The 144179-nt window shown below is 42.1% G+C and overlaps 1 protein-coding gene across 3 annotated transcripts; it reads left to right on the plus strand.

The window, feature by feature from the left end:
* The first annotated feature begins 13549 nt into the window (after positions 1-13549).
* On the plus strand, positions 13550-61275 carry MOBP (myelin associated oligodendrocyte basic protein). 3 transcript variants are annotated; one of them, XR_009048799.1, is made up of 5 exons: positions 13550-14996; positions 18760-18837; positions 47724-47943; positions 58125-58208; positions 58330-61275. XR_009048799.1 is itself a non-coding variant. In XM_057706025.1 (4 exons), exons 3-4 carry the CDS (start codon positions 35600-35602, stop codon positions 36357-36359), a joined length of 462 nt encoding a protein of 153 aa, XP_057562008.1. In that variant the 5' UTR covers positions 13550-14996; positions 18760-18837; positions 35596-35599; the 3' UTR covers positions 36360-36500. The 3 variants fall into 3 exon arrangements, 1 of the variants encoding a protein (XP_057562008.1); XM_057706025.1 differs by lacking the exons at positions 47724-47943; positions 58125-58208; positions 58330-61275 and adding exons at positions 35596-35805; positions 36104-36500; XR_009048800.1 differs by lacking the exons at positions 13550-14996; positions 18760-18837 and adding an exon at positions 36350-36394.
* Positions 61276-144179: the final 82904 nt, after the last annotated feature.

Consider the following 144179-nt stretch of genomic DNA (forward strand, 5'->3'; position numbering starts at 1 on the left):
TGGGTTTGAAGGAATGGACGTCAGTAGTTAAGACTTACAGGCAGTCGTTTCCCCAACCCAGTGATGTATATCCGTTAGGGTTGAGCCAAGAGCCTGCATTTGTTGCCTTAAAGTGATATTTCCTATTTTTTTTTTTAAATCTCCTCTTATGCTCTTAACTATAGGGGGCGGTCGCCCGTAAAGAATTTCAAATGGAGAAAACCCAGTCCGTTTCGTGGGTGCTGTCCTAATTCTCAGCAGGGCAATAGGTAGCAGTTGATCCCAATGTAAGTGAGTCTCCTGACATAACTTGCTTCGCTGTCGCTTTAAAGTTCTAGTCATTCGCTCTACGTTCCCTGAACTTTGTGGGCGATAGGCCGTATGCAATTTCCAAGTAATTTTTAATCCTTTGGCAACTAACTGTACTACTTCTGCCACAAATGCAGGCCCATTGTCTGACCCTGTGGTAATCGGAATTCCAAACCAGGGAATGATCTCCCTGAGAAGGAGCCAGGCTACTTCTCGTGCCTTTTCTATAGGGGTGGGAAAGGCCTCTCCCCACCCTGAGAATGTGCACACAAATACCAACAGGTACGTATGACCCTGGACACGGGGGAGTTCAGTGAAATCTACTACAATATTCTCCAATGGAGTCCTTCCAACACTCTGTGACCCGGGAGCCATTCCTGGCCCCTGGTGTGGGTTGTTTTTGGCACACAGTTCACATTGTTTGCTTATTGCCTGAGCGATGCTAGAGAGCCAAGGAACACACAAGTGTCGGCTCAGAGTACGCTCTGAGGCTGTCCGACCCCCATGTGTTCCTTGATGATATGATTTGACAAAGGCCGGGGCAAGGGCTTCTGGGGTGGCTATGTGGCCATCCTCAAACTGCCACCATCCACTTGGGAGATATTTTCCCTTCTCAGTTTTAAGCCACGTTTCCTCATTTTTAGAGTGCCGAGGGTTCCACTCTGTTAGGGGATAGGGGAGTAAAGCAGTAGTAAGGCTGCAGTTTCCTGAAGTTCTCTAGAGGCCGCTAGTCTTGCCTCTCCATCAGCCCGCTGATTTCCCCTAGCGGTTATTGTGTTTTCCTTCTGATGTCCCCGACAATGCATAACTGCCACTTTCTTGGGGGCCCAGACTGCATCTAGAAGTTCAAGAATTTCTCTTCCATATTTTATATCTTTCCCTCCTGAATTGATTAACCCCTTTTCTTTGTACAGGGCTCCGTGCACATGGAGAGTGGTGAAGGCATATTTAGAGTCAGTACAGATATTTACTTGTACACCTGCTGCCAGCTGAAGAGCCCTGATCAATGCAACCAACTCTGCCTTTTGGGCAGAAGTTCCCTTTGGCAAGGGCCTAGCTTCCATGGTGGAATTTAATGTCACCACCGCGTATCCAGCCAACCGCTCTCCCTCCTTCACAAAGCTGCTACCGTCAGTAAAATATTCTACATCAGGGTCTTTGAGGGGCTGATCTGTTAAATCTGGTCTGCTAGAGAATCCTTCATCCATGACTTCAATGCAGTCACGGTCTGGCGGACCTGGTCCCACCGGCGACAGTGTAGCTGGGTTGAGAGTTTTTACCATTTCTAGATGGACACAGGTTTTCACATAACACTTCCTGATATCTAACCATCCGAGCATTGGTCAGCCAATATTGTCCCTTATCGTCCATCAGAGTTAGCACCGCATGTGGCACCCGAACAGTCAATTCTTGTCCCATAGTGAGCTTGTCAGCCTCAGCGACCAGGAGAGCAGTAGCTGCCAATGCTTGCAAACAGGGGGGCCATCCTCTAGCGACTGTATCCAATTGCTTGGACAAGTATGCTACAGGACGGTGCCAGGAGCCCAGAATTTGAGTTAACTTTCTTACCGCGATCCCAGTACATTCACGGACATATAGAAAGAAAGGTTTTGAGACATCCGGGAGCCCTAAACTGGGCGCGTTAATGAGGGCTCTTTTGATCTTTTCGAATGCTTCCTGTTGTGCCTGTTCCCATATTAATGGTTCCCTTCCCCCGCCTTTTGTTGCTTCATATAGGGGTTTTGCCATTATAGAGAAGTTGGGTATCCAAATTCTACAAAAGGCTGCCGCCCCAAGGAATTCTCGGACCTGGTGCCGGGTTGTAGGGACTGGGATTGAGCAAACGGTTTGCTTTCTTTCTGGACCTAACTGTCGTTGCACCTGTGAAAGGTGGAACCTGATGTATTTTATGCTTTCCTGGCAGATCTGGGCTTTTCTTTTAGATACTTTATAGCCTGTTTCCCATAAGAGGGTAAGGAGGCACCGGGTTCCCTCCATACATCCTTCTTTGGTTTTTCCAGCTAATAAAAGGTCATCCACATATTGGAGCAAGGTGCAGTCCAGCTGGTCGGCCGGATAAGCCCTTAAATCAGTTGCTAGGGCCGTCCCAAAGATAGTCGGGGAGTTTTTAAACCCTGTGGCAACCTAGTCCAAGTCAGCTGACCCTTGTCTCCATTTACAGGGTTTTCCCATTGGAATGCAAAAATGTCCTGACACGGTGGAGCTAGATGGATACAAAAGAATGCATCTTTTAGGTCTAGACAAGTAAAGTATGTTGCTTCAGCAGGAATAAGTCCTAATAGTGTGTAGGGGTTCAGGACAACTGGGTGCAGGGTGACAGTAGCCTGGTTTATGGCTTGGAGAGCTTCAACTGGCCTATATTCCTCCATGCCTGGTTTTTGTACACGCAGGAGAGGCATGTTCCATGCTGACCGACAAGGCCATACAATCCTATACTTTAAGAGCCTCTCCAAATGTTTTTGGATTCCAGCCTAAGCCTTGTGGGGAATGAAATACTGTCTTTGGCGGATTGGCCTGGCCCCAGGTTTTAGTTCTATCAACACCAGGGGAACGTTTCGAGCTAGACCAGGGGGATTATCTTCTGCCCATACCCCAGGTATTCGGAAAGGGAGCTCGGGTCCTTCTTGTGGGTCCTTCATGGCACTACAGAGGCGCCATTCCTCTTCTCGAGGGAAAATAAGAGCCAATATCCTAGACTTGGGCTTTCCCAAAGTCAAAGCCGCTCATCCTTGTGAGTTAAAGGTTATTTGGGCTTGTAATTTTCCTAACAAGTCACACCCCATTAGGGCTACAGGACAATCAGGAAAATATAGGAACTCATGAACCACCTCATGGCCTCCTAGCCTGCATCGCCCAGGTAACAAAAAGGGACAGTGCGCTTGACCACCTGTGGCCCCCACAATGGTAGTTTGTTTTTTCGAAATAGGTCCCACCAATTGTGTTACCGCAGAGTGTTCTGCGCCTGTGTCCACCATAATGTCCATGGGTTGGCCCCCTACAGTCATTCAGACCCTGGGCTCCTGGGGGCCTAATAAAATGGAGCCCAGTCTGTCCTAGTCTTCCCCATATCCTTCCATGGCAGCCAGACCCACAAAGTCATCAGAGGAGGTCTCACGTCTTTGCCGTCCAGGCTGATATCGTCTCTGGATTACTCGCCCCCTTTCCTCTCCTTTATGGCCTGAATGACGGTCCTCTGATTGGTGAGGACATTCATTTTTCCAGTGTCCTTCCCTACGGCAATGGGCACATTGGTTTGGTCCCAGCCTGGATCTTGGATAGTTTGCTTTCTCCGCTAGACTCACTTCCAGGCCCCTGCCGCGGCCTCGACCTTGACCTTGTATGTCCTTTCCTCAGGGACACCCTTTCCTTTCTGTAAGAGCGGCTGCAAGTAAATCTGCCTTTCTCTTTAATTTTCTTTCAGCCTCCCGCTTAGCTTCTTGGTCTCAATTAATACAGACCATGGTGGCTACCTCCAGCAATTTGACTGATATTCATCCCAGCAAAACCCTCAAGCTTCTGCAGTTTTTGTAGGATATCCCCTTGGGCCTGGCTCACAAAGGCTGCATTAAGCATCCTCTGGTTCTCTGTGGCTTCAGGATCAAATGGTGTGTAAAGGCGGAACGCCTCACACAGTCTCTCATAGTATTGGCTCGGGCTTTCCCCAGGCTCCTGGAGCATCTCAGTGGTCTTACTCATGTTCATAGCCTTTTCCCCTCCTTTCATCCCACGTAACAGGGCCTCCTGGTATCATTCTAGCATTCGAAGGCCTTGGATTTCATTGGGGTCCCACTGGGGGTCTTCCTCAGGAAAATAGCATTGGGCATATGTCTGGGTGTTAAGAGTGCCTTCTGGTGGATGTTCCTCTAGCCACCACAGGGCAGCTTGTGTGTCTCTATGGCGCTCTTTGGTGTTAAATAATGTCAATAAAAGCTGATGACAGTCTGCCCAAGTGGGCTTATGAGTTTGAATTATGGACTGCATCAAATCGATCATAGCTTGGGGCTTTTCTGTATACAGGGGGCAGGGTTTTTCCAATTTAGGAGGTCTGTTGTGGTGAAGGGCTGATACACAAATATACACTGTCCCCCCTGTATCTGTACATCCTGATCATAGTAGAGAGGTCCCTGTGTTACCCTCAATGGCATTTCTAGGGCTGATTGTTGGCCCTGAGTGAGGGGTGGGCTGCTCTCATTTCCCTTCTGTTCTCCAGGGTTCAGAGACGTCCCCCTAAGAAGTGGTTTGGAGTCTGATGTCTGGGGCATAATGGGTGAGGAGGCTTCAGATGAGCGACAGGCCTCACTATTCCTTGCTGAGTCAGTAGCAGGTAGGGGAGGATATAAGGGTACATATGGTGGGGACACTTCCTCTGGCTCTCCCGCTAGGATCAGTTTTTTTGGTTTAGGCTTGCACCTAGAGGAGGCTATTGCCTGTGCCACCAGGATCTTACAATTTTCCTCTAGGCATAACTGAAGCCAGGGTGGCTTTATCAGGACTACATCCTGCCATAAGTCTATATATGCAAATTGGTCTGGGTATCCCAGGTCTCCTGTCACTATTTTATATATATCTTATTGATTAGTCCCCTGTCCAAGGAGCCCTCCGAGGGCCATCCTACTCCAAATGATGGCCACTCTATTTTGCACAAGGTACGGAGTTTTCTAGGGGTCAATTTAACTCCGTAGTCTCCTGAGTATCCCTTTTTAAAGTTCTTAATCATGGATTCTAAAGGGGTGGGTTTACTTTGCTTGCCACCCATTTCCTCCCATCCTATCAGACGACATGCACACACACAAGGGAGGGTAGGAGTAGGAAAATCAGGTTTTGGAAATGTGCTTTGTCCATCTCCGGCCGCTTCCCTTGCGGAAATTTTCAGGCGCCTCTTAGCATTGGTGGGATGGAATAACCCCCATGTCAGGACCTCTCCAAAGAGACCCACCCTAAGCCGTATGAGGATTGCCATGGAACCAGATCAGGACTCAACACTCGCTTCGACCTTAATTGGTCATCTCATTTACTTGCATTCATTCAACAAGCTCCAGCCCTCCTCCCAATCCTTTAACCTTAGAGTTGCAGTTTTGCCTCCTCCTCTCCCCCTGAGAGGGTCTTGGAGGTTACTCAGGCGACTCTTGGGAGGTGATCAGGCTCCCCTTCCGTCACTTAAGGACAGGCCTGTTAAACCAGAATGAACCCAGGTTCTTACCAGTCTGTTGGGCAGTGCTCCCTGCACTGGTTCCTGCACCTTTCCAGGTTCTGTTGTGCTCTCAGAAGTCTCACCCCGACACGCCAGGAGGGCTAGTCCCCTACAGATCAATTGGTCTGCTGGTGCCAGGCGATGTCACCACCCCCAGCGTCCCAGGGATCATACCCCGGAGACAAGGGAGGTGAAAGCAGCATCTCTGCATACTATCTCCTGATCCCGGACGAGCCCCCAGAAATGTTGGAGGAATTGGTAGAGGTAGGCAGGACATCGAGGATTATGATGCAGGAAGCAATGTTTATTGTACCAGTGCAGGCCCAGTGGATTCACATCCAAAGACTAAGCCCTGAACCAAAGGAGAGCTTCTCCTTTTATAGACCAGTTCCTGTGCTTTTGGGAGCCTATAGCTATGTTTATCTATGCAGAAGCAATGTACAGAAGCCAGAGTGCATAGTTAGTTTTTCCTTATCTCGTTGACCCAGATGTTTGCGCTGCCCCTAGCAGGATCTTGTGAAAGAGGTCACAAGTTACTTATTTCCTGGGGCTTGCATTTTCCTATGTTTGTCTTGTCCTCCCCTGTTTTTGTTATTAACCTGCCTCAGCAGAGCACAGGTTCTAGGCGCACAGGCTTCAGTAGTTGTGTCATGTGGGCTCAGTAGTTGTGGCTCACAGGCTCTAGAGCACAGGATCAGTAGTTGTGGCACATGGGCTTATTTGCTCCACAGCCTGTGGGATCTTCCCAGACCAGGGGTCAAACCCGTGTCCCCTGCATAGGCAGATTCTTAACCAATTGCGCCACCAGGGAAGTCCCCACAGTAGATCACTATTATATTTTATATATCTATAATCTATACTAATATATATATAAAACATGCTAGCATAGTTTATATGAAAAGCACTTCAGAAATAGATTTGACATATTAGTGATTGCTGGTGTTTTCATCATTGGCTCTGCTGAAATAGATCACAGAGTTTTAGGTGAGATACATCAGACTTAATAATTGATGTATTAAAGTTATATAACATGAAAAAATTTTTTAAGTTTTATAACATGAATATTTATTACACATAGGAGTCGGTTCCAACCATGCTGCCTTTCTTCCATTCCTCGTAGAGACCAACTTGTATCACCTAGAAATTGTTTAGTTGCAAGTTACACAGACCTACAATAACTATGCCTTAATTAAGATGGGGACATATTTTACATTCTATTAATGTGTCTTCCAGAGCGAGGCAACCCGGAGGTTGTTTAGAGGCTCCGGCTGCTTTCAGTGTTCCAGAGTCCTCCTATTGTTACCACGTGGGTTCGAGTCCCAATCTGAGTTTAGCTGGGTTCGAGTTCCAGCACGTGGCTTTGAGCCCTCAAAATTCCTGATAACTCTCAACTTTTAGTTTGTAAATATTTTTAAGTTTACAAGTTTACACTTCCAAAGCGGAACAAAAGACAAACCTCAACGTTTGGAACACTGACACCAATGGTGGACACTCCCAGAAAGATCCATCTGATGTAGTGGTTAGAACATTGCCACCCTTTTTCCACAAGATTGTGGAGTGGACATTGACAGTGGGGAATTGTTACCGAGTAGAGCTAAATCGGACTCCATGCTGGATCTGTTTCTTTGACTTTAACCTTTGGTTTTCATTGCTTTAATCATACACAATGGCCTGCCTCAGAGAACCCTACCCACCTATGAAATTAACACATCCCTTCCTGGAGGCTAGTCATTCCAGGAGATGTTTTGCAAGACTGATAATCCTTTTTACTTTACTTTCCAGCTCCTCCCTCTCTGATTCTATAAAACAAACAGGCATCCAGAGCCCAAGAAGATGGTTTTTTGAAGACACTAGTCTGCCATCTTCTCAGTTTGCTGGCTTCCTGAATAAAGTCATGTTCCTTGCCTCAACACCTCATCTTCGATTCATTGGCCTGTCATGTGGCCAGCAGAATGAGCTTGGACTCGGTACCACTATTTGTGCTCTGCCGCCTTGGTATGTATGTATGTATGTATTTGTTTATTATTTTTTAAAAATGTTTGGCTGCACTGCACAGCTTAGTGGATCTTAGTTTGGCAGTGAAAGCATGGAGTCCTAACCACTGGACTGTCAGAGAATTCCCCGCCTTGGTTTTTATTCCCATGGTTGTAAGATAGCCACTGTGGCTGCATTTGAAATACCTCATGTTACAGATGGGGGTGGGGGGAGCAGGGAAGGGGCAAGGATGCCTGCCAGCTGAGTGAGTCCCCTTAAAGAGCCCCCCTGAAGGCCCACCAAGGCATCTGCCTCTACATCATGGGGCCACCAAGTGTGGCAGGGCTGGGATGCGTAGGTTCTTTTAACAGCTGAGCACATGGCCACTCTGATATTAGAGGGGCTCTATGACAAAGAAGAAAAGGTGGAGGAGGCGTTGGGGGCAATTAGTGGTTTGTGGTGCACAGTTCCTCCCAGGTAGCCCAGGACATTTCAGATGCTCTGTCCTGTCCTCCGGCTGTCACACCCTGGGTGGGACTGATGTGTCTGGGTCAAGGCTTTACAAAAATTCATGCTTGTTAGTTTTTCATGCTGTTCTCTGTGTTTTTCATACTGTTGCTTTAGGAGGAAACCTAGGGCTCTTCAGAGTCGCTTCAGGGGTTCCACAGATAATACGCGTTTCTAGTAAAAGTAAAGATGATGTTCTTGTGGCACACCTCTGTTTTACATCAGAAATTCTTGAGCATCTCAATGCAAGGCACTTTCAGAGTTTCTGTAATTTTTTCACAGCACTCACTGGCCAAAAGAAATCCCTAACAGTTCTTTTTGTGAAGTAGTTAGGCCCAAATAACTTAATAAGCATTTATGTTCTAACAACTAAGCAGTAATTTGAAAAATACATATAAATTGAAAAGAACAGTAATATTTTTATGTTATTCTCAGATACCCACAATTACCCACTAATGGGCTGTGTGCAGGAATCAACAACGCCGTTCTCATTTCCTGTTACACGTGATTTTCCTGCAATACTTGCTTTTTATCAAGGAAACATCTAAAAATCCACCTTTATAAAGAATATGACATCATTTAAAAAAACACAGTACAATGTACTGCTGAAATGGTGCTCAAGCTGCTGGTCCACAGGGAGTCAGACAGGGGTCTAGTATTGTTAAGTTTTTCTTGACATTTTAAATATTCCGTGGCACCCCGTGAGCCCGCTGTGCACACCAGGGATTCCTGCAGTGTTTGAGAGCCATGGGTTTTATATATAGATGTGCTGTGTGACGTGTTACCTGGGATCCTGCAGCGGCCCATCACAGCATATTGTCTTGGGAGGAGCAACCCTGAATGGAGAACACAGAAGAGAGGTGAACAGGGCGCGGCCACGAATGCACTCGTGTGCAAATAACATCTTTCCTTTACTTTCCAAACAAACTTATTTTACTTTCTAATACAACTCTAAACCTGGAGAGTCACTCCATTTTTCCCTGTCAATGTGAAGATAACATGTGCAAGAAGAAAATACCACCCGATGACAGGACTCAACAGGCAAAACCAGAGGAATTAAGCCCCCCCCCCCCATTATTCTACTTGGAGTGAATGAGGCTTTTCCTCACAAATTACAGCTGCTTATGACAAATGTTTAATATATGGGTTTGACCAAGAACAGAACTTCATTCTGGGATTTCTTTTTGTGAAGTGGAAAGAGGTCGCTCTTCTCTTTACTTCAAATCCTATGTAAAATTCTCTTAAGTGCTGGATGAGTTCAAGGTGTGGTTTGTCAAGCTCCCAGCTCTTATCTCCATCAAAGTTGTGGGAAAGTTATGGTGAAATAACTACCATCCACAATCTGTGACAAGTGATTGAACGTTTTCCCCTTACAAAGCCCTTTAATTGTCCATTTAATTCCCTCTCTGGGATTCAGGGCAGACCCAGCCAAGTTTACCAGGAAGGAAAACCCACTGGTCACTGGCCCCACCAGGCACTGAACTTTGAGAACAATTTAAATTGGCGGGGACCTTTTTCATTAGAAGAAATCTTGCAGGAGTCGTACTCTTCGCCCTCTTCGAGAATTCTGCCCAGTGGAATTGATGGGGCAGGCACCGCTGAGAGGAGGGGGAACACGAGAGGGAGCAGATGAGGATGGTGGGACAGAGGATTCCCACGGTGAGATGGTTTTCTCCCTGGAGAGCACCTGGCACTCATCCTGTCTCACCCTAGGACAGGATTCAGGTCTTTCTCACACCAGACCACACTAGCCGAGAAGATGAACTTGGTGTAAAAGAAAGAGAGTCAATGGGAACTTTGGGTAAAAACTTCAATAAAGGTTATGTTAAAAACAAGCTGTTTTCAGTTTAGTTACATGTGTGCTATCTGCGCTTTATTATGAATTTCAGATTAACAGGATCAGGAACCAGATTTTTAGTTTGTGAAGGGGCAATAAATTAGAGAAGGTGGGAACTTCCTAGGTGGCACAGTGGTTGGGAATCCGCCTGCCAATGCAGGGGACACGGGTTCAATTCCTGCTCTAGGAAGATCCCACATGCCGAGGAGCAACTGGGCCTGTGTGCCACAACTACTGAGCCTGCACTGTAGAGCCCATGAGCAACTGCTGAGCCTGTGTGCTGCAACTACTGAAGCCTGCGCACCTAAAGCCTGTGCTCTGCAACAAGAGAAGTCACCAAAATGAGGAGCCCACGAACCAGAATGAAGAATAGCCCGCTCTTACCACAACTAGAGAGAGCCTGTGTGCCCCAATGAAGACCTAACACAGCCAATAAATAAATAAATAAAATTTAAAAATTAGAGAAGGTGACTTCTATTATAGAGATTTTACTGTGTGCCAGGCAATGTGATAGGCATTATTATTACTTTTTTTTTTTTTAACAGAGCCTGATAATTCATTCCAATCTGTTAGCTCAAATGGCAACAGAGTACCCAGGATCTGTGATTTTCTCAAAGTACTTTCATGATGAAGGGGAGCAGAATATGACACCCTAAAATGTGCCACTTTGGTGTGTGAATTATTTTGACAACAATATGATAGGTGCTTGGTAGCTTGGTAAGCACAGAACTAAAACAAAGATAGTTCTCTGTTTTCAAAGATTATTTCCACTGGGACCTCCCTGGTGGTCTAGTGGTTAAGACTTCATGCTTCCAATGCAGGGGGTGTGGGTTCGATACCTGGTTGGGGAACTAAGATCCCACATGCCGCACGATGTGGCCAAATAAATAAGTAAATGAATAAATAAAAAGTTAAAACAAGATTTTTCCATTAATAAAAATATTAGTAATAATTAATATAATAGTTGAGTCCTTTAGTTCACTCTTGTCTCTGGAAAACTGATATCAGTAGTTAGAATCAAGGTTCCCCCACTGCAACATGCTGACATCTGACAAGGACCCTCCTGGACAAACTTTAGTCAGGCCAACTGTGAATGCTCTTTCCAACTAGGCCTTGACCTTGGGATCTCAATGTCTGTCTTTGCATCACTTAGTTTTAACAAGAATCTTGCTGAGTCATTTTATCAAGGATACCCCCCCCCCCATATCGGATCATCCTCAATATCTGGTCCAGTTCCTCATCCCTCACCATCTGCCAGGTGATGTCTGGTCACCCTGGCCTGATTTCAGCAAGAATCCTGTCAAGTCAGTTTAGCTAGAAATCCCCTCCTTACCACTGATACTCCTCTTAGTAATTCTCCATCCACCAACTCCTCCAACCTGCTCCTTGGCTATTAATACCCTCTTGTCCATATTGTATTTGGAATGGAGCCCAGTTTTATACTGAGGTCTCTTTTTCCCTCTTGCAATAGTTGCTGAATAAAATCTGTTTTTAACACTTTAATCACTATTCAGTTTTGGTTTTCTTTAACACATCACAACAATACCTTCTTATTCTGAATCTCTCCTTTCGCTGGAATCCTTGCATATTGTTACCCTGTGTTCATCTTTCCTTCTCTAATGGTGACATGACAAGGGGTAAAATCCATGAGTTGGGTCCAGAAAGTTGAATGGCAGAAGCATGTCTTCTGTAGAGTTGAATTTCAACACAGCAAGTTGGATAAAACCCAGTCCCTTAAGCATGGAACATAATGTACATTACACAGGTCACGGCTGGCCAGAACACAATTGTAACTGAGCCCAAGCATAGCAGAGAGAGAGAGGGAGAGAGACTGGGTGTGGAGCTTGGGAACACACAGAAGCTTTGTCTGAATGGCTGGCAGCTCAGTGGGTGTCGCATTCCCCTGACTACCATTGAAAGTTGGAGACTGGATAGCTCAAAATCGGTAAGATCCAGATCAAAATCTTGGAGGAGACAGATTTGCTCTGAAAGTGAGGGTTGAAAGGCAAATGAAGAAACATTTTGGTTTGTTTCTCTTAGATTTGGTCAATTCGTTATTATTTACCTTGCAGTAATTAAATGGTCTTATAGCTATTTACAAAGGTCATTTTTGTTCATATATCTACAGGAAAAGTAATATTGTTGTCATTCATCTGAACATCTCTGGCCTATCTTTTACATTTTAATAAAAAACTTTTACAACACATATTTTGGTACCTAATTTTGTTAGGTAAACAACAATTCTCTAATTTTGGATATGACTTTATGTATATTTAACTTTCTAGGTAGAATATGGAGATGCCCTTCTCTTACCAGTGTCTTTTCTAAGGTAACCTTTTCCTATAGATGATTCACTCACTTTGTGCCAGCTTTCAGTGATCCCCCTAACACAATGCTCGCCATACCCTCCAACCCCTTTCAGGCTTGACTCTCTCTATGTGCAGATATTAAAATAGTAGTATGTTTCACTGCTGATCAGTGTGGATTTATTTTTAGTGATGAAAATATTATAGAATTAGATAATGGCTATGTCTCCATAGCCCTGTGAATATACTTAAAGTCTCTAAATTTTACACTTTAAAATTGTGAATATTATGGTATGCAAATTATATCTCAACAAAAACAATTACTATACTTTTGGTTAAAAGTGGCAGGTTAACTACACGTGTTTATTTTATCTACTTTTATTCAAAACATTACTAAAATTATAGTAGTAAAATATTTTTAAAAGGTAAAGAATTAAAAAATTTTTTTACTCCTACAAGGGCAGTAGTGAATTTTATTATTATTATTATTTTTAAGACAAACCTGAGGCTCTTTGAATACTTATTTATTTATCTATTTGGTTGTGCTGGGTCTTAGCTGCAGCAGGCGGGCTCCTTGGTTGTGGCATGCATGTGGGATCTAGTTCCCTGACCAGGGATCGAACCCGGGCCTCCTGCATTGGGAGCAAGGAGTCTTATCCACTGCACCGCCAGGGAAGTCCCAAAAACTTTTTAAAAGATTTTAACCCATCAAAGAAAAAGGAGACACCAAAAGATGAGCGATTACAACACAATTCTGGGAGGTAGAAATGAGTGGAGAGCAGTAAATGGCTTGACCGACTGAAGGAAGTTCTATTCTAAGAGCCTGCAGGGGCCATGCCAAAGAAAAGCATGTCAAAAGTGTGTGTCAAAACACCAAGCGTCTCCCGCTTGGGGTTCCAGGCATAGTGGAAAGCAGGGGAAGGCATGGGGAAGGTGCACATTCTGAATGGATTTCCAGGTTTACTGCACCAACTTGACCTGGTTCCTGGAAGTTTATTATGGAGAAATTTCCAGACTCAGAAACTGAGGAGAGGAGGGTGATGGGCAAAGTTAAGCAAAGGGGACATCCACATACTCATGTGGGTCCCTTGCCCATCCTGATCACAGAACATCAGCAGTAAGATATTCAAACTCCCCCATCTTCCCTACCCTGCCAGGCTGGAAGAGGGATTGCTCTTTCCTGAACAAACTGAATGACCCCAGGGGAAAATCTTCCAGCTATTTGGATTTTGAGGTCAGCCCATGTGAAGGTCACTATGGCTGTCCATTCTACTACTCATCAACAAGCCCTGGGCTTGTACCTGGAAGTACAGTGCTCTGACCATCCAGGTGTTCGGGACCTGCAGAGCCCATGCTCTGAACCACCTCACTCTACCTAGCCCTCAAACACACCCACTGTAGCACAAGCAAAGCCCTGGCCTCATCGTAGGAGTGAACCAGCCAGCATACAGTTATAACTCATTACTCAGAGAAAGATGTTTAATTAGCCATGAAGTTAGTGTACAATGAGATTTCTATTGGCTATTTGTAGTCTCACTGGATTGCCTTTTCAAGGTCCCCTCTGTGATTCTTTTTTGCATACAATGAGATGAGAGCCTAAAAGGAAATTTGTTGGCAATGTTGGCATTTATACTTCACCATCAGGCAGGGAGCTCTGGGAATTCAAGAGGCAAGGCTGCTGTTGGTTGGATTAGTTTCAGAAGCATCCTTTCATCTTTCAAATCATTAGTGTGTAGTTCTGCATATGAAAAAGGAAGTTTTGCAGAAGCACAGGGTTATAGGACCCATGAAATTTAACAGAGGCACAGAGCTATAGGACTCAACAGTGTGATCCCCAAATTTTAGGGCAATGATAAGAAAATACCAATGTCTAAGACTGAAGCCAATATTATCACATTAATTGAATGAGATTCATCATTTACAGAAATCATGTACCAAAACAGATAATATTTTTAAAGTTTTCATAAATTTGAATGCAAGGGCTCATTGTCACAGACTCTTCCAAATCCAATCTCTGTTGTGACGAGACTGAGGTACTCTTGTTAAATTAAGTGTATGAGGGCATGTGTGTGGGAATGTTAGTCATGGGTGTGCGTACGTAGGTACGTTAGGAAGGGGAGTGTGGATGGATATTTAATGTGCATAGAGTATAGACACGGAAGCCTGAAAACAGATTTGTCAGTGTGGCTCCAACTCTGTTCTTGGCTTGTCGGTTTGGCTTGTGGAGTGTGGTGTGGCGTATAGCATGGTAGGGTGAGATGGTTGCTGTGGTGGGGTGGCACATTTGTGGAAGGGTGTGTGGCTCGGTGGGGTGGGTTGGTGTGTGGTGTGGTTGGACCTGGTATGTGGTTTGATGGGGTGCAGTTGGTGTGGACCGAGCGTTAGTGAGGGGTTTGGCATGGGGTGTTGATTATGTGGGATGTGGGAGGTGGAAGACCAGAATATATGCGTGTGTGTGTGGACAGTGTGTAGATATGGGTGTGTGTGTGTGTGTGCGTGTGTATGATACAGTTGGAGCTTAGCTTAGCTTTTGTTTAGATTTTCTTTTGCCCTTTGTTTTGGTCTTTGTTTTTGTCTTTGTTTGGCCTTTGTTTTGTCTTTGTTTCATTCTTTGTTTAAACATTCTTTGGCTTTTGTTTGGTCTTTCTTTAGCCTTTTGTTTAAACTTTGTGTGGCCTTTTTGTAGTCTCTGTATAGCTTTGTTTTTAAGTGGATCTTGGCGGAGAACTCATCAAAAACACCTTCTGTAATGAAAACCCCGGATATATAATCTGTCCCTATATATTCTGCATGCATTGAGGTAGCCTCAACCCCTGCCCCCCAGGGACTTGGTGCAGACGTGGAACCTGTTTCACGCAACTGCTACTTGAAGGTAAGCGGATTCCATTGGTTTTTCATCTCACTTTGTGCTGTGCTTCGTCTTCAGGTGGCAAGTGCTCATTTTTGTATGGGCTGCTTCATTATATCCCAGGGGAAACGAGGTAACAGCAGTCAAGATTGGGAGGAGACAGAAGAATGAAGGAAATAAGCACAGATAACACCAAAGTTATTCTACTGTGGGCAGAGAGCCTTCCTGGAAGGTTCTGGCTAGAGTTTGGGATTGTCTGAGACTCAGGAGAGTCTCTGAACCTTAACCCAGGTTCTCCTGGATTTAAAGTCCCATGTTACTGGAGCTAGATCAATAGCATTTATTGGCTTTTTTTCCCCACCTATTTCTTCTTTTACTGCTTGTCATAATTTGAAAATGAGTTTTTCTTCTTATCTAGGAAGAGCCTCTTTCCTCATACAGCTGGGTTTATGTGTGGGGAGTACTAGTTGAACAACAAAGCCCAAATCTTGCTAGAATTTTGCTCCCTGTAGACTAGCAGCCTTCAATGGAAAGACGTTAATGCTTTGTTCTTGTACAGAATCTCCTAAAAATCAGAGTTTTTCATTGTTGTGGTTGATAGAAAAAGAAATGAAAAGATTATGTGTCAGGGGAATAAAGTAATGCACCTGACTAGAATACTAGAAGGAAAATGGGGGAAAGAATTTTGAATGCTTTGTGAATAAAACAGGGAGGCAGAGAACAGACTGCCGCTAGATATGCAGTTATGCCATTTTATGTTCATTTATAAAAACAGGAAAATGCCTTGATGGGTGGATTTTAAAAATTGTTTCAGATTTACAAAAAAAACTGCTAACAGTACAAAAATTTTAGATGTACCCCCATCACCCAAATATTGACATTTTACCACACTTGTTTTATCATTCTCTCTCTGTACACACTTTTATATACTTTTTTCTGAGGCTTTTGAGGTTGTATTACAGACACGATCCCAATCAGAAAATTAACATTGAGAAAATGCTGTCATCTCGTCTACAGACGTCTAGATCTCATCAGTTGTCCCAGGAGTTGATCCAGGGTCACCCATCACCTTTAGCTGTCATGCCTCTTTAATCTCCCTTAACCTGGAAGAGTCCTGAGACAGTCATTCTCCTTCATGATCTTGACAGTTTTGACGAGTCCACCATTTTGTTAAATGCCCTCACTTTGGGTTTGGTCTGATGTCTTCTCATGATTCGGTCAGGATTATGCAGTTTTGGAAGGAACAGGCTTACATTTTAGATCATACACAGCCAAATTCATACTTGAATCTTGAATTTATCAACTTTTAACTTGAGGTGTTATTCATCTAATGGTAACTAGGATTTTAAATAAGTACCTAAAACCTTACACGAAAATACAAAAAATTAAAAATCCAGAGCTTTTACATATAATTCTCAAGTGTTCGCCAAAAGTGTGTAAGTGCTGTCCTTGAATTATAAGGTAATTACAAGGATATGCACATGAACTTACAAGGCATGTAGTGAAGTACTTATCAAGATTCTTCGTGTGTGTTGGATTCATGGCTACTGCTCTCAGTATTCACTTAATCCATGTGATCATTCTTTTCCAAGCAAAACCATCTGCTAAAAACAGAGTTCCATAAAGAGCTGTCCTAGGTAGCAACTTCAGGTTCACCGGCATTTAGCATGTTAACAGGGTGCCTGGTAGAGAAAGAACTTTCATTTTGTTTGTTTGTTATATGGGAAAACTTCTGTTTGGAGGTACCTTGCAAGCTATCATTCCGGAAGTGGAGCCTTTGATTTCACAGCAGACTTCCTTTGTTTGGGGAGTTTACTAAACTGCATTCTTTAGGCATGCAAATATAAAGCATCCATTTTTTTTCCTCAGAGAAAACTCTGAAGTCATCATAAATCTGAATGTGGGGCAGTTGATTAACTTGATATATGATCTCTGTGGTCAAGTGAATGTATCATGGATTTAACAGAACTGTTCCCTGGATGAGGCAGATAAATATTTTCTTTCCTAAACGTGAAACTAGATTAGGAGTTTGGTGTTCTGCATGTGGTGCTCTTTAATGTTGAGGAACTCATCTTTTGGGAAAATGTAGCATCACCTATGATGATTGCTGTATCTGGGCCACAGAAGTCACCCTGGAGTTTGAGGAAGTATTCTGACTTAAAGGATTATGTGTCTCCATGATGAACATTTTCCTATATGCTCATATATCTTGTAATTTTATTGTATGCTGAACATGGTAGGTAATAAGATTGTAGAGGTTCTGAGTTATGCTGAATTACTGGAGTATTGCCCTGATCCTGTCCAGGCACGGTTTTAGGCCTTGTTAGGGGAGACCTATTTCGTCTTTGCTCTTTCTCCTAGCATGGTCCCTACCCTAGGGTGAGATCTTTCCGGGGCTTCAACTGAAAGCCTGGGGTGTTTGCCAAGGTCTCACAATTTCCCCAGTAATGTGTAAGCTCTAATATGTCTACTTAGGTATCAACCTCCTCGTAACTGGTTTTTTCTTGGCTTCCCACAGACTCACCCTGCAATTGCACAACTTTGGAATTGGCCAAGGATCTAAGGAAAATTACATATATCTTCTTAGTAGATCCCTGCTGTTTGTTCCTCACCCATCCAATCCCTTCTGGATCCCTGCAGTCTTAGCAACCCCAACTCTGATTTCTGTTTCTTCTTCTCTTTTCTTGGGCTCCTTCCTCCTGTACCCAGTTTGAAAAATATCTTTAGGGAGAAAACCAGGGTAAATGTGGGAGTTCTCTTCTCTTGCTTTCTTTCTCTCAAGGATCATAGCCCTGCAGTATTTGCTCTCCAATGCCTGCAAACAATTCTTTTGTATATTTTGTTCAGCTTTTGTAGTTTTATTCAGTGGGAGTGTAAGTTCGATACTTGCTACTACATCGTGACTGATCAATTTTTCTTTTTAAATAAGAAAGCTTGTAGAGTCATGTGATTTCAATTATTCTGTCAAGCAGATAGGAGAAGAGGAACATTCCAGTGATCTTCACCTGATTTGACAGAAAAACCTTACAAAGATTTACAAACTGAGACAGAGTTGCCAATTACATCATCATTACTAGAAAAATTATCAACTAAGACAACCATTCAGAATTACAGGTTTTTTCTGGAGGTTATTTTTGTGTCTAGAATCTTCACAATCTTATAAGACCCCTTCGTTTAAACAACACTTCCAAGATCTGAGATATATTAAGAAAGAATGGGGCAAATGGTATGAATAGTCACATAAATCTCCGTAGTGCATGAGAAAACAATATTGATATTTTCTAGAATTTCTCAATTTGATGCCTTGTCAAAGCGGATCCTGCATTGAGTTTATAATGCAAAGACAACATCCCTTTTCAGAGCTGTAGGGCAGGAGGACATTCCTTCAAGTCTTTTCTTAAGATGCTTCACTTAGTTGTGAAGATTTGCATTTTTAGAGCAAGACTCTGGAATTTCATTCATTACTATTAGAAGCAAAAATCAGGTTTGTAGAGCTCAGATTTACTAGGAGAAATGACTAAATATGTTTTACCTAGTGACGGTGAATTAAGTGGACATGGCATTTTCCCTCTGTAATGATAAGGTGGACTCTAAACACTCTGCGTGTGATTTTGTCATTATGTCCTCCCCCTACCTTCCAACTGCCAGACAGGATCTAGATCAAACGTGACGATCCTTCCTAGGGCTGGGAGTGTGAAGCTCTGTGATTAAGACACTTGAGTTAACTACAACCTCCGTAATCAAAACACTTAATTAACCAGAACACATTCTACTGCTTCATTTTTAGGGAAAAAAGAAGCAAATGATACCGAGAAAAGCTCATAACAGAGATCTATTCACCAGATGTGTACGGATGAAAATACAGGTACAAATGAATCTCTTATACTCTTTTGGATCAGCATCTAAATTACGGTATAATGATTGCTAGTATTCAGAATGTCAAAGTAGAATGTAGAATCAGCAAAAAGACGGAGCAATCAAACTTTCCATTAGCGTTACACACCTTAAAAAACTATACCAGGTGTCTTACAGTATTCTAGGTATGGGCAACAGAAATATGAAAAAAACACTTCCCTGCATCAATCAGAGGGACTAGGACCCAAGCTACCATTTGTCCGCTTTTGACGAACCCATGTACCACTGTGCACAGTGAAGTGGAAAAAGAGACTTCATCCCCTATAGTCTCAAACCCTACTCAGGAGATTCTTTCCATCTCATTGTCTTAACTGAATCCAGCCAGTTTTCTGAGAACAAGGCTTCATCTGTCAGCTTTTCAAGTGAGGGCCATTTTACAGTCCAAGTAGTTCCAGATTTGAAAGTGGGGCAGTGTCCTCCCCACTGCCACTTTCAGGCCACGACTCCTTCACTCTCTAGTTATTCCTCCATAATTTGAAGCTTGTGTGCCATCCCCTGTGTCAGTCTTCATCTGACTTCCTAGTCACTCCTCTTTCACTGATCATTTTGTTACCAGATTCCGCACGCCCCCACTCCCTCTCCACTTCAACTCCATCCATCCACTTAGATGACTTTAGTGTCCCTGTGAATAAACTATTCACTACTCCAGTGAATTATCCACTCTGCCTCATCCACCCACTGTCATGCTGTGGAGCTCAGCAATACTCGAACCTACTCTGTCTCTGAATCAAACAATGCAAACATCTAGCATCTCATTCACAACCTTCCTTTTTTCAACTTTATTTGTTAAGTGCCTCACTACAACTCTTCTTTCACTCGATGCTTCTGACTGACTTGCCCCTTCATCTCCCCATTCATTTATGAATCCACTCACCTACCCAGTCATCGATTCATCCACCCATTCATTCATCAATCACTCATTTCTACCTTTTATTTTCTTCCTATTATGAAGAGATTGTAGGATTTACCACTTCAATTGTTCTCCAGCAAATTCTCTGGCAAACTCCAACCCTAGATGAACCTATACGTCTTCTCCATGTCTCCATCCAGGCTGCTGAGAACATCTGGAGAAAAACACAATGAGGCAGATGGGTACCACTACAAATTAATGGTCAGTGACCTCAACTAGGCCATCAAAAATACCCGGTAGCTTGGTCTTCAAATTTCTGCAAACATCTCTTTTAAGCCCATTCTATTCTTCTTAAATCTCCAACTCTCTCTTACACAGCTGACAACCTTGCCTCTGTTTCACTGGAAAAAATGGAAGCTATTAGGTGGGAACTTCATACATGTTTTCCCTCTTCTAACAAAAGCCAACCCTTCTGCATGTGCTCTGAACTCCATCTCCACAGGGTTCCCTCAAGAACACTAATTATTTCCCCTCTTATTTTATTTCAATCTCTTCCTCTCTATTAGACCCTTTCCATCAGCACTTATGCATGCTCTCATCTGTCTCATGATAACAAAAAACAAATCAACAAATGAACAAATCACCACTCCCCACCTTCAAAAAAAAAGCCCCCTGGAAACCACATGTTTCTCTAGCTACCACCATTCTCCTCCCATTTATTCTCAAATTTCTGGCCTGAGTTGCCTATGGTTTCTCTTTCCAATTCCTCAGGCCGGTTTCCCTCCACAAACCCTCTAATCTAACTTGTTTCAACCACTCCATGGAGACAATTCTTGTAACATTCACCAAGTATTTCCATATCACTTAAGCTGATGTACTTTTTATAGTCTTCACATCACACCACCTCTCAGAGTCATTCTACAACTTAAGCACTCCCTCTATTGAAACAATCCTTCCTCTGGCTTCCATGATACCACGTGCTCGTTTCCCTCCTTCCTCTCTGATTCTTCTCTTTTTCCTTTGCCAATCACTGCTCCTCCACCTAACCTGCAAATGTAGGAGCACCCCAGGACATAGCCATACCCTCTTCTCATTCCGTGTTCTGCCACCTGGGCAATCCCATCCATCCCCAAGGCTTCAGTCACCACTTATACTCCAACAACTTTCAAATTCTATCTCCTGCCCAGATCTCTGAACTCTCCACTCGATGTCTCCATCTAGATGCCCCTCAAACACCTAAACTTGAATGCATCTAAAACAGAGCTCATGATTTAGCCTCTTCCTTCAAACCTTCTCCTCCAGTAGATGCTTCCACCGCAGACCTAGTAGTTCAAACTATATACCTTGGAGTTACCCTTGAAAACTCTTGCTTCTTTGAAGAGGTGAATGATTTCTATAAAATATGGTAAATACAATTTGCAAAACGGAACAAAGATAAGTGGCATTTCATCAAACTGAAAAAGTCTACCACTGTCATTGCTACTGGCTGACTCAGATGGTGGCCTTAGACACAAAATTTGGGAAAAGGTGTGGTTGACAATCAGTGCTTATTTCAGCTTGTCTCTAGCTTGGGGTCTTTGTCTCCCTGAGACTAGTGCCCTTGGAGAACCTAAGGCAGAACCCAAGGCAGGTTAGAAGTTCTCACTCTACAATAGCTGTCAGTGGAGCAATAAATCAGTCCATCAGGCAACTTAGGTTCTCTTCTTTAGCCCCCACTCCAACCCCACTATGACTATAGGCCAAATTAGCATTTAGGTTTTTCCATAAGACAATGCAAATCTGGAAGATCGATTTCCTTCTCCAAAATTCAGGAAGGAATTATAAGAGAGGATTTTTGTAACCTACATATGTGTGCATTTAGAATCCCATCATTTTCACAGAGAAAGAGAAACTTATTATCCTTATTTTTTACATCACAAACACTGGATTAAGAAAGACAACTTAATTTTTTGCACCTCGAGTAAATAATAAAATAATAAAATGGTCTCTATAGAGATCATTTTATGTTAAAACCTTAATTCTTAGAATAACCCTACTGGGAATCTGACAAAAGCAGCTTGAGTCCTACATGACATCCCAGGGGACAGATGCACCTGGGAATTTTAAAGATGCTTTCAATTCAATCACTGTTAATACTCATTCATCGAATAGAAGGAGCAACAGAACCCTGAGGATTCAGACAGAAACCCTTCCCTCAAAGAGTTCAAGCTGAGATCACAGACATACAGCCATATTATTATGGTGTGATGTGTCCACCAACAGAAGTATGTACAAATTATAGCCCAGAGGAGGGGTGGATCCTTTGACGAGGTGAGACCTTAGCTGGGTTGTTTAGAATGAACAAGAGTTTGCTACACAACCATGATGGGGGAAAAGCATTCCAGGAAAAGGAAACAGTATGTTCAGAGGCACATCTTTGGATCATAGGATGATGCTTCTGTCCTATAGCAGTTGGGGGGCGGGGGGCAGTGGGAGACAAAGGGGAAAGGTGGACAGGGACCAAATTATGGGGAGTCTTTGCTCTGTAATTGGGGAGTGTCTCTGTGGTTTTGAGTAGGGGGATGGAAAATGAGGAGCTAGACTCATGCTTTTGGGTTCCTTCTTCTGGACTCTCTTGTCCCCTGTCTGTAGAAAAGTATGGGATTATTCATTCACATACAATCCTAGTATAAGTTCTCTTGATAAGCTAAAGCCATGTATTTTGTAATTCTAGATGGAAAAAAAGTGAAGGACATTGTGTTATTAAAATTACATTCAGAAAATTACTATACTTCTTACATGTTTATCCAGCTCTGCTATAATAAGCAAGGTTTTCACTCAAACATTGGTAAATATATGATCTTTGTGCTAAGGACACCAACCTTGAGTCACACTTGTTCCCTTCCCTAGAATAGCTGGGGTTAGGTGGAGTTTGTTCATTCAGAAAGGGCTTTTGCATGGGTCTGTGAGGTAGTTGTCTGTGGGCAGTGTGGTCCTTGGACCACTTTAATTTGTCTTTATTACCTGGAAACAAAGCAAAGCAATGAGGGCTTTGTTTTGTCTTCCCAAATGAGTTGCCAACTTTAAGACATCAGTATCCTCTTATGCTGTTACTTTTTCATAGCCTCAGGAGCTCCTCAAATCAGTGTTGGATTTTAGCAAGATGCTGTTCTATATGGAAAAGCACTCTGATTCAAAATAAATATCTGTATGAAGTTTTCCATTACTGGGGCGGGGGAGGGGGGCGGAACTGGCTTCCTAACAAGAATCTACTGTTTAACATTCACTGCACTAATTACTAAACAATTTGGTTGCCAAGGAGACAAATGAATAAAGGAGGACAAAAGAATAAAGCCATCCTCAGAGACAGCATGTAGTAGTTACAAGCAAAATTCACTTCCTACATTGTATTTTTGCTGCTGTGGACCAATCAGCACGGAAGCCATGATCTTTTACTGTGTAAATCTATTCTCTGAGGAAAGCATGAGCCCCCACCTGAGAGAGAATTAGCAAGGTTTAAGAGACTATTCAAGATCTCTAAGGGAGGGGTGAATGTGGAATGAATTTGCTTCTCAGTGATAATGGTTTTCACAGCAGAGGATTTGGGGCTGGGCAGCCTTTGGTAGGATGTGGTAGGGCCAGGTGAGAGAAGCCCAGGCCCGCAGCGGAACTTTCAAAGCCCCAGTTTTTTATTTCAGAAACAGCTCCTTGACAAAGCATCAAAGTGCATTCCTCACCTGCAGCAGGCGTACTCTCTGACAGCCTGGGACAGTGCCTTGAGCACTTAATGCACCAACCCCTGTGCCCCTCCCTGCACTCTGAATGGCTGCGTTTCCCCCTCCTTCAACAACGTCATCCCCTCACCCCCTTTTTGGGCCAATCAGAAGGGGCATGAATTGACATGCCCTTGCTGCTATCGTCTCTTTCCTTGAGTCCTACAGAGTTAAACATATTTGTATATGGTTACTGGCTTTTTTTTTTTTTTTTTTTTTTTGATTACTGGCTTTTAAAGATTCCTCTCTATTGTTTGCCCATTTAAAAAATTGTGGTTTATTTTTTCTTAAACATTCTGATTATTAAAACTTTATCCTTTTATGTGTTTGTATATTTTCTTCTCTATTGTACAGGTCTTTTAACTTGTAACCGCAGTAGTATCTTCTTTCCAGAAAATCATCATCTTTGATCTGCTTCCCTCCTCTTCACCATGTGCTGTGTTAGAAGCTGCATACTGTCAGGATTAGGAATATAGATTAGTCTACCTTGGTTGGAATCCTGGGGCTTCCATGTTCTAGCTCTGTGTCCTCGGGTGGGTTATGTGACTTCTCTGCATCTTGGCTTACTCATTTGCAAAGAGGGGCTATTGTGAGGTCAGGAAGATTAAGTGAGTTAAATATATAAAGCCCTTGAATAGTGCTTGGCTACCATCTCATGACATGTGTTTGCTATCATTTTTCTTGTTGGAGTCTCTGGTCTACTTCATTTTGTGTCCCCTTTGAGTAGTTCAACCATTTTCCATTTGTAAAAAATGCCTCCTCTGTTATGAACCATGCTTCTATACATATGTGGGTCTGTTTCCAGGCTCTCTATTCTGTCCCATTGATCTATTGGTCCATTCTCCAGCCAATACTCTACTGTTTTAATTAGTATAGTTTATGATGATTGTTGACACTTAGTAGGGCAAAACCCTATTCTTATTCAAAATTTGTCTTGGCTCTGTTTCGGTCCTTTATGCTTCCATAGGAACTATGAAATCATCTTGTTAATTACAGGAAAATCTGATATTTATCGGAATTGCATTAAATTTATAGATTTATTAGGAGATAGCATACTTAGGATATTGGCTATTTCTTTTGCAGCCTTCAAAAGGATTTTCAGATTCCTTCACGAAAGTCTTGCATTTCTTTTATCAGATATACTTCTATCTGTAGGTGTCCTATAGTTTAGTAGTCAGTGTGAATGGCTTCTTTTACTTTAAGTTTTCAAATTGGATCTTCCTGACCTATGGAAATGATTTTGATTTTGGTATATTGATCTCGGGTCCAGAAATCTCATTGGACTTTCTTTAAGTTCTGACATCTTGTGGCGTCTCACAGATTTTTTGTTTTGTTTTATTTTGTATTTTGTACCAGTTAGGATTTCAGGTGCCATGTTGAATAGTAGTAATGACAGCATCCTTCTTGGGGTGTCTGATTTGGATAAAAATGTTTCTAAGATTTCACCAGCAATAAGCTGTTATTGTGGATATTTGGGTAGCTAGCTCCTTATAATGTTAAGGAAGTCCCCTTCCCTCCCCAGTACGTTAAGAGTATTTATCAAGAATGGCTATTGACTTTTTTCCCTCACAAGGATTTACACACATTAATTTCTGGTATCTAAAGACTCTTGTTGCTATTGTGAAGAAAATTTTTCCAGTTATTCTTTTCCCTTTCTTATACTCCATTTCTCCCTGTGTGTTCTCCTGTGTTCCCATGGCTGTAAATCTCATCTGTATGTCAAATACCCTTAAATTTATGTCTCATCCTCTCTCCCTCTTGAGATCTAATGACTCGTGGCCAGTTCCTTCCTTCCACAGCTGCTTGAAGGCTTCATAAGTTTCTCAGACTAAACATGCTTGAGACTAAATTTTTGACTCTTCCCTTTCTCCATCCCTAAACTTGTTCATCATCTTAGTAAAATGATTCATCATCTAACTTAATTTCTCTGGGAGAAATCCTGTTTGTCCTTCCTTCATGTCTACGTTCAGTCTATCTGCATGTCCTGTTCATTGCTGGGCTTCCTTTCCTGCTCAATCTCTACCCTGACCTTTAGCAATTTTGAGGAGCTGAAAGGACACCTGGACCAGAATAGGAGGCTGCTGGGTAGGGGCCCTGATGACCAGTGGCTTTGGTGGGTCAAGTAGTCAGCAGTAACATGTGTCATTCATGCCAAGGGGCCAGCTAAGGCCAGACAAGTTACCTACAGCAGAGTCCAGCAGAGGAGGACACCACAAAGACCATCCACCCCTTCCCTCATTGCCACGAGGACTCTTGGCTTCTACATACTCTTATCCACCTTGAGAAGGAATAGAGGGAGGTAAGGAATAGTCCTGATAAGGAGCTGAACTTTAACTACTTATTAGCAAGAGACAGTTTATGCCGGAAATAATTGAGGCAGTATGAATTCAGAGGTTCTCCTGCTCTGTCCCTTCTTCTTTCTTGTAGCATTGTATCAAGCATACAATCATAGAGCAATGAAAAAGTTATGTGGGCTTTTTTTTTTTTTTGGTACAACTGAGCTGAGTTTTAATAAATCTGAAATTTCTTGCTTTATTAACTTAAAATTTTTTTCCCCAAGTATATATTAAACCTCCCCTTCCTTAATCCATGTAACATATTAAGAGGTTTTGGGACTGATCATTGTCCTCCTTTGGAGTTTTGCTATCTGAGGCCAGAATATTGTTCTCATGGAGGGTCCAAGTCCTAGGTAGTCAGAGTAAAGGCGTGCCTCCTGTCCTTCCTGTGCTGAGTTCTCTAATCACAAGGCAGGGGCAGGCTCTTACTCTAGGTTCTGAGGGGTCTGACTGACAAGAATTGGGGAAGTGTCCTGTTTTCCAAATACTGACCTGCATCCACCCTTCACTTGGCAGAGCCTGTACGCATTGCCACATCTGACTTCCCCTGATCCCATGTAGATGGAGCATGGCCACTTACTACTTGCGGTCCTTTGCAGAGGACCACCTGGGACTAAGGGGCACGTGTAGCTGCTTCTTGTAAATAATTACCTCACACACTCACTGCCTTTTTAAAAAGATGGTAGACAGGAAGAAAGGATGAATGGAAGGAAGAAAATCCATTTTATGTTCAGGGTTCTCATTTCCACTTGCAGTCTCCTTAGGGAATAGTGAAAGTATGTTTAAGAATACCTGTGACACTGATAAGGTACATGGAGATGCTAGTGGCATCTCTAGAATGTGTAATTGATTCAAGTTTGCTAATTAATTTGCAGGAATTAAGAAAAGGTGTAGTGGGCTCACAATCAATCAGAATGGCCATCATTAAAAAGTCTAAAAATAATAAATGCTGGAGAAGGTGTGGAGAAAAGGGACCCTTCTTACCCTGTTGGTGGGAATGTAAATTGGTGCCGCCACTATGGAAAACAGTATGGAAGTTCCTCAAAAAATTAAAAACAGAATTACCATATGATTCAGCAATCCCACTCCTGGCCATATATCCAGACAAAACTATAACTCAAAAGGACACATGCACTCCTATGTTCATAGCAGTACTATTCACAATACCCAAGACAAGGATACGACCTAAATGTCTATCAACAGATGAATGGGTAAAGAAGATGTGGTGCCTATTTACAATGGAATACTACTCAGCCATAAAAAAGAATGAAATAATGCCATTTGCAACAACACAGGTAGACCTAGAGATTATCATACTAAATGAAGTAAGTCAGAGAAAGACAAATACCATATGATAACACTTGTATGTGGAATCTAAAATATGACACAAATGAACTTACCTATGAAACGGAAACAGATTCACAGACATAGAGAATAGACTAGTGGTTGTCAAGGTGGGGTGGTGAGGAAGGGAAGGATTGCGAGTTTGGGATTAGCAGATACAAACTATGATATACAGGACAGATAAACAGCAAGGTCCTACTGTACAGCACAGGGAACTATATTCAATATCCTGTGATAAACCACAGTGGAAAAGAATATGAAAAAATGTATATATGTATAATGATCACTTTGCTGTACAGCAGAAATTAACACTACATTGTAAATCAACTATACTTCAATAAAATCAATTTAAAAAAAAAGAAAAGGTGCAGTGGGTTCACAAAGTGTTTTATTTTTTCCTAACTTATAACTTGCAAGATCAGTTAGAAAAGTCCCTTCCTGTCTTGTCTTTTCATTCAGCAGACCCTGTTGCCTGAGTCAGAGCAGAGGTCCCTGAGGGACACGGGACTGCTCAAGAGCATCTGGGGACAGGCAGCGACAGGCTAAGGGCTCCTGCAGCCGTTGTGAGAGGCACCCTTTGTTCATGCTCTCGTTACTCAAGCATCTATTGAACAACTGTTCTGAATTAGGCATCGAACAAAGCTCTGAGGGCAGAACATTTAAGGGCAATCCTATAGGTTCCAGATGCTCTCCTAGAATTACGTATAGCACACAAGGCCAGGGCACAAATGAGGGAGGAGTGATCATTTCTCCCTGGGGGAAGGGAAGGCCCTGGAAAGTCTCCCCAGGAAGTGACTTGGCTTTTGGCTGAGCCCTAAGGTATAACTGTTGGTGGGAAGGAAGTAGGGGGAAGGAGCCCTAAGGCTCGAGGTCCAAAGGCTGAAAATAATCCTGCCTCTTGGGGGCCAGAAAAAGCTGGCTTGGGCTGGATGCACTCATCAGAGAGAGCCTCCTCTTGAATAAAAGCCTTATTATTGAAAAAAGGTCATCTTCCCCATGGACTTCTGCTTGCATCTTCTTGGACAGAATGGACCCTATGTGGTCACAGAGGGAGTTGTATATATTTAACTGGGCATATCAAACCGCCAAACAAAATCAGGGTTTGTTATTGAAGGGCAGGGCAAATATTGGGTAGTCAATAGTTACACTGGCCATTATGAGTTTTCTATCATTATTATTAATAATATTATTATTACTATGTAATTTTGCAGAGTTTACATAACTTCTTCAGGTCTCAGTTTCCTTGTCTCTAAGATGGGGACAGTAGGGCTACCTGTAGGGTTATATTGGGAATTAGAAATGACAGATATAAAGCATCTGGGGCATAGTAGGTGCTCAATAAATAGTGAGGAGAGGTTCCTGTTCTCCCTCTGGTTCCTCTCCTTCACTTCCTTTTTCTCCTTCTTCAAACACCAGCCTCACTTTCCTCTCTTCTTTAGTTTTAGAGTCTATGGAGATATCTGGAAAGCCTGAAAGAGATGATATTTTATGGTTTCAAGTTCAGTCATTTTTCTCTTCATCCTGCCAGTCAGTTTACAATTATATTTGCTCTGCAATTAGGTGGCATAGTTTGTGAAAACATCATGTAGTGTTTATAATGATTTGCTGTTAGCCACAAAAGTAAATAAAGATGTCTTCACTTTATTAAGCATTTAATTAATGCTTGAATCAAACGTCATGTGAGAGACGTAAAGAGTGTGTCTGAAGAAGTCAGTAGAATTAGACAGGTCATTTGATTAGATTCTTAGCCAGTGAAAGGGAAATGGAATTTATGAAGTAGGTTATTTGTATGTGGTAGCACTAGGTTCTTCACCTATTTTATTGTATTTACTGGTATCAAAGGCCCTCTGAGTTAAATGCTGTTATTATATGTTATTCCCCTCTTATGGACTGAATGCTTGTGTCTCCCCAAATTCACATGTTGAAATCTACTCCCCAGTGTGATGAGAGTTGGAGGTGGGGCCTTTGGGAAGTGGTCAGGTTATGAGGGTGGAGACCTCATGCATAGGATTAGTGCCCTTATTACAGAGACCCCAGAGAGCTCCCTCACTCATTCCTCCATCTATGAGCCAGGAAGTGGGGTATCAGCAGACACGGACTCTGCCAGCACCTTCATCTCAGACACCCCAGCCTCCAGACTGTGAGAAATAAATTTCTGTTGTTCACAAGCTGCCCAGTTTATGGTATTTTTTTTTTAATAGCACCCAAACTGACTAAGACACCCTCTTTTAGGTGAAAAAACTGAGTATATTAATTCAGAGTTGTATTTTGCTGCTTGTAGCTGAAATAATAGTGATTTGAACAAGGTGGAAGTTTGTTTGTTTCTCCTGTAAAAGGTGTTCAGTGTTCAAGGGTCCAGGCCTAGAACCACCATCATGAAGGATTGAGGCTCCTCCAGCTTTGTGTTCCACCAAGTGGCTTTATCTGCAAGGTTGAGCTATGATCCAAAAATAAATGGCTAGATTGTAGTTTGTGCCCAAGAATAAATTGCTAGATTGTAGCTTGTTCACATTCTTATCTTCCCTAGATAATTTCAAATTGTTTCTGGAAATACACAGCCTTTCAAAGTACACATGGAACATTTAAAAACGCTGACTGTTAACACATGAAACCAATATCAAAGAGTCACTCTCTGACCAAAAAGCCTTAAAATCAGAATTCGGTGTAATAAAAATAGCTTCGTACACTTGGAAATTTTACAACGGATTTTTAAAAATAATTGATGAATCAAAGAAGAACTCATTCATATTTAAAATGAAGAGGAAATGAAAATTTTACATTCATATTGTGATATGCAGCTGAAGTTGTATGAAAAAGTTATAGTCATAAATGCATATGTGAGAAGAGTTTGTTTCAAGAATAGATAAAAAGTATAAGAACATAAGCCTAAAGAAAGTTGAAAAAAAGAAATAATAAATGTACTCAGAAATTAATGGACTAGGAAAAAAAAGAGCAAAGACAAGCAAGAAAACCAAGACCTTGTTGTTTTAAAGAATCACAAAGGGGATAAGTTCTGTCCAGATTGATCAAGAAAATGAAAGAAGATGCAAATATATGATATAAACCATAAAGGGGGCTGTGACTATAAATTTATCACAGATTTTAAAAGCCATAAGAAAATGTTATAAGTAACATTACATCTATATTTATAAAACTTAAAAAAATGAATGATTTTCCAAGCATGTAATTTGAAAAGTATGTACGGTATGGTTCAACTTCTTATTAACTATATACTTACATATAAATATTCTCAAGGCAAATAAAATGTTCAAATATTTTACAAGTGGTTAACTGTGAGATAAGAATTTAGGAATTTTTATTATTTTTCTTCATTCAAGTTTTCTAATTCTCAACAGCGAATATAGGTTTTAAAATCTCCTAAGGACTGATTGGGGAGGCACGGAGGAAGCACCATGGGTCACACTCCCCTCAGGACCCTGCCTGAGTTTACATTCCAGCCCCTCACTGTGAGCCTCTGTGCTCCGGCAGGTTGTCCCGGCCACCGTACTGTCCTGATGTCTCCAAACTCCATCCTCTACCTTTCCTTTCTTCAGGGAGCTGTTTCCCCAACTTTCAGTCTTTTTCATCCTGGGCCATGGACCCATGCACTTCTGCAGCCTGATCCCATCCCTGGGCCCACCTTCAGTTCCTCAAATTCCAGGCTGGTCCCATTGCCTGGACACCTGCTCCCCAGAGAGAAGGGCTGAGCACAGGGAGTTGAGTGACAGCGCTGAGCCTGGTCAGACAGCACCGGGTGCTGGAGTCACAGGGACCTGGGTTCAAATCCCTGTTTGCCTCTTACTGGCTTTTCGAACTTCGTCCTGTTTCTTAGCCTACCTCATCTTTAGTTTGTTGATGATAATGTCATATTATAAAAATGAGGTAAAGTATATAAAACCACCAACATATAACAGGGCCTCAGGAAATGTGAATTATTTCCTCTGCCATTAATTATTTGCCTGTAGTTACAACTGATTTACTAGGCAGCCTGGTGTGGTGGGAAAGGATGGCTGGTGTGTACGTTGCTGTGGTTCAGCATGTGGACCTTAGCTTTCCTAAACTGGGGCACGGTGGGGGGCAGAGTCGGAGGGGAGTATATACAACCAGTTGCTATGTACCCCAACTAAACGCTCTGCTACCACGGGCAACGGTAGCCAGAGCCTTTCCAGTCTCTATAAACATTTTACTAAAGGAAGGGCAAAAATGCTCTGTTAAAGTTGGGTGGATTTTCAGCAGGTTGCCCTAGAAGAATGTCAGGGCTCCAGGGAAGAGAACTGCTTTTCCGTTAGGAACACACATGATGGGGAACAAGCGGTGAGGCTGCCCCCTGCTGGACATGGTGGGCGAAGGCGGAGCGCAAGGAGCGCCAGCGAATAATTTGAGAGCTTTGCCCCGAGGTGCTGTGGGAAGAGAAGGCTGGGCGGGCGGGGGTCTAGATGGGCTTAGAGTGGGCCCAGGCATCTTGTCAGGTGGGTGGGAACTGCGAATTCAGTCAGAGCAGGAATTTAGTGCCAGGAGACTTAAAATCTCCCTCTAACCCCACGCCGCTCATTCCTAAAAATGTGGGGCCAAGTGCTAGATTTTCTGCTTTTTGTGATGTGCGCCGGGGCCATTTGGGGAAAGATGACCCCAGAAGGCTGGAGGAATTGGGGATATCTGGGTTGCCTGTGAAAAGTTGAGTAACATCGTCTCCACGTGCTGGGAGCCTAAAGAGTGTTTCATTTCATTAGTTCCCAGAGGAGCAGAAACGTGAGCTGGACTTTGCCACATGTATAGGATTTGGTGGGGCTTGGTCAGATCTTTAGGGTACAGTGAATCAGACTCTAAAAATCAACTTTGGTTCCTCATTGGTCTAAAACTGATTGTTTGTACAAAGCTTTTTTTTTTTTTTTTTTTTTTTTTGCTTTTGTTTTTGTTTTTGGATACTGCTGACCATCTCCTCCTCCTGCAAATTTGGAAATTTCTCTTCTAAGAGGCTGCTACTCCTGCCACCTCCCTGGCTGCCCCTGATGCTCCTTCTTCCCTAGCTCTTCTTCCTGGAGCTTGAAGGTAGGCCCACTACTCCTCCTGGGAGCCTTCCCTGGCCTGGCTCCTCACTCAGCTCACACCCATCACATCCACTCCCAAGGTTGTGCCTCTTCCGTGAGGTGAAGGACTCTCAAGATGAAGGCTCTAGCTCCTGAGTTTTGGATACCCATTTCCACATGGATGTCCTGAGCACCTTAAACTCATGATATCCTGGACCAGTGAAATGACCTCCCTTCCTTTCATCTATTTAGACTCTTTTTTTTTTTTTTTCAGTTGTGGCACACGGGTTTGGCTGCTCCACGGCATGTGGGATCCTCCTGGAGCAGGGATCAAACCCGCGTCCCCTGCATTGGCAGGCAGGTTCTTAACCACTGCGCCACCTAGGAAGTCCTTTTTATCTTTTTTCTTTTCTTTTTTTTTTCTATTTAGACTCCTGATCGGCTGATGGCATGACCACATTCCCAGTCACCAGGGCTAGATCCTTCACAGTGATGGGTGACTCCTGTGTACCTCATCACCTGTGTCCTGGCACCATCACCTCTCCCACACTGCCCTGCAGACAGGGTGGGCTCTCAGGCAGACTGCAATTCACCCTTCTGTATCTTTGCTTAGGAATCAACTGTTCCTGTCCTTCCACACACCCTTATCTCTGACTGTCCAAATCTCGGGCCAGATGTTTCTACCCATGTCCTACCTGCTTTCCCAGCCCAGCGTGTCGCCCCACTCTTGTGGACTCTCTGTGCCATTGCCTCAGCACATTCTCATGTTCCAGAGCATGCCTTCCTTGTATGGCACTTAGTGACATCTATGCAACATTCCTCCATCTGCAGGAGGTCAGCAGGATGTTTAGCTGATCCATCCCCTTAGTCTCCCCAGAGACTTGTATGTATTGGGTTCAATAGATGGGTTTTGTGGCTATGAGCACACCATGTGCATCCTTGCCCGTCTTCCCAGCTGGTGGATACGTTTCTTGAGGACAGGACTAAGCATGATTCAGCTTTGTGTCCCCTACAGAGCCTGCGCACTGTGCCTGGCACAACCTAAACATATAATAAATGCTGAACTGGATGCTTGAAGGTAACCCCATTAATCATTGAGTATTTATTGTACCTTGAAGGACTCTAATGTTAAAAGTTCTGGATAAAGCAGATGAACCTATAAGAGAAACTAGATGGAAGGGCTGGAGATGGAGGAGGGAATCTAGGAGAATGTGGATGACAGTCCAGGGAAGCATTTACATGGAGAGAGAGCTCACATAAGAAGACGGCTGGTCTGGCAGCATGGAGGTCTTTGGGAAGCCATGAGAATCATTTTTCTGTGGGAGGACAGAAACAGAAGCTAGACTGGAGTGCACTGAGGGGGAGGAGACGTAGGAATGGAGAAAAGGAGCATTGATAACTTCTCAAGAACATTACCTATACAAATGAGGAGTTATAGGGAGGAAAAGAGACATGAAAGTGAGATTCAGAGAGGATTCTCTTTCAAAATGAGATATTCATGAGTACGATTAAGAGCTTCTGAAGTGGGGAAGACTTTTTTTTTTTTTTACAATAAACTGCATATATTTAAAGCGTACAATTTGATATATTTTTTTCTTATTAGTAATATATATATGGCTATCCCAATCTCCCAATTGAAGTGGGGAAGACTTTCTGAACTAAAATATAAAGCCCTGAGTAAGAACTGGGAAGCTTAATTACATAAAAATTAATTAGTTTTTGCATGATAAAAGTAGGTAAAACATTGGGAAAGAACATTTGCAACATACATAACAGATGTAACACATAATTTGAACTCCACAGACTGATGTGCAGAAGCATGTATTTTCCTTTTATAACTACACTCAACTTACTTCTCAGCCCTCACTTCTATCTGTAGCAGAAGACAACCCCATCAAAAAACAAAAAAAGTTACACAACATTGTAAATAACTATACTTCAATAAAAAACAATAGAAACCAGCCAACAAACAAAAATCAAAATATCCCCCAGAGTAACTTAGTTGTTTTTAATGTATTCATCCTGAAAACCCAGATCGTCTTCTCTGTCTTCAAAAAATCCATCCCACAGAGCCTGAGCACTGTGCCTGGCACAACCTAAACATATAATAAATGCTGAATTGGATGGCTGAAACCCCTTTTCATGGTTTCCTTGATCTCTGTACATATTTCTGTTGGTCGATGTCACCCTGTCCTGTAATTACATATGGCACATCTGTGTGTGCAACTTGACCTTGAGTTTTCTGAGAGCAGGGACATTCTTAATGTCTGGTATATGCACGTTACCCATGTATATTTGTAGACTGTTGTTGGTTAATAGTCCTTCAAGTCCCCGTGTGCTTCAGTGTTTTGCAGTGTTAGGTAGGACTATTTCTGCATGTGTCACATTTCTACAAAGGATGTTATAGTAATTAAGTTTTTACCCTCCTCAGAATTTTTTCAAGAATCACAATTCTCTAGTCTCTCCTCTTCCTCCTCCTTTTTAACTTAGGTAAACAGTAAAATGCACAAAAATTAAGTGTAGAGCTCACGGATACGTATACACCTGCGTAGTCACCTTCCAGATCAAGGTCCAGAACATTTTCTGACCCCAGCAGGCTCCCTCCTGCCTCTTCTTAGTCAGACCCCACCTTCTCCAAATATAACTATTGATACGTTCTGATTTCTAGCATCATGCACTAGACTAGTTTTGCCTGTTTTTGAACCTTATATAAATTGAGTCGTACAGCTCATATTCCTTTGTGTCTGGTTTCTTTTGTTCGACATTATGTTTATGAGATTCACACATGTTGATGTGTGTCTATAGTCTGTTCTTTCTCAGTCTGGTGTAGTATTTCACTGTATGAATAGCAATTATGCTTTTAATAACAAACATTTCTTGGTTTTGTAGAGAAACAGCCATTCCTAAATCTAGGATATTATTTAGCCATAGATGTGTTTGGCTTTGTAATATTTTTTTCCTGTCCTAAATGGGTGGCTAACATATAAGGGAAAAAAGAGTCCATTTTCAGAAAACACGATTTGAAAATACAGAAATAAAAATTAACAAACTCTTCCCTTATCTTGTCTACACACAAAGTATTGGGTGTAAGATATGCTACAGGGATGTACTGTACAACATGGGGAATATAGGCAATATTTTGTAATAACTGTAAATGGAGTGTAGCCTGTAAAAATTGAATTTAAAAAAACCCTCAATTTTGTTCCTTTCCATAGACCTGGGCAGGAAATTGATCTTCCAGATTCAGGATGGAGGATAGCCCTAAATGTGAACTTGGACCACGGGAGTAGCAAGGAGTGGGTTCCTTGAGTAGAAAGCTCCCTCACCTGATGTGCTTTTTCATGTCTCCCCAACTCCCCCACACCCCCCCACTGCTCCGCCGGCATCACTGATTTCCAGTGAGATGAGTCAGAAAGTGGCTAAGGAGGGCCCCAGACTCTCCAAGAACCAGAAGTTCTCCGAGCACTTCAGCATACATTGCTGCCCACCGTTCACCTTCCTCAACTCCAAACGTGAAATTGTGGATCGCAAGTACAGCATCTGTAAAAGTGGCTGCTTCTACCAGAAGAAAGAGGAGGACTGGATCTGCTGTGCCTGCCAGAAGACCAGGTGAGTGGTCTGCGCTGCCACCCAGTGCCTGAGCTGGGCATTGGCCTTTGTCTCTCAGCTCTGAGTTTCCCCTACCTGCTCTACTCTGCAATGCTGGGGCTGAGGCTCTGCAAACTGCGCTTCCCCCAATCCCCTGGCAGTCGACTCCCTGTTAGGATCTGCCATTGGAAGGTACTGGAGGGATACTGGAAGGTGGGGGGGAGCAGGGCTGCCTTCCTGTTTCCAGCTCCTGTCAGCATCCCTTAAGCAGCAGAGGAGAGCCATTGCTCCAGCCTCCAGCTTCTTTTGGCCCTCTCAGCACCAGCCGTCGTGCAACGTCCCCTCAGAGGCCCAAGCGCCAGCCAGCTGCACCCCCCGCGGTGGTGAGAGCACCAGCCAAGCCACGGTCCCCTCCGAGGCCTGAACGTCAGCCACGCCCCCGCCCAGAAGTCCGACCTCCACCGGCCAAGCAGCGTCCCCCTCAGAAGCCCAAGCAGCAGCCGCGCAGCAGCCCCCAGAGAGGGCCAGGCACCAGCCGTGGGGGGTCCCCCATCAAAGCTGCTAGGTTCTGGTAACACCATCTCTTCCCTTTTGCTCCCCCAGCCCTAAGGTTAGTAGCTGCTTCCTGTGTTTACTAACAATGGGTCATCTCAATGGCCCTCCTTCAGCCTTACCAAACCTGTGTCATCAATTCCCTGCATTAAATCCCCTCGTTTAGTGTGGCTTCTGTTTTCCTCACAGACACTGTTGGAACAATACTTCAGATGGCAGTACTGGTTGCTTCCTTTGTCTAGTAGGATGAAGTGATTAATTTATAAATTCAGAGTATGGACCACAGTAACAGATTGAATAAACGAGGCCCTCAATTCCTGTGCCTCAGAGAGAGAAGGAATGGTGACTCTAAGGGGTATCTGTATATGTGCAAAAGGAGAGGTTCAGTCAGTTCATCCATCCCTCCTCCCAACACACTTCATCTGATGTTAACCTCAGTGGTAAGATCATTCATTTATTCAGCAAGCTTGATTGAATATCTATAGGGCTCCACATACTATACTGGGGGATGGGAATGTGGCTAGAACAAGCCTTGTTTGCGATTCACCAGGACCAAAGAAGAGAATAGTTAGTGACACTGTAGGTGACTCTGCATTGTGCTCTAAAACTCTCATAGTCAGTCAGTGCCTTGGGCCATGGAAGCCTGGAGAATGGCTCTGCCTCTTTGCGGCTTCACAGAGGTTAGTTTAGAATAAGTAGAAGATAAAAGGGGGTGATGCCTATAGAGAGAATGGGTGAGCCAGAGAGCACAGGTTCATCAGCTCTATCTTGGGCAGATCGGCCTTTTTTTTAATATACTTTATTTTTCAGAGCAGTTTTATGTTCAGAGCACAGTTGAGCAGAAGGTACAGAGACTTCCCATATATTTCCTGCCCACATGCATGGCAGGCCAACTCTTTAGTCCTTTTAGTATTTGAAAATGATCCTGTTTATAAGTTAACAGTGGGTGTTAATTGTATTTGAGATTCTTATATCTACTCTGATGCCCAGAACCTGCATACCACATAATAGTGTGTGCATGTCTCATGATGTTTACAGATTTAGTATGCAGAAGAATCAACTGGGGAGCATGTTAAAATGCTCTCAGAGAATCTAATTCCTTGGGTCACTGGTGAGGTTCTGGGGATCTGCATTTTCAACAAGCAACCTCCCCCGCCTCACCGCATAGATCAGGTGAGGTTAATTTGGGAAGGAAGTAACAGACTGGTAAGTGACTGGTAAGCCACTAAAATTGTAATAGGAAGTTGTGCATCAAGTTACTTTGTCATTAATTTATGCCTTCCTAAGGGGCCTGGGTAATAAGGTCCTAGGACAGGTAAGTTTTGATATATGGAAGTGGTTAGAAAATGTGCAGAGCACAGGAAATTAATTGTATACGAGGTATGCCATCTATGGTGGCGGCTTCAAGCCCACAATCTCCAGTGAGTTGTGTGATGGCTGTTTAGGTGGCTGAGAATTGAATGAACCAGGACATGGAAAGGAGATCAAAGACAATGAAAGCCAATTTCATCTGAGCCACAGATTTGTCTGGATTCAGCCTTGCTGGTTTTATTCACTTAAACTCAAGAGATATTTTAGTGTTGGTGTATTTTGACTCCCTCAGTTAAACACTCTCGGTGCGTATCAAGGGAGACACCTTTATAGGCTGTCATTGCCTCCTCAGTTGTTGTCCCCTCCTTGGGACCAGGGGACCTGACAGCCTCCATTCATAATGTCCCATGACATCAAAGATGCACCATCTGAGCCCTTCCTACGATACTCATTCTCCCTTCTCAGGTTCCCAAAGGTCCTAAGGTAATGCATGAGAGCCACTGCTTTGCCATGCCGTATGCGGTGTGCATACAAACTCTCTTGACACTGACTGGCTATCTTAAATCAAAGGGGTGGAAGGAAGATAAATGGGAAAAAATTCACTCTCAAGCAGAGCTGCTAAATTACATGTGAAGAAAGGGTCAAAATATTTTCCTGAGGCAGGCTTGCTTTCTGAAGTGGTACCATTCTTGAGGTCTGACTCTTAGAGATCAAACAATTTTGATAAAGGCCTTTCGCATCCTTAGTAATTCCCTTGGATAGATCTTTTCAAAAATCAGAGAATATTTAAATCTTAGGATCCAATAGGTATGATTCCTTGCATCCTGTCAGGATGCAAGGAACATGGCAGCATTCTCATATTTGATGGAAAGAAACCATGGCATCTCCTTTTAGTTTGTTTTACTCTCAGTTCTTCAAGATTTTAGGATTTCATAGGCCATCCTGGCCTTTGGGGTTAAGATGTGTTTCCTGAGCTGAGACTCTTCTGGGTCCTTGGTTCTCCACTTTCAGGAGCTGGGATCTGTGGTTCTCTGACAACTGCTGTGGCTGTGGCTTTGAGTGACTGATTTGGGTCCAGTCACACATTTGTGGGCGGTGCTATGTGTGCCTTTGACACTTTCTTTCACAGTATCGTCTCGCATAAACAGAGTCCTGCACACCAGGAGCCTGGATGACCAATCTATGTCCACGTGTATTTTCAAGCCTGGTCATCGAGACCAGGTGCACAGCACGGCACCAAGCTCTGGGCAATCAGGGGAGATGATGTATGCCCCTGCTCCAGCTGCTCAGATGGCATTTATGGGTGGCTCATCTCTCGGTGATGCTGCTGTTCGCCTCAGTAACAACCCTGAGCTCGGGAGTTAGCCCACATTCACTGGTCCCACCTGCCTGATTCCTCTCCTTCTCCAGCCACTTATTTATTCCCTTGTCTCATTTCAGCAGATAATAAATAAAATCCCAAGAAAGATAGCTGATTGTTAGAAGGTAAATGTTCCAAGTGGCTTCAGGTTCTCTATAGAATCTGGTCTTTTGGAGACAGAGAATGCTCTAGCTTTAAGTCTCAAATTGAAGCCAGCCGGGTTTGCCATGCCTAGTGCACCATCCGGGCTAATTGCATTGCTTCTAAAGCTTAGAGCAAGCACCCCAGTGGAGGGACTACACGCTGGCTACATTGGTCACAGAGTATAAACCCCTCTGCTTTCCCCTTGCAAGTGTAGAAGAGGGTACATGTCTGTATATAGTTTTGGGTTTGTTCAGAATGACTAGGGCTGCCAAAGAACAATGCAATTATTAACATTTACATACTTGACAAGCTAGGATTTACTTCAGAAGAGCACTGACCCATGAACAATTACTGTGAGGGGCCTGAGAGGGTGCCGTGACAGACCCAGGCATCAGGGCCAGCTGATAAGTTTCGGGCTCTTAGAAGGAGCTCTTAGATGGGCTCTTAGATGAAAAGCCTGCCTGCTTTTCAGGTTTGCAGACCCAAACTTATTCCAGACACTTTCTGCGATGTGAGTTGTCCTTCTTTTATCTTTCCTGATGCCAAGAGGTTCATTCTGCATTTTCTGCTTTTGGAAAACCAGGGAGCATTCTCTCTTTCTTTGTGCAGGATTGGGTAAACTAGTTCTTCAAGGCCCCTTGAACTTTCCTTCTTAGTCTTCTTTATGAGTCCTTCCTTTTCTGCCAACGCTTCACCTTGAGATCCTGTAGGGTTCTATTCTGAGCTCTCTCCTTGATTTTGCCTTCTCTAATGGTTTTGTTTTTAATTAAAATTTTTAAATTATTTGCCTATTTATTTTTAAAATTCTTATTGGAGTACAGTTGATTTACAATGGTGTGTTAGTTTCGACTGTACAACAAAGTGAATCAGTTATACATATACATATATACACTCTTTTTTAGATTCTTTTCCCATATAGGTCATTATGGAGTCTCTTATGGTTTTAACCATGACCGGCATGGTGATGACTTTCAAACCTTACTCCAGCCCTGGTGTTAAGCTCATATATGGGCCTGTTTGCCTGGAACATCAATGTGGGTTGTTGTCAAACTCAACGCATCTCCACTTGACTTCTTTTTCACACTCACTCATCCTCTTATCAACAATCTCAGCAAATAACATCACAGCCCCTCTAGTCACTCCCACTGGACACCTAGGCCCCACCCTGACTTCCAACCCCTCACCACACACACATGCTGCCAATTTGACTTTCTAGAATTTTTTTAAACTATAGCTTAAAGTACATTAAGAGATGATGGGATGCAGTACAGAAGCAAGGGTGAGCATGGAAACAAAGGAGAGGGGATGGAGATGGTGGATAGAGTAAGTGAAGTAAGGCTCCTGCACAGTATGTGTGGAGGGACAGGCCACTGATGGGAGCAGAAAAGCCGTTTTGTTTTTTGTTTTGTTTTTATAACTTTATTTATTTATTTCATTTATTTATTAGCTGCATTGGGTCTTCATTGCTGCACACGGGCTTTCTCTAGTTGTGGCGAGCAGGGGCTACTCTTCGCTGTGGTGTGCAGGCTCCTCATTGTAGTGGCTTCTCTTGTTGTGGAGCACAGGCCCTAGACACGTGGGCTTCAATAGTTGTGGCACATAGGCTCAATAGTTGTGGCTCACAGGCTCTAGAGCACAGGCTCAATAGTTGTGGCGCACGGGCTTAGTTGCTCCGTGGCATGTGGAATCTTCCCAGGGCAGGGCTCAAACCCGTGTCCCCTGCACTGGCAGGCAGATTCTTTACCACTGCGCCACCTAGGAAGTCCTGTTTTTGTTTTTAAACAGTGAAGATTAAGAAATCCTCACACCCATTGGAAAAAAAATTATTTATTTATTTATTCGGTTGCACTGGGTCTTAGTTGCAGCAGGTCAGCTCCTTAATTGCGGCTCGCCGGCTCCTTAGTTGCAGCAGGTGGGCTCCTTAGTTGCAGCTCTCCAGCTGCTTAGTTGTGGCACGTGGGCTCCTTAGTTTTGGCATGTGAACTCTTAGTTGTGGCATGCATGTGGGATCTAGTTCCCTGACCAGGGATTGAACCCCGGGCCCCCTGCATTGGGAGCAAAGAGTCTTAACCACTGCACCGCCTGGGAAGTCCCAAAGCCATTTGTTTTTGCAAAGTTGAGAGAGACCCATTAATGGGCCTTAACATGAAGGCAAGTCATAGCCTGAGGATGAAAGAGCTGGAGGTTTAAGAAGGTTAGGGTGGGTTTGGAATACCAGAGACCAGGCTGTGAGGCTGTGCTGAGGGCTTGCCAAGCTCTGCTTGATGAAGCTGCATATGAACCATCTGTTCTTATGAAGTTTATTCTCCAACGAGGGAAACAGATTGCCATCTCGGAAATCACCAGTGGGATCATTCAACTCCACATTCACAGTCTGCTTTTCTTCCAGCTTGCTTTGTTAAGTGTCCCCACAGCAACTGTTCTTAAACTTCACCAGGTGCCTCTAATATTCGGACCCTTGGTTTTTCCTTCTCCATCCAGCAGGCTCCTTTTTGTTTCTCTTAGTAGTTTGATTAAAAAGTGTTTTATCATTATTTATTTACCAATTTAAATTATCTCATTATAAATTATTTAATTGACTTAAACTAAAAAACCAAATCAAAACAGTTTACCCTTTCCTCTCACCAACCCCCCACCCCCACCCCTACCTCTGTTCTCTTTCTCTGTGAGCTTGTTTTTCCTTTGGTTGGTTGATTTTTTAGATTCGAGATACAGAAGAGATCCTACGGTGTTTATCTTTCTCTGACTTATGCTACTTAGGGTAGTGCCCTCGAGGTCCATCCATGTTGTTGCAAATGGCAAGATTCCATTCTTTTTTATTTATAAAAAAATAAATTTATTTATTTGTTTATTGGCTGCATTGGATCTTCGTTGCTGCGCACGGGCTTTCTCTAGTTGCAGCAAGTGGTGGCCACTCTTCGTTATGGTGCACAGGCTTCTCAGTGCGGTGGCTTCTCTTGTTGTGGAGCATGGGTTCTAGGTGTGTGGGATCAGTAGTTGTGGCACATGGGCTCAGTAGTTGTGGCTTGGGGGTTCTAGAGCACAGGCTCAGTAGTTGTGGTGCATGGGCTTAGCTGCTTCGCGGCGTGTGGGATCTTCCCAGACCAGGGCTTGAACCTGTGTCCCCTGCATTGGCAGGTGGATTCTTAACCACTGCGCCACCAGGGAAGTCCTCCTTTCTTTTTTATGGATGAGTAATAGTCCAGTGTGTGTGTATGTGTGTGTGTGAGTGTGTGTGTACATACACATACATAACAATTTCTTTATTCACTTATCCACTGATGGACACTTGTTTCTATACCTTGGCTACTGTAAATAATGCTGCAATGAAAATGAGGGTGCATATATCTTTTCAAGGTGGTGTTTTCATTTTCTTTGGATAAATACCCAGGAGTGGAATTGCTGGATCATATGGTAGTTCTATTTTTAATTTTTTGAGGAGCCTCCCTACTATTTTCCATAGTGGCTGCACCAATTTACATTCCCACCAACAATGCACAAGGGGTTTCTCTTCTGCACATCCTCACCAACAGTTGTTATTTCTTGTCTTGTTGATCACAGACATTCTAACAGGTTACAGGTGATGTCTCATTGTGGTTTTGATTTGCATTTCCCTGATGATTAGTGATGCTGAACATCTTTTCATGGACATCTGTTCTTAACCATCTGTATATCTTCTTTAGAAAAACATCTATTCAGACACCTTCTTTCTTCACTTTTCTCCCTGTCCAAATTCGAAGCCCTGGCCCAACACTTTAACCTCTTTCAAAAATACCCTACATTCCCCTACCCTTTGAATATCTGTCTAATATTCTTGGGAAAAACTCCAGCCTTGTATGACTCCAACCATCTGCCTTCACCATGTCTGCTTCCAGGCAGTTGAGTATTACTGGGAAAAACAACACAGCCGGGCCGTAGCAGTTGGGTAATAGCAGGATTATGGTCACTGTATCACTAAGCACTATTTTCTTTTGGGGAGTAATAGCTCAGTTACCTGCACTCAGATAAAGGAGAAAGCCACAGACCATGTGAAAAGTGTCATATATGTTTGTATCATATACAACACACACACACGCGCGCATGCACACACACACACATATATCAGGTTTACATGCGTGCAGTAGAATTCAACCTTTCTGGCAAACAGTTCTAAGCATAGAGTCATATTACCACCACCACAATCAAAATATAGAATATTTTCACCACCTTCCAAACTTCCCTCATACTTCCCCTTTGAAATCAGTCCCCAAACTCCTGACAACCATTGATCTGTTTTCTGTCCCTATAGTTTTGTATTATCTAGAATGTCATATAAATGGAATCATACAGTACGTACCCTTTTGAGTCTGGCTTCTTTCACTTGGCATAATGCATTTGAGATTGACTCATGTTGTTGTTACATGAATCAGTAATTCTTTCATTTTTATTGCTGAGTGGTATTCCATTGTATGCATGAAACTATTGCAATTTTCCATTCATGAGTGGAGGGATATTTAGGTTGTTTCCAGTTTTTGGTGATTAGAAATAAAGCTGCTATAAATATTCATGTGAATGTAAGTTTTCTTTTCTCTTGAGTAAATAACTAGAAGTGGTATTGCTGGGACATAAGGTAGGTGTATGTTTAAATATATATGAAACTGCTAAACTGTTTTCCAAAGTGGTTGTACCATTTTGTATTCCCACTAGCAACGTGGGATGCTCTGCATTCTTATCAGCATTTGGTACTGTCAGCTTTCAAAATTTTATCCATTCTAATACGTGTGTTGTGGTACCTCGCTGTAGTTTTAATTTTGCTTTTTCTATTGACTAATGATGTTCTTTTAATGACCTTATATATCATCCACCAAAGACATGTATTGGTGAAGTGTATGCTCAATCTTTTGCCCATTAAAAAAAAGTGGGTTATCTTATTATTATTATGTTTTGAGAGATTAAAAATATATATCTGGAGACAAGCCCTGTATCATATATATGTTCTGCAAGTATTTTCTCCCAGTCTGTGATTTGCTTTCTCATTTTCTTAACAGTGTCTTGTGAAGAACCAAAGTTTTAAACTTTGGCAAAGTCCAATTTATCAATTTTTTTTCTTTTATAGATCATGTTTTTTGTATTGTATGTGTGCTTTTTGCATTATATGTAAGATTTCTTTGCCTAACCCAAGGTCATTAAGATTTTCTCCTATGTTTTCTTCTGGAAATTTAAAATTTTAAGTTTCACATTTATGTTATCATCTATTGATATTCTGAGTTAACTTTTGGGTAAATAGTGTGAGATATGGATTGAGGTTCAATTTTTTTTGCATATAAATATTCAATAATTTCAGCACAATTTGTTGAAAAGATTCTCCACTGAATTACTTTTGCAATTTTGTCAAAAATCAGTTGACCATAATGTGTGAGTTTATTTCTGGACTTTTTATTTTATTTCATTAATTTCTGTATCTTCTCTTTCACCAGCTTGACTACTATAGCCTTATAGTGTTAAAGTCAGTTTAGTGTAAATTCTCCAACACTGTTTCTTATTTTTGAAATTGCCTTTGGCTATTCTAGTTCCTCTACTTTTCCATAGAAATTTAGTGTCAATGTGTGAATTTTTACAATACATCCTGGTAGGACTGAATGGGATTGTGTTAAGTTTATAAGTCAACTTGGGGAGAACTGTATATGGTATATCTCCCCATTCATTTAGGTCTTTTTTGTTTCGTAGTTTTCAGCATACAGACCTTGCAAGTATTTTGTTTGCTTTATACTTAAGAATTTCATGCTTTTAGGTACTATTAAAAATAATACTTATTTCAATTTCAATTGTTCATTGCCCATATATGAAAATATAATTGACTTTTGTATATTAATCATGTATCCTGTGATCTTGCTAAACTCACTTATTCTAGCTTTTTTGGGGGGGTAGATGCTGGGATTTTCTACACTGATATTCACGTGTCTGCAAATAGAGACAGTTTTATTTTTTCCTTTTTGATCGGTACGCCTAGTTTTTGTGTATCATTTAAACTGCTATTTCACTTAGAACATTTTTTTTTTGAAAAATATTTTAACAAGATTAAGTCCTTGCCAAATTGACTTTCTGAATCATTAAAAGGGGTTCGATCCCAAAGGCCTGAGCCCAACCAATTAATGTACTGGGGTTGAGTTGTAGGTTCATAGCTGTTTTTTTCCTCAAATTCTTATTTCAGGATATGGTTTCTCTTTCCTCGTGGCTCACATCCTCTGTCATCAAACTAGAGAATGGACATGACTATCTATGCGTTGGATTAAAGAATCAAAGAGGTTCCTATTACTACTAGAACTCTTAACTTGGGTAATTTCTCAAGATCACAAGGTACTGATGTCACCTTGATGCTTATGAGAGGTGAAGCTATCAGGATTGGGTTTACATGATGGACTTAATTCTAACCTACATTTAGGGCCAGCGCTTCTTGAGAACTCACATCCTGAAGAACAGTCACGTGATGGTCACTCATGCATGGACCAAAATTCATGCCTCTTCCTTCCGCAACCCTACATGGGCCTGAGCTGTTTATTTTTTCTGCTCTGCTATGCAGACAATCCTTATAATTCTCACCCTTCAAAGCTATGCTACAAGAAGACAATTAGGACATTTTATATCGGTTTGACCTGTGCATAATAGTGACCTGTTATTGTCCTATATTGAGTTGGTCAGTGGGGATGATATGCAGAGTGTTTCATGCAGGCAGAGGACCCCTCTCCTGCATCTGCAGAATCATCATCACTGTCAGTGGTAAGAATCTTGGGACTATCCCTAAGGCTTAGAAGCCTTCACACGGAGCAGTGGCCACCTCCTCCGCAGGCTCAGCTAGTACCCCCGGTGCTACATGTGACACCCCAGTGTCCATCTCCCTTGCTGGAGGGTGTGGGAGTCAGGAGCAGGGACTATATCTTATACTCAGAACCCTAGGTAGGGCCCGACCCAGGGCTTGGCTGCTGTTACAGAAGGAATAGACCTGTACATACACCTAGCAGTCAGTCGGGCCCAGTGGAAAGGGCAAGGGAACTGGCAGGTTTGAGGCTGAGCACTGCTGCCTGTGCAAGTCACTCACTCTCTTAAAGCTGCATTTTTCCCGTCTGTAAAATGTGGTTATTATCGGTCTCATTTGCTATCATTGTAAAGTGCTTAGTTCATCATCTTCTATTACTAGCAAGTGGATGTTATTAAAACTGTTACTTAATAGATACACTGTGTCATTTAATCCTAACTACTAGCAGATCCTCCCCCTCAGTTGCTTCCCCTGGTTGAATAGGAATTAGGCGGCCTTGCTGCACAGTTTGGCCATCCCCAGCAGCATCAATGTGGCTGGCATTGCCAGGGGAGTGCCAGTGAGATAATTAGGTGCTCACAGTATCTAAGACGCCAAGCGGCCTATTTGCAGTGGTAACTAACTACACAGGGTGATACCCAGGATATATGACCTTCCACGCTAGCGGTGATACCCAGGATATATGACCTTCCACGCTAGCGTCAGCATCCAGGGTTTTACATTCAGCAGGATCTATAGGAAGTTCTAATACGAACAGGCTGGCCCATGTCTGGAGGTCATGGAAACGATCCAGCAAGCAGAAGGAGATTCTCTCCCCAAATTTCAAAGGATACATTCCAACCTTCCGGGTTACAATTCACTCTACAAGTTTCAGTAAAGCATTTCTTCCTTTATTTTTCCTGGTATCTTCAATCCTTTCTGAAGGGCACCAGCATTGTTAGCTTGACATATAATTTGGGGTTTAGGAGAATGCTATTGTTAACACTTGGATATGAATTTTATTGCTAATTTTTCAAAGCCCCCAAATTATAGGAAAAGCTGTGATCCCCATAAGATCAGCCTCTGGTGTAAAAGTGCACATTCCTGATGCATGTATCTTGGTATTTTCTTTTTCTTATCTATTTTTTAAATTAAGAACTTTGATGATGTTCTGAAACTATTTGTCTTGGCCTCATTTCGAAGGTGGTCACGTAGGTTTCTGCTGTCTAAATAATTTAATCCCTCGGTTGGAGAATAAACTTTCAAGCAATAGTATTTTGGGGCCACATATTTACAATGTCTTTACTGGGTGTTGCTTATCTCCTTCTTGAAAAGTCTATCCCCCAGCAAAATAAGAGCATGTCAATATGATCACAAGTTTATAATGTGAACGCACATCCCCTATGTGTATATATGTGTACGTTTATGTGTTCGTGTCTATGGACAGTAAAACTAGCTTTTTCTAGGAGTGGTGATATTTTGATTTCCTTTGTGTTTTTTGGTATTGCAAAATATTTGCAATGATTAAGTAGAAAAGCAATAATTATTGTACATAAAGACATAAGATCTTTTAAAGCATATCTTCCCTAGGCTCAGTCCAGGAAAAGCATTTTTCATAGTATTTTGGCCAGATACTTCCAGAATTGAGAAATGAAAGACAGAGATTTTAAGACTGAATTGACCAGAAGAGTAATAAGTGCAAAGGTAGTCTATAACCTTACAATTCTATTAACTGAGCTTGGAGAAACAGTATATCACTTAGCAACGTTGTGGGTTTTTATGTTTCTCTTTGTAAACCAGATTGAAAAGGAAGACCAAGCCAACTCCTCGGAAGAAGTGATGGAGGAGTTTCAAGTGAATGGACAGCCTCGGCTCCTGGACTCACTGCTTCTTGACCCACGTGCCCTGGGACAGGTTATCTGGCTTTGAATATGACGCAGGGGCAGACACCTGCTGATGTGGCCACAGCCGATGCCCACAGTCCCCATGGCGCAGCAGCCACTGGGCAGCCTGCCTGGAGGTGAGAGGGGGCACCTCTGTGTGTTATGCTCCAGGCGGTGGGTCCCAGCAACACCCCTCGGGCTCCAGAGCTCTTTTGGTCTCAGCTACAGTCCTTTCTCCCCCAGGATGTGCACAGGCCTCCAGGATCTTTGGCTCAGGATGGCCCCAGTGCCAGCCCGTATATTATCTTCCAACCTCTAATCCCATCTGTCCCGGCAACCTGTTGCCTAGTGTGACTTTTGATCGTCGACTTCCTTCTTTGTAATTAATCCTCTTCCTGGGTTCCTCTCTCCCCCTGTGTCCTTCGGTTTCCATTTGACCTCCTTAATCAGTCCCCTGTACCAGCACAGTCAGAGGCACAGCTGGCTGTGGGGAAGATCCAAGTTCTTCTGTAATAAAATATTAGGCTACCAAATGGTCCAGGCATGCCAGGAGATTCCCAGGGAGGGTATGAGCTGTCTAAACCCACGTCAGAGGCAGTCAGTGTGCTGTGTCAGACGCTGAGAGAAAAGTCATGAGGCAGGAGCTCCCTCCCGCTCCCCACGCCCCGTCTCCAGCCTCACACAGGGGTTTGCGAACGTCTCCTCCTGATCCCCACCTGGGCAAGAGCAGACACTCGTACCAACCCGTCTGGACAGTCTCAACTCCAGAACCTATTGCTTTGCGAAATGTGTAAGTGGGCAAGTAATCTGGGCTCACGCACAACGCCCTGCCCGCTTCCCTTCTCCTGAGGGCTCCTGGAGACAAGGCTGCTAAGATGGGCCCCTGGGAGGCAGAGCTGCTGCCTCCTCCCGCCCCCCACACACACCCCGACACCCCCTCTTCAAGACACAGGCAACGGCCCCAGAGCACTTTCACAGAACCAGAAGGGGTGCTCTGAGAGTTGCTGTTTTCAGTCCATAGAGCCCCAAATTCCTGGGAAGGGCTGAGGCCTGGTTTCCCTCCCCCTCCCCACTCTTCCTGGCTCAGCACCTTTACATACTGCAGAGGAATCAGGGAACCTGGGAGAGGAACTTGGCCTTGGGGAGAGGAGAGTTAAATCAAAGAAAGGGTGAGTTAGGCCCGTTAAGCAGGCCGAGACTTCCCTCCCTGTGTCAGGACAGTCTGTGGTGTGTGGGGCTCTGAAGTGAATTATAATGGACCAGGGCTGGGGGCTGACTTCTTATCTCTTCTTTTGGATTCGCTCCCACTGTCTGTAGCCACAGGCTCTTGAAAAGGACTTTGATCTTGAGCATGGGCTCTTGACCAGGGCCATAGGAACTAGCCCCCCACTCCACTCGGGTTCTACCACACCCCCTACACACACACACACGCTGGGGGGCATGGCCCCCAGGTTAGACGGAGGACCCTTAGATCACCTGTGGATTGGGGTGTGTGTGTGTGTGTGTGTGTGTGTGTTTGGGAACTTGGCTTTGGGAGAATATCTTTGGGCTCATTTTCTCTCCCAGGCACAAATATTGGGGAGCCCCTCCACGTCCAGGACCCTGACCACTGAAGCTGATCATGAGAAGACTGAACTCTAACACGCTCCCTTCAGGGGCTGACCTTGACTTAGGGTTCCACTGTGTAGCCAGCGGTGGCCTTGCAGGAGCCCTTCTTGGGCTACGTTCCCTACCTAGCTCAGAGGTGAGGGGTAGAGGAGATCCATCTCTCTTCAGGCTCCAGCAGAGTCCTTTCTAGCAACTATTCCAGCTTGTTTGAAGCTGGCTGGCTTGCTTACTGGCCTCTAAAGTTGGGACTGAAGGGTGGAGGATGCAGGCCACAGATCCTTATCCCACTCCTCCTCCACTTCTCCAACACTCTGCTCAGGGGGCCCGCGGAGGGGAGGTGGAGCCTGGCCCCACACCAAAAGGGTACAGAGCTCATTGTTCTTCCAGACTTGGTCCACGTTGCTTGTGGCTCAGAAGCCTTTCCCTACCCAGCAAGACCACACTCTCTTGCCTCTTTCCGGTCTCTCCTTTTGTATGTGTAAACGATGTGTTGTCATATCTATTCAGTACTTGTGCCAACCTCAGGGCTCTGTTCTTGCTGTTCATTCTGCCTGTGACGTTCTGGCCCAGGATCTTTGTACTAATGCCTTCTGCTCAAATATCATTTCGGAGAGGCTTCCTTTGGAACTCAGTGTGGTTTCCATAGTTACTCTCTAAGCCATCACTCTAGCACTTATCAACTTCTGGAATTATCGTCTCCACATATTTAATTGTTTATTGCTCGGATCCCCATATTCTCCTAATGTAAACTCCACAATTGCCAACACCTGTTTACTGCCACATTCTAAGTTCCTGGCACTAGTAAGAACTCAATAAATGCTTGTTGACTGAATGCATGTTTGTTTGTTATTTTTAAAATAGGAATAATTTTCCAAAAGTTTTGATACATTTGAGAAGTCAAAAGTGTCTGTTGTGTTTAGCAACAAGGAATCTTGTAAGGTGACCTTGTATGGTGACTTTGCAGGGCGTCCTCTTTGGGAGTCAGTAGGAGGTGAGGACAGGGATTGGTGAAGGTAGATGTAACTCCCTCAACTAATCTCGACCGTGAAGGGAGGCAGAGGATGTGGCAATAGTTGGAGTGTTCCATGGACCCAGCTGACACTTGGGCATGTTGAATGCTGCTGGGAAAGAGGCAGCGGAGTGGGTGTGAGAAGAAGGAGGAGGAGATAATTGTTGGAGTCAGGAACTGAGGAGGTTGGCGTGAGGAAGCCAGGGCCTAGGTGAGGAGATCAGGCATGGAGCAGGGGTTCCTTCTCATTGGAAAAAAGGGAAGGAGGAAAGGAGAGCACAGAATCTGGTGGGTTTGCATGAGCTTGAGGCAATTCCTGCCTGTGGCTTGGATTTTCTTTGAAGTAGGAAGTGAAGTGCCCTGTTCACAAATGGGAGGGGTGGGGGTGGGGGGTGAGAGATATGAGGACGGTAGAGAGGCTTATAAAGAAATAAATTTATAAAGTTTTTGAAATCTTCTTAAAAAAACCCTTTCTCCAAATGAATTTCATTCATTCATTAATTCATTTACAGTTCAAAGCAATATCTTGCCACTAAGTCGCTGCCTACAACTTCACATTTAAATGTAAATCTGAGATCTAAACCTGAGATCCTTGTGGTCTCAGATGGAAGATACAAGAGTTGGAGGAAAAAAGGCAGAGTCTAATCTTCCCAAGGAATAGAGAATCACGAGGAAGCCTTCACTATGGGAAGCTGCAAAAATGCTGACAGATCACAGCGAGATGGGGCTGTGCTGTGGGAGAGTAATTTGCTGAGTGTCCATCTAGGCTGCTGTTCTAACACCAGAGAAATGTGAAAACTCATTCTCCCAGGAGAGCTTCTTGCCTGACTCCACAGCACGTGTCTCAGCCCCATTAATAACATCACTAACATGTACTTCCTATCTCTGCTGAAATAAAATGAAGTGTTTTTAACAAAGATGATGCTGTTGACCCAATGGTAGGGTGTATATTTGCAATCTGGAGAGATGTTGCATACTCACTCTTTTTATTCGTAACACAGGTACACACTTGCAAGAATGCTAGTTGAGGATAGTCATAAAAATTTCTTTTCATTGAGTGTCAACTATTATCTGTCCTGTACCACATAGTGTTTTATGTTTGTAAATGGGAGAAGTTGGTTATGGCCTCTATGGCCATTGAAACCATCGCCTTGACCTTATTGCTATTATGTTGTTACCTAGAAGTTGCCAAACTGAGCTTGGTGGAACCCTGGGGCACTTGGAGATGCCACCTTATGAGATGAGAGGGCTGTGGAGCTGACAGGGGACCAGGCCACCTCCATGTCAACTAAGGCAGCTTCTAGGGTCTATGGTGACTTCTAATTTTATGTAGATAAAGGGTCCCACTGGGGTAAAAGAGTCCAACAAAGTCTACTTTCACGGCTGAGAGCAAATTTTTGGGGGGGCATGCCACATGGCTTATGGGATCTCAGTTCCCTGACCAGGGATTGAACCCTGGCTCCGGCAGTGCCGAGTCCTGACCACTGGACCACCAGGGAGTGCCCAAATACAGATTGAATACTTATGTTAGTAGTCTTCTAAGTGATTTCTTGAAGAGTGTATTGTTTGGCAACACATCACAGGTTTGGGTTAAGTGGATGGATATTTCAGTGACTACTTATTTCCTCTTAGGCAACAGTTCACCTACCACCAAGTTGAGTGTTTTGATCAAGGTTTATCCAAAGTATGGATAAGCAAAGGAACACAGATTAGCAAACAGTCATGATAATTATTCCTACACTTTTCCTTTTAAGCAAATTTATGGAAAATATTATATTCAGCACATATCATATTAAAACTTCTCTCTGTTGCAGAAGCTACATTAACTGTATAAACTATATTAATAGTACATAAAACAGGTTTGAGGAGAGTGGGGAAAATGAGAGGTGTCAGATCAGGTGGTGGTTACTTTATAGCAAATCAAATATCTATCAGATTTGAGTCATTTGGTTCAAAAAGATCTCTTAACAACAAGACTAAGTTCTAAGAGCGTTAATCTAATTACTAAAGAAACATCCACGTTGGATTTTGAAGCATCTGAACTATCCCAGGGGTCCATTCATAACCTGAGGCTGGAAGCCTGGGGGAGCAGGTAGTGATATCTGGAGAAGCTCCTCTCTAGAATCCAAAGGTTGTATGTATTTTTAGAGACAGAAAGGTAGATAATCTCAAGTAATTAGGGTCAAGGAACAAGGTGCTTTTTTAGGACAAGAGGGTCTATGTTTCTAAAGTCTCCTTTGGGAAGGAGATATAGACTCATCAGGAAGAAAGGTTGGAAATGTGTGGGTCCATGTTTGAGAAGGTGGCTGATGGCAGTGTTAGTGCTTTATGTGTTGGGTTTATGACAGATATTCCTGATAAAGATAGGAAGTTACTGGCATCAGCATTAGCTAAGCCAGCCCTCCCTGGAGAAAGTAAGAGCTCTTGGGGTCATTCTTTGTTAATGAAGCCACACCAGGGCCAATATTAGAGGCAGATATTTTATCAGGTCCTGAAAACCGTTCCTTGGCCCAGGTGGTGGTCCATGTACACCCCCGTGCTGACCTCCAGGCAAGTCTGTTTGGTGAATGATGAAGTGGAGATGTCTCAATTGTGTTCACCATCAGGAAAGGTTGGGTAGTCTGTCATTCAGAGGGTGTGGGATTCAATGGACATTCTGGCAGTTTTTCATCAACTTACATTTGCAGATCAGAGGGTAAAGTTTTTCCTGAGCTCTCATAGGTCCCTCTACCCAGGTGGCAGCCCATTTGCAACTAATTCACTTGCAGGCGTGCCTCTTCCGTAGCAAAAACGCAGTGAAGAGCACAGTGGAGTCGAGTGCCCCAGCGCTCCCAGGGCGTGTGCTCAGGGAGCCAGCCTCTCTCCTAGGACCTCTCGCTGATGGGAATAACTTAGGGATCTTCCTGGATTTGGTTCATTTCTGAGATCTCTGAAGTACACCAATCTTTGGGTTTGCTATCTGCAGTTTCTGTCTCCAGAAGGCAGCATCTCTCTTTTCTCCAGGAGAAAATCTTGATGCGTCAAAAAGAAAAAGCCTGGTGTCTTGGGCTTTTTTCCCCCACATGGTGATCCAACAGATTTTTACATAATCTATCTTCACTATACTTCATCTTCTGTTTCTTGAATTCTCTGTGAACATCCCCTTCTGCAGCTGACAGCTTCTGTTCTTCTGGCTTATAAGCTTTCTGAGTCAGACCCTTTAAGAGAATCTTAGTTTTCTGCTGATAGAGATCATTAAGGATCTCTACTGCCAGCTGCAAGATTTTGCATTTATTTTCAACTAGAGCTTTGGCTGCAAGCAGTGAAAAAAAAGGAATCATTTCCCAACTTTTTTCTTCCAGCGGATGCCTTGCTGACACCTCATTATTCGGCTTGGAATGTAAATGGTGTTTGTTTTCTTCAACTTTTGTTCATGTGGCTCTTGGTCCCATTCGACTTTCCTGACTTTTCATCTACTTCCTGTGGTAATCTGCCAGCCAAATCTTTGATTTTAAAATGATCCTGCTTATTTCATTCCCTATGATTTTTCTCCTCTGATGCAAAGATCACAAGCAAATGGTTTTAGCTGCATAGCATATTTATTGAGAACTTCAACTCCATTCTTTTTCAAAGCCACCGCTTCTTCCTGAGACTTGAGATCTTAAATGATTTGCTCACCAGTCCCCATGGGTAGGGCTGGGAGCACAGGAAAAGCTAGGGGCAGACGGGGACTACTCTGCCCCCCTCCAACTGCTACTCCTTCCTCTCCCTCTAGCTCCTGTCTTCCTTCCATCTCTTTCCCTCACTCATCTGTTTTCCTACAGCTTAAACTCACAGAAGATCTTGGTGTTTAGATTTCTAGCAGAGCTACTAACAACTTTATGCATTTTTATTGCTCTGGGTTTCACACTATCTTAGTTGCCTTCTCCAGATCTTGTTCTCAGCTGCCGAGATTCCGCCCAAACCAGCACCACTATGATTCATGCAGGTGTCCATGGTCAGCTGACCAAGAATGACCCTGAGAGGGGTGCTGACCACATCCAGGTGCATTCTGCCTCCAGGTCTCTCCAATCCCAATTTTCTTTGCTTCTCCAAGTGGCCTGGTGCCAAGGTGCCATCATGTCATGCAGATGTGTTCTCTTGAATTAGGATGGTTGTGTCTTTGCTGAATCTACTTGCTTTCACCTACAGTTTTAATTTGCTGCTACTTTCATTGACTCAAACCTCCAAAAGTCTTCACATACTTGAATCTAGCTTCTCATGTGATGCCTTCCCTTTTCTTCTGGTGTAAGTTTCCCTTCAGTGAGCTCTTGAAGTCCTCATGAGAGAATCTCTGGAGTCCAGTTGAAGAGCTGGGAGTATTTAGCACCAAATGTGTGTGTGTGTGTGTGTGTGTGTGTGTGTGTGTGTGTGTGTGTGAGTGAGTGAGAGAGAGAGAGAGAGAGAGAGGCTCTTCCCTTCTTGTGGCTTCTTTCCTTCTGCTGCTTCATGTGCTCTGGGGGAGGTTGGCTCCCTTCCTTCCATCCCTGATTCCCTGTCACCCCTGTGCTCAAAATCATATGCAGATGGAGGTACAGGGCTCCTGGCAGGGCTAAATCCAGTGGTGCTCCTCGCCCAAATAGAATGAAGGTTTGGTTGGCACGTCATTCCAATTTCCTCTCTCGACTTGTGAAACTCAAGTTGCTATGAAAATGGAAAAGCTTTAGTGTACATATATCACCCAACAAAGCTTCATAAAGCTGCTTCTTAAGGCAGCTCTGTTTTCTGAACACTTCTAACCCCTACTGGGTTATAACTGATTTAGAACAGTGTTATACAGTGACTTTCTCATACAGGGAATTCATTATGCCAATGAAATTGTTTAACCCAGGACATTATTTACATGGGGGAAAAAATCAGGTGTGTGTGTGTGTGTGTGTGTGTGTGTTTCCCCTTCCTAAACAGAGAACTCATTTTGCCTCAAGATCTAAGCCTCCATTTAAAAATTTTAGAGGACTACCTGATCCTTGCTCTCCACCCATGTTTTTTAGGAGCTTTCCTTTCACATGGGACTCCGGAGCAATAAGCACTTTTATATTTATATCTAAGAGACCAAAACAAAAGGGTCTGTCCTCAAGTTCACGGACAAGTCTGCTCATTACCAGTGTCACTGGCCAACAAGGTCAATGTTTGCTGACTGAGTAAATAACGAAAATATATTGAATAAAAAATTATTTAGAGATTTATTGAGTAGTATGTAAGTAAAGGCTCAGAAATGAAAATCCCAACCATCAGGCAGAGGGCCCAGATGACAGCTTTAGATGCTCAAGGTCACACAACTATTCCAGAGGACAGCTGAGCACACCTAAGCTGAGCACTACCGTCTCCTCCATCCATACGGGGCTGATGCCTAGACTCACAGGGGCATTTAGCACAGCCTGGGTCGGCAAGCGCTTGCTTTATTGGTTGATGGGCTCGTGGGTGGGAGGGTGTAGGGATGGGTCTCGGCCAAGGGCACGGATCAGGGCACCTCTCACACTCTCCACAGAAGTGGGAGTGGACCACGGTTGCTATCGTTTTACCATTGTTAGGAAAGGCGGTGTGTGCAGTGATTCTGAGTGAGGGAGCTGAAAATAAAGATACCTGTGGTCAAACCCCTCTGTCTGAGTGTTACTGGTTGTGTGAACTTAGATGAGGGATGAAAGCTCTTTAGGTTTCATTTTATAGATGAGGATCATTCAATAGGAAGAATATGTAAGGGATGAGCTCGCTCAGGAAAACAGGGAGCCAGGACACTCATTCTCACAGTCACAGTTCTCTCCACTGTTTGTATTTGCCTCATGTACTTATCTGTATACTTATCACCTGTCTTTACCACTAGAACGCAGTCCTCACAAGAGCGAGGACCATGGTTTTATAATAATAATCGCAAGAAAAGCATCATCATTAAAATAAGTATGTCACTGTCTGTCTTAAGATGTACCCAGGAACGGCTTTTACACAAAAGCTCCCCTATGCTGTATGACTTGCCGTAAGATACCTCCTCCTAAAACTTTCCGGCTGCTCTCATCCTCCAGCTCATTGACTCAGGGATGACATCTGTAACGTGGACAAAAATGTGATTGTTTTCCATGCCCTGGCCCTACTGAGGAACAAAGCACTTCATCTGAGGGGCTGTAGCCAGAAAGTGTACGCCTGGGGAAGACCAAATATGAACTCACGTTTCCACTCAGAGCAAAAGAAATGGGCAGAGTCCTTCCTCTGCGGTAGGGTCCTCCGCCTTCATTAGTCAGGGCATCTAGAAGTAGATAATGACACAATGTCAGACACCCCACGTGGATCCTTGCCACATTCCACAGCGTACCTCTCCAGCTGAGGGGACGGGTCCGTGGCCTGTTAGGAACTGGGCCGTGTGGCAGGAGGTGGGCGGCAGGCGAGCGATCGAAGCGTCCTCTGCCGCTCCCCGTCGCTCCGCACTGCTCGCATTACTGCCCAAACCATGCACCCCGCTTCTCCTCCCGCCCCGCCTCCAAGGAAAAACTGTCTTCCATGAAACCGGTCCCTGGTGCCAAAAAAGGTTGGGGACCACTGACTTAAGCCAACAAACAGCTGGCTTTCAGAAAATAATAATCTATTGAACTAAAATTCTTTGATTTTTTAAAATCATTTTTCCTCTGCCCTGAGCAATATTTCTATGAGTATTCCTATTTAGGCTTCATCCACAATGAATATTGATAAAGTAAGATTTCATATGAATATGTTAGCCTCTCAGTATAATACATATTTTGATTTTTAAAAAATTAATTATCTGATTTCTAAACATACACTCAATTTCTTGATATTTCTTATCTTGCTGCCTACATCGTGGCTATTTTGCAAACATTTAATACCTTCACATACGAGCGAATATAGTAAATTAGTAAGTTTTCCAGTTGTCAGCACTGAAAGTAGTAGCTCAAAGAAAGTTTCAGGAAAATGGGCAAAAACCCCTGGATTCTGGAAAGGGCATGTATAACAAAAACGGGGCTCAGGCATGGTTTTGTGTCTCACCAGCTGTATGACTTTGGTCAAGTCATTTGACCCATCTGTGTCGTGGTTTCTTTATTTGTGAAAGTGAAAGGATGGTGCCTACCTCACCCTCCCTTTCTCACAGGGCTACTGTGGAGACCAAAGAAGGTAAACGTTTTGAATCTAAAAGATTTAGCACACTTAGATGGAAATACGTTTTCAGAGGGGCTATTGTAAAGGAGACTAGTTGACGGAGGTCAGCTTACTGCTTTTTAGTCACCTACAACTCCAGGAACCTGACTGCTGTGATGATTACTGTCATCCGATAGGGTCTAGCCAGTCTACTTATTGATACAGAACTGGCCTGAGAAAAGGATATGTTGTTCCCCTACTCTGGACCTGGAGCCATGCATACACTAGGGCTGAGCAAACTGAACAAAGCTCCCTGAGGTGGGGCAGGGTTGAGGAACATGAAACATTTGGTTAACCAAAGCACTCTGCCTTGCCAAGTGGTGTTTACAATCCTGGGGCAGAGCCAAAGGGCTCTGGAGGAAGGAAGGGACCAATCATGTGACCAGAAGGCATGCAGTTCTAGGATTTGCCCAGCTTCAGACACCTACTCCAGTATCTGTTTCTGAAGAAGGTGGGGGAGGTCAATTGAGGATGCACAGACACAATCACTGGGAGAATAATAAAGAGTTTTGGTTTGATAGGTTTTGTTTTTTCTCCCAACAGCATTTTGAAGATATTGTCCTATTGTCTCCTGACGTCTATAATTGCCAATGAGAAATACGTTGTCAGTCTGCTTGTCCTTCCATTGTAAGTAAACTGTATTTTCCCTTTGGTTGATTTTAAGATTTTTCTTTTTGTCTTTGGTGTTTTGAAGTTTCACTATGATGCCACTAAGTATGGATTTATTTTTTTTATTTATTTTGCTCAGGACTCAAGTTTCTTCAATCTGAAGGTATATATCTTTCTTCAGGGATGTGCAAAAAAAAAGATATTGTTGTACAACCACCATAATGGCAAAAATTAAAAATTACCAAGTTTTGGCAAGCAAAATTACCAAGTGGGAAAAATTCTCATAAGCTACTTATGAGAATTTATAAACTATTACAACATTTCTGGGGTGCAATCTGGGGATACCGGCAAAACAAGATATTGTATAACCTACGGTCAAGCAATTATAATTTTAGGCACCAATCCTGAGAAAACTTGCATTCATAGAAAAAGGAGATACATGTACACCTGTTCAGTGAACTAATCAAAATGTCCATCAATAGGAGAATAAACGAATCAATAATATAATATTCATAAATAAAATCCCAAATGGCAGTTAAAATAAATGAATCAGATACACTCATACCAGGTAGACAAATTTGGAAAACAAAATGAAGAATATAAAAAAGCAAAAAGTAGATGGTAAATGCAGTATGATGCCCTATGCATAAATGTTAACCACCCACAATGCTATCATTGCCCAACACACAGAAACCATAAGATGTCACACCCTCTACAATGCAAAAGAACTTAAAAAATGACAACAGAATAAAAGGAAGTCCAAGAAATATCTATCCTCTTGGAAATCAAAAAGAAGATAAACAATTCCTGATTTGAAGAAAGAACAGAAATTAAAAGCTATATAGAAACGGTCAACAGAATTAGCCAGACACAAACGTGCTTGGGGAGGTAAGGGAGACTACTGATCAACCTGCGGTCTCTCCAAGGTTACGAGTCTTAGAAAACAAACATACTTGTTCAGAGTCAATTTTTTATCTGGGTTGTACTGTGGCTTCTGCTGGTTTCTGACATAGGAAAAGGGGGAAGAGTTAGAATGTACCCCTCCCTCTCTCCCAACTTTCTTTTGGTAACAGGTGGGAAAGCACAGTAGAAGATAATGGAACGTAGTAGAATGTGGAGGGATGTAAAATGGGCAGTATTAGGCGGAGGGAAACTCAGAGCACAGGAGAGCGAGAGCATTGGGGCTGGTGTTGCGCTGGGAGCTGGGGCGGCCGAGCACAGGCAGATGCCTGAAGCACCAACCGGGCCATGGATCTGTGTCCTTGAGTGAGCACAGCCAGACCTAGCCAAGCTTGAAGGGCAAGTGAGAATCCGGGGGCAATGCCAGGAGAAGTCCTGCTCTGGGTGTGGGGCTGGGCGAGAGGGAATGCCAGGAGCAGGGAAGAAGCGTGCTAGACTCAGATGGGCTTTAGCTCAGAACGCCACACTCCTGGAGAGAGGAAGCAGGCCAACTACTGTCCCAAGGCAGCTGGAGGGACAGAGCATCCTGGCTTCCTCATTTGGGGAGGCCACTTCTCTGTGGAAGTGGCCATAAAAAGGCAGGGAATCAAACTACACTGAGCCTTCAGGTAGAAATGTTTCCTGCCTAAATTCAGGTGCTAAATGAACAACAAAATGAGGACCTCTACTATGAACAGTTCCCAAAGATGAGATATCTGAGGCCATTACATTCCTGGGAATAAAACCAGGGGTGCCATGACAGACCACCAGAAAGAACAAATTAGTGGGCCAGCCCCACTGAGACCTAAAGAGGAAACTTCATATTCCTTTAGCTCATTTTAGATTTGGCAAAGTCAGACCCTGTGCTCCGAACTTGCTGGGTTCTGTCATCCACATTATCTAGAAGATACCCAGTTACTATAGAATGTGACGTCAAGGAGAGAACATGGTGTGTATTAATTTATGTAAAAAACTGGATATCAGCACAGAAATGTTAATAACCAGAAATGACTGAATTCTCCATGTTGTCTGTCGTGGAAATAAAGGCCTCTGGGGATGGATCAAAAATATCTGGAAATTACTTGAAACTGGTGAATAACTAAATGGAATTATAACTAAAATGTTACTAAATCCAATTGTATTTTTTGTCTTTTAAGGGTTGGTTCTGGGGAGCACTATGCAGTGAATATTATAAAAATGACATAAAGCTCTGAAAGCTACTCTATGTAAATTTCTCGAGTCGGAATTCTCAACCCTAATGTTTGGCATATTATTCTGATAATTCTGTATGTCAATTGATTTTGTGTTCTGACATTTTGACCGGTTTTGGGAAAACTGAGGTATGTACGCAGAGTTGTCCTGATGAAAGCTTAAAAAACTGGCTGTCTGGGTGGAAAGTCCTGATTGACAGTGTTTGCCAGTTTCCATGGTGTAAATACTTCCATTAGGGTTGACTGCAAGCTATGAACTTGCTATCACTGAGTGTAGAATTGTGAAGAGATGTACAAAGTTGACCCTTGTGACTTGGTCTAGGCCACTGTATACACTCATGAGCCTGTGTGTAACCACAGTGTTTTACTAAAAATGTTGCCCCATAAATATACAAAGGCACTATTGAAAGAAAAAAATATAAAGGGAAAATCAATTCCAATTGGGAGCTCAAAGGGAGAAAACTGACAAAGGATTTTTTTTAAACTTTGTCTATATTCTGCAATTTATTATTATCTTTTATTAAACAAACAAGGCATCTATATGTCATCCTGAGTGTTCCAAACTCTCGGTTTCTTTGGTGTTCCCCTAGATGGAGGCTAGGGTTTCTCTCCTTTCAGATATTGGTGCTAAGACGATGCTGACCAAAGAATCGATGGGACCTGCTCACTGTGAAGCCAGTTTCAGGATGGCAGAGCTGAGGGTGGATACAGAAGAAAAGATGTGGAGCCTTCTGAATTTGGGGAGGCTATGCTTGATATTTACACTTCTGGTTTGGTATGATAATATTATATTGCTTTTGAAAAATTAATGCTCACGGAAATAAGAAAAATCAGTTGTTCAAAAATTGGGAAAAAAATGGATCAATAAACTCTTCTATTAGAGTAAGCCAAGAAAAATGTAATAAAATTGAGATGAATTGGAAATACCAATAAAAATCCATGGACATGTTTTTAAAGGAGGCTGTATCTGTTCTGTCCCTGCAGTGATTTATGCCTTTGGATATATTTGCTGCCATCTGCCAAATTCCAGTTGGAATGTGGGACAAGCTTATTTGTGGAACTACTGTTTGTGGTTTCTAAAACTATTCTCCAATGAAAGGAACAAATGCCCTTGGATGATAGTTGACTTCATATTTCTGGCAGGGAAAAAAGAAATCAGGATTAGTTTGTAAATTCTAGAGGCTGAAAGAAAGCAAGGTTGCATGAAGGTATCAGAGAGTCATAAATCCATAATGACGCAAAAGAGAAGATAAAACAGAATTGCCTGAAAAACATAGTCAGTCTCTGAAAGTGTCTACTGAAAAGGCTGTATATTGATTAGTAAAAATTATGTGAGGCCTACACTTAAGTTTTTATAAACAACAGTTTGAAAATGCAGGATGTTGTCTTTGTCTATAAGGTGATGAACCCACAGCAGGACACAGTCATAGGACAATATCAATATTCCAAAGATCTCTGTGAAATGTCGTTTATTTGATAGAAAAGAATGCAAGCATGTTGAAAGGGAATCAGGATTTTGAGAGATGCCAGGGATGACCTTTAAGAGTGCTTTCTCTTATCTTTCCAGCAATAAATTAGTCTTTCCTAAGTATTGCCAAGAGTGGCTGCACAGCAGATAGAGGCATCCCCTGAAAACTGCTGACTTTTTATAAAGTAGCCAGCACACATGCGTTACTGAAGGTAATATCAGGTTGCTTATGGCCATTTATCCAACAATGCTTCACTTTGCCCTATGCCCTATTTCTCTATTATTTTTATTACCACTTGGCTATGTGCCTCAGAGGGCAAATCAGAACCAGATTCTCTGCCTGCAGTAGATCTCATCGTGCCTTACTACAAGAGGAGAAAATTTTGTGGATGTCAGAAAATGTTAAGTGGACCCTGACGAACAGAAAACTCTGAGTGGCAATATCAAATAGAAAAAAAACCATGTTGGTGAAGAAGTTTCAAAGCTAGTTAAAAAGTAAAAGGAGAAAGAAAAAGGGAAAAATGTTCTGTAAAAATGTAAGTTTTAACAGAGCTTCTCTTTTTAAGGAGATTTTAAAATTAAGGACGCATAGAAAAGAAGCGAAGGAACAGAAGGTAGAATGGTGAGGGATAAGCTTGGTCATAAATAGATGAGGAGAAACATGCTTGCACTAACCACAACCGATAGCACAAAAATCAAGTAGGAAAACAGGTCAATATGATGCCAACTGATGTCTATAAGAACTAAACGTATGATAAAATGAGTGAAACAAAGGTCATTTAAACACGAATTGGTGCTTGTATAACATCTGGTTCTTTGCAAAATCGGTATCTTAGACACACACTATGGTTTACATAAAATCAGAAGGAAACCAACTAGCAACAGGTTTGTCCCAAACAAAGGAGAGCATGGTGCCAGCCACGCAAGGAGGAAGTCAGACCTTCTCCCCAAAAGAGGTGTTGGCGGGGGACTGCTTTGAGCAAGAAGTCACACAGGGTGGGGCTGCCCAGAGGGTGGCATGATGGAGTATTGGGTGGAAGCTGAGTAGGGTTAAAGGAAGAACAAAGGAGAGGAGGGCTTTGGGCTTTGTTTAAATATGTAAGTCCAAGGATGGGTGTTTGTGAGCCTCTGAGCCCCGTCCAAGGTCAGTGTCAATCACGCAGGATTGTGTCATTCACGCAGGACCGGCAGATTTGCCTTCCTTAGTCTCCTCTTCTCTCCCGTGGGTGTCACTGTGAGAACTCACTCCAAGGGCTTGTGAGCCCAACTGGACTCACAGTGATGGAGACAGCCTACTGCCCTTGTTCCTAACCTCTCTGAAGGAAAGATGAGACCCCCCCCGCCCGAAGAGAGGGTTAAAAAGGAAAGCTGTCAGCATGTGAGCCGCAAGCTCGTCCTGGCTCCTTAAATTACTGAAAATAATTTGAGGCAATTTGGGGGATACTGCTCTGGGCACTGATGAGCCCCTGTTGTCTGGCTGTATGTGAAAATACAGAAGGGTCTACCTCTAGACCTTGAGTAAGCAGAAAAGCCAGGGGCCTTCGCAGATGGGAACGTCAGCTTGAAGAGAAGAGAAGGCGGACTTCAATGGGAATTGCTGAGGAAGCCTGGTGTGTCAACCCCTGTGATCACTCAGAAAAGTAGGGGCATTCTGCTGGGACTTGAGTTGTTTTGGGAGTATTAGTAACATAATGTTATCCTATTTCTATAATCACAGGCTGCTGAGTCCATAGTCAAAATAACGTTCCACATGCAGATTCACGCATACCTATGCCTCACACTACTTCCCTTGCTTTTGCTTCCTTACTCAGACTGAATGGATTTTAATCCTGTAGCTTTTTGACACTGCCCTCTTTCTTCCTGGTTCTTGATCATCACTGTCTGAACTTTGTGTGGCCTAACCCAGCTTTCCCTCCAGGTCCTGGGCAGTGGATTCTTCTTGGTACTGAGAATCTGGGCCATCTCCTGCTTCTGGCTTTGCTCCTCTACCTGAATTCTACAACCTACGGGCCTCCATGCCACCCTCCCAAGATACACACACACCACACTGATCATCTCTTATCTTGCACTCAGTCTCTCTCTCTGTACTCTCATATACCTGAGGGTGTTTTGCCCCAATTAATTCTTCACTAACATTATTTTACACAGGATGGATCCCATAGCTTCTCATAAGAGCCAGTGACATTTTGGAGTCAGAAATGTCCTCCTGCACAGGCACCATCTGAGTCTGTAAGACAATGAAGGTTGTAAAACCACTCCCTTCATCCAGGCCTGCAGAACAAGTACAGACGTTAAACTTTATATAGTCCAACATGCCCAATTTACAGGCAAAAGACTGAGTCCCTGAGAGGGTAAATGATCTGCCCTGAGTTTCTCAGACAAGCTGTGTGGAAGCCACACACCCAGACCCAGTGTTCAAAACGCTTTCCATCAATAAGAGCACTTTAGTAAGTGACACCATTCTGGAGGCTGTGAGGACAGAGCTGAGCAGAGAGACCAGCAGAAAGAACATACAGGAGGCTGTTTAAAAACCCAGGAAATAGTTGATGAAGATATGGACTCTAATGTCAGAAAAGCAGAAATTCATTTGTTAAAGTAAACTGCCTCACCAGCAAGTGACACAAAGACCCACCTGCCCATCCCTACACTTCCCAGGAACCGGACATTCCCAGCTGAGGAAATACTGTACACGGTCACGCAGAGGCAGGAAAGCGGTCTCCGGGTGACTCAGCATAGATGAGCTTTAGGAGGCATGTAGAGCTAAAGCAGGAGATAAGGCTGCTTCCATGGAATTAGGACTTCCTCGCAAAGTCTGGAAATGTTCACTGTACCTAAAAACTCAGCCTGTGGTGAAGTTCCAGAAGAAGACCCAACACACGGCGGAAATATTGCAAGCCCAGTAACAGAAGGAGTGCAAACACAGTCACCCACAGCTCTGTCTGTGAGGGAGGAGCCGCACGTAACACAGGGGCAGTGGAGACCCGTGGCGGAAGCCACGAGGGTACCCTGGAGCAAGGTGTCCCAAACCGTGGCTGAGCGCAGCACTGCGAACGCAGAGGAAGGGGGAGCAGGCGCTCGGGGAGCAGCCCGAGCGTAGGAGGTGAGCCTGCTGGACCGAGCACACAGAGTCTTAACGGTACTGAAGGGCACCGGAATCAACTCACCACACACTGGGCAGTGTTAAGTGTTTAATCACAACAACAGTGCTTCCAATTGTGGTTTTTGGAATAAACTGAATTGTTCCCATACCCAACCCATCAGTACAGACCATGTAAACACCATTTCCCTCCTTCCGCTGACACGTGTTCAAGAGCTACTGAGTTTTTCCCTATCAGGTATTTCGTAAGATACCATGTTATCTTACTTTTTTATAATGCAGCAATTTAAGATAGTATTTTAGATTAGACAAAAGTAAAGTTCAGAGGCTCACCCAGCTGCTATTTAAAGGATCTGAGATTTTGACACCCATGCAAGCTCTATTCCCCAGCTCTCCTTTCCTGGTAAATCTCAATGAACTGACTGGTGTCCCCCTGGGAGGCCTTAGGGGTGTCTTCTCTTGGGACAGGTGATTCCTGCTGTTGCGGCCCTCTCCCCCATGTAAGTGACCAGGAAGCTCCTATATGCTGTCTGGCCAGTGGTGGCCACTGGCGGTGGGTCACGGGGTTTTTAGGGTAGTGGGATGACCCAGCTACTCCACGGTTCAGATGCAGGTGGGGCAAGACCAAAAGCCACAGGCCACAGTTTCAGATGGGAATGTCTGTATGGAAGACAGCCTGGTGCTCGGCCCTTTCTGGCCAGGCTCCCGGTTCCTGATTCCTCCAAGGCGTACTCCACCATCCTTCTCATTCATATGCTTAAAAAAATTGTCATCTGGGACTTCCCTGATGGTGCAGTGATTAAGAATCCACCTGCCAATGCAGGGAACACGGGTTCTATCCCTGGTCTGGGAAGATCCCACATGCCGAGGAACAACTAAGCCCATGCACCACAACTACTGAGCCTGCACTCTAGAGCCCACAAGCCACAACTACTGAGACTGTGGGACACAACTGCTGAAGCCCATGCACCCTAGTGCACCCTAGAGCCTGGCACTAGAAGCCTGTGCACCGCAACAAAGAGTAGCCCCTGCTCGCCACAACTAGAGAAAGCCTGCACACAGCAATGAAGACTCAATGCAGCCCCCCCAAAAAAAGTCATCAATTACCGAATGCTTACTATGTACCAGACACTGAACTAAGTCCTGTAGATATACTTAATTTTCACAATGACCCTTTCAAATACATAGCTTTATTACCCATTTTGCAGAAGAAGAAATAAATCAGCCCAGAAACATTAATAAATTGCTCAAGATTCCATAATTAGTCAGGAGTGAAGCTGGGATTTGGACCCAGCAGCCTGGATCCTGGCTTTCTTGACTTGCACATTGACCTGTCATCCCCTGGGGTTGATTCTGCCAACTTGACCGACTCCAGACACTGACGTCTTCTTCTTGGTTTCAACTCAGTGACTCACAGACAACGTGGGCTCCTCAATCTCCAGGTATGAGCCTGTATTTTTTGAAATGATGATGTCCTTCAACTGGACACCTCCTGCCCCCGAAGTTTCCTGGGCTCACTGGCAACACTGCCCAAGTGTTCTGGGCTTAACCCTTTGGAGGATTAACTAATCCCTTGTTCCAGCTGAGACCTATTCCAATGTTGAAAAGAAGGACTACCTAATTCTAAAGTCAGGCATGCCCTGCACTGCTGTGTGCTGGGTGAATGTCTATCTCGGCTATTTCCCATCTGTTAAAAGGCCTGCCAAAATGCAAATAGCAAATATGGGTTTATTGTGCTTTCTGTCAATCACATGTATTATTTAGGCTATACTAGGCCGAAGTAACAAACACTGATTAATGGATCAAAGACAATCAAAATTTGTGCCTTGGCTCCGGGGACAGTCCTGCGTGTGGATTGGCTGCACAACTCTCCCCCACACAGGCATTTAAGGACCTAGGATGAAAGAGGCTCTGCTATCTTCAGAACAGGACTTCCAAGGTCACTCCTGTCATTTCCTTCTCAGTCAAGTGGAAGGAGGAAAGAGTATGGAAGAACGCAAAGGAAGGTTTTCATGGGCCACGGCCATAGGTAGCACATGCAACTTCTGTTTACATCCCCTTGGCTGAAAATCAAACTGCAGGGGAGGCTGGGTAGTGCAACCCAGTTGTGTGCCCAAGAAGAAGAAAAACAGATTTTGGTGAAAAATAAACTGTTCCTGCCACTCTACTTCTGATAAGTAATAGTCTGCACATTCATATATTTTTTTTTTTTGGCACATGGGCTTAGTTGCTCCGCGGCATATGGGATCTTCCTGGAGCTAGGATCAAACCCGTGACCTCTGCATTGGCAGGCGGATTCTTAACCACTGCGCCACCTAGGAAGCCCTGCACATTCATATTTTGACTTTCTTCTTCAGTTTGCTCTCCTGCATGTTCCTGAATTCAGTTTTTATATATTTATAGTTTTCTACTTAATTGTGTGCTTTTCCTTTAAGTCCTCTATGGAAGGTGGCAGAAAAGAAATGAATGTAGTAGAATATAAATCAGTGAAGACAGAACACACCCTCTCACCATACACAAGAATAAACTCAAAATGGTTTAAAGACTTAAACATAAGACATGACACTCTAATACTCCTAGAAGAGGTCATAGGCAAAACATTCTCTGACATAAATCATACCAATGTTTTCTTAGGTCAGTCTCCCAAGGCAATAGAAATAAAAACAAAAATAAACAAATGGGATCTAGTCAAACTTACAAGCTTTTGCACAGCAAAGGAAATCATAAAAAGTCCGAAAAGACAACCTACAGAATGGGAGAAAATATTTGCAAACAATGAGACCGACAAGGGCTTAATTTCCAAAATATACAAACGGCTCATACAACTCAACAACAAAAAAAACAAACAAGCCAGTAGAAAAATGAACAGAAGACCTAAATAGACAGTTCACCAAAGAAGAAATACAAATGGCCGATAGCACATGAAAAGATGCTCAACATTGCTAATTATTAGAGAAATACAAATCAAACTACAGTGAGGTACCACATCATACTGGTTAGAATGGCCATCATTAAAAACCATACAAATAACAACTGTTGGAAAGGATGTGGAGAAAAGGGAACCCTCCTATACTGTTGGTGGGAATGTAAATTGGTGCAGCTACTATGGAGAAAAGTATGAAGGTTCCTAAGAATAGAACAGAATTACCATAGGATCCAGCAATCCCACTCCTGGGCATATATCCAGACAAACTCTAATTTAAAAAGATACATGCACCCTTCTGTTCATAGCAGCACTATTTACAATAGCCAAGGCATGGAAACAACCTAAATGTCCGTCAACAGATGAATGGATAAAGAAGATGTGGTACATATATACATAATGGAATACTACACAGCCATAAGAAAGAACAAAACAATGCCATTTGCAGCAACATGGATGCAACTAGAGATGACCATACTAAGTGAAGTAAGTCAGAAAGAGGAAGATAAACACCATATGATATCACTTGTATGTGGAATCTAAAGTACGACACAAAGGAACTTATCTACGAAACAGAAACAGACTCACAGACATAGAGAAGAGACTTGTGGTTGCCAAGGGGAAGGGGCCTGGGGGAGGGATGCAGTTGGCAGAGAGGCTGGGGTTAGCAGATGTAAACTATTATATATGGGAAGGATAAACAACAAGGTCCTACTGTATAACACAGAGTTATATTCAATATCCTATGGTAAACCATAATGGAGAGGAATATAAAAGAAAGAATGTATATATATACATGTAACTGAATCACTCTGTTGTACAGCGGAAACAGACACAACATTGTAAATCAACTAATACTTCAATAATAATTATATATGTGTATATATATATGTGAACGTACTAGAATGACAGGGTATAAAATGATTTTTGTCTCTTCTACACATAGATGGGAAAGAAAAGGGGAAGATAGCAAGTTTTTGCTTTTGTTTTGTTCCTGAGGAAAGTCCTACATTTGGGTAACATTTGCCAAGATTTTACAGATCTTACGTTATACCCTGGACACAGTTTCCTTCTACATAGATATTCCTGTAATTGTAATACGGGCAACCGGAGTCCCTTCTTGCAGTTATGCACGTTATAGACGTACATGGCTGAAGAATGTCAGTCCATCCATGCTTATCTGGAATTCTAGTTACGATTTTTTCATGAAGACAGAGCAAATAAAAATCACTATATTTATAGACATTTTGTACAAAAAAACCATTAAATGTAGGGTCTTTGTGACAGCTTCAAATATTATTCATCACATGTATATATTCTATTCTGCCTTCAGACTTTTCTGAACTTGAATTTCATTAATAAGGTGTCACATTAATTACTGGGAATTCACATAAGGGAATAATGCATAATAGTTGGAAAATGCATGAAAACTTTATTCACTATTACTGGATAATCTCTAAGACATATCAGTGAAGAAGGCAAGGTCCAGGGAAACTGAGACAATATAGAAGCCTCGTTCAAAGAGCAAGTCCTGGTTTTTGTTTGTAACAACTCCTGCTTATTTTTAGATGCAGGGGAATGGTAACACGGGTAGATGGTGGATCATTTTTACTTCCTTCTCAATGATGAAGTCAATACTTTTATGACAGCCACATAACTTGGTTTCCACTCAAGGATTTCTGAGAAAGAAAGGAGCAAAATAAAACTCTTTGAAAATACACCTGGAATTCCAATATGAACTTGTTTGTGTGAGACACTAAGTAATCTTTTTCTCTTGTGTATCGTAAGAGCCCAAGATTATTTACATTCTGCTCCAGGTTACTGAACCAAGTCAGCCAGAAAACAGCCATCAAAGAACACGTTTTGGATTGAAAATTCATCAATCGCCTATGTGATCAGTGAAATAACTGGAGAGGCTGTCTTAGTAGTTTATGGCAGAGAATGACTCAGAGTGATATTGTGGTTATAACGGAAAAGGTACAATATTAGAGGTCAGTTCTATCTGTGGGGATCAGGGCATCAGTTCTATCTGTGTATTAAGCTCAGGATATTTGCTGTCTCTCAGCATGGCTGTGAGGATCCCACCAAATGAGGGAGTAAATATGATATGTAAAATGCAATATCAGTAGAGTTGATACTATTTTATTGAATATATTTATATTTAATATTATTTTATATAATATTTTAAAAATCACTGATCACAGATCTCCATTTTCTTGTGTTTCTTACTATCAGCATGACTTGACAACTAATTAAAACCATCCATGATGGTAGGCAGACGTATGCTTCAAGGAGAACTACCTTATACTGTAACTGACCGTGTAACAGCGAGATTCAAAAATTTCTTTGTTTTTTTTAAAGTGCCTTGAAATCAAGTGTATCAATGTATTAGTCAGAGTTCGCCAGAGAAACAGAACCAATAGATTGTGTGTATGTGTGTTTGTGTGTGTGTATATATATATATATAATTGGCTTGTCTGATTATAGAAGCTGAGATCTGCAGCTGTAAGCTGAGACCCAAGATTGCTCATGGCGTATCTAGTCTAAGTCTGAAGGCCTGATAACCAAAAGAACTGACATTGTGAGTTTCAGTCCCAAAGCTGCCAGGTTCAAGATGCAGGAAGAGCCAATGTTTCAGTTCCGCACCAAAGGCAAGAAAAACTGATGCTCCAGCTCAAGAGTCAGGCAGGAGGAGTTCCCTCTTACTTGAGAGACTGTCAGCCTTTTCATTCTCTCCAGGGCTTCAACTGATTGGATGAGGCCCACCTACTCTAGGGAGGGAAATCTACTTTACTCAGTTTTCTGATTCAAATGTTAAACTTATCCAAAACATACTCACAGACATACCCAAAGTAATATTTGACCAAATATCTTGGCATCCTGTGGCCCACTCAAGCTGACACATGAAATTAATCATCGCATCAGGTAAGTCTTGTTTTTAAAATGATCTAGTTGCAAAGGTAAAGCATGACTCATTAAACAATAATAATTTCTAAAGCCCTCAGTTCTAAAAGAACAGGGGTTATTTCATTTCCCCCAGAATTTGCTCTCCAAATAAATAGCCATTAGAGGGAGCTCTGGTTGCAGCTTAGAAACAAAATTATCCTCCATGAATTGATAATGTGAACTTGAAACTCTGTTTCTAGGTTTTAATGGAGACACAGAAAAAAAAAAAAAAAAAAAAAAAAAAACTAAGCTAAGAGACATTAAGTATCCTTTAGCACCACTATTTTATATATCTGAACTGAGAGCAGACTTGCTTCATGGAGTATAAGAGCCGAAATGATACAGCAACAAAGCTGGGTGGAACAGGATAGGCTCTGGGCTTGAGTTCTAGCCATGCCATGGAAGCAGCTGAGTGCCCTTGAGTCAGTTGCTTCCCATCTCTCCTGGCCTATTTCCTCTCCTGAACAATGAAGATGACAAAGATTAGTGTTTATCACACATCGGTATCTGTGGATGGGAGAATTCTAGGAGAATGAAAAATTTTTTTCTTTTCCCAAAAGATAACCTTGAAAATGTTATGTTCTCAAAAGCTGATGCTCTTGAAAGAATTATCTTAAGCATACTCTCAGTCATATGGATGATACACTCACATTCAACCCAGCTTCTGTCATGCAGTTTATGAGCTATGTTGACATTATGTGGGTACCAAGTGATCCCTGTCTTGAAGTGACAGCATTGAACTTTTAATCTGTTGCTGAGCCTCTTCTGGATGACTTTAGGTTGGTGTTCTCAAAATGACAACAGTTGACTTATAATTACCATTGTACTCATGTTATAAGGACAAATTTTCTCTTTAGCAGAGATAATATTGAAATTGAAATATTCTATGACAATGCAATTGAAAGCATTGTCACAGAATAAGATTTTAGAGTCATAAATCATTTTGCAAACTGAAAAGGAACCCTCCTACATGTTGGTGGGAATGTAAATTGGTGCAGCCATTACAGAGAACAGTATGGAGGTTCCTTAAAAAACTAAAAACAGAGTTACCATACAATTCTGCAATTCCACTCCTGGGCATATATTCGAAGGGAACTAAAATTCGAAAAGACACATGCACCCCAATGTTCACTGCAGCACTGTTCCCAATAGCCAAGACATGGAAGAAACTCAAATATCCATCAACACATGAATGGGTAAAAAAGATGTGATATATATACATACAATGAAATATTACTCGGCCATAAAAAAGAAAAGAATGAAAATGGAGGTATTTTGGACTGGGGAGCACATATACATTTTTTCTTGATGGATTTTTTTGGGGGGTACATTGGGAGGAACTCATGATTTCACATTGCTAGTTCTGAAGACCCCACTGGGAATGAGCGAGGAAACACTGGCTCTGCACACATATGTACACATGCAGGTACCCACACATACAGGCAAAGGTACTGAGCTAATTGTTATTTCCATCTCAACCAAACTTTTCCTTTCCCACCAGTATGTACAGTCTGCTGCTGTGAGGAGGTAAAAGGAAGAGAATAATGGAGAAAGGGAGGGACCGGGGAGGCAGGAAGGGAAAAGGAGCGCCAAGGCGTGGACCCGGGAGCAGCAGGCATTCCGTCTGAAGTGAAGAGAAGCACAGAATACTGTGGCCTCCCTTCGTCTTCACTCCACGTTAATTAAAACTGATAGACATGACCAAGTGCAAGTTTCTGAGCATCTAGTGCCTGTACTGAGCTTGTAGCGAGAGGGTGTGTTTCATGTATTAAACCCACAGCCGCACAGCCTTCGACTTCAAAGTTCTGCAGAGCTACATGAAACCCTTTGCTCTCCCCTATCGTTAACCTTCGTGGATAAACAGGGGCTGAAGCACGAGTAGCCTTTGGCTTTCTTTTCAGTTGGCCGTAAGCCTGTTTAACCACAGTTTGATGGTTATAATGAACATATCTCATCTAATGTAAGATTCCTTCAACTGTAGTCATACCATTATTTTATGTGCCACTAAAAAAGAAAAACAAAACAAAACGAAACACTGCCAAGTACACTAGGACACAGCCTTAACAGCGTTGCCGCTCAGTGCATGGATGGGGTACAACAGCTTCCTGGTGCTTCGAAATGCCTTTCATCTGCTCTGAGGGACTTGGCAATCTCTCCTGCCTTCAGTCCCATTTTGCTGGTAGGTGATAAGCCAGCCTTGTGCATTTATCTCAGTAACAAAATGTACCTCCATTTCTTCTACCTGTGGGTTTATAAAGCACTTGGTTATTGCTTTGAAAGAAATATGAGATGGCAATCATTCCTTTAACAAAAATACTGGCTTCATTAATATAAAACACATACTCCATTGCTTCGTTTCCATGCCTTTCTGCAAACACAATGACTTTTTTGTTTGCCAAATTACAGTGAAATCTTTCTGAAGATATTTTCAATAACAAATTCAACATTTGTAGCTTTGACAATGCATATATAACTCAGTTGAAGTGACAACACTGGGACCAGCCCTGGCCAAGTGTGTTCATGATAACTGCAATGATTCTATAGCTGCCAGACCATGAATTGTGAGACACATCCTGATTTCACAAATGTTAAACCATGAAGAAAAAAAAAAAAGCATGTTTTAGAAGGAAAGAAATACCTTATATCTGCTTCACTTTAACAGTTATGCTTTCCCTCCTTGAGCACTTTCTCTAGCAGCTCTGCCTCCCACAGACAGCCCTCTCACCTGGCCAGTGTGTCCCTGAGCCCCTGAGATTCAGGGGATGGTGGGTGGTGGGGCAGCCTCTTGCCTTCAGTAGTAACATCACTGGCCTGACCGCACATGCCACTGTCACTGACATGCATGGTGGGAATAACGAGCTGTCTTGTTTCGGACACACAGAGAAGCAAGAAAAAAAGATCCCCCTTGTGGAGGTTTAAGAAAAAGGGGTTTATTAGTGAGGCCTTAACAGGCAACTGCACAGGCTTCCAAGGGCTGAAAATAAAGTCAGCCAGGCTCATGGGACAGAGCCTGTTGAGTCAGAACCTGAGGTGTCTAATTCTTGGCCCATAAGATTCTCCCATTTCTGCTTCTTCTGATTCCTCCACATAATAGACACTCAGTAAGTACTCGAAGGACTGAAGCTCTGGCTCACATGGCAGCAGCACGGGCCTGACTCTTCCTGACCCAGGGTCTAGTCACAGGGTCTGGGTTTTGTAATTCACATTCTCAATAGAGAAACCTACCAGATTCAGCCCAGCCCATGGATTTGCTCTCCCCACCATCTTTCCCCACTGCGGGATTAGATGTTCATCTCTGGTCAGCTATGGCCAACCTCAGGCTATTCCTTTAGTAGGAATTGTGGATAGGGTCACTTCTCTCTGCCACCCAACACTGTGGGCAGAGAAGTAACAACTGGCTGACCTAGTACAGGATTCGTGCAGCTTTTAATCCTTCATCAGAATCTCTGAAAGATGCGGCGTGGGCCTAACTCAGTATCCTGTTAAAGCATCTCAAGGAAAAACTCAGCTTTCATAGAAGCGGAACTGTGGTGACCAGGCCACGTCTGGCTGACCAGCTATGACAAAAGAAGAGAAGAAGGGCCATGGGTCTGGTTCTATTCCTGTTTTCAATGATGCTCCTTTCTGTTTGATGCATAAACCTATCAAGCATGGAGGCTTTCCCTATGAATCAAAAAGGTATCTAAGGTTGCAGCCTACCCCACCTGCCAGAGCCTCCAGATGGAATTCTGTGATAAACAGTGGCAAAGTAAGGGTGGGATGGACGTTGGGAGTGGAGAGGTGCTTCCATGGGTGCCTGTGCATGGGTATGTAGGTGGGTAGGTGTACTTTACAGCAGAATATTCCTCTCTAAGGATTTTTCACAGGGTTTCTTTAAATGAGCACATTTTTAGGGTGAGTCCTGTCACAGGCTGATTGCAGCTTCTACCCAGCACTGGCATTGCCTGAGGGCAGATGTCCTCGTAGAGTAAAGAGGACACTAGCCTTACAGAAAGAAGTCACCTCTATCATAGACCAACACTATGACCTTGGCTAGTGTCCTGCACAAGTCCACACTTCCAACCCCCTCCCCATAGAATGTGGGGAGATGGTGGCTTCTTGCCCAGCTGGCAGGATCCCCACTTACAAAGAATGCTGTGTTGGAGAAACGAAGGTCCTCACACTATTATCAGCGCTATTTAAATGTGCTTGGCCAAGAGCCTTGCCCATTATAGGATTTCTGCCTCGGTGCCCAAGGCATTCTCTGCCCAAAGACTGTGGTACTGACAGTACATTTTGTTGCTGGCAGAGGTGGAAGAAACCAAGCAGGCTCTCTTTGGCCTAAAAGACCTAACAGTCCTGGGTTCCCTTACAGATGCTCACACCAGAGAAGCACCACATTCCAAGTCAACTTTCAGATGTTCACCAGCTGGGCCAGTATGATCAGAAATGCAGAGACAGCCAACCATGGATATGCCTCCAACAGCCCCGCCATGAGTTTCTGGGTCCAGAGGGACCCAGGGTCCCCTCCTGTGGGCAGATTCTTCCTAACTGGGCCACTGGATGCAAGTTTTCTAATAGCCAGTGGCTGAGCTCATGAAAGGAAGCAAATGATGGGATTTATCACCAGCTACTCTTTCCAGTGGCAGAGAATTCTCAGGTCAGGCCCTTTCTGACTCTATAGGATGTTTTTGCGAGGAGGCAGGGAGGCATCGGTTTAGAGGATGCTGTGAGGGGCGTCAAGGGGCCCCTCATGCATCCTCACTTATTTCTCTAAACCTCACCTTGTTCAGAAAGATTTGAGGGCAGTTAGAGAAATACGAGCAACACAGAAGAATGAAAAGAAAAAGTGTTTTAAAGGATAAAAGTGAAAGAAAATCAGAGTGAAGGAAAATGTGAGAGTGAGAAAAAAAGTGAAGGCTGATGGGGCAACACCAAAGCATGGTATGTTTTCTCTGATGACTTTGTAAAAATTGCTAATCACAGGCATTTAATGCCTCACCTTTGTGAGGAGAACACGATCCTCCCTACCCAGGTCCCAGGGACGGGCAGAGTTTACTTCTGTGTTGGGGCTGGATTGGTTCTCCCTTCCCTCTTACTTTTAGGCCCCCCTTCTCCCCCAGGGGTAAGCAGAGTGTTTACCCACCGGAAGCTGCCTTAGGTAAACTTCCAGAATAAAAGGATGAGGGTCAGGGCCAGGGGTTTGACCCTGATCTAGAAGCCCAGAGTCCTATTAGGGGCCCTGCTGAGGAGACAAGTGGGGAACCTGGTCCCAGCTAACATGCTCCCCAGTTTCTGCAGCAGCACATGGGGGTCCCTTCTCCGACAAGGCTGTGGCTGCTGGTGTCCCAGGGCCGGGGAGGGCATGGAGGTGGCCCAGTAAAGTTCGAGCTCTGTAAAGCAATGCGACTTTCTAGCTACATGACACTAAGCCAGTCTGTCAGTCTTCTCAGACCTATGATAGCTGTCTTTAGAGTGAAATAAATTAACGGGTGTTAATTCCTTTACACAGGCCTAGTGAATTAATTGAATCAGATCCTGAACATAGAAAATCTTGGTTGATTGGAAACTTAGCCTCTGGAAGGAGAGCAGACAAGGGATCTGCCTGGAAAGTTGTGTGATATGAGAGTTAATGGCTCGAGTGTGGGAGGCAGGGCTCTGTCACGTACATTGAGCAAGTTTCCAAACTTCTTTTAGTCTCAGTTTCCTCCTATGAAAAATGGGAATAATCATAATTATTGCCATTATGATTTCTGTGGGGATTCAATGGCCTTGTTTAGGAAAGGTGTTTAGAACTCCAACTATTATGGTAAGTGCTCAAGGAACATAAACTATTACCATTACATTCACTGACATTCATAAGGGAAGAAATCATTAATTCTCTTCGGTGCAAGGGGATGTTGTACACCCCCGCACTCCCCTCACCCCTGCACAGAGAGAAGATACACTGTTTTCAGGAGCAGAGCGTGGAAAGCTAGGTTCACAGAATTGGTAAGAGTTTTTGTTGGAAACTGATCTAATAGTACTCATAACTCACTCTCACTCATTCAGGAGACAATTGTGGCTAAAGAAAAGAGTAATAAAGAAGAAAACATCTATCTGATGAGTTTGCCCTGTGTCTCAGCCAACTCTCTCATCATCTACTCTTTCTGTGGAATTGCCTCGTTTACGTGGTGGTGATGGGACCCTGGAAAGTTTCCACAAAGCAGAACGATAGCTCTGGAGGTAACGGAGGGCTGAGTTAGGGCTGAACACCCTTTTCTGAAGATGAATGGTATGTGCAAACACAGAAGTTGAAACAGTTCTGTCTTAGAGGCTGAATCAGAGAAAGCTTGGATCATCCCATATCTTTAAAGAAGTGGGTGGGACTTAGGAAAATCCATTAAGAAATAGATAAGGCTGATTTATAATTAACATTAATTTTTCCCCAATAAGATTCTTAGTTTAAGAATGCTGAATGGGAAAGATGGTGGCAAAGAAGAATGACGTGGAATGCATCCCTCTCCACAGATGCATCAGGAATATACCAAAAGATGCAATAATTCCCACAGAGAATCAGCTGAACACCAGCAAACAACCTTGGACACCACAAAGGACTGCGAAGATCCTGACATAACTGGGTAGGACAGAGGGGGAAAAAAAAAAGGAGAAAGAAGAGGAGAAGGAAAGGGATGGGTCCCACACCCTGGGGTTGGGGGATCTGAAACAGAGGGGAGATTGCTGAATTCGGGGAAATGTCCCTTATCTGACGGGTGAACCCCTTCTCCAATGAGGAATTTCCCTGAATCAGAAGGGAAGCATTTGGGACTGTTCAAAGAGGGTGAAGTGGCTGAGCTGTGGCAGACAGGAAAGACTGAGAAACACACGGAATGTCTGCACCACGGCTCAGCGTGTCCAGACTGAGACATCGGTTCACAGCTGAACAGGGGGTCTGGGAGCTGGAATGTGGGAACCGGAGAACTGGTTCAGGGTGAGAAACATTGTTGGCAGTGGGGAGACGGACTGAGAGGAGAGGAGGGAAGAAATCCACAATGGAGAATGCCTACTGCGGAAAGCTGGGCACCTACTGCAGAAAGCTGCGGCTCGACACTGCTGACTCACAAGCGGGGGGGAGGAGCCATGGGTGTAGCCTCTCTCTCGGCGCCTATGACAGACAAAGGAAGGACCCCTCTGGGCGTGGATAACACACTCAGGGATAACAAAGGTCCCCAGGAGGGGCTGGCCTAGAGTGCCTGCAGCTGAGAGCCAAAGTCCGCAGAGTGGCCCAGCTCTGGAGACATTCTGTTTATACCTGAGCCACCAGCATCCCTCTGCAACAGGCACTACCACAGCCGACTGAGCCACCGTTACCCAGGCAGGGTGCCACTGCTCACTCACTCCCAGGGGAAGGAGCCACTATTGCACCCTATCTCTCCCCACACACTGGTGCTTACAGATGAACAATAAAGGAAGCTCTGCTGGTTGCAGAGAAATACAAAGAGCCCAAGGTGGGTAGAAGGACACTTACAGCTGAGACCCCAAGGAAACAGAAATATTAGTATTAATTCTATTGAACTGGTCCATTCTAGGGTCAGTTCTAGTTTTTTTTTGTTTGTTTGTTTAGTTTTTTTTTATTAATTACGATCTTAGTCCTAAGGGATCTACATATTTTACAACATATTTTTTATTCTATTTTTATTTTTAGCCTTTTTATATATTTCTGTTTCTAGCTAAGTTTTCTGTAGTGCTGACTGTATCTCTCCTACCTTATTTTCATTTCTATCTTTTATACATTTCTATTTCTTTCTTTTTCTTTTCATATTCCAAGTCACACTATGCTCTTCTGTTGCCCTGTCTTCTATCCTTTTTTAGTTTCTTTTATCTTAATATACTTATAAGCAATATTATCAGTCTGCTCTGTTTCCTTGCTTTATTCTCCAGATAACACACTGCTTTGGTTTTTATTATTAGGTTTTGTCTTTATCTTAGTTCTAAGTATAATTGTCTGATTTCATTCTGAGAATCTTCAGTCTGTCTGGTGGTACTCTCGCTCTTTATTATATTTGATCCTAGCTTTCAAAACCTCCCTGGATTTGTGTTTGTGTGTGTGTGGTGTTTTGTTTTGTTTTGTTTTGTTGGTTTGGAATTTCTGTTGGTTTTCTCTTCGATTGTCTGATGGCATACTGGGGTACTTCTGTCAGGTCTTTCTAGTGCCTTATGTTCTATTGGATTCAGTATTTGTGTGTCTTAGACATGTATGTGTTTCCTTGACTTAGTATTTGTTTGACTCAACACTCTGCCATTAGTCTGGGGCTTGGACAGTCTTCTTTAAACCTCTTTATTGCTGGGACAAGCAACCCCTGAACTCTGGACTACTCCATCAGAAGTCAAGTAGGAGGCTCTGGGGAGGGAGCACTGAAGCCAGGATGCTAGACTACTAGGGAGTCCTCAGACACAGGGAAGATTAACTGCAGAGAACTCTCACAGAGCCCTGTATCAGAGTCTAAGACTCAGCTTTGTCCGACTGTCTGCAACTGCCAGTGCTGGACATGTCACACCAAACTACAAACAAGACAGGAACACAAACCCACCCATCAGCACACAGACTACCTAAAGCCATATTAACCTCACAGATACCCTAAAACACACCTCCTGATATGGCCCTGCTCATCAGAGAGAAAAGACACAGAGCCACACACCGGAAAGCAGACACCAGACCCCCCCCCCACCAGGAAGCCTACTCAAGACACTGGACAAATCCCACCACAGGGGGCAGAGGGCAGAAACAAGAGGAATTACTACTAGGAAGCATAGGAAAAGGAGACAGCAAATCCTATAAATTACACAAAATGAGAAAACAAAGAAACACCATGCAGGCAAAGGAGCAGGAAAAAACCCACAAGACCAAATAAATGAAGAGGAAATAGGAAAATTGCCTGAAAAATAATTCAGAGTAATGATAGTAAAGATGATCCAAAATCTCAATAACAAAATAGAGAAAATACAAGAAACAGTTAATAAGGACTCAGAAGAACTAAACAGCAAACAAACAGTAATGGACAACAAAATAATCAAAGATACTCTAGATGGTATAAACAGCAGAATAACTGAGGCAGAAGAACGAATAAGTAAGTTGGAAGGTAGAATGGGGGAAAGAACTGCCACAGAGCAGGAAAGAGAAGAAAGAATATAAAGAATGGAAGACAGTCTCCGAGACCTTGGTGACAACATTAAGTGCACCAACATTTGAATCATAGGCATCCCAGGAGAAGAAGAAAAAAAGAAAGGGTCTGAGAAAATATTTGAAGAGGTTATAGTGGAAAACTTCCCCAACATGGGAAAGGAAATAATTAATCAAGTCCAAGAAGCGCAGAGAGTCCCATATAGACTAAACCCAAGGAGAAATACACCAAGACACATATTAATCAAACTAACAAAAATTAAACACAAAGAAAAAATATTAAAAGCAGCAAGAGAAAAGCAACAAATAACATATAAGGGAAAACCCATAAGGATAACAGCTGATCTTTCTGTAGAAACTCTGCAGGCCAGAAGGGAATGGCAGGATATACTGAAAGTCCTGAAAGAGAAAAACCTACAGCTAAGAATACTCTACCCAGCAAGAATCTCATTCAGATTTGACAGAGAAATCAAAAGCTTTCCAGACAAGCAAAAGTTAAGAGAATTCAGCACCACCAAACCAGCCTTACAACAAGTGCTAAAGGAACTTTTCTAAGTAGGAAACACAAGAGAAGGAAAAGACCTACAAAAACAAACCCAAAACAATTAAGAAAGTGATAATAGGAATACACATGTCAATAATCACCTTAAATGTAAATGGATTAAATGCTCCAACCAAAAGACACAGACTGGTTGAATGGATACAAAAACAAGACCCTTCTATACGCTGCCTACAAGAAACCCACTTCAGACCAAGGGACATATATAGACTGAAAGTAAAGGGATGGAAAAAGATATTCCATGCAAATGGAAGTCAAAAGAAAGCTGGAGTAGCAATACTCCTATCAGACAAATTAGACTTTAAAGTAAAGACTATTACAAGAGACAAGGAAGGACACTACATAATGATCAAGGGATCCATTCAAGAAGAACATATCACAATGGTAAATATCTATGCCCCCAACATAGGAGCACCTCAATACATAAGGCAAATGCTAACAGCCATAAAAGGGGAAATTGACAGTAACACAATAATAGCAGGAGACTTTTAACACCCCACTTAACATCAATGGACAGATTATCCAAACAGAAAATAAATAAGGACACACAAGCTTTAAATGACACATTAGACCATCTCGACTTAATTGATATTTATAAGAAATTCCATCCCAAAACTACAGAATACACTTTCTTCTCAAGTGCACATGGAACATTTTCCATGATAGATCACATCTTGGGTCACAAATCAAGCCTCAGTAAATTCAAGAAAATTGAAATCATATCAAGCATTTTCTCTGACTACAATGCCACGAGACTAGATATCAATTACAGGAAAAAAAAATCTGTAAAAAATACAAACACATGGAGGCTAAACAATATGCTATTAAACAACCAAGAAATCATTAAAGAAATCAAAGAGGAAATCAAAAAAATCTAGAAAGAAATGACAATGAAAACACAACAACCCAAAACCTATGGGATGCAGCAAAAGCAGTTCTAAGAGGGAAGTTTATAGCAATACAGTCCTACCTCAAGAAACAAAAGTATCGAATAAGCAACCTAACCTTACACCTAAAACAATCAGAGAAAGAAGAACAAAGAAACAGAAACCCCAAAGTGAGCAGAAGGAAAGAAATCATAAAGATCAGATCAGAAATAAATGAAAAAGAAAGGAAGGAAACAATAGCAAAGATCATTGAAACTAAAAGCTGGTTCTCTGAAAAGATAAACAAAACTGATAAACCATTAGCTAGACTCATCAGAAAACAAAGGGAGAAGATGCAAATTGACAGAATTAGAAATGAAAAAGGAGAAGTAACAACGGACACCGCAGAAATACGAAAGATCATGAGAGTACTACAAGCAACTATATGCCAATAAATTGGATAACCTGGAAGAAATGGATAAATTCTTAGAAAAATACAATCTTCCAAGACTGAACCAGGAAGACATAGAAAATATGAACAGACCAATCACAAGTATGGAAATTGAGGCTGTGATTAAAAATCTCCCAACAAACAAAAGCCCAGGGCCAGATGGCTTCACAGGAGAATTCTATCAAACATTTCGAGAAGAGCTAACACCTATCCTTCTCAAACTCTTCCAAAATATAGCAGAAGGAGGAACACTCCCAAACTCATTCTATGAGGCCACCATCACCTTGATACTGAAACCAGGCAAAAATGTCACAAAAAAAGATAATTATAAGCCAATATCACTGATGAACATAGATGCAAAAGTCCTCAACAAAATACTAGCTAACAGAATCCAACAACACATTAAAAAGACCATACACCACGATCAAGTGGGGTTTATCCCTTAAATGCAAGGATTCTTCAATATATGCAAATCAATCAATGTGACACATCATATTAACAAATTGAAGGATAAAAACAATCTGATCATCTCAATAGACGCAGAAAAAGCTTTTGACAAAATTCAACATCCATTTATGATAAAAACTCTCCAGAAAATGGGCATAGAAGGAAATTACCTCAACATAATAAAAGCCATATATGAGAAACCAAAAGTCAACATCGTTCTAAATGATGAAAAACTGAAAGCATTCCCTCTAAGAACAGAAACAAGACAAGGGTGCCCGTGCTCACCATTATTATTCAACATAGTTTTGGAAGTTTTAGCCACAGCAATCAGAGAAGAAAAAGAAATAAAAGGAATCCAAACTGGAAAAGAAGAAGTAAAATTGTCACTCTTTGCAGAGGACATGATATTATACATAGAAAACCCTAAAGACTCTACCAGAAAACTGCTAGCACCAATTGATGAATTTAGTAAAGTAGCAGGATACAAAATTAATGCACAGAAATCTCTTGCATTCCCATACACTAACAACGAAAGAGCAGAAAGAGAAATTAAGGAAACTCTCCCACTTACCATTGCAACAAAAAGAATAAAAGACCTAGGAATAAACCTGCCTAAAGAGGCAAAAGACCTGTATGCAGAAAACTATAAGACACTGATGAAACAAATCAAAGATGATACAAACAGATGGAGAGATATACCATGTTCTTGGACTGGAAGAACTGACTTTGTGAAAATGACTGTACTACCCAAAACAATTTACAGATTCAACTCAAACCCTATCAAATTACCAACAGCATTTTTCACAGAACTAGAACTAGAAATCTTGCGATTTGTATGGAAATGCAAAAGACCCCAAATAGCCAAAGCAATCTTGAGAAGGAAAGATGGAGTTGGTGGAATTAGGCTTCCTGACTTCAAACTATACTACAAGGACACAGTGATCAAGACAGTATGGTACTGGCACAAAAACAGAAAGATAGATCAATGGAACACAATAGAGAACTCAGAGGTAAACCCACGCACATATGGGCAGCTTATCTTTGACAAAGGAGGCAAGAATATACAATGGAAAAAAGACAGCCTCTTCAATAAGTGGTGCTGCAAAAACTGGGCAGCTACATGTAAAAGAATGAAATTAGAACACTCCCTAACACCATACACAAAAATAAGCCCAAAATGGGTTAAAGACCTAAATGTAAGGTCAGACACTATAAAACTCCTAGGAGAAAACATAGGCAGAACACTCTATGACATCCATCAAAGCAAGATCCTTTTGACCCACCTCCTAGAATCATGGAAATAAAATCAAGAATCAACAAATGGGACCTCATGAAACTTAAAAGCTTTTGCACAGCAAAAGAAACCATAAACAAGACAAGAAGACAACCCTCAGAATGGGAGAAGATACTTGCCAACGAAGCAACAGACAAAGGATTAATCTCCAACATATACAAGCAGCTCATGCAGCTTAATACCAAAAAAGCAAATTACCCAATGCACAAATGGGTGGAAGACCTAAATAGACATTTCTCCAAAGAAGACATGCAGATGGCCAACAAACACATGAAAAGATGCTCAACATCACTAATCATTAGAGAAATGCAAGTCAAAGCCACAATGAGGTATCACCTCACACCAGTCAGAATGGCCATCATCAAAACATCTAGAAACAATAAATGTTGGAGAGGGTGTGGAGAAAAGGGAACCCTCCTGCACTGTTGGTGAGAATGTAAGTTGGTACAGCCACTTTGGAAAACAGTTTGGAGGTTCCTTAAAAAACTACAAATAGAACTACCATATGATCCAGTAATCCCACTACTGGGCATATACCCAGAAAAAATCATAATCCAAAAAGAAACATGTACCGTAATGTTTATCGCAGCACTATTTACAATAGCCAGGACATGGAAGCAACTGAAATGCCCATCAACAGATGAATGGATAAAGAAGATGTGGCATATATATACAATGGGATATTACTCAGCCATAAAAAGCAATGAAATGGAGCTATGTGTAATGAGGTGGATAGAACTAGAGTCTGTCACACAGAGTGAAGTAAGCCAGAAAGAGAAAAACAAATATTGTATGCTAACTCATATATGGAATCTAAAAAAAAAAAAATGGTAGTGATGAACCCAGTGACAGGGCAAGAATAAGGATGCAGATGCAGAGAATGGACTGGAGGACACAGGGTTGCGGGGGTGGGGGGCGAAGGGGAAACTGGGACGAAGTGAGAGAGTAGCATTGACATATATACACTACCAACTGTAAAACAGCTAGTGGGAAGTTGCTGTATAACAAAGGGAGATCAACTTGATGATGGGTGATGCCTTAGAGGGCCAGGACAGGGAGAGCAGGATGGAGTCGCAGGAGGGAGGGGATATGGGGATATATGTATAAATACAGCTGATTCACTTTGGTGTACCTTAAAATCTGGTACAAGAGCATAAAGCAATTATTTTCCAATAAAGAGCTTAAAAAAAAAAAAGAATGCTGAGGGGGAATTACTCTGTTGAGAAAATTAAACAGTTTCCCTATAATCCCATTTATAGTATTCCAGTGCTCCGCAAAGTATTTCTTCATGTAAAGGCATTTGTCGGATGCTGTGGGGGGATGAAAGCCATGGCTCTGTCCTTGAGGGAAACTTCTTGGGCTACTTCTAAATTATCCTTAGTAGGGTCAAAATTAGCATTGCCTGCTCACTCTGCTTTGAAAGATGATGGGTAAACTAGGGCCTCTTCCTGTTTCTACAAGTAAAACCCGGTCATTTTGAGCTGTACAAATCAAGAATAGAAGGAAAGTGAGCAGACTTCATGTGTGTGTGTATGTGTGTTTGTGTGTGTAGTGCACGTGTGTGTGTATGTGTTTATATGTGTGTGTGTAGTGCGTGTGTGTATGTGTAGCGCATGTGTATGTGTGTGTGTAGTGGGTGTGTGTATGTGTGTGTTGTGTAGAGTGTGTATGTGTGTGTATGTGTGTGTAGTGCGTGTGTGTGTAGTATGTGTGTGTATGTGTGGTGTAGTGTGTGTGTATGTGTGTGTAGTGCATGTGTGTGTGGTGCGTGTGTGTTGTGTAGTGTGTGTGTAGTATGTGTGTGTATGTGTGCTGTAGTGTGTGTAGTGTGTGTGTGTGTGTAGTGCGTGTGTGTGTTGTGTAGTGTGTGTGTATGTGTGTGGTGTGTGTGTGTGTGGTGGGGGTTTGTGTGTGTAGTGGGGGTTTGTGTGTGTAGTGTGTGTGTAGTGCATGTGTGTATGTGTGTGTAGTGTGTGTATGTGTGTGCATGTGTGTGTAGTGTGTGTGTGTTGTGTGTGTGTAGTGGGGGTGTGTGTGTGTAGTGGGTGTGTGTGCGTGTAGTGGGGGTTTGTGTGTAGTGCATGTATGTATGTGTGTGTGTAGTGTGTGTGTAGTGTGTGTGTGTGCATGTGTGTGTAGTGGGGGTGTGTAGTGTGTGTGTGTAGTGTATGTGTGTGTGTTGTGTGTGTAGTGGGGGTTTGTGTGTGTAGTGCGTGTGTGTATGTGTGTGTAGTGTCCATAGTGCGTGTGTAGTGGGTGTGTGTAGTGGGTGTGTAGAGGGTGTGTGTATGTACGTGTGTAGTGTTTGTGTGTAGTGGGTGTGTCTATGCACGTGTGTAGTGGGTGTGTCTGTGTATGTGTGTATGTAGTGGGCGTGTGTATGTGTGTGTAGTGTGTGTGTGTAGAGTGTGTGTGTGTGTGTGTGTGTTTGTAGTGTGTGGGTATGAGGTTCACTACCATGGACAGGGCCTGGCACACAGTGGGCCAGCCCTCAGTGAACATTTGCAAGAATTTCTGCATCCCTGGGAGCACACGTGCTCTTCCCTGAGAAGATGGGACTGGATTCAGGCAGCAGCCAAGGCTGTCTAGCAGTTCAGGGCCAAGGGACTCAGAGAAGATCCCGCAGCCAAGGTGAGAAGAAGGAACGATTCGGAGTCCAACTGCCCTGACCTGGGGTTCCAGCTTTGTTACTTATGAGCTGTGTGACCTGGTCACCTGGCCTTTCTGAAAAGAAGGTTAGTGACGTGCCGACTTCCAGGAGGAGGACGTGCCCCTCTTTCCTAGGCAGGTGTCTTCCATGCACAGCAGAGCCCAGGATTCCCTTGGCTCCAGCAGAGGGATTCAGGGTCAGGAGTCTGCTGAGGGGGGCAGACGCAGCCCCCACCTGTTGTGAGCTGGCCCAGCCTCTCATAAGGAAGGAGGTCATGCTCCCAGAGGGGACACATAGTATATAAAGGGCTCTCAGTGTCTTAGGCAGCTGGGAGCCTGGGGTTTGCAGGAGGTTCGAGTGGAGCCAGGCGAAGAAGGAGGGATGCTGGCAGGTGCTGCCTGGAAAAGTCTGAAGTCCCACGAGGTCAAAACTGAACATTTGTCTCCCCACCTTCTCCAGAGTGCAAGTCAGGAAAGGAAAACAATATTTACTCTGGCTCAAAATATGAAGTCATCCTACGCCCCTTCCTCTCCTCACCTCCCATGTCAGACACCCAGTCACAAAGGCCCATCATCTCCACATCCTAGAGCCTGCTAGAATCATCCACTTTCCCCCTCCTGTACCATTGCAACAGCTTCCTGCCTGCCTCCTCAGTTCACGATCCCCACGGGATACAGTCTCCATGCACGGGAGACATGACTTATCTTTTTAAGAAACCTCTCTCCTACTTTGGCTGTTTCATGATTCCCCATCATTCATAGAATTCTTACCTGCAAGAATGGGTCCTGCCTCCTGTCCAGACACTACCCCACTTCACTGAGCAAAGAGTTCCAGAAGCAGAGACAATATCCCCCTCTGGTCGAGCTTTGTAATAAAACCAGGTGTCTTCCTTCATGCTACAAAAAAGAGCCTCCGTTGAAACCTTACTATAGTCAAGGCACTGGCACGCAGTGCTCTATGCCTTATCTTATTTCATCCTCACTACAATCCTGAACTTTAGGGACTTCTACTGCTCCCATTTACAGATGGAGACGCAGGAGGAAGTTACATAATGTCACCCAGATCAGTTCACTAGTCAGGATGACGGGTATCAAACCGGACAGCCTGACTCCACAGGGGGAAACTGTGCCTTCCCTCCTGCAACCTGAGTTGACCACCTTCGATGGTTGTGCCATGAGCACATATTTGACTGACACATTAACCAACTTGTCTCTTGAAGCAACCCTGGGAAGCAGGGAAGTCAGGGAATATTATGCTTATTTTTCAGAAAGGCAAAGTGAACTCAGATATAATCTCTAAATAGTAACCATGACAATGACAATAACGACATTTCACTGAGTGGCTAACACGCACTGCAGAGCACACTGGCCTTGCCAGGAGAAGTCTCCATGGACCACGTGTGCAATAACTAAGGTCACATGGATACTCACCCAGGAGATGAGTCCGGCCAGATTCCTGGGGGGACTGTCCAGGGGCAGAAGATGGGGGCTGAGAAGACTCAGAGCCCACAGTTCTTAATCCCAGAGGTGACCTGGGGGGACAGGAGGGAGTGAAATCACAAGGGCTGACTGGCCATAGTGACAGTACAGAGTACCACGCATACAAGCCCCAGCATCTCCTGAATGGTCCTCACTTGTCGGGTGGCAGTTCTGACGTCTGGCTTGGGTTGTTTGTCCTCTTGTTTACAGCCAGTGCTGTAAATCTGGGGAAACACCATCCACACGTTGGGCTGTGGTGACCAACATCTTTCCTCTTTGCTGGAGAACTCCTACACTTAGTGATTCCTTTCATGTTTGGTCTCAGGACCTCTTTATACTCTTACAACTTTTGGTTAAGGACCCCAAAGAGATTGTCGATATGGGCTATTTCCACTGATATTTACATATTTTTTATGCCTCGCTGTTCCTTTCTAATATTCTAATTAGAAATGAACGTTACATATTTTTTATGTAATAATTCATTTAAAAATAGTAATCAATCCCTTACGTGTTAATGTAAATGCTATCTTTTTATAATAAATGTATTTTCCAAAATAAAAACTACTTTACTAAGAAGATTGGCCCTTTTATATTCATGAACTACTGCTGGTGCTGGGATGCAGAGCTTGGCTTTAATAGGCTGTGATTTTGCAGGAATTCTACTGAAAGCATTTCTGAGCCCCCCTTTTTTCTCAGCTTTTAGATTATATTTAGATACATTTTAATGGATTTCTTTGGATGCTCAATGCCAGTATCTACACTTCCAATTAATTGTCAACTCTGCAGTTCCTGCAAGCTAACAGAGTTACCTGCAAAATGTGCTTTGGCCTGCTGTAATTAATAACGTGACCTTCTGAAATGGGAACTGAAAGCTTCTGGAGCAGGAAAATTGTTCACCTGAGTTCAGTGGATGGTGGCCAGAGACGGGCCTGAGCTGCGGCGTCTGTCAGGAGCGAGGCCAAAAAGTCAGAGCACCTAAGAGAGACGTGTGAGGGCAAATGCAGAGGAGGAGAAAGCAAGGAAATCTGTAAATTAGGAGTGATGCTTATGTTTCAGGAAGCTCGCGAACATACCAAATGACAAAATAAATGTGGTGGCCTTTGGAATATGTTTTGAGGAAGCCTCTTCTGACCATTATTCTGCTAGCCTGCAGTCCTTCCCTAAGCTGCCCAGCCTCCACAAGTCTGGGGACCACATCTTCCATTGAGGCAGCTCTATGCCACAGAGCTCTTCTCCACTGACTTCTGCCCGACGGGGGCGCCTGCGTCCTGTGCCCCCTGCCACTGTTCTTCCCCCACGGAGTTCCCTGAGCATACACACTTTTCCTCACTCACCTTTTTAAAAAACTATTTTATTATTGTGATTTGTAATTGTGGTAAAATACATGCACATAAAATTTACCACCTTAACCATTTTTAACTGGCATTAAGTACAGTCACACTGTTGTGCAACCGTCACCACCACCATTCATCTTCAGAACTCTTTCCATCTTGCAAACCTGAAACTCTGTACCCATTAGGCTATAACTCCCTATTTCTGCCTCCCCTCCAGCCCCTGCCTACCACTCCACTTTCTGTCCCTATGAATCTGACTCCTCTGGGTTCCTCGTATAAGTGGAATCATACAGTATTTGTCCTTTTGTAACTGGCTTATTTCACTTGGCATAACATTTTCAAGGTTCATCCACGTTGTAGCACGACTCAAGAGTTTCCTTCCTTTTAAAGGCTGAATAATATTCTGGTGTATGGATATACCACACTTTGTATATCCATTCATCTGTCAATGGACACTAGGGTTGCTTCTACCTTTTGACTAATGTTGCTGTGAACATAGGTGTACAAATATCTCTTTGAGTCTCTGCTTTCAATTCTTTTCAGTATATACACAGAAGTGGAATTGCTGGATAATATGGTAATTCTATTTTTAATATTTTTAGGCTCTGTTGCCTTGTTTTTCATACCACTGCATCATTTTACACCCCCACCAGCAGTGCACAAGGATTCCAATTTCCCCACATCCTTGCCAATGCTTATTACATTCTGGGTTTTTTTGGTAGTAAGCAGTCATCCTAATGAGTTCTCACTCACGTTTGAATCCTCCACAACAGGACACGATACAGTGCCTGGCCCAAGGGATGACCACAATGAGTGGCTTTTAAATGGAATGCTCTTTTGTTTCAATAACATGTTGAACCAAGACTCCCTCTGACCAGCCTGCTCAACTTCACCAAAGCCATCTTTGTCACTGCACAGTGGTGACCTTTATCAATGATGAGAGACCTTTGTGCCTGAAGACAGTACCTCCCAACACATCCTGCTCATACATGGGAAGATTTGACATTGTAAAAATGTATATCTTTCCCAAAACAATCTGTAAAATCACATTGGAACTTGATACCACAATATAAAATTCATCTAAAAAATAAGTTTATGATTCCGTATATGTGAGTTAGCATACAATATTTGTCCTTCTCTTTCTGACTTACTTCACTCTGTATGACAGATTGTAGTTCTATCCACCTCATTACATATAGCTCCATCTCATCCCTTTTTATAGCTGAGTAATATTCCATTGTATATATATGCCACATCTTCTTTTTTCATGTACCATAATGTTTATTGCAGCACTATCTACAATAGCCAGGACATGGAAGCAACCAAAATGCCCATCAACAAATGAATGGATAAAGAAGATGTGGCAGATATATACAATGGAATATTACTCAGCTATAAAAAGGGATGAGATGGAGCTATATGTCATGAGGTGGATAGAACTACAGTCTGTCATACAGAGTGAAGTAAGTCAGAAAGAGAAAGACAAATATTGTATGCTAACTCACATATATGGAATCTAAAAATGGTACTGATGAACTCAGTGACAAGAACAAGGATGCAGATACAGAGAATGGACTGGAGAACTCGAGGTATGGGAGGGGGCGGGGGGTGAAAGGGAAACTGAGACGAAGCGAGAGAGTAGCACAGACATACATATACTACCAACTGTAAAATAGTCAGTGGGAAGTTGTTGTATAACAAAGGGAGTCCAACTCAAGGATGGAAGATGCCTTTGAGGACTGGGGCGGGGAGGGTGGGGGGGACTTGGGGGGGGGAGTCAAGGAAGGGAGGGAAGATGGGGATATGTGTATAAAAACAGATGATTGAACCTGGTGTACCCCCCAAAAAAAATAAATTAAAAAAAAAAAAAAGGTCAATTATCATTGCCATTATTAAAAGCTGTTGTGACTGAAAAAAAAAAAAAGTTTATGAGAACAGACACAAAAATCCTGGAAAAGAAGAATGGGGGGCACAGGGAGATTATATTTTGCAGCTATTTAAACACTAACACAATGTGCATGGGAATCAGAGGATTGCTGCCGGCTTGGTGTGATGCAGACATTTCTGTTCAGCTCCCCTTCCTGCTGTGGTCTGAGGTTTACTATCGCAATTGCAAATCACAGCGTGCCATCAGCATTGCCCTCAGGACAACCTCGTTCCTTCAGCTTATTTACTACTTTCTCCTCCCAGCTCTGGTTCTGGCTCAGAGTTTGTTGCCCTCTCTTTATTTTTTGTAAACTTTATTTATTTATTGGCTGCCTTGGGTCTTCATTGCTGCACACGGGCTTTCTCTAGTTGCAGCGAGCGGGGGCTACTCTTTGTTGTGGTGTGCAGGCTCCTCATTGCCATGGCTTCTCTTGTTATGGAGTACAGGCTCTAGGCGTGTGTGCTTCAGTAGTTGCAGCACACGGGCTCAGTCATTGTGGCTCACAGGCTCTAAAGTGCAGGCTCAATATTTGTGGCGCACGGGCTTAGTTGCTCTGCAGCATGTGGGATCTTCCTGGAGCAGGGATCAAACCTGTGTCCCCTGCCTTGGCAGGTGTATTCTTAACCACTGTGCCACCTAGGAAGTCTCTGTTACCCTTTCTTTAGGAAGCAGCGGCCCCCAACATTTATGGCACCAGGGATTGGTTTCGTGAAAGACAATTTTTCCACCGACCGGAGGGTGGGGTGGGGTTGGTTTCAGGATGATTCAAGCACATTACATTTATTGTGCACTTTATTTCCATTATTATTACAATGTAATATATAATGAAATAATTATACAACTCACCATAATGCAGAATCAGTGGGAGCCCTGAGCTTGTTTTCCTGCAACTAGATGGTCCCATCTGGAGGTGATGGGAGACAGTGACACCCGAAGTTTGCTGCTTATGTCCAGTCTACTCCATAATCTCGTTTTTGTTGCTGTCACTGCAGAAAACTCTGCTTCACAAAGATAGAATGTTGAAAATGGAAGCAGGTTTTTCAGTTTTGTGGCAATCTCAGGATATTCCACCTTGACTTTAATCCAGAACATATGGAGAATTGAAATTGTCTCAAACATACTTTTAAGGCCACCCTCATTTGCAATCTCAATCAGTTGATCTTCCAGCACAGACAAAGTCGATCCACCCGGCTTATTCACAAATGGGTCTCGGATCCATTCCTTCCCAGTTCGGTGGTCTTTTGTGGTTGGGAAGTAATGCTCAAACTCTTTTGAAAGTTGAGATAGGTGATCATCACCAGCTGGGAGAAAGAAGCCCTGGCTCAGTCTCTTTCAAAATCTCTGCTAATGTTTGAAACATGTCAGAAATCCCAATGTTCACTCATCGCCCCCATAATTCCAGTTTGGCTTTGAATGCAACCACTTTGTTATCTGCTGACTTGAACACAGTCGTTGTTTTCTCCTGAAGTGACAGATTAAGTTTGTTGAGCAGGTTGAATGTGTCACACAAGTAGGCAAGTTTGAAACCCATGTGTCACTGAAATGTGCTGCCAGTGGTGACTGATTTTCTAAAAGAAATCTCTAGAGCGGCTCTTGTAACTCAAAAACTCTGGTCAGTGATCTACCTTTAGAAAGCCACCTCACTCCTGTGTATAAGAGAAGATGTGTGTCCTCTGCGTCCATCTCCTCACAGAGCTGTGCAAACAGACGTGAGTTAAGGGCATGTACTTTAATGTGGTTGATAATTTTAATCACATCCTGCAAAACGTTAAGTTCTAGTGACATTTTTCAGCTAGCCAGCATTTCTCTATGGATGACACAGTGCGTAGACTCACATTCAGAAGTGACCTCTTTGACCGAAGTAGTGAAACCAGAAAGCCATCCAGTCAAGGCAGCCACTCCATCCATGCATACACCGACACAAAATGACCAATTCAGTCTTCCTGATATGTAATCACTCAAAGACTTGAATAGTTCTGCAGCTGTGGTGTTGGAGGGCAACAAGAGTGCACATAACATATCCATCTTGCACATCCTCCTGAAAAATATATCGCACAAAAACAAGCATTGTTGCCCTGTTGTCAACATCAGTAGACTCGTCAACCTGGATTGCGTACCATGGTGACTCATTAATCCTCTCTAACAATTGGACCTCATATCCTCTGCTATTCACCAATTTGTCTAGTTATGGTGCTAGCTGAAAGAGGAACACATGTCGTCTTTTAAACTGCAGCCTCTCCTAAATATTCATGACAAATGTCCTGAGCAGCAGCAGGATCAACTCTTCACCAATAGTAAAGGGCTTCTTAGCTTTAGCAATGCGGTTAGCCACTAAAAATGATGCTCTCAGTGCAGACACATTTGATGAAGTGGTAGCCTTCAAGAACTGCTTCTGTTCTTTGTGTTCATGTGTTTTTCTTTGGAAAAGCTCTAAAGGCTTATCTTTTAATGTAGGGTGCTTGGTCTCCACGTGGTGAAGCAGTTTTGACGGTTTCATGGCTTTGTTGGATAGCCAGTCGCCACATATTATGCAAAGTGGGCTTGGAGAATGTGAATCACCTGCTGCAATGAATCCGTAATTTAAGTAGGAGTCTTGGTATTTTCTTTTAAATGCAGCTTTCTTTTTGTTGGCAGTCTTACAGTCTTCTGCTGTCTCATCATCGCGTCTTTCCCCCTTTTCAAAGAAGCTCTCCAGCGACGTTTGTTTTTCACTCATTTTGGCCAGGGTTCGCTTGCGAGCTTAGCAAAGCTGTGACAGAGACAAGGGCAGAGTGCAGGAAAGAGGCGCAGACAGAAGTGGTAAATAATATAATGGGTGGGCCACACGTGGACTAAAATAAGTGTTGGATTCTGACTTAAAGCCACCAGAGGCAGCTGTGCAATTGAAGTACATCAACTCACTTGCCACTATAAAGCCTGCCACCAGATGCAGCTTAACTGTCACTTGCCACTCACTGATACGGTTTTGATATGAGTCTGCAAGCAACTGATCTATTATGGCCTCTGTGCTGTCAGACCTCTCTGCCAATGATAATCTGTATTTGCAGCTGCTCCCCAGCACTGGCATCACTGCCTCAGCTTCACCTCAGGTCATCAGGCATTAGATCCTCATAAGGAGCGCACAATCTAGAGCCCTCACATGTGCAGTTCCCCGTAGGGTTCACGCTGCTATAAGAATCTCATGCCACTGCTGATCTGACAGGAGGCGGAGCTCAGGTGGTAATGTGAGTGATGGGGAGCAGCTGTAAATACAGATGAAGCTTCACTCGCTCATCTCCTGCTGTGTGGCCCAGTTCCTAACAGACCATGGACTGGTACCTAACAGGGGACCCCTGTTAGGAAGGAGAGTTCCTTGGAGATTTTCCCTACTTCCTGCAAGCACAGCAATCCCAAAAGCAAATTTCCTTTAAGATCTAGGTGTCCTGGAGCAAATGGGAGGCAATTAGCAAAGTATCAATTATGTCATTGTGCTAAAAATAGATTCATTTAAGGAACTCAAATAATACTTTGAATGTTATAACTATCTTGCCTTAGTGCAACCAAGGTAGACAAACCCAATGGCTGGGCAATGGCAGTGCCCTGACAGACTTCAAGCCCCTAGTGCCCAGTGAATCTCCCTTTCAGATGCTAAGATGTCACATTTTCTTTGTCCTTTGCTTTGTGACTTGATGACTGGTGTTTTGTGATCTGGGAGGCCAACTAGGTCTCTAGAAAAACACAGAATAACGAATGACCTCATCACTGGCCCCTCTCTCTACTTTTTTATTGCTGGGCCAACCAGTTCTTCTTTTCATAGATTTTTAAGAAAGATTCCTTCTAGGCTTCTAGACAAGCCAGAATTCCTGTGCTGTGCTTGTTGAAAGCTAACTTTTTTTTCCCCTCCCACCTTCACTGAGATATAATTTACATATAACATGGTGTAAGTGTAAGGTGTACAATGTGTTGTGAAATTCAAGTATTTTTAATGCTGGACAATGAGGAGTGGGAACAACCAGACAGACTCCTGCTGTCACCTACACCCTCAAGCTCCCCCCTCTGTCGACAGTTGGCCACGCAGGCATATGGGAAAATCCCAAGAGTTGTTCCTCCCTCAGAGCCAGTTAAGACCTGAACCTGGGCTGGGAATCAGGATACCTGGATTCCAGTCCAGCTCATACTGCATATATCACTTTTGAACATTTGCAGAAATCTACTACCCTACCTGGATCTTTTTTTTTTCTAAATAAATTTTTTAAAGTAATTAATTAATTAATTGGCTGCATTGGGTCTTCGATGCTGCACATGGGCTTTCTCTAGTTGTGGTGAGCGGGGGCTACTCTTCATTGTAGTGTGCAGGCTCCTCATTGCGGTGGCTTCCCTTGTTGCGGAGTAGGGGCTCTAGGCACGTGGGCTTCAGTAGTTGCAGCACACAGGCTCCATAGCTGTGGTGTACGGGCTTAGTTGCTCTGCAGCATGTGGGATCTTCCTGGAGCGGGGATCGAACCCGTGTCCCCTGCATTGGCAGGCAGATTCTTAACTACTGCGCCACCTGGGAAGTCCACCTACCTGAATCTTAAAACAGCTGGATCTTAGAGATGACTTCACCACAGTGATTAAAGAGAGATTAAATGGCTACTTCAGAAATGTTATTCAAATGGAAAACAGTAGTAGCAGTGGCATCAAACTCTTCCTGAACACGTAAGATACACAGAGCTTGGTGTCAGCACAGTGGGACAGCTGTATAACCAGCCTAGGTGGAGAGACTGGATTCATAAGTGAAACCTAAATAACTGTGTGAAGAAGTACATGACGATATGTGCCTTTCTGAAAGCGTGACCCACAAAAGGGGTCCTTCAAAATACTTTATAAAAGTTTTGTGTTTAAATCAGTTTGGAAAATTCTGTCTCTTGTAACCACTCTCTTGGGAATTTACAATGGATATGAATTTATTGAAAGTTTTGGTAGATCCTGCAGCAGGTCACCCATGTAAGTCACGACTTCCCACACGCACTTGACTACAGAGCTTATTTTCAGCACTGACATCAATAGGAACACTGGACCTTTACACTTTGGAAGTACTGTCACACAATAGGAACTCACTGGAGACATGAGCGAACAGGGAGTATCCACACAAGGGAGGAGAAGAGGAGCTGGAGCAGAGCAGTCTGGCAGGTAAGTTTAGAGAAGAAGATGCCACCTAAAAGGCTTGAGCGCCAGGCAGGATGAAGCTGTGTGTCATGTTTCTCAGTGGGCTCCTCCTGAGAGACCTGTGAGAAGCTTACAGGTTGCTCATGGCCTTTGGTGAGCACACTGGAGTCTCTTTGCTGTCTCCATCCCCAGGCAGGAGAAGACCATCAAGCTGGGTCTGTGTTGCCTCCAGCCCTCCCTTAGACCGAGAGTTCTCAAACATCAGCTTGCATTAGAGGAACCCGCAGAGCTGGCTGAAACACAGGTTGCTGGGCTCTACTTAGTGTTTCTGATTCAGGAGGTCTCAGAGGGGGCTGAGAATCTGCATTTCTAACAAGCGTAAGGGGATGCCAATCTGCTGGTCTAAAGCCCACCCTTCAAGCAGTCCTTCAGGAATATGTTTATCCCCAACTCTCTGCCCTGGTGGCTTACAGAGGACACAGATGATGGGGACATTTTAAATGGAACCTGAGAAAGAGCTGGCTGCAGACAGCTCCTTCACTCATCAGTTTCCCCACAGAAACAGGAAGTGGCTTGGTACTTGGGCCAGGTCAGGTCTTGCAAACTCAAACCCTAGAGGTGTCCGGGTAGCGAGTGAAGATGAGTGAAGCAAGCTGGAGAACCCAAGCTGAAACTCAGCTTATGTCAGCTGGTGCCACGCTAGGGGGTGGGGCTCATAGCACCACGTAGGTATCACTGTCACCTTCCCATAGGTGAAGAAAGAGGCTCAGTAAGGATAGATACTGGATTCAAGGTGACTCCGCTAGGAGTGAAAGAGCCCAGATTCCAATTTAAGGGGTCTAATTCCAAAATCTTTTTTCTTTCCCTTATACAACATTGTCTCTGAGTGTGTTCCACCTCCGGGTCACGGCACAGGCACTTATAAAGGGGTTGTGGGCTGAGGAGGAGTGAGGAGTTATGCAGGGCCCTCCTGGAGATCTGGAAAATTTATATTTGCTATTTTTTCCTGTTGCTATTCTGAGGCAGAGCCAAAGGCACAAAGCAGACTCAGATGAAGGATGCCTGGGTTTGCTAAATGCTCTCAGCTATGCTCTACCAGGTTTAATCCTCCTGCTTCCCTCATACCAGCTTTCCACCCCGGTTCCTTGCCACGGAGTTCATCAAGCCTTAATTGGAAATAGAAATGCAGCCTCTTGACTGAGTCACAGGATGACAACAAACCGAGATAAATTAGAGTGAGGCTTGCATGATCTTGAGCTTCTTCTGCTAATGAAGCAAACGCAAGCTGGAAATCTGCAGCCAATTTAAAGAGATGGTCCCTGTCATGGTCGAGAGCACAAAGAGTAAGGTTGCCGGCTTTTATATTTGTGGCAGCATCAAGTTCCCAAGTGTCTATTTCAGCTTCCTCATCACTCCTTTTTAAAATTTGACTAGGAATAAGAACCGTCACACCAAATATCTCCCATGTCACATCACGCAGGATATAAGCAAGCATTAGAGAGTGCAGCCCCACACATTCAACCCACTTATAATGTAGGTTGCTAATAAGATATGACAGACAGATCAAATTTGTTCATAAACCCCCAGACTCATTTTAGACCATGTTTTGCCCCTACACTCATTATTCTTTTGACATATTAAGAGATATGGGGTGAAGCTGAACTTCACTTCTCTTCCATGCATTGCCCCCAAACTGGCCAGAGGTAAGGGATGAGGAAAAGAAGGCAAGGACATAGATGTAGAATTCACAGAATTATTAGAATTAATAAATGAATTTTTAGAATTAGTACATGAATTTTAAAAGCCTTTGAGCTACAAGGGCAATATATAAATATCAACTATATTTCTTTGTACAAATAATACAGAAAATAAAATTTAAATTTTATTTTACAGGTACAACTGCATAAAATGTATCAAAGATTTAGAAATAAATATAATGAAAGATGTTCAAGACCTCCACAGTGAAAGCTAAAAATCAGGACAGGAGACTTCGAAGAATCTCCACACAAAGAGAGGTAATATACAATGAAATAGAGCACTCAATATTGTGAAAATGTCAGCTCTCCCCAAACTGATATATAGATTCAATGCAACCAGAGTCAAATCTCAGAAGGATGTTTCTTGGGGGAAACTGACAGGTAGATTTTAAGGAAATGCAAAAGGCAAGAATAGCCAAGCCAATATTGAAGAACAAAGTTGGAGGATATTGAGACTTAATTTACAATTGCATTAATTATTGCAAGTTTGGGTAAACAGATCAATGGAACAGAGTGGAGAATCTGGAAAGATATCCGCACAAATGCTTCACCTGATTGTCAAAAAGGTAACACTACTGTGCAGCTGGGGGAGGAGGTTCTTTTCAGTAAATGGTATAAAATCCCCTACTTCACAGTACAAAACCCGATTCCAGATAGATTACTAATTTAAATGTGAATATTAAGTCATTAAAACTTCTAGGAGACAGCATAGGAGAATATCTTCATGATTTTAGGGTAGGCAAAGATTTCTTCAATGGGACACAAAAAGGATGAATACGTAAAGGAAAGGTTGATAAGTTGGAATTCATTAAAGGCAAGAACATTTAGAGAAAGGCCCTTCTCTAATCTTCTTTCCCTCTTAAAAGGAAAAAAAAAGAAATAAAAATTAAAAACTTTTAGTCATAAAACCCCATTAAGGAAGTGAAAAAAGTACGCACAGAGCAGGAGGAAATATTTGCAATTCATATATTAATAACGTAAAGAACTTCCACAAATCAATGAAAAAGGCAACTCAATAGAAAAATGGACACTTTACATAAAAGGATATAAAATACATGAAACATGCTCAATATCAGGGAAATGCAAATTAATCATCAGGGAAATGCAAATTAAAACCACAAGAAGAATCCAAACTCTGACCCAGTAATTCCACTACTGGGTATATATTACCCCACAGGAGTACTCTCTTCTTCCTAGCATCTCCCCCACACTTTCTAGCTCCTAGAGGCCCCTTTTCCCAGTTCCTCTGGCCTGAGACAGACCTCTCTGTGACTTGGGCTGCCTTCTGAGCAAAGCAGTGAGAGAAAAGAGAGAGGGGAAAAAAACCCAAAAAACCGGTATCCTCCCACCCTCAGATCCTCTGGCTAAGGAGATGGATGGTCTCTTGGGGCAGGACTGGAAGAGAGAGAGGAAACAAAAACAACATGGGGATTCCCCCCTGCAGCAGTATGCAAGCGTGGAAACTATAGAATGCATAGAAAGTGATTAGATGGTATACGAGTATAGCACAAACCAGAACAAAAATAAAATCTATAATTGAACATTAAATTCCTCTGTTGCTTCCTGACCAAAAACAAGGTGAGGGTGATGATTGCATTGGATTGAAACTTTGGACTCTCTGACTATATCTAAAACTTTGGTTAAATTTTCCCATTTTTAAGAATTGTCTTTTTTATCCTCCAGCAATGGTGTCTAAGCTGGCAGTCCGTTTCCCAGAGAGCCTGGGGCTGCCACAGTGTGGCCAGTGTTGCAGGGAGTGGACCATTTGGCCTCTGAAATATCTGCTTCTGGACAGCATCAGGTAACACAGGGTAAGTCGAAAACAGATTCACAGGTGTCTCCAAGGGGCCAAGAATCAGAGAACAGGCCAGATATCTGTTCTTTGTTCTGTTCATTCATTCAACACATGCTTATTCGGTGACCCAGGTGTGCCTGGAACTAAGCTATTGATTGAAGTGCACACTTACTCATTATTCTACTTCCTTAAATTCACACACCCTTTGCTCCCAGGCCTGGAATGAGTGCTGACCTTGTATCTCCTGCCTGAGCGACCTAAGACCACGGGGTCAAGGAATTGGCACTGGGACCCAAACACCAAACCTGACATAGGCAGCAAGGGAAAAAGCCACATTTGGGACCATCTTCAGGGGGACCTAGCCACCGGCTGTGTGACCGCAGGTAAGGCACTTCACCTGTCTGAATCTCCTTCTTCTTGTCTACAAAATGGTATAAACAGTGATTTCCTCAGAGGGTTATTGTGAGATTAAATGATATGTCTATAAAGTGTATATCTGACAGAGTCGAATCTTTTTACTCAACAAAAGTGATGCTTTCCTGTTTCGTCTCTCCCTCCCCTCCCACAATCTCTCATCTGCTTTGGCCATCTCCCTCCAGGACCTTGAGACACCTGGCTCTAGAGGACATGCCCTTCTCCCCAGGGGAGTTCTCCTCTGCCTCCAGGAAACATTCCCTGCACCATCAGCCCTGTCTGGTGAAGATTCATGAATTTTAAAAGTGGGGAAGAAATGTTATAAGTGTGTATGTACCTCAAAAAGCTCTAAGGTAGTGCTCCTCAAACTTTAAAGTTCACTCAGACAGCTTGGGAACTTGTAAAGTGCAGGTGTGATTCATTTGGTCTAGGGTGGGGCCTGGGAGTCTACATTTTTACCAGGCGATGCGGAGACTGCTTGTCATGGATTACACTCCAAACGGTTCCCTCTGTACAAAGCACACAGACCCAAGCTTCCACGCCCAGCAACTGCCTGTGTCCCCAGGAGCCAGCCCCTTCCCACCCTACCCTCTCCTGCTCACGGCTCCAGGAGGAAAGCTCTGAGGATGGTCCCTTCTCTTCCCAGGCCGGGCCCAACCACCCTTGGCACTGGTCACCATTGGTTCTTCCCTTCCCTGGCTGTGGGACCAGGGAGGGAGAGGGCCAGTCACCCTGAAGAACATCCCTACAGTAGCCTCTGCAAGATCTCCACTGAGGAGCAGGGGCAGTGGAGCCCTGAGCCTTGCCTCAGTGAGCTGTCCTTTCCGCCTCTGCCTTGGCACCGACCAGAGGAGCTGAGTCTCCAGGGAGAAGTGCTTGCTTTGCAATTTTGGAGAGTCCCCTTAAACCCCTGGTCTTTCAGCTTTTCAAGCTCTATCACTTACTGATGATGCGACTTTAGGTTGTTACCTCACTTTTCTGAACCTGAGGATCCTCATTTGTAAAATTAGGAATAAAACCACAGAGCTGTGTTTGTAGGAACACTCTTTTACAATATTCAGGAGGTCACCCGAGTGTCCACTGATGGATGAATGAATAAGCAAAATGTAACATATGTATATACATATATATATACACCCACATACATAGTTGACCCGTGAACAACATGGGTTAAACTGCAAAGGTGCACTTACACACGGATTTCTATCAACAGTGATTATGACAGTACTACGTGATCTGAGGTTGGTTGAATCCACAGATGTGGACCTGTGGAGACGGAGGAAGCTTGGTTAAGGCCAACTACAAGTTACACGTGCATTTTTTTACCTTCTCTTCACTCCTACTGACAGCCTCATGCTGAGAAATTCTTTATAAATCTAGATAAAAACCCACAAAAGTCAGCTGGATGGTGCTTGTATATCTTCTTTCAAAATCTGAGTTGGACATGAAATTTCCAGCGTGCCTCAGCCCCACTCTTAAATGGGAAGTGGACCACTGACCATAAGATTCAGTGCCAAAGATTTTATGCAACTTAAATCAGTCACCAAGGACTAAATCTGTCACCACTCTGCAGCCATTTATACACCCATTATTCTTGTCAAGATGACTAGTGAGGGGACCCATGAGTAGCTTAGGGGCTAAACAGCAGCCAAATACCCATGTGATATACTTAGAAGAAGCTCCAAAATCACCAACTCCAGCTCACAGAAGCAGGTAAACCTATGCTCGGGGGGGACTTCGGCTGGAGTGACACACTGAGACATAAAGAGTGTGTGCTTTGAAATCTGGCCCACTTGGACTTGAGTTGAATTTTGTTACTCACTAGGTGTGTGAAGATAGACACTCTTGCTGAGCTGAGTTTCCTTAAATGTGAACTGGAGATAATATTTGCACCCGTGTTTGTGGGTAACGTGTGTAGCAGATTTCCCAAGACAGGGAAAGTGCTGAATAAACCTGACACCACGTGAGTACTCGAGATCTGGGAGCTCCTGCTGATGTCATGTAGGACGCATGGTAAGAAGGCTTCTGAGGAAGGTGATTCAGAAGTAGGGAAAAGATGAATGCAGATGCATCTAATCTTTTCTGGAAATTTGCTTCCTTGCGCAGTCCTCCTCCATAGGCTGGCGCATGGCATCCTCCAAGGCCTTGAATGTCCTCCTTGGAATGCCCTTTCTGCACTGCTTAGCGGCCACCATTACATTTTAAACAGCCATATTGATTTTTCCTTCCCTTTACCAGCAAAATCCCCCAGGCTCTGTTGACAGAGCAAAGCACACGCTCTGCTTCTTTCAAGCCCTCTTCAAGGGCATGGCACTGCCTCAGCTCTTTATACCTGGGTTTGTGGAGAAAGCAAGCCAGGGATGATGCAGGATCTCTGCAGATGACCTGTCCATTCCCGGCCAGTGCAGGCAAATCAGAATTCCACAAGGCAGGGATGGTTAGAGACAACCTGGGGAGATGTAGAGGCTCTTCTTTATATATTTTTTTCATGGTAAAGAAAGGGAGTCAGATGAACTTCCACAGCTCTGGCTCACTTGTCTTTTCCCTTCAGATAGGTGTTGTGTTCCCACACTCACTACTCTAGCTTGTGAGGGCAGGTGGCCACCAGCTCTTGCTGATACAATGCCCGGGATGCTAGATGCCAACCCCTCACCTTCAATGCTTGTGACCCAGCCAGAGCCCAGACATGCAGAAGGTGGCAGCATGGCCAGATGTGAGGACTGACCCTGGTGGTCTGGCCTGATGCCTCCCTCTGCATGTTTGCTAGAAACACCTGCCCACTGGATAATGTCCACTGGGAGTGATGGAGAGAAGAGCCCTCCAGTGCCCTCACAGCGCCCTCACAGCCACAGAGTTTTCCAGAGAAAAAGAACTAATATATATGGTGACTCTATATCTATAGAGAGATTTACTATAAGGAAATGGCTCATGCCATTATAGCCAATGACAAGTCCCAAGCTCTACAGGGTGAGTTGACAAGCCAGAGACCCAGGGCAGCCAATGCAATTCCAATAGGAGTCTGAAGGCCTGAGCACCAGGAGAGCCATCCAAGGGCTGGTAGGCTCGAAGCCCAGGAAGAAGTTTCCATGTGTGTCCAAGGGCAGAAAAGGCTGACGTCCCGGTTCAAAGGCCGTCAGGCAGGAGGCATTCTCTCTTATTCATGAGATGGTCAGCCTTTTTTGTTCCATTCAGGCTTCAGATGATTGGATGAGGTCCACCCACATTGGGGAGGGAAATCTGCTTTATTCAGTCTACTGATCCAAACGTTAATCTCATCCAAAGACACCCTCACAGAAACACCCAGGGTAATGTTTGACCAAATATCTGGGCACCCTGCGGCCTAGCCAAGATGACACATAAAATTAACTATCACATCCAACCATTCACGTCTGTCGTGATTGTGACATTCTGAAACACTGTTAATCCACACCCAAGCAGTCTGGCTACAAAAATATCAACTCTTATTTCCTTTCATTTCCAAGGAAATAAATGCTGAAGCCAGAGGGAAGAAGCAGCTTCCACGTGAACGCTATCACATGAAATGTTAGGATTTAGCATTTCCTTGGGACAATATAGAGCGTGGCATACTGAACAGAGCATGGATTTATGGTGACATGACATGGATTCAAATGCCAGCCTTGACACTTGCTGGCTGCATCACTTTGGGCAAATGACTTAACATCTCTGGATCTTGGTTTTTCTCATCTGTAGAACAGGATGACCAAACCTCCCACACTGTTCTGTTAAAAAATGAGATAAGGCAAAAGAGTGTCTGAAAGATGGTCAACCATGCCCATACCTCCACAATATGACATTGAAATGGAGGAAAATTCCATGGTGAGACCAGTGCACAGAGGGTGTACTGCTTTACTCCCAACATAACTGCCACATGGTAGACACTAAAGAAATCTTGAGTGAATAAATGTATACATGAAATTCAGCCCCCACCAACTGTGAGCTTTTAAAAAGCAGATACCAAATTTTGCCTTCCTATGGTTAACACAATTCTGTGTTCACATATTACGTTTCCAAAAATGTATTAGGACAGGTCATTAAAGTTTGAAGTTCAAAAAATGAAGAGTTTGTTCATAAGCAATTCAAGTCTGGGAGATTGACTACTTTATAAAAATGCGAAACTCTTAGATATTCATTTTTTGTGTCATTCCTCTTAGTGTGTCAGAGATTAAAATCACATTTAATAGCTTTTTGTTATGTTCACACCATCCAGCCACATTTTCAGTTCAATAATCCACCCACTACTGAAGCCATTACTTCTTACTTGGGGGAAGAGAATAATTCTCTTTCACTCAAAGAGTGCACATTGGTCTATTTTACTCTCTCCAATATCACCTCTAAAATAATTTCTGATTTTCTATTTTTCAGTTTAATATGACCTTTCTCTGTAATGAATAAAAATGTGTTCATCAACTAATCTCAGTGAATTTTCTTTCTGAAAATGAATGCCATGGCTCTACGCAGAGACTTCCTTGTTATGTTAACAAAAGGAAAAAGGCTGAGTCACCAGGCTTATGATTCATTTATTTAGCAGGACAGTGAGTCAGTTGGGCCCTGGCTGGAGATTATAAGCATAGCAAGGGAGCCAGGTAGATCTGGGCCCCTCTAGTTCCCAATATGGAACAAGGGAGCAGGTCTACAATAGGTGAAACATTTGAACATACATTTCTCCAAAAATTATATACAAGCACATGGAAAGATGGTGAATATTATTAGCTATTGGGGGAATTCAAATCAAAATCACAATGAGATACTACTCACACTGACTAGAATGGTTAGTTATCATCAAGAAGTCAGAGAAGAGCACGTATTGACAAGGAAGTGGAGAAACCAGAAAGCTTATATATCAGCGGGGTCAATGTCAGATGGTCTGGCAGTTCCACAAATGGTCAAACATAGAGTTAAAATATGATCCAGCAATCCCACACCTAGATATCTACCCAAGGAAACTGGAAATAGATGTCCACATTAACACTGGTACCCGAACGTTCATAGCGGCATTATTCATGATCGCCTAAAAATGAGAACAATCAAATGCCCATCAACTAATGAATGGATAAGTAAAACATGATATCCACTGGATGGTATATTATACAGCAATAAAAAGAAATGAAATACTGATACACGCTGCAACATGGATAAATCTTGAAAACATTACAATAAGTGAAAGAATCCAGTCACAAAGGGCTAGAGGTGATATAATCACATTTATCTGAAATTCCCAGAATAGGCAAATTTATAGACAAAGAAAGTAGATTAGCAATTGCTTAGGGCTGAGGGGGATGAGAGGCATGAAAACTCTTGTTCACACAACCTGTACATGAATGTTTATAACAGCCTTCTTTTTCCTCTTCTCTTTTTCATTTTTGGCCGCACTGCACAGCTTGCGGGATCCTAGTTCCCTGACCAAGGATTGAACCTGGGCCCTCGGCAGTGAAAGCGGGGAGCCCTAACCACTGGACCACCAGGGAATTCCCTTCAGCTTTATTCTTAATGGCCCCAAACTGGAAACAACACAAATGTCCTTCAGCGGAGGAATGAATAAACAAACTGTGGTACAGCCATGCGCAGGAATACTGTCCGGCAATAAAAAAACAAGAATGTCAATCTGTGCAAAGACAAGGATGAATCTGAAATTCATTAGGCTAAGCGAAAGAAGCCAGACTCAAAGCTACACACTGTATGAATGCATTTCCATGACATTCTGGGACAGGCAAAACTATAGGGACAAAACACAGATCAGTGGTTTCCAGGAGCTGGGAGTAGGGGGAAAGGTTGACTACAAAAGGGCACAAAGGAATTATTAAACTGTTCTATATGTTGATTGTAGTGAGGGTCACATGCATTTGTCATGTATGTCAAGCATGAATTTGTCAAAAGTCACAGAATTTTATACTAAATAGGGTACTTTACCTGTATGTAAACCTTTTCTCAATAAAAAAATCTTTTTAATAAGTTAAAAAAACTACTATACATGCTAAATTAATATAAGGGACCCTTTTTAATTAATTTTTGGTTGTGTTGGGTCTTTGTTCTTGCACTTGAACTTTCTCTAGTTGTGGCGAGTGTGGGCTCCTATTCCTTGTGCATGGGCTTCTCACTGCAATGGCTCCTCTTACTGCGGACCACGGGCTCTAGGCGCACAGGCTTCAGTAGTTGCAGAACGTGGGCTCAGTAGTTGTGACTCGTGAGCTCTAGAGCACAGGCTCACTAGTTGTGGTGCACAGGCTTAGTTGCCCCTCGGCATGTGGGATCTTCCCACACCAGGGATCAAACCCGTGTCCCCTGCATTGGCAGGCAGATTCTTAACCACTGCGCCACCAGGGAAGTCCAAGGCACCTTTATTTTTGTTTACCATTTTATTGAAAATATTTGCCAAAGATGTAAAAACGTGAAAACATACTTATGATATAATAGCATATGAGGTAATCAAGTGAATATATTTCATATTTATGGTATAAATACAAATATTGTATTTAAAAATTAGGTATGAAAAGACAGAAAAATTAACCAAAATGTCAACGGTAGTCATTTATGACTGGGATGGGGGAGGCTTGGATGATTTTTTTCATTTTTCTAGTTTTTAAGTTATATTTAATAAGTACGTATTGTTTTTCTGTAAAGAAAATGATATATTACATTTATAAAAAAGGATATGTGAGAGTCAGAATAATCCTTTCCAAATATAAATATGTGCTTAGAGTACATGTATTTTGGTCTAAAAAAGATGTTTGTTAAACAAGCCACTATTCTTTGTGGCTTAAGTTTACTTTTCAGCAAAATGAGAAGAATTCATTTTAAATATTTTGCTACTGTTCCCCTTGAAGGAAAAATAAACAAACAGCAGCTAATTCGGAGTGGGTGGAAAGGGAAGTTTGTAAAAACAGAAGCATTCATTTGCATGTCTGATTTAATTCACATTCTCAATCAAATATTTTCTAGTTTCATGTTTCACTTTCCAGTAAAACAGTAAAGCTCTCCTATTACTAAGCAACACGTGGATATGAGCCACACTCTCTCACGCATCAAATCTACGACAATATGCCCCATAAAAGAAGATCCACCAGCCCGGTTCTGTTTCCATAGCACTAACCAACAGTAAGCTATTTGTGACCAGACTTATAAAGCAGCCTCTTATTATCAGAGACCTCACCGATACCAGCAAGTCCTGAAGGAAAATGGATCCTAACTCTCCCATCTAACCTCACAAGAGCCCCCAGTGCTGCTGCATCACCTACAGGATTAAAGGATGGTTTGAGCTGAACAAGAAAGAAGGATATCCTGGGTATCTTTGAAAAATAATTTTCTTTGAGCCAGTGGGTGCTTTACGACCCAATGAGGGAGAGACCGCGGGACTACTGTAACAAACAAACTATCAGGAGGTGGCCGGGCTATGAAATCAGATAGATCTGAGGTCACTCTGGCTTCTACCTCAAATTGGTGGTAACACATAATTTTTTAACTTCTTAGAGCCCCAATATTCTCATAGGTAGCAAGGGAGATAATAAGGCCTATCTTTGAAAATTATGAGAATTAAAGGGGGTAAATGAAAAATGCCTGATGTGTAATATGCACTTAATAAACTGTTACTTCTTTTCCATGGAGGTCCAGGATGTTCTGTGAAAGATCATAAGGAAGCCTAGCCAACCGCGGTAGAGAGAACAACAGGAGTATCTGTGTGTGTGTGGGGGGGGGTCTACCGTCCGTGTGTGTGTGTGTGTATCTCTGTGTATGTGTGTGTTTGTGCGTGCTAGAAATAGTGGTCAGAAAGAATCATGTACAATGGTGTAAATATATAATTAGAGGTGGAAACTGAAACCTACAAGACCCGGGAGAGAGGCTTCTAGACTCCCAGTGTAAAAGTTATGAAGAAAGAGAAACAATTAACCAACCCATTTGAAAAGGTTGGCCAAACCTAATTATAGGGTTATAGTATATTCTAGTTGAAAGATATTTTCTTTTTGTTTGTTTGTTTAACTTTTGGCCATGCCACGCGGCATGCAGGATCTTAGTTCCCCAACTAGGGATTGAACCCATGCTCCCTGCGTTGGAAGTGCAGAGTCTTAACCACTGGACCACCAGGGAAGTCCCCAAAAGATATTTTCAAATTAATTGTGTCCAATTTTCTTGTTTTCAAGCAAAACAACAACAAAACACACCAAGGTTCAGAGAAAATAAAGGAATTTCTCAAGGTCATACAACATGTGAGGAGCAGAAATGAGACTAGAACATTCCCAGTCCCCTTTGTCTGGGGATGTAGGGCTCTGCTTGCCCTCCGAGAAACTGCTGGCCCTTCTTTGAAATGCCTGTGTAAATAGACCTGTGCTAGATGCTGGGCGAAGCAAGGTATATGCCCACCCCTCAGTGCAGTGTCAGGAAGGACAAGACAGGAAGATGGGGACAGGGGACCACAAGCTGGAAGATGGCACAACCACAATTGCCAACCCACTCGGCGCTGGAATGAAGCACACATGCACACATTCGCGCGTGGATATTTACATTACATGGGGTTGCAGATTACTATTTGTCATGGAAGGTTTCATGGAAAAGATGTCTATTCTGCTCAGCAAGGAGAACATGGGTCTTAAGGAAATCACTGAAGAGGGTGAATGATGACACTTGATGGAAACTAAAAGAAAGAGCTATGCGAGGATTGCAAGCATTCTGGCTTATTAGGTCATGTGACCTGAGGAAAATCAATTGACAACTCTCACTCTCCTTTTGGATTATGTTGTCCTCACCAGCACAGGACTACAGTTGAGGTCATGGGCATATCAATGGATAAATGATTTAGAGCTGCTAGTTGCATATCCAGGACTCAAAGCCCTTTTCCAGCTTCTTCCCTCTCCTAGGGAAATTCTAGGTCTTCTTAAGGAAGATATCTGGGTATTTCACATAGAATTTGAAGCCAGTGTCTCTGCTGCACTGAGTATCAGGTGCCTCATTCCTAAAAGGATGAAACTAATAGAGAGGGCTTTATATCACCCTGAGATCTTGGACTTTGAGCTGCATGTAGGGTCACAATGGGACTTTAGTTTGTGTCTCTTGCTGAATAGGTTGTGGATGTTCTCTAAGCAAAAAGAAGAATAAACTTGGTATTTGATAGACTGCCAGACTGTGGTGGTGACACTAAGTGTTCACCAAAACCTCTTTCGCTTTTTCCCAGGGTACACAATGAAACTACAGTTCCCAGACTTCCTTGCAATTAGGAATGGTCACGTGACTAGTTCTAGCCAACAGAAGATGAGAAAAAATTACGTACATTATGGCTGAATGTAGAAGAGTCTGAGGATCTGCCTGAGGGTGGGGCTACATGATGGAAAGATCATGAATCAATAAATCACTGAATTACATGAGCAAGAAGTTATCTTGTACTATGTTACACTACCACGATTCGGAACTTGAGCTGTTACAGCATTAAGCCTGCCCTGCTTATATTTCATCCATCCTAAAATGCATGTATTTCCATACTTGAATACTCCATCTTGGACTTGATGACATACAGTCATATGAGAATGCTAAAAGAGGCTTATCAACATGCTCACATTCACATAGCTAGTGTGATGCTGATATTCCAAGTCTCCTCAATACTGGACCAGAGGTTCCTGCAGTTGACTAACACACAGCTCACAGTCACAGTGCGTGGAGCCATGGAATGTTATCCTTAGCATTTTGAGTACTAACTGTCTGGATTCTGTGGCCAAGGCTGGGGTCAAAGCTTGAACATCAGCTAGATTTGGGAGTGGTATTGGGGAGGGGAGGTAAACCTGGTAAACCACTGAGAGCCCTACTGTGTCCAGAAAAGAGGAAGGTTCTTCTCTGCAGAACTGAGGTCCACTTCAAGTTCTGTCAGAATACAGCAAAGAGATGCCTCAGACTGTAGCGTCAGTGTGTGTTCCTGTCAAACTGCCTTTGGATGTCAGATCTGCCATCTGTACCATGGTGTCCGGTTGCCAGGGTTACAATGCTCTCCTTGAACAGAAAATCAAATAGTCTCCTGAATCCCGCAGGTAAAGGTCACAGTGGGTAGAACATGCTTCCTTTCTGGTAAATAAAGGGAAAAGTATGCTGTAGGGAAGCAAGTACTTTAGATTCTCCCTTTGAGGCCAAGCTGGTAAAGATGATCTGGGTGGAAACTTCAGAGATGATCTATATATAAAAGAGCATCTTGATAAAGCAACAGAAAATCCACAGCTGGACACTGGAAATGAATGCTGCAAAACTGAACCTATGATCCCATGTCTTTAAGGGAGCATGGTCCCACATCAATCACCCCACGTTCTCTACTCTCAGCTAACCTGTTTCCTCTCTCAACTTTTAGAGTGAGTTAAGTCCATATGGCTGAGGAAGAGGAAACTCTACAAATGTCACAATGGAGCACTGGAAGAAGTACATTTCCCTGATAGTATGTGTTGACTTAAATAATGGTTTGATTTTCTGCCTTTTCAGGGCTGAGACAGACTGGGGGATAAGCAGTGGGGAGGGGGAAGGGGATATTCTCTGGCCAGGATAATTCACTTTTGCAGTTCAAGCTTGAAGAGACAGAGCACCCCTGTCAGAAGGCTAGAGGAGTAACAGACTTTTTTTAAAGACTCTTAGAGGAATGGGAAGAGAGGTACCAGCTGTTCTGCGCTTGTTGCTTTTTATTTTTCTTATTGTAATTTTTACTACTGTTGATGCTTCTAGTAATTTTGCTACCACTTCTGCTTCTCATACTACTAGTATTTATGACTACCAGTTCTTCTAAAATAATTTCCAGGGAGAGTATGATAAATGTAATGTATGCAAGTATAACTGTACAGAAACATATAAAATGAAGTTTCCTTCTACAAATCTTGATACCCAGGAACTACTCCTTATCAGAAACCAATCTAAAACATTTCTTGTGTTACTTTGGAAATATTTTATGTTCATATAAAGACATAAATATATTTGGACAGATGTGGGACTTAATGTATACTGTTTCTCAACATGTTTTTATCACTTAACACTGTGCCTTGGATATATTTCCTTGTTAGCACCTGTAGAACTATATATATGCGAGATACAAATTTGGCAACATGGTTCAATGGAAAGACCATGAGCTGTAATTAAGGATATGTGAAAAGATTTGACTAAAAGATGACAATAGCTTCATTCTTTACAACAGCAAAAGTTTTGCAACAAGCCAAATGTCCATTAAAAGGAAATGTCACTATAGCATCATAAAAAATATATATATAGCAAAACAGGGTGTTTTGTTTGATATTAAATTTTAATTACGTGACACAAAAGAGTTCTTTGACCAGATTTGGAACAATTTTTCTTTCTCATGCTCAATATTTGTAATTGATCCTTTACTATAACAGCTTGTTCAAGTTTCATGCTTCAAAAATTCTCATCACTCTGAAGATATGTATTGAACATACTTTAAATTCTTATTCTGTATGGTTCTTTACTTTTGCCTCCTTTAGTAGAGTTTATTCAGTCTGCTTGTCTTAAAGAGTGCTTATATTCCTTAGATGTTGGGTTATTTTGCTTTATGAATTAACTTGACTTGACCCAAGAAGAATATAATAACCTAAACCTTAACTTGAGCAACTCTTAAACAACTTTATTAGCTGAGTTAAGAAATGGGGTGGGAATATCTCAGGATGGAGAGGGAAGGAGTAGGTGCTGCAATCTGGGTTTGGCTAACCCTTGTGAGTGACTTTCCCAACTTTCTCATGTGACCGTTACCTTCATGGTACTTCTGCCCAGAAGCTTTCACTCTCTCTTGTAAGAGATTCAACCACTGGATCAGGGATGAAGGAACTGTGAGTGGGGGATGCTTAGAGGGGGATGCTTGCCAACCTGTTCACTACCGTTACTGTCAGCTTCCCCACCTGAGCCAGGTGCAGCACTCGGGTTATCTTCGTCACGTGTAGGTGAGATCATTAACACCCTGCCTTGAAATCCTAGCACAGCTTACCATTCTACTGGACTAAAACCCAAAGTCTTTCTCATGACCTGCAAGGCCCTGCATACTCTGACTCCTGCCCATATCCCCTGCCTTATCTCCCTCCTTCCAATCTCCAGGAATTCCCATCCATCAAACCCAACTAGAAGCCAGAAGACAAGAGAACCTTTAAGGTAATCCACGGAAGTCAGCAATCTGGTGAAGAGAGGAAAATGTCACGGGTTAAAAGTGGCTCTTGAGGGGAATGAGAGATCCTACATGATAATCCCCAAAAGTTAAGAGGCACAGGCCTATGGGGCTCCTGGTTACTTAAGCTGGCAATCTAGGGCTTTCTTGAGGAGCCACATCCACCTTGCCTCAAAGGATTACAGTCATCTAGTGTGAGGAGAGAATGTACGTAGGGAGGGGTGCACGGATGCCGACACTACTCCCAGTAGACTCTCTTCTCTCGAACCTTCCACCCATGGGGAACAGAAGATGCCTACATCGAGTGAGAGGGATATTTTCATTTCCTCTAGGACAGGCATCTTGGGAAACCTGAAGAGTCAATGAGACTGCTCCATCCAAGGTAAGCATTTTAGTCTGTAAGTGGAGCAAGCTCATAACATCCCTGAAACCTTAATCAAGCTCACCTTGATCATCAAGATTCATGATTTTAAAAAATTTATTTATAACTTGAATATTTTCCAAGCAATCCCTCAGAATTCTATTTTTTTCAAGAAAAGAATGCAGTTTTTCTGCTTGAGATGTATGAGTGTGTGAGTGTGAGTGTGTGTGAGTGTGAGTGTGTGTGAGCCTAAGGTTAGCTGAGGTTTTGCCTGCTCCTCCCCTTTTCCTTATCTCAGCAGCACCTAGACAGCAGTTCCAAAAATAGTAATAGAATCTCTGATATAGTCCAACTTCACTGCATGGACAGGAAGCCCAGTCCTAAAACTTCAGTCCAAGTTCATGCAGGGACTAGAGTTTTGAATCTCCTTAACACTTAGTCTAGGGCTCTTTCGGGTTCCCTACCCTGCCTCCCATATGGTCCCTGGTACACTCACAAGTACACCGTTAGGCAGATCCAAAGCATCTTAGACTTGGGAAACATTTCACATGGAGTGGCAGGGTTAAAACAGACAATAGAACAGACTGGGGGAAGGAGTATGGTGCATGTCAAAACTAAAAAAGAAAAACATGGAGCAGATAATAAACCCCAAATGTATTTTCTGTTGACTTTTTTCTCAAATCTGCCAAATACTTATGTTTAGGGACAAGCAAGTCTTAATGCCACTATTTTATCAACCCATTAATCAAGAGGTAAGGCCTCTCATTCTCACAGATGCTAAGGATGAATTATTCTCGAAGCATGCGGGCCATAGATGACAGGTACTCCATCAGCCTGAAGTATTTTTGGAAGCAGTGGAAGTCAGTGAAAACTGACCTGGTTACTAGAGTCAGTTGGAATGCAAAGCTATTTTGATGGTTACCACAGGAAGCAGCTGATACTGAAGAAATCATTGCCCTATCTGTTAAAATCATCTAATTAAGTATTGGCTGTTTGGGCTTATTTAAGTCTCCATAGAATAGACGACTGAAGATCTTATTAAAGCTGTTTTAAGAATAAGGCCAACCTACCTTTGAAATTTAAAGCACAAACCAAGTAGTCCACATAATGAACCTTTGGGACATTCTCTTATTGTGTCTCCATGCTTTTGAATTTCCAAGTTTGGGCTCCACACCTACCACTTCTTATGTGTCTGCATTTTGTTTTCAAGAAGAACTCTAAATATTTACTGACATTTATTGTCAAAAGTAAACATTTAAAGGAAATAGTCATTGCAGGGATGCTGCATTGGATTCTGGACACTTGACCACTCTCAATTGTGCCTTCGTGATTGGGAGAGCTTGGGGTATTGGTCATTGAAAGACGGTCACTAAGTCTTGTTCCAAACTTAAACCATCTGTGTCTATCAACCAGTACCCAATTATCTTCATCTTTTGTTGCTTCTCTTATATAAAGTCTAAGTTCTTGAGTTTGTTGTCTTCTTTCTCAAGGCCTATTTATCCTCTATATTTTCAGATAAATTTAAGAAGCAACCCAACCAGACTAAATATTTCAAAATGAGAACATTCGTGCTCCCTTTCAGTTTTCAGTGCTTACTGAAAATCCAACAAATCAAGCAAGTCCCTGTGACTAAACTACACCACCTATCAGAGAGTCACAGCTTTTCCTCTGCAAATTATTTACATCAATAGAAAAATCACTGGTGTGTGATCCAGGCTCTCTAGCTGTGATTCATGAAGAATGAACTTTAGTTAACATATTAAATGCCACATGACCTTTGGAAAATTAGAACATTCAAACCAGATTCTATTTAGAGTTTTAATGCAAGAAACAGAACAACATTTTCTTGCATCGTCAGAGGGTCTAAGAACTCTAGAAAAGAGTTCTTGTTCAAAAACACTGTGGTTACCAAAGGCAGAATCTGAGGGTATCTTTGCCTAAGACCAGAGCATGTGGGCCACTGGACTAGAGAATAAGGCACCATCAACTCTAATATGTGTTTGTGAGCCAAAGATTCTACCCTAAGAATTTTCAGTCCTGGTAACAATGCTTATGTGATTCAGACCAACCTCTCACCAAGAACAACTAGAAAAATAGAAGAAAGCATTTTTAAAGAATCTGTTTGGAGGCATAAGAGAATTAAGAAGATAGTGAAGAATTATAGGTCCAGGAACTGGGAGGAGAACAGAACACAGAGAAAGGAACCCAGCATTTGGGGCCACTTTTCTCCAGGGTTAGCACATGGGAGGAGAGCCTGTCAGTAATTTTTCAAGTGATCTGAGTGCAATGGATTAGAGATGCTCACCCAATGTCTCTCTCACTCAATCTCCTGATTCCTTTGGAGAGCTTCCTGTCCATTCCATGTACAACTAGTGGGGATTTTAATCATGACTTCCAACAGGATGGGCATATGATCCAAGCTGGGGGCAATCAAATAATATGCCACCCAGGAGAACAGTGTTAAGATAAATAATATGGTTGAGAACTGAAATTTGAAGTCCAACCCTTAGAAGTAGCTAGGAGAAGGGTCATAGGAAAGAAGTCAGTCAACATGTGATCAGTAAGCTTAAGAGTGGGTGGCATCATGGAACCCAAGAGAAGGGAGTGCTTCGTGAAAACCAGGGAGGTCAACTACGCCAGATGCTACGGAGAGGTCAGGATGATGACTGAAAGGTATCCATCGTACATGGCAATGTGGAGATTGTGGGTGACTTTTGGCAGGAGAAATTTCAGGAAAGTGGTAGGAGAGAAGCCAGATTGGAGTGGGAAGGAGAGAAACCAGGTAGTAAGGAAATGGAAACACTGAGTAAACAATTATTTTGTGGTCTGGCTTTGAAGGGGTTAGATTTATGGGATTACACTTCAGGATTAGAAAATAACCAAGTTGGAAATGAGACCATATTTTCAAGAAAAATTGTAGTCTAGACGCTGGACTCAGGCAAGCTCAGTCAAAGGGTGCTCTTTGGCAGGACTTGTGTATTTTTTGATGACCACAAAGAAGTGACAGATTATCTCTATTTCTGAATGAGGTCTCTGTAAGTTTAAAGGGCAAGGACAGTGTCACAACACAAATTAACAGAAGCAATCTTTAACAGCTCAGCTTTGAACACAGGATGGATGGCTGAAAACCCTGCTCTAATGGCTTTTGAAAAAGCCTATTTAAAGTTTAGTTCCTGGAATGGGGAAATGGGATGCTGTCAACCCCAACAATGTTTCCAGAACACCAGAAAAAGATGTTGGCTTGATCAGGGTGAAAATGTGGTAGAAATTAGTTGGCCTCTCCCCACCCCAGACTTTGCCCCTTCTTTCTTCCTGGGTTTGTGTTAAAAAATAAAATCATATCTTTTCTGTAATATATCTCAGACTCTCTGTACAATTAGCATAGATTTGAGCAAGAATCCTATAGAGAAGTCCAACCAATAGACAAAATTCTGAAAAGGCTGGACCAGAAATACAGCAGGCTGCACCCAAGCGTGTATATCTATTCCTTTATGAACCCCATTAAAGTGAGAGTTAAAGAATAAAAAGGCCATCGATTCAGAAGAACAAAGAGCATAGGAGTTCAGTCAAGTGAAACCAGAGATAACACAAATTTCTATGAATTTTAAAAGGCTGAAAGTGAAATGGTTACCAGGTAACTGGCTTAGCCAACCAGGTAAATCTTAAACCTGGTGTTGCAGTGGTGAAGGTAACAAGAAATAAGTGATGAACTGCCAGCACAGAACCCAAAGAAGATGGAGGAATTAGAGACACAAGTTATCTCTAAGCAGGGGGAGAGGAGGGTCTGTAGGGTAAAGCTGGAAAGGATTTGCTGATAGTTTGAATGTGGAACTGATAGAACCATTCCCGGATCAGCCCCTCCTACCCCAGGCAGCCCAGGGACATGATGGCTAAAGGAGGGAGACTAACTGTCTGGAGATCCGCACAGCTGAGGATGGGGAGAGATGTTGTCCAGAGGAGTCAAGCTTGCATTCTGGGTGATGACACTTCATGGACTGCATTCCCTATCTGGTACGGGAACTCTGGTGTCAAACATATGCATCTCAAGAAGGGGACACTGACCTTTAAACCTGTGTAAGTGTATTACTTGGATTCAAATAAAATTAAACTAAAAGAAAGAGAGTGAAGGAACTGATATATGACTCACCAGGAAGTTCAGCTCAAGTTATGGTTTGTAGCAAACCTCTGGGTTAGTGTATATCACCGTGGCTGAGAAGGTTGTGAGATGAGCATGGGAGGACAGTCAGCTTAGCCTGAGGGCTCCAGAGGCCCTGCATGAGGACAGTCCTCTGAATATGCTTGTGTGAGAAGTGATGCTTTGGGTGATAAGAATAAGGAGTTTATGATGGCTCCAATTTGGGAGTGATGGGGAACAGCTCTGCTCATGAGAAACCCAAGAAGAAAGAATTGGATATTTGCAAGGAAAAGTCTCCAAACACACATCCACCCCCAGAGCAGTCAAGGGCAGGGGTCCTGAATGCTTGATTTTCTTTTCAGTGACATGCAAGAAATTGGTTTCTAATGACTCTCCCAGAGATTCATATCCCACTGTCGGAACAGCTTTTAATGGAGGCAGGTATGGTGGGCCCTGTTGCTGCCCCCCTGAGTTCCCTTTACCACCTTGCACACCCATCCACAACGACTGCAGGTGCTGCAGCCAATGGCTTACACGGGTGAGCTCCCCACATTACCCTTGGCTGATGGAAGTTTCCTCACCAAGCAGCAGCCTGAGAGATTAAACCCCCACTCTGCAGGGATGGGATCTAGATAGACTGTGTACCTTTCCTCCTGGGAACATCTGGCCTTTTCCCTAGGACTTTTCCATCAAGACTCTCAATGTAGGCTTACTCAAAGGAGGCACTTTAAAAAACTACTCGTTACTCTTTGGGTACAGGGAGAACTTCTTTTCTTAGATTTATGAACCTTTTACCTTGGTATTCTCTCATTTGGCTTCGTTTCCAGAACTTTTAACTTTGCAAGTTGACAGAATGCCAAGGCTTTTGTCCTGGTTGCAGTGACTTCTGAGAGTTTATCCCTTACCTATGATACATCAATTTGTTTTTTAAAGTTGTTAATTAACTAGTAGGCTTATTGCAGATTTGGGGTTTGGGGATTCCAAAAGTTGCGAACCCCAACGGGACACTTTGTATGGAATGGGCAATGTCCACACAAATAGGACAGGAAATTGGCTATTGAAACGTTTTTCTTTAGCCCAATCACTGCCCTTTCTTCCGCGGTAGCCCTGTGTCTTAGGTTAGGCTATGGAGAAGCAGAGTCTGAGATAGGAATTTGATGCACGTGGTTTATTTACCGGGGGAGTGTTCATGGAAGAAGGGGAGGGAGGGAAGCAAGAAGAGGCAGGGCAGGTTGCTGAGCAGGGACATGGTCCCAGGCAAAGTCCAGCCTGATCCCCAGCCCTGGGGCGTGTATTTCACCCCAGCATTGCCCCACCTGGAGGCAAGGAGACAGTGTCTTGTAGCCCTGTGTCAATAACTGGGCGCCCAGAGTGGGGATTAACTTCCTGAGCATCCCCAAGGGAGGAGGCTCTTGCCAAGGGCAATTCTGAGGGGAAGGTTATAGAGAGCAGGGAACGTTCCTGAGAGGGAGTTTGCAGGTAAGGAGGCCCGTGGATCTGAAGCTTGGCAAGGGAAGAAGAGAGACGATGTGGAACCTTGTACGTCAGGATGCGACTCAGTGGGAGGTGGGTATCGCTGGGTGGTTGTGAGCAGGTAAGGTAAATGATTGGATGCGTGTTTCAGAAGGCCCACATCTGGGGGTGGTAGGGAAGCAGGTACAGGTGCCTGCAGCCTACCTGAAGGCTCTAGGAGAGAAATGGTCATGATTTATGTAGATGTGGTAGGGATGGGAGTCATGAGAAGTGGCTGGATTCAAAATTTTTAAAAGAAACAGATATTTTCAGACTTCCTAAGTGGCGCAGTGGTAAAGAATCCGCCTGCCAATGCAGGGGACATGGGTTTGAGCCCTGCCCTGGGAAGATCCCACATGCCACGGAGCAACTAAGCCCGTGAGCCACAACTATCGAGCCTGTGCTCTAGAGCCCGTGAGCCACAACGACTGAGCCCATGTGCCGCAACTATTGAAGCCCACGCGTCTAGGGCCCGTGCTCCACAACAAGAGAAGCCACGACAATGAGGAGCCTGCGCACCACAGAGTAGCCCCCGCTCTCAGCAACAAGAGAAAGCCCGTGTGCATCAAAGAAGACCCAGCACAGCCAATAAATAAATTAAATAAATTAATTAATTAATTTAAAAAAAAGAAACAGATATTTTGAAAGAAGCATGTTTTGAAAGAAGAGTCAACTTTATTTGCTGCTAGCACATTTGTGCAAGAACCAAAGTAGCCAAGGTTGATTATATTAGTTTTGCTCTGAGCAACAAGGGGAGGAGGGGTAGTCTTGACAGAGGAAAAGAGGGAATGTGGGGCGAGGGTTTCGTTTCGGGTGTATCACTAGTTCTTCCCTTTATACTGCTGAGCAGTGTTCCATTGCACTGTTATACCACAGCCTGTCTATTCATTCACCAACTGATGAAACTGATAGTTTCCAATTTGGGACTATTATGAACTGAAGCTTCTAAAAATATTCTCATACAGATCTTTAGTGAATATGTGGACAAATTTCTACTCAATATATATTTAGGAATAGAGTTCTTGGTCATAGGGCAATTTCAGTAATTTTTAATTCTAACATTACTACTTGATTCTTGTTTATATATTCCAGTTCTCTTGTGAAATTCTCTTTTCTTGAACATGTTATTTATACAGATTTTAATGTCCCCCTCTGATAGGTCCAATGACATCTCATCTGTGAATCTGCTTCTGTTGTTTGTTTTTCTCTTGGCCCAGTTTCTTAGGAAGGTTTTGTAATTCTTGTTGAATGCTACATATTGTGTCAAACTGTAGAAACCCTGAATGATGTTTTCTTTCTCTAAAAACACTCAACATCTTCTCTGGTAAGCAGATTGTGAGGTAATGGATTATCTTAATCCATTCAGGGAATGGGATAATTCAAAGCTGTGTTGCACTTTGAGCACAAGTTAGTCTATTTCCCCCTGCTGCTGCTGTGTGGTCCTTTGGGGTTTCTAATTGAGCTCCTGGTTTGTTAATTGGTCTTCCAATGTCATCTCTCTCATGATCAGTTCTAACCTCAATTTTTAAGTTTCTCAGTACTATGAAAATGCAGAAAATTCTGCTTTGCCCTTTTTCTTTCTTCCCAGTATCTTACATGTCTTCCCTGCATTTTAAGAATTTGATAAATGCCTCCAGGAAAACTGACAGCATCAGACTCACTTCCAAGTACTGGCTTCTCTCACTGGGGTCTTGTGGCTGTTTGGGCAGCCCCACAGTCCACTTTTCCTCCCCAAGTCTGTGAAACTGCTAGAATTTCTGCTTGATTCTCTGCCTGTAAACAATGGCTCTCTAAAGGGAGGGGAGGGATAAATTGGGAGATTGGGATTAACATATACACACTACCATATATAAAATTGATAACTAATGAAAACCTACTGTAGAGCACAGGGAACTGTACTCAGTACTCTATAATGACCTATATGGGAAGAGAACCTAAAAAAGAGTGGATATATGTGTATGTATAACTGATTCACTTTGCTGTACAGCAGAAACTAAAACAACATTGTAAATCAACTATACTCTAATAAAAATTAATTAAAAAAGAAAAAATGGCTCTCTACCTTTCTTTGCCTTCTACCTCAATCAGTACCAAGAACTGGCAAATTTCCTGAAGGCAGAGCAGTTCTAGAATGTCTGCTCACCAATCTGCAATTCTGTTCCTCCAGAATCCTGGCCCAGAGCCCTGTTTGCTCAGCAATTCTCTGTGGTCTCCAAACAGATGAAATTTTGTATTTTATCCTGCTTCTCTGGTCAATCTCAGTGACTTGCACCAGTCTGTTGCAAGTCCCTGCATCATATCTAGAAGTGGAAATCCCCTGTTATTTAATTTCAATAACTGTAGCACCTGTCTTCTTTTCATTTTTTATCTTACTTTACCATTTTTTAAATTCCCATGAATCTATCACTTTTCATCATTATTTTAAAAACCCTAGTTATTAAAAAAAAATGGGACTCAGCCAACAGCGTACCAAGAAGAAACTACAGAAGATGCATATTTTCATGTTCAATCAAAAGCAAATAAAAAATTGTTAATAAACATTTGACTCACAAAATTATAATAAACAAAACAAATCTGAAAAAGAGCAGGAGGACTACATTAAGGTTAAAGAAGATATTAAAGAATTTAGAAAAACAAACATATTAAGAGAATGAAAAGACAAGCCAGAAATGGAGAGAAAATCTTTGCAAAACACGTCTAATCAGTGACTGATATCCAAATGTACAAAGAATACTTAAAACTCAACAATAAAAAAATTAACAACCCAATTTTAAGATGGGCAAGATATCTGAACAGGCACCTCACCAAAGAAGGTATACAGATGACAAATAAGCACATGAAAAGATGTTCAATATCATATGTCATCAGGGAATTGCAAATTAACACTATAATTAGATACCACTGCACACCTATTAGAATGGCCAAAATCCAAAACACTGACAATACCAAATGCTGGTGAGGATGTAGAACAACAGAAACTCTCATTCACTGCCAGTGGGAATTCATAATGGCACAGCCACTTTGGAAGATAGTTTGGTAGTTTCTTAGAAAACTAAACATACTCTTACCATACAATTCAGCAATCATGTTCCTTGGCATTTACCTAAATAAGCTGAAAATATATGTCCACACAATCACCTGCACATGAATGTTTATAGCAGATTTATTCATAACTGCCAAAATGTGAAGCAACCAAGATGTAGTTTTTTAGGTGAGTGGGCAAAATGGTACATCCAAAAAAAATGGAATATTATTCAGTGATAAAAGGAAATGAGCTATCAAACCACAGAAAGACATGGAGAAAAGTTAAATGGATATTACTAAGTGAAAGAAGACAATCTGAAAATGCTAAATACTGAGTGATTCCAGCTCTATGACATTCTGGAAAAGGCAAAACTCTGGAGGCAGTAAAAAGATATGTGGTTGCTAGTGGATCAGGGGAGGGAGGGATAAATAAGTGAAGCACAGGAGGTTTTTAGGGCAGTGAAACTGTTCTATATGATATTATAATGGTGGATACATGGCATTATACATTTGTCAAAACCCAGAGATTATACAATATTAAAAGTGAGCTCTGACTTTAGTTAATAATCTATCAGGATAGGCTCATCAGTTACATCAAATGCACCACACTAATGCAAGATGTTAATATTTAAAAGAGAAATGTACATGTGTGTTGGGGCGGGGCAGGTATGGAAACTGTACTTAATAATAATTTTTTTCTGTAAGCCTAGAATGCTATAAAAAATAAAGGTTATTAATTTTTTAAAGTGAAATTAAAAAAACCAAAACTGATAAATTAGGTCATTCACTGGTTTCCCCGGGGGTGGGCGAAACAATAATAAACAGGACTAAATTCTGTTACAATTAACAAAGAAAGAAAAATGGTTAACACTCATCATACACCAACACTGCTCTAAGCACTACACAACAGCCCTAAGACATCAGTGCTATTGCTATTCCCATTTTACAGCTGAAGAAACAGCCAGGGCCAGTTTGGATAACTCATCCCAGCTCACGCAACTTGCCCAAGGGTCACATAGCAAGTGATGGGGCTGGGGTAACCCAGTTCATGTTGCTCTGGAGTCTGTGCTCTTAGCTACCAAGAAGTACAGCCAGAATGCAGTGAGTAGTCAGTTACCTATGATTGTAAAGAAAGCCCAACTAAATACACAGCATTTCTTAACAGTCATGTAAGAAATAGACTTTGCTGGGACTTCCCTGGTGGTCCAGTGGTTAAGACTCCATCTGCCAATGCAGGGGACACGGGTTCGATCCCTGGTCTGGGAAGATCCCACATGCCTTGGAGCAGCTAAGTCCGTGTGCCACAACTACTGAGCCCACATGCTGCAACTACTGAATCCCATGAACATAGAGCCCGTGCTCTGCAACAAGAGAAGCCACTGCAATGAGAAGCCTGCACCACAACGGGGATGGGGAGGGTGGGGGAGACTGGGGGGGGGGGGTCGAAGGAGGGAGGGAATACGGGAATATGTATATAAAAACAGATGATTGAACTTGGTGTACCCCCCAAAAAATAATAAATTAAAAAAAAAAAAAGCCCATGTGCAGCAACGAAGACCCAACATAGCCAAAAATTATTCAATTAATTAATTAAAGTCAGAAACTTATTTAAAAAAAAAGAAATAAACTTTGTTGGACTTCCCTGGTGGCGTGGTGGTTAAGAATCCGCCTGCCAATGCAGGGGACATGGGTTTGATCCCTGGTCCAGGAAGATCCCACATGCCACTAAGCAACTAATCCCATGTGCCAAAACTACTGAAGCCCACTAGCCTAGAGCCCATGCATCGCAACAAGAGAAGCCACTGCAATGAGAAGCCCGTACACCACAGTGAAGAGTAGCCCCCACTCACCACAACTAGAGAATGCCCATGTGCAGCAACAAAGACCCAATGCAGCCAATAAATTAATTAATTTAAAAATATCATTCTAAAAAAAAAGAAATAAGCTTTGTTGATGACTAAACATAGTAATAAAGTTGAAAATATGGAAAAAATTGCTATGTGACCCCTGCCCACCCCTCATCTGTATGGATTTCTGGGAACTGCCCTAGTTTTCATTGTGCTGTACCCTCTGGCAGTCACTCCTAATTCTCCCCAACCCCAGTCCCTGACAACCACTAACCTACTTTCTGTCACTATATTTTTGTCTATTCTGGACATGCCATATAAAGAGAATCCTACAATACTTGGCCTGCTGTGCCTGGCTCCTCCACTGAGCATCGTGTTTTCACGGTTCATTCACATTGTAGCATGTGTCCGCCCTTCATTCCTTTCTTTCACTGAATAGTGTTCCACTGCATGGACATACCACCTTTCATGTATCCATTCGTCAGTTGATGGACATTGGACTGTTCCCACTTTGTTACTATTGTGAATAAAACTGCTATGAACATCCTGTACAGGTTTTTGTGTGGACACATGTTTTCATTTCTCTTGAGTATAAATCTAGGAGTGGAATTACTAGGTAATATGATAACTCTGTTTAATCATTTAAGGAACTGCCAAACTGTTTTCCGCAGTTGTTCTGCACCATTTTACATTCCCAACAGTAGATGAAGATTCCAATTTCTTCACATTGTCACCAACAATTGTTATTATCTGTCTTTTTGATTACAGCCATCCAAGTGTGTGTGTGAAGTGATATCTCACTGTGGTTTTGATTTCATTTCCCTGATGGTTAATAATGTTGAACATCTTTTTATGTGCTTATTGGCCATAATTATAGCCTTTTTTTGAGAAATATCTATTCAAATGTTTTGCCCGTTTTTTAAATTTTATTGAAGTATAGTTGATTTACAATGTTGTGTTAATTTCTCCTGTACTGAAAAGTGACTGTTATGCATATACACACACACACACATATATATGTATTCTTTTTCATATTCTTTTCCATTATGGTTTATCACAGGATATTGAATATAGTTCCCTGTACTATACAGTAGGACTTTGTTGTTTATCCATTCTATACATAATGGTTTGCATCTGCTAATCCCAAACGCCCAATCCTTCCCTCCCCCACTCCTCTTTAGCAACCACAAGTCTGTTGCTTGTGTCTGTAAGTCTGTTTCTGTTTCACAGATAAATTCGTGTCATATTTTAGATTCCACATATAAGTGATATCATATGGTATTTGTCTTTCTGACTTGCTTCACTTTGTATGATAATCTCTAGGTCCATCCATGTTGCTGCAAGTGGCATTATTTCATTCTTTTTTTGTGGCTGAGTAAAATTTCATTCTCTCTCTATATGTGTGTGTATATACACACACACACACACACACCCCACATTTTCTTTATCCATTCAACTGTCAATGGACATTTCGGTTGTTTCCATGTCTTGGCTATTGTGAATAGTTGCTTTGCCCATTTTTGAAGTGGGTTAATTGTCTTTTTTTACTGTTGAGTTGCAAGAGTTCTTTTTATGTTCTGGATACAAGTCCCTTAGACACAGTTTGCAGTATATTTCTTTCGAACATAAAAGTTTAAGATGTTTATAGTTGATTCAGTTTATAGGAGTGTGAGTCTTTTAGAGCACAAATATCTTGCTTTCCCGAGATTAAGTTATTGATAGAGAATATAAAAAGTTTGTAAACTATTTTACTAGATTATAAAGTATAAATGAATCTCCAAAGATCTATGTTTAATAATGAAACTTCCCATATTTCACTTCAGTAATTCAATTTTAATAAGGAATGATTTCATTTTTCTCCGTGTCTTAAGAAATTTTGTTAATAATGCATCATCCTCAGCAGAGTACAGAAACTATGTCAGAACCTTGGGAGAAAAATTGACTATATACTACATTTTTAAAAAAGAGTTTAATCAACATTATGCCCTGATTCCCTTTTGTCTAGTCCAGGCCTCCATTCAACAGAGACCCACATCAAAACGCACACAGGGGTGTCCTAGTGCGCTGTGCTAGGGAAATCCGTCAGTAAAGGGACTGCAGAAATGATCCCCGCAGCAGATTCTCACACTCAAAACATTCCTTTATTCATTCAACAAATATCTGTCAAGCTTTGCTACGTGCCAGGCGCTGTTCTAGACACTAGGATGACGATGAGGAATGAAAACAAATATTGTCTCCACGTTAGTGGGGAAGACGGGTTAATGAAATAACCACACAATGGAATGTAGCATCGCAATTGTGTCAGGGCTGTGCCAGAGCATGGTTAGGGGCGATCAAGGAGAACTAGTTGGAGGCAGTGGCATCCAAGCTTTTTCTGAAGATAGAGCTGAAGTTGACTAAAGGGATGGCTGAGAACCTCTCGCTGCACTGAGCTGGTCCTGAGAAGAGGGATCCTGGGGTAAGTGAGGAGCAGAGATCGCCAGTAAGCGCTCCCTGAGCAGGCGTTCCAGGTGAGGCTGGAGATGTAAACCCAAGCTTGTGGGTGAAACAGTCTTGGTCCAGATCTCACTCTATTTACCTCCAGCTGTGTGACTTTGGGCAAATCATTTAATCTCTCTGATCCTGCTAAATGAAAATCCTCCTACCAAAAGGATTGCTGTGCGGATTAAAGGAGATGCAGAAGTAAAATGCCCAGAACAGTGTTTTGCCTCTAGTGACCACTCCAAATATTTGAGAGAAAATACAAGCCAGTAGGAGACCATGGTGCCCATCCTTGCCTCTGGCTCCCCCACCTCACTTCTGTTGCAGTCATGGGCCCCTGGCTCTTGATGTCAACCTGAGAAGCCTTTAAGCCCCTCACCGCTTCCCCTGCTTAAGTCACAACTTCTTCCTCCAACGTATGTAGCTTTTGGTCCACTGTCTTCTCATATTTTCTTTTCGAGGTATCAATAGGGAAAATTTTAAATTACTATACTTCATAGTTTTGAAAATTTTTTTAATAATCTTTTCCTTTTGAATAGAAATGCACCATCTCCTTATGGTAGAAAGTTTTGAAAATAAGGCAAAAGTTATGTACCCATATTTTAGCAAATATTTATTGAACAGCTACTAGGTACGAGGCCCTGTTCTGAGCACTGGGCACACAATGGCCAGCAAAAGCAGGGGCCATCGCTGCCTTCATGGAACATGACCTCCAGTAGGGGAAGGCTGACATTTGTCACCAAGGTTCAAGGTCTTGGTTTTATTGGAGACTGGGCTGCATTTTCTGAAGTTTTTACAACTTGCTTACAGATGTCCTCTTGCCCTGGTATTGGCAGAGTTCCCTACAGGGTATCTGAATTATTCTTGTATGTGTAAAGCTCATGAGATTTTCTGTTGTTACATCATTGTGGGCTTTTTCTTACCCCATAGGATTTCCTGATAAAAGAAATGACATCCATGATCTGCTTGATGGCTTTAACCATACTATGATCTGTGGACTTTCTGGTTTTAGCATGCATAATTCTTCCCTCATGATGACTCTAGCATTCTACCAGGCTAGCCATGTGAAATTCAGTTTGATCAGATGTTCATACCTACCATATCCCACATATTAAAAGAAAATGTTGATTCTTTATTTCCCATGACTGATCGAATGTCATCCTTAAGTCCCCACCCACTGGATTGCAAGGAAAACCAACCGACCAAACAAACCTTAAATGTTCCAGTGGATGGTTTCTCGGTCTCTTCTGGTTTAAACCATTTCTTTTGCATCCCTGAATCTTTTGGGGGGTAGATATTCAAGGAATTTGAAGATCATCTCCTTATCACAGGAGTTCCTCCCTTCTATCTCCTTTTTCTCAACTTGGCAAATGAATGTATGGGGAAACTTAGGAATCTACCTTCTATGGGAGAGAAGAGGCCGCTTTACATCCTATATTCTGGGTCCATATACACCCCAGTTAAGGAATCGGAATTTGCTTGTCTCTGGGCAAGAGCCTTTGGTCTCCCTGGGACCACTGACCATATCACTGGTTCTATCCAACCTTTGGGCTGATAAGAAAGTTCTTTAAATTCATCAGAGACCAAGGCTCCTTCAAGTTTTCACTTCTGCTGTCCTAAGGGATAACCTAAGATGTCCTTATGTCTACATTCCAGTCAGCAGAAAGGAGAAAAGGGGAAGCGAAGTGCAAGCCGCTCCCCTTAAAGATAGCTCCAGGAAGTTCCGCATAGGACTTCCATTCATATTCCATGGGCCAGAACGTTGTCACTTGGCTATACCTGGTGCAAGTCAGGCTGGCCAGCACTGATGGTTATTCTGGGTGGTCCAGGTAACATATGGAGGTTCTACTCAGGGGAAGAAGGCGAGATGTCAAGGGTACTGGTAACTTGTTTTCTCTTTGTAAATTAGGATACCCCTGAAATTGTGCTCAGATAGGAACCCAATCCCTAGAATCCTGTCTTGAGGGAATTTTCCCGGGACTACTCCTGATACCAAAAACTGTACCAGTCAAGGTGCTAAACAAACCACTCTAAATATTTGAAACAGAGAAAATTTAATGCAGGAAGTTCTACACAGGTGATAGAAAAGCAGAGAACCTAAACTGAGATGGTAAGGCAATGCATAAAGTAATCTCAGCAGGAAACTACTCCCAGTTTCCTCTTACTCATCAGAACCAATCACCCCAGACCGTTATCAGCCCTGTTTCAATGACAGTTTTGCCTCTTGTTCCAGTGGCATGAGGAACCCAACCTGATCGGGGGATGGCCTGTGTTTCAGATGTAATGGGGCCATTCTGGTCAAAGCATCGCTCCCTTGGGAATGAAGACCTTCAGATCAACAGAACCCAAGGTTCTGGAACAAGAAGCAAAGACTCTGCCAGTGGGTTATTTAGGGTAATGATGAGAGGGCCCACTACCACTTTGTTACTTTGTTCTCAAGCTCTGTGTGTCAGTTGCAGGTTGAGAAGATGTAATACATTCTGAAGGACAGTAGCCCAACCATGCAGGTTTCCCAGTTAGCAGCACAACCACTTTAAGTGGCCAGCTCCTTCTTAGTGATGAAGTAGATGGTGAGTCCAGAGAATTCCAGAGGTGAGACTGAAGTGTTGTAACTTTTATGCTGTGAAATGGGCTGCTCAGACAGAAGCTGTGTTGTGAGAGATACCTGATGGGTTCTAAGGCTCTCAGTGAGTCCATGGATGGTGGTGCTGGTGCTAGCAAAGAAGGAAGTCCATTCTCTACACAGGACCTATTCCAATGAGGACAGATCACTGCCATTTCCATGATGAAACAGGTCCAATCTTTTTCAACTTAGTGTCCCCAGTCGTTCATCAAGATTTGCGTTATTAAAAAGAAGGAAACTAGGAAACATTGCATTATTGATCGCTCTAGAGGAAATAAATTCATCTTCTGTGTGTGTGTGTGTGTGTGTGTGTGTGTGTATGCATGCAAGCATATTTGCATCTTTTTTTGATGGGAAAATTTTTGAGGAAAAATATGCAATAACCTAGATAATTCAAAAGAAAATAGGAAGTTCTAAAAAGCCGATTTTTTTTTCAAGGAAGACACCTTGCTCAAATAGAGAATTATTCCCTGCTCCCCACCTCCCCCATCCTGCATAGCAAATGTAGTTAATAGCCTAGCACTCTCAGAAATAGCAGTCTGGTAGTTTCATAGATTTTTAAGTCTTGAGCCAGATGATTAACATCCTGTTGAAAGTACTACTTGTTTTAGTGAAGTCTTAGCTCTGCTCGCATCAGGTGGCTTGCCTGGGATGAGGGCACCAATCTATTTCAAGTAATTTTATGTCTGTGGAACAGTGTGCAGACCATGACAGGAACATGGGAATTAAGTTTCTGAGGAGATGATAAAGTTGTAGTTTTGTTTTTGCTATCTAAGGTCTTTATGATATATTCAGCCATGTAGGTGGAATCTGATATTTGATCATTGCTTCAGATATTCACCCATTTGCTCTTTGTTAAATAGAAGTTTTTGAAAATCTTCAAATGCTTTGACTACTTCATCTTAATTTACCCTTTGGTTTGATTTTTGTTTTCTTGCTCACACATTTTGCTCTTTCTTGGCACTTCCCTGCTAATAGGGCTCCTAAATAGGCATCACATACTGACTGCTTTGCCCACAACTTTGTCTAGATTCTGAGTTGGAGTTTAGAGCTGAAAGAACCTCATTGAGCCAATTCTTTAATTAAGAAATAAGAATATTAAAACTCTCCCCTCCCCCAAATAGACGTGCTAGCTGAGGATTCCAACTGACGGGCCAGTTAAAGGCTCATAATGTACATCAGAGATATTGCCTAATTATAATTTCCAACCCCCAGATTTATAGTCCAGAGACTGAATGTTATCAATATCCCAAAGATGACCATGGTCTAAAGAACATACTCACACATCATCCTCTCAGGGGACTGGTGAAAGAGGGCTTTCAGACTGTTTCTCTTTATATAATTATGACAGCTCTGAGAGTGAATCTGAGCCCTGCACACCATTGGATTCAGCAGTGAAGCTGAAGTTCTATGTCTGGCTTCGTTAGTCTTCAAGGAGGAGATCCTGCCATTACTCAGGTGTAAGACATTAGCATAAGATCCTCCTAAAGGCTACTACTCAGACCTTTTTCATTTAATGGGCAAAGTGGACTTTTTCTTAACGATTTTTAGAAAAACTATTCAAGCCACCATACGTGTAAATATTTTTTGTCAGATTAACAAATGCAAAGACAGTAAGAAAGAAAAACTAACAAATATCGACAGTAACACAATAATAGTAGGGGACTTTAACACCCCACTTACATCAATGGATAGATCATCCAAACAGAAAATAAATAAGGACACACAAACTTTATATGACACATTAGACCATCTTGACTTAATTGATATTTATAGGACATTCCATCCAAAAACTACAGAATACACTTTCTTCTCAAGTGCACACAGAACATTCTCCAAGATAGATCACATCTTGGGTCACAAATCAAGCCTCAGTAAATTCAAGAAAATTGAAATCATAGCAAGCATCTTCCCTGACCACAATGCCATGAGACTAGATATCAATTACAGGAAAAAAAACTGCAAAAAATACAAACACATGGAGGCTAAAGAATACACTATTAAACAACCAAGAAATCAGTAAAGAAATCAAAGAGGAAATCAAAAAATATCTAGAAACAAATGACAATGAAAACACAACAACCCAAAACCTATGGGATGCAGCAAAAGCAGTTCTAAGAGGGAAGTTTATAGCAATACAGTCCTACCTCAAGAGACAACAAAAATATTGAATAAACAACCTAACCTTACACCTAAAACAATCAGAGAAAGAAGAACAAAGAAACCCCAAACTGAGCAGAAGGAAAGAAATCATAAAGATCAGATCAGAAATAAATGAAAAAGAAAGGAAGGAAAAAATAGCAAAGATCAATGACGCTAAAAGCTGGTTCTTTGAGAAGATAAACAAAACTGATAAACCATTAGCCAGATTCATCAGGAAAAAAAAGGGAGAAGACGCAAATCGACAGAATTAGAAATGAAAAAGGAGAAGTAACAACGGACACCTCAGAAATACAAAACATCATGAGACACTACTACAAGCAACTATATGCCAATCAATTGGATAACCTGCAAGAAATGGATAAACTCCTAGAAAAATACAATCTTCCAAGACTGAACCAGGAAGAAATAGAACATATGAACAGACCAATCACAAGTATGGAAATTGAGGCTGTGATTAAAAATCTCCCAACAAACAAAAGCCCAGGGCCAGATGGCTTCACAGGAGAATTCTATCAAACATTTCGAGAAGAGCTAACACCCATCCTTCTCAAACTCTTCCAAAATATAGCAGAAGGAGGAACACTCCCAAACTCATTCTACGAGGCCACCATCACTCTGATACCAAAACCAGGCAAAGATGTCACAATAAAAGAAAATTACAGACCAATATCACCGATGAACATAGATGCAAAAATCCTCAACAAAATACTAGCTAACAGAATCCAACAACACATTAAAAAAATCATACACCATGATCAAGTGGGGTGTATCCCTGGGATGCAGGGATTCTTCAATATACACAAATCAATCAATGTGACACATCATATCAACAAATTGAAGGATAAAAACCATATGATAATCTCAATAGACGCAGAAAAAGCTTTTGACAAAATTCAACATCCATTTATGATAAAAACTCTCCAGAAAATGGGCATAGAAGGAAATTACCTCAACATAATAAAAGCCATATATGAGAAACCAAAAGTCAACATCGTTCTAAATGGGGAAAAACTGAAAGAATTCCCTCTAAGAACAGGAACAAGACAAGGGTGTCCACCCTCACCATTATTATTCAACATAGTTTTGGAAGTTCTAGCCACAGCATTCAGAGAAGAAAATGAAACAAAAGGAATCCAAATTGGAAAAGAAGAAGAAAAATTGTTACTCTTTGCAGATGACATGATATTATACATAGAAAACCCTAAAGACGCTACCAGAAAACTGCTAGCACTAATTGAGGTATTTAGTAAAGTAGCAGGATACAAAATTAATGCGCAGAAATCTCTTGCATTCCTATACACTAGCAACAAAAAAAGCAGAAAGAGAAATTAAGGAAACTCTCCCATTTACCACTGCAACAAAAAGAATAAAATACCTAGGAATAAACCTGCCTAAGGAGGCAAAAGACCTGTATGCAGAAAACTATAAGACACTGATGAAAGCAATCAAAGACAATACAAACAGATGGAGGGACAGACCATGTTCTTGGATTGGAAGAAACAACATTGTGAAAATGACTATACTACCCAAAGCAATTTACAGATTCAACGCAATCCCTATCAAATTACCAATGGCATTTTTCACAGAACTAGAACAAGAAATCTTGCGATTTGTATGGAAACGCAAAAGACCCCAAAATAGCCAAAGCAATCTTGAGAAGGAAAGATAGAGTTGGTGGAATCAGGCTTCCTGACTTCAAACTATACTACAAGGCCACAGAGATCAGGACAGTATGGTACTGGCACAAAAATAGAAAGGAAGATCAATGGAACAGAATAGAGAACTCAGAGGTAAGCCCAAGCACATATGGTCACCTTATCTTTGACAAAGGAGGCATGAATATACAATGGAAAAAAGACAGCCTCTTCAATAAGTGGTGCTGGGAAAACTGGACAGCTACATGTAAAAGAATGAAATTAGAACATTTCCTAACACCATACACAAAAATAAACTCAAAATGGATTAAAGAGCTAAACGTAAGAGCAGACACTATGAAACTCCTAGAGGAAAACATAGGCAGAACACTCTATGACATACATCAAAGCAAGATCCTTTTTCACCCACCTCCTAGAATCATGGAAATAAAATCAAGAATCAACAAATGGGACCTCATGAAACTTAAAAGCTTTTCCACAGCAAAAGAAACCATAAACAAGACAAGAAGGCAACCCTCAGAACGGGAGAAAATACTCGCCAATGAAGCAACAGACAAAGGATTAATCTCCAACATATACAAGCAGCTCATGCAGCTTAATACCAAAAAAGCAAATAACCCAATCCACAAATGGGAGGAAGACCTAAACAGACATGTCTCCAGAGAAGACATACTGATGGCCAACAAACACATGAAAAGATGCTCAACATCACTAATCATCAGAGAAATGCAAGTCAAAGCCACAATGAGGTATCACCTCACGCCAGTCAGAATGGCCATCATGAAAAAATCTAGAAACAACAAATGTTGGAAAGGATGTGGAGAAAAGGGAACTCTCCTGCACTGTTGGTGGGAATGTAAGTTGGTACAGCCACTTTGGAAAATAGTTTGGAGGTTCCTTAAAAAACTAAAAATAGAACTACAATATGATCCAGTAATCCCACTACTGGGCACATACCCAGAGAAAACCATAATCCAAAAAGAAACATGTACTGTTTCGCAGCACTATTTACAATAGCCAGGACATGGAGGCAACCTAAATGCCCATCAACAAATGAATGGATAAAGAAGATGTGGCATATATATACAATAGAATATTACTCAGCCATAAAAAGCAATGAAATGGAGCTATGTGTAATGAGGTGGATAGACCTAGAGTCTGTCACACAGAGTGAAGTAAGCCAGAAAGAGAAAAACAAATATTGTATGCTAACTCATATATACGGAATCTAAAAAAAAAAAAAAAAAGGTACTGATGAACCCAGTGACTAGACAAGAATAAGGATGCAGATGCAGAGAATGGACTGGAGGACATGAGGTTGGGGGGGGTGGGCGAAGGGGAAGCTGGGACGAAGTGAGAGAGTAGCATAGACATATAGATACTACCAAGTGTAAAATAGATAGCTAGCAGGAAGTTGCTGTATAACAAAGGGAGATTAACTTGATGATGGGTGATGCCTTAGAGGGCTGGGATGGGGAGGGTGGGAGGGAGTCGAGGGAGGGAGGGAATATGGGGATATGTGTTTAAATACAGCCAATTGACTTTGGTGTACCTCAAAAACTGGTACAAGAGTGTAAAGCAATTATATTGCAATAAAGAGCCTAAAAAAAAACCCCAACAAATAATTAGACTACCAGTCCATGTTTCAATATGAAACCTATTTACTCATTCATTCAACAAATATTTATTAAGCACCTACTACACACCAGGCACTGCACCAGCCATCAGGGATTCAGTAACAAACATGCATTCATGCATGCCCCATGAGTATTCAACTTGCTTTCTTTCATTTTGCTTATCTATAAGAATTCTTAATTCATTCACAGACTTCTACAGATGATATCAGAATATTTTAGGAGAAATTCTGGCTAAAGATCAGAAGAGAATTATTTTGCTTAGCTAGGTATCAAATGAACTAACAGGTCCCTTTAAGAAGGTCATGAGGAAAAGATTTAGAACTTTAGAGACATCAATCAGAAGATATTTTGGACAAAATTCAATACTTTTCCTACTCAAGATACAATGGGTAGAAATTTGAAAATGCCTTCCATTTTTCCCTCCATTCCCTGCTGGTGACACATCCACCCTTTAATTGTTTCAAAGGGCAATCATATCTAGGAATGATCCCTCCCGTCTTAGGAGGAGACAAAAAGATCATCTACCATGAAGCACCGTGCACACAAACTAGTCAGTGCTTCTCCCCCAAGATAACCTGCATCCCTCTTTTAGGTCCAGGATGACTGATGGTGATAACATCTTATCCCAGGTTCTCCTTTTACATTTGGGGCTTTGTCTACTCTCTAAATGGGTATTTCAAAGCAGCAAGTGTGCAAAAATTTTATGTGGTGGTACAAGAACATCACATTCATTCATTCATTCTCTGCCTTTGTCCTAACATAAAATTATGTCAAGGAAATGGGGCGCCCTAGGCATTGCTGTATGCTGCTCTCCTGTTGACAATTTACCATCTCATATGTTCCAAGATCAGGAAAGTCGTAGCCTATAGCAAATGGTCCAGAAGCCCTCTGGGCCTGACCAGGAAGGGCTGTGCTGAGATCCCAGACATATACTCATTTTTGTATCAGCTTTGGTGGGAAATAGGGCAATGTCTCTTATTAATTCTACCACCAGAAAGAAACTGATTAACTTTATCAGTTCCAATGCAAAAATAACTATAAATAAATAAATAATCCGATTCTAGTCCTAGAATTAGCAAATGTGACCAGAGGAGTGGAGCTATGGACAGATCTTGGATAGGAACCTCATGGCAGTAGTAGAGGAGCAGTTCCCAGAAATAGGGGCATGTTCTCAGAAGAATGGGCAGGTTCTGAAGACCAGGCAATAAATATCCACTGTGGCAAAGCTGACTGTACCTTTTTACTGGGAAATTAATTCTGGCTTTTGGATACAGAGCTATTTTAGGCATGATTGATATGGAAAAAACTTTGACCTTTTTTCCGATTCAACAGAAACAGGCAAAAAATTTCAAGAATGGGTACTGTTTAAATTTACACTGGAAAAATCTTTGGAATCATCCCATACATACACGATAAAAGGGTAAAATATCAAATATCAACAATTTCAGCACACCTCAAAAATTAGTCTCTCATCTAGCAAAGATGAAACGGCACAATTCCTGGTAAAAGACACACTTTCCCTGACCCCAATAACTATCTCGTTTCCAAACCCCTTGCGTTCTCAACTTTGGTGTCTAAGGGCTAATGGTAGCAGGACTGAAGCTCATTTTTAATTGCCCCATCTATAGGAAGAAGGGTGCTCTCTAGAGAAACAGTTTGAATGTATCTGAATTTAGCACCTTTAAATTATCAGTGGCAAACAGGTAGATCCTGCATCTGGCAGGGGAAAGATTTTCAAGTATGAAATTGAATTGAGTTCTTGCAATCTGCAAGAGCCCTAAATATAAAACTTTGGAAGAGGCATAAAAGTATTTGTGGCTGCTTTGTTTGAAAGAATTGTTTTTTGCTTTGTTTTTATGGAAAGATTCATCCTTTAGTTAACAAATGTAAAAAGGAATTTTAAAATATTTTAATTTCACAAAGTTAAATTAAAATGGTTTAATTCATATATCCAAAGATTAGAGCTAGATTTTATTTCTCAAAGATTGTTGCATAACACTTCAAAAATTTCTTTTTTTTTTATTTGGAGTATAATTGCTTTACAAAGCTGTGTTAGTGAAATAGCTATATGTATACATATATCCCTTCCCTTGTGGACCTCCCTCCCCTGCCATCCCACTAGGTCATCACAGAGCATCGAGCTGTACTTTATAGCAGGCTCCAACTAGCTATCTATTTTACACATGGTAGTGTATTTATGTCGAACCTAATCTCCCAATTCATCCCACCCTCCCCTTCCCCCTCTTGTGTCCACACATCCATTCTCCATGTCTACATCTCTATTCCTGCCCCAGAACTAGGCTCATCTGTACCACTTTTCTAGATTCCATATATATGCATTAATATATGATATTTTTCTCTTTTGGACTTACTTCACTCTGTATGACAGTCTCTAGGTCCATCCACCTCACTACAAATAATTCAATTTCATTCCTTTTTATGGTTGAGTGATATTCCATTGTATATATGTGCCACATCTTCTTTATCCATTCATCTGTCAATGGACACTTAGGTTGCTTCCATGTCCTGGCTATTGTAAACAGTGCTGCAATGAACATTGGGGTACATGTGTCTTTTTGAATTACGGTTTTCTCAGGGTGTATGCCCAGGAGTGGGATTGCTGGGTCATATGGTAGTTCTATTTTTGGTTTCTTAAGGAACTTCCACACTGTTCTTCATAGTGGCTGTATCGATTTACATTCCCACCAGCAGTGCAAGAGGGTTCCCTTTTCTCCACTCCCTTTCCAACATTTATTGTTCCTAGATTTTTTGATGATGGCCATTCTGACTGGTGTGAGGTGATGCCTCATTGTAGTTTTGATTTGCATTTCTCTAGTAATTAGTGATGTTGAGCACCTTTTCATGTGCCTCTTGACCATCTGTATGTCTTCTTTGGAGAAATGCCTATTTAGGTCTTCTGCCCATTTTTTGATTGGGTTGTTTGTGTTTTTGATATTGAGCTGCATGAGCTGTTTGTATGTTTTGGAGATTAATCCTTTGTCTGTTGCTTTGTTTGCAAATATTTTCTCCCATTCTGAGGGTTATCTTTTTGTCTTGTTTAAGGTTTCCTTTGCTGTGCAAAAACTTTTAAGTTTCATTAGGTCCCATTTGTTTATTTTTATTTTTATTTTTATTTTTATTACTCTAGGAGGTGGTTCAAAAAAGATCTTGCTGTGATTTATGTCAAAAAGTGTTTTTCCAAACCCAAAACAATTAAGAAAATGGTAATAGGAACATACATATCGATAATTACCTTAAAATGTGAATGGATTAAATGCTCCAACCAAAAGACACAGACTGGCTGAATGGATACAAAAACAAGACCCATGTATATGCCGTCTACAAGAGACTCACTTCAGACCTAGGGACACATACAGACTGAAAGTGAGGGAACGGAAAAAGATATTCCATACAAATGATATCAAAAGAAAGCTGGAGTAGCAATACTCATATCAGACAAAATAGACTTTAAAATAAGACCATTACAAGAGACAAGGAAGGACACTACATAATGATCAAAGGATCAATTCAAGAAGAACATATAACAATTGTAAATATTTACGCACCCAACATAGGAGCACCTCAATACATAAGGCAAATGCTAACAGCCATAAAAGGGGAAATCGACAGTAACACAATAATAGTAGGAGACTTTAACACCCCACTTACACCAATGGACAAATCATCCAAACAGAAAATAAACACAGAAACACAAGCTTTAAATGACACATTAGACCAGCTGGACTTAATTGATATTTATAGGACACTCCATCCAAAAACAACAGAATACACCTTCTTCTCAAGTGTGCATGGAACGTTCTCCAGGATAGATCATATCTTGGATCACAAATGAAGCCTCAGTAAATTTAAGAAAATTGAAATCGTATCAAGGATTTTTTTCTGACCACAACACTATGAGACTAGATATCAATTACAGGAAAAAAAAAAATGTAAAAAATACAAACACAGGGAGGCTAAAAAGCACACTACTAAATAACCAAGAGATCACTGAAGAAATAAAGGAAAAAATTACCTAAAGACAAACGACAATGAAAACACGATGATCCAAAACCTATGGACACAGCAAAAGCAGTTCTAAGAGGGAAGTTTATAGCAATAAAATCCTACCTCAAGACACAAGAAAAATCTCAAACCAACAATCTAACCTTACACCTAAAGCAATTAGGGAATGAAGAACAAAAAAACCCCAAAGCTAGTAGAAGGAAAGAAATCATAAAGATCTGATCAGAAATAAATGAAAAAGAAATGAAAGAAACAGTAGCAAAGATCAATAAAACTAAAAGCTGGTTCTTTGAGAAGACAAACAAAATTGATAAACCATTAGTCAGACTCAGGAAAAAAAGGGAAAAGACTCAAATCAATAGAATTAGAAATGAAAAAGGAGAAGTAACAACTGACACTGCAGAAATACAAAGGATCATGAGAGGCTACTGCAAACAACTATATGCCAATAAAATGGACAACCTGGAAGAAATGGACAAATTCTTAGAAAAATACAACCTTCCAAGACTGAACCAGGAAGAAATAGAAAATATGAACAGACCAATCATGAGCACTGAAATTGGAACCATGATTAAAAATCTTCCAACAAACAAAAGCCCAGGACCAGGTGGCTTCACAGGTGAAGTCTATCAAACAGTTAGAAAAGAGCTAACAACTATCCTCCTCAAACTCTTCCAAAATATAGTAGAGAGAGGAACATTCCCAAACTTTCTATGAGGCTACCATCACCCAGATACCAAAACAAGACAAAGATGTTACAAAAAAAGAAAATTAAAGGCCAATATCACTGATGAACATAGATGCAAAAATGCTCAACAAAATACTAGCAAACAGAATCCAAGAGCACATTAAAAGGATCTTACACCATGATCAAGTGGGATTTATCCCTGGAATGCAAGGATTCTTCAAAATATGCAAATCAATCAATGGGATACACCATATTAACAAATTAAAGGATAAAAACCATATGATAATCTCAGTAAATGCAGAAAAAGCTTTCAACAAAATTCAAAATTCATTTATGATTAAAAAAAAAAACCTCTCCACAAAATGGGCATAGAAGGAACCTACCTCCACATAATAAAGGCCACATATGAAAAACCCACAGCTAACATCATTCTCAATGGTGAAAAACTGAAAGCATTTCTGCTAAGATCAGGAACAAGACAAGGGTGCCCACTCTCACTGCTATTATTCAACATAGTTTTGGAAGTCCTAGCCATGGCAATCAGAGAAGAAAAAGAAATAAAGGGAATCCAAATTGGAAAAGAAGAAGTAAAACTGTCACTGTTTGCAGATGACATGATATTACATATAGAAAATCCTAAAGATGCCACCAGAAAACTCCTAGAGCTAAAGAAAGAATTTGGTAAGGTAGCAGGATACAAAACTAATGCACAGAAGTCTCTTGCATCCCTATACACTAACAACAAAAAATCAGAGAAATTAAGGAAACATTCCCATTTACCATTGCAACAAAAAGAATAAAATACATACTAAGGAGGCAAAAGACCTGTATGCAGAAAACTATAAGACAGTGATGAAAGAAATCAAAGATGATGCAAACAGATAGAGAGATATACCATGTTCTTGGATTGGAAGAATCAACATTGTCAAAGTGACTACTGCCCAGGGCAATCTACAGAGTCAATGCAATCCCTATCAAATTACCAATGGCATTTTTCACAGAACTAGAACAAAAAAATTATACAATTTATATGGAAACACAAAAGACTCCAAATAGCCAAAGCAATCTTGAGAAAGAAAAACGGAGCTGGAGGAATCAAGGCTCCCTGACTTCAGACTATACTACAAAGCTACAGTAATCAAGACAGTATGGTACTGGCACAAAAACAGAAAGATAGATCAATGGAACAGGATAGAAAATCCAGAGATAAACCCACACATATATGGTCACCTTATCTTTGACAAAGGAAGCAAGAATATACAATGGAAAAAAGACAGCCTCTTCAATAAGTGGTGCTGGGAAAACTGGACAGCTACATGTAAAAGAATGAAATTAGAACACTCCCTAACACCATACATAAAAATAAACTCAAATGGATTAAAGACCTAAATGTGAGGTCAGACATTATAAAACTCTTAGAGGAAAACATAGACAGAACGCTCTATGACATAAATAACAGCAAGATCCTTTTTGAACCACCTCCTAGAGTAATGAAAGTAAAAATAAAAATAAACAAATGGGACCTAATGAAACTTAAAAGTTTTTGCACAGCAAAGGAAACCTTAAACAAGACAAAAAGATAACCCTCAGAATGGGAGAAAATATTTGCAAACAAAGCAACAGACAAAGGATTAATCTCCAAAACATACAAACAGCTCATGCAGCTCAATATCAAAAACACAAACAACCCAATCAAAAAATGGGCAGAAGACCTAAATAGGCATTTCTCCAAAGAAGACATACAGATGGTCAAGAGGCACATGAAAAGGTGCTCAACATCACTAATTACTAGAGAAATGCAAATCAAAACTACAATGAGGCATCACCTCACACCAGTCAGAATGGCCATCATCAAAAAATCTAGGAACAATAAATGTTGGAAAGGGAGTGGAGAAAAGGGAACCCTCTTGCACTGCTGGTGGGAATGTAAATCGATACAGCCACTATGAAGAACAGTGTGGAAGTTCCTTAAGAAACCAAAAATAGAACTACCATATGACCCAGCAATCCCACTCCTGGGCATACACCCTGAGAAAACCGTAATTCAAAAAGACACATGTACCCCAATGTTCATTGCAGCACTGTTTACAATAGCCAGGACATGGAAGCAACCTAAGTGTCCATTGACAGATGAATGGATAAAGAAGATGTGGCACATATATACAATGGAATATCACTCAACCATAAAAAGGAATGAAATTGAATTATTTGTAGTGAGGTGGATGGACCTAGAGACTGTCATACAGAGTGAAGTAAGTCCAAAAGAGAAAAAGAAATACCATATGATAATGCATATATATGGAGTCTAGAAAAATGGTACTGATGAACAGACTGGCAGAGCAGGAATAAAGATGCAGATGTAGTGAATGGACGAGAGAACACAGGGTGGGGGGTAGAGGAAACTGGGACCTGGGACATAGTGAGAGAACAGCATTGACATATATCCACTACCAAAGGTAAAATAAATGGCTAGTGGGAAGCTGCTGCATACACAGGGAGATAAGCTCAGTCCTTAGTCATGACCTAGAGGGGTGGGATAGGGAGGGTGGGAGAGAGGCTCAAGAGGGAGGAGATATGGGGATATATGTATACATAGAACCGAGTCACTTTGTTGTATAGCAGAAACTAGCACAATATTGTAAAGCAATTATACTCCAATAAAGATGTATTTTTAAAAAAGTAAAGTATAGAGGATTTGCAATACTATCAAATAATTTAGCCAACTTGATACTTAGAAATTTCACCTAACAACTAAAGAATACACCATCCTGTAAAGGACACAGGGACCATACACCAAGATATACCATATGCTGGGCCCAAGAAAAGTCTTAGTAAATTTAAAGGGTTAGAAATCATAAAGAATATGTTCTTTGACCACAATGGAATTAAACTAAAAACTAATAATAAAATGATGTATGAAAAATATCCAAGTATTTGAATGACACACTTCCATATGACCCACAGGTCAAAGAAATAATCTAAAAGGAAATTGCAAAAGAGTTGAACTAATGACAATTAAAACCCAATATATCAGATAAGCAACAAGGAATTACTGTATAGCACAGGGAACTATATTCAGTATCTTATAATAAACTATAATGAAGAAGAATAGAAAAAAATAATATAAATATATACATATATGTGTGTATAACAATCACTTTTCTGTACACCTGAAACTAACACAATGTTATAAATCAACTATAAAAAAACAAACACAATATATCAACTGAAGAAGTCCTTAGATGGGAATTTATAGCTTGAAATGCTTATTTTGGAGAAGAATATTACAAAATCAAGGACGTAGGGTTTCACCTTTAAAAAAAAAAAGGTAGAAAATAAGAGCAATTAGAATTTTTAAAAAGCAAAAGAAAAGGAATAATAAAGAGCAGAAACCATCGAAAGAGGAAACAGCCAAGCAATAGGGAAGATCAAAGAAACCAAAAGTGGAAAGATTCATAAAACTGATAAACCCTTATCTAAATGGACCTGTAGCTGAGAGAGAGGGGGAGGGAGAGAGCAAGAGTACACAAATATCAGAAATAAAAGAGGGGATATTGCTATAGAACATACAGATATTAAAATATTAATAAGGAATACTATGAATTACTTTATGCCAATAAATTACTTAGGTGAAAGGATAATTCCTTGAAAGACAGAATTATCAATAATGACACTAAAAGAAATTAGAAGTATGAATAGCCCTGTATCTATATCAAAGATATTGAAATCAAAATTAAAAAGGAATTTCTCACAAAGAAAACTCCAGACCCAGATGGCTTTCCTGGTGACTCCTATCAAACATTTGAGGAAGAAATAATACCAGTATCACACAGCTCTTTAAGAAAATAGAAAAGAGGAGGACACTTCTCAATTCATTTTTTTAAATTTAATTTTATTTATTCACTTATTTATTTTAGACATTCTTTTTTTATCTTCTTTTCCATTATGGCTTATCATAGGATATTGAATATAGTTCTCTGTGCTCTTCAGTAGAACCTTGTTTATCCATCCTATAAACAATAGTTTACACTGGCTTAAGCCCAAACTCCCAGTCCTTTTCTCCCCCACCCTCCTCCCCCTTGGCAACCACAAGTCTGTTCTTTATGTCTCTGAGTCTGTTTGTGTTTTGTAGGTAGGTGCATTTGTGCCATATTTTGGATTCCACATATGAGTGATATCATATGGTATTTGTCTATTTCTGACTTACTTCCCTTAGTATGATAATCTCTAGTTACATCCATGTTGCTGCAAATGGCCCCAATTCATTTTTGAGGTCAGCATCACCCTTAGAACAACACCAGATAAAAATGCTTTTAAGACAAGAAAAAAAATCAAGAGGCTGGAGGTGTTGAGCTAAGGTAGTGCGATGGCTTTTTGATGTGTCAACTTTCTGAAGGTCTAGTCCTCAGTTATTCAAACAAACACCAATCTAGGTGCTAGTGCAAAGGGATCTTGAAGGTGCAGTTAAAATCCCTAATCAGTTGACTTTAAGTAAGGAGGATTATCTGGATAATCTGGGTCAGCCTGACTTATTCAGTTGGAAGTCCTTAAAAGCAGGGCTGAGGCTTCCGAGAGAGAGCGAGAGAGGGAAAAAATTCTGCCTGTGGGTCCTAGCTTCAGCCCACACCAGTGGAGTTCCAGCGTCCTCTTGCTCAGCCTTCTCTGGTTGAATCCTACTGGTACAGGAAGGGTGGTACTAGAAGTTAGAAAAGTTCACAGAACCAATTATGCTAGGCTTTATAGGCCATATTAACAAGAAGGGATTTTTTTAAGTGTAATTGGATACGAGCAGTCATATAATCTAAGAGTTTTCCCAAACATTTGCTTTAATTAATACCAACTTCTGCCCATCGAATTAGATATCACAATGTGGGTTTAATATAGAGAAACCAGAATCACTTTTATCTGTGGAATTATATCCCAGGAAATAATTAAAATTAAAATATATTTTCTACCGCTACAAAATAAGTTATCACAAACTTAGCAGGTTCAAATATATCACCCATTCCTTAAGTCACAGTTCTGTAGGTCAGAAGTCTGGCTCAGTGTGCAGAATTCAGTGCCTTGTAGTAGTGATGGGACTGAAGTCCTATTTCATTACTGGCTGTGAGCCAGGGGCCACCCCACATTCCTTGTCACGTGGCCCTCTCTGTCTTCAACAGGGAATCTCCCATGTATTGAACCCTCATCATGCTTTGATTCTTTCTGACTTTTCAAACTCTGACCTCTAGACCCAGACCTGAAGGGCTCATATGACTAGGTCAGGCCCACCTGGAAAATCTTCCCATCTTAAAGACACATAACATAACCTAGTTGTGGAGTAAAATCCATCCTATTCATGGTCCTGGGCGTGTTCACTAGGGAGCAGGTAGCTTGGGCCCATCTTTAAATTCTACCCACTGCAATATCTATATCTGCATGTAATCTAGACAGATGTATAAGTAGATAGGCACACAGAATGGTTATTCCTGCAGTGTGTGTTGTTCAAATATGTGTCTACTAGAAAAGACCAAATTCCCAACTCTCGGCCAGGCAGCCTGTGGTATGTTAGATAATGGAATTTTGTTATTACTTTGAGACACGTTTCTTTATGTCCTACTTGCCACCTCTAATGGCACTGCCAGTGGGAAAATACAACATGGAATGATGTGTGTGCAGTGACAATAGGAATTGCAGAATCATACAAATATTAGAATTACTGTAACGATCAGACTGAAAATGGGGAAGACAGGGTTTTGTTATTACATTGTCGTTGCAAGGTGAGAGAAGGCAGAGGGAGAGCAAGTGTCTTAAGATAAACAAATGGGCTTCTACTGTCTTTCCTCTTTTGGGGTTTCTGCCCACACAAGGCAAAATTTTCAAAACAACTGGGTGGAAGT

The sequence above is a fragment of the Hippopotamus amphibius genome, chromosome 13, assembly GCF_030028045.1.
Source record: "Hippopotamus amphibius kiboko isolate mHipAmp2 chromosome 13, mHipAmp2.hap2, whole genome shotgun sequence".
Classification (NCBI taxonomy): domain Eukaryota; kingdom Metazoa; phylum Chordata; class Mammalia; order Artiodactyla; family Hippopotamidae; genus Hippopotamus; species Hippopotamus amphibius.

Excerpts from the sequence above, each read along its gene's own strand:
- MOBP (XM_057706025.1), top strand. The coding sequence starts at position 35,600 with ATGAGTCAGAAAGTGGCTAAGGAGGGCCCCAGACTCTCCAAGAACCAG. Across the intron at positions 35,806-36,103 it reads TGTGCCTGCCAGAAGACCAG|CACCAGCCGTCGTGCAACGT; the intron begins GTGAGTGGTCTG and ends TGGCCCTCTCAG.